Source organism: Oncorhynchus keta, chromosome 27, assembly GCF_023373465.1.
Source record: "Oncorhynchus keta strain PuntledgeMale-10-30-2019 chromosome 27, Oket_V2, whole genome shotgun sequence".
Taxonomy (NCBI): Eukaryota; Metazoa; Chordata; class Actinopteri; order Salmoniformes; family Salmonidae; genus Oncorhynchus; species Oncorhynchus keta.
In genome coordinates, this window is record NC_068447.1 from 42,788,607 (window position 1) to 42,925,408 (window position 136,802).

General features: G+C 43.8%; 5 protein-coding genes and 1 long non-coding RNA gene across 33 annotated transcripts in view; 3 read left to right on the plus strand and 3 right to left on the minus strand.

Annotated features, from left to right (window-relative positions):
* The first annotated feature begins 16,941 nt into the window (after positions 1 to 16,941).
* Positions 16,942 to 26,714, plus strand: LOC118360122 (proton-transporting V-type ATPase complex assembly regulator TMEM9-like). 3 transcript variants are annotated; one of them, XM_035739260.1, is made up of 6 exons: positions 16,942 to 17,031; positions 17,402 to 17,559; positions 19,714 to 19,805; positions 21,929 to 22,037; positions 24,491 to 24,622; positions 24,963 to 26,714. In XM_035739260.1, exons 2-6 carry the CDS (start codon positions 17,464 to 17,466, stop codon positions 25,113 to 25,115), a joined length of 582 nt encoding a protein of 193 aa, XP_035595153.1. In that variant the 5' UTR covers positions 16,942 to 17,031; positions 17,402 to 17,463; the 3' UTR covers positions 25,116 to 26,714. The 3 variants fall into 3 exon arrangements, with proteins under 3 accessions (XP_035595153.1, XP_035595156.1, XP_035595155.1); XM_035739263.2 differs by having other exon boundaries at positions 16,956 to 17,035; XM_035739262.1 differs by having other exon boundaries at positions 16,997 to 17,064.
* A 1,276-nt stretch (positions 26,715 to 27,990) lies between these two features.
* Positions 27,991 to 77,879, plus strand: LOC118360125 (dihydropyridine-sensitive L-type skeletal muscle calcium channel subunit alpha-1-like). Of its 4 annotated transcripts, none has more exons than XM_052482495.1 (45): positions 27,995 to 28,565; positions 31,139 to 31,244; positions 37,276 to 37,415; positions 38,238 to 38,371; positions 38,686 to 38,838; positions 39,451 to 39,656; positions 40,213 to 40,316; positions 40,677 to 40,822; positions 41,594 to 41,669; positions 42,245 to 42,405; positions 43,890 to 44,115; positions 44,565 to 44,772; positions 44,847 to 44,967; positions 45,464 to 45,578; positions 45,998 to 46,097; positions 46,474 to 46,543; positions 49,669 to 49,801; positions 50,117 to 50,246; positions 51,854 to 51,913; positions 52,015 to 52,121; positions 52,571 to 52,658; positions 52,760 to 52,867; positions 55,754 to 55,806; positions 56,029 to 56,175; positions 56,721 to 56,922; positions 57,173 to 57,331; positions 57,537 to 57,647; positions 57,792 to 57,875; positions 58,566 to 58,613; positions 59,163 to 59,189; positions 59,320 to 59,445; positions 59,695 to 59,760; positions 59,841 to 59,932; positions 63,320 to 63,479; positions 63,564 to 63,691; positions 63,939 to 64,035; positions 64,187 to 64,298; positions 64,399 to 64,500; positions 64,790 to 64,929; positions 65,426 to 65,551; positions 69,250 to 69,464; positions 72,691 to 72,767; positions 73,093 to 73,148; positions 73,501 to 73,638; positions 73,788 to 77,879. In XM_052482495.1, exons 1-45 carry the CDS (start codon positions 28,369 to 28,371, stop codon positions 74,103 to 74,105), a joined length of 5,673 nt encoding a protein of 1,890 aa, XP_052338455.1. In that variant the 5' UTR covers positions 27,995 to 28,368; the 3' UTR covers positions 74,106 to 77,879. The 4 variants fall into 4 exon arrangements, 3 of the variants coding, with proteins under 3 accessions (XP_052338455.1, XP_052338456.1, XP_052338457.1); XM_052482496.1 differs by having other exon boundaries at positions 64,187 to 64,289; XM_052482497.1 differs by lacking the exon at positions 58,566 to 58,613.
* Positions 69,514 to 72,441, minus strand: LOC127912547 (uncharacterized). 21 transcript variants are annotated; one of them, XR_008083219.1, is made up of 9 exons: positions 72,276 to 72,379; positions 71,914 to 72,059; positions 71,403 to 71,694; positions 71,038 to 71,256; positions 70,895 to 70,964; positions 70,603 to 70,748; positions 70,092 to 70,237; positions 69,654 to 69,799; positions 69,514 to 69,580 (listed from the first exon to the last, which is right to left on the minus strand). It is a non-coding gene; the product is annotated as an uncharacterized LOC127912547 (long non-coding RNA). The 21 variants fall into 21 exon arrangements; XR_008083212.1 differs by having other exon boundaries at positions 70,603 to 70,821; XR_008083215.1 differs by having other exon boundaries at positions 69,526 to 69,580; positions 69,654 to 69,726; positions 70,603 to 70,821.
* A 35-nt stretch (positions 77,880 to 77,914) lies between the features above and the next one.
* On the minus strand, positions 77,915 to 94,514 carry LOC118360123 (structural maintenance of chromosomes protein 1A). Its single transcript, XM_035739264.2, has 23 exons — positions 94,120 to 94,514; positions 92,640 to 92,828; positions 92,268 to 92,380; positions 90,990 to 91,193; positions 90,528 to 90,766; positions 89,979 to 90,237; positions 89,606 to 89,746; positions 89,331 to 89,513; positions 88,943 to 89,050; positions 88,426 to 88,611; positions 88,094 to 88,273; positions 87,708 to 87,854; positions 86,313 to 86,450; positions 85,840 to 86,063; positions 83,204 to 83,345; positions 82,764 to 82,909; positions 82,344 to 82,497; positions 81,679 to 81,789; positions 81,293 to 81,449; positions 81,002 to 81,156; positions 80,569 to 80,790; positions 80,185 to 80,292; positions 77,915 to 79,952 (listed from the first exon to the last, which is right to left on the minus strand). Exons 1-23 carry the CDS (start codon positions 94,226 to 94,228, stop codon positions 79,872 to 79,874), a joined length of 3,696 nt encoding a protein of 1,231 aa, XP_035595157.1. The 5' UTR covers positions 94,229 to 94,514; the 3' UTR covers positions 77,915 to 79,871.
* Positions 94,515 to 94,574: 60 nt separating this feature from the next.
* ribc1 (RIB43A domain with coiled-coils 1) lies at positions 94,575 to 102,303 on the plus strand. 2 transcript variants are annotated; one of them, XM_035739268.2, is made up of 8 exons: positions 94,575 to 94,732; positions 94,864 to 95,087; positions 95,199 to 95,422; positions 95,732 to 95,846; positions 96,109 to 96,227; positions 101,192 to 101,434; positions 101,733 to 101,899; positions 102,127 to 102,303. In XM_035739268.2, the coding sequence occupies exons 2-8, from the start codon at positions 94,886 to 94,888 to the stop codon at positions 102,206 to 102,208; spliced, it is 1,152 nt and encodes a 383-aa protein (XP_035595161.1). In that variant the 5' UTR covers positions 94,575 to 94,732; positions 94,864 to 94,885; the 3' UTR covers positions 102,209 to 102,303. The 2 variants fall into 2 exon arrangements, with proteins under 2 accessions (XP_035595161.1, XP_035595158.1); XM_035739265.2 differs by having other exon boundaries at positions 94,583 to 94,782.
* A 3,090-nt stretch (positions 102,304 to 105,393) lies between these two features.
* l1cama (L1 cell adhesion molecule, paralog a) overlaps positions 105,394 to 136,802 on the minus strand; it is an 87,340-nt gene continuing 55,931 nt past the window's right edge. For both annotated transcript variants that reach the window (XM_052482499.1, XM_052482498.1), the window contains 19 exons: positions 134,699 to 134,830; positions 134,324 to 134,467; positions 134,004 to 134,115; positions 133,604 to 133,764; positions 133,145 to 133,304; positions 132,626 to 132,750; positions 132,078 to 132,179; positions 129,853 to 130,050; positions 121,664 to 121,734; positions 121,224 to 121,449; positions 120,516 to 120,631; positions 120,003 to 120,222; positions 119,551 to 119,673; positions 118,895 to 119,071; positions 118,484 to 118,597; positions 116,955 to 117,104; positions 115,550 to 115,681; positions 108,847 to 108,919; positions 105,394 to 108,082 (listed from right to left, as the gene is read on the minus strand). In XM_052482499.1, the coding sequence (XP_052338459.1) occupies positions 107,809 to 108,082; positions 108,847 to 108,919; positions 115,550 to 115,681; positions 116,955 to 117,104; positions 118,484 to 118,597; positions 118,895 to 119,071; positions 119,551 to 119,673; positions 120,003 to 120,222; positions 120,516 to 120,631; positions 121,224 to 121,449; positions 121,664 to 121,734; positions 129,853 to 130,050; positions 132,078 to 132,179; positions 132,626 to 132,750; positions 133,145 to 133,304; positions 133,604 to 133,764; positions 134,004 to 134,115; positions 134,324 to 134,467; positions 134,699 to 134,830 (2,810 nt within the window). In that variant the 3' untranslated portion in view covers positions 105,394 to 107,808. The remainder of the gene's footprint in view (positions 108,083 to 108,846; positions 108,920 to 115,549; positions 115,682 to 116,954; positions 117,105 to 118,483; positions 118,598 to 118,894; positions 119,072 to 119,550; positions 119,674 to 120,002; positions 120,223 to 120,515; positions 120,632 to 121,223; positions 121,450 to 121,663; positions 121,735 to 129,852; positions 130,051 to 132,077; positions 132,180 to 132,625; positions 132,751 to 133,144; positions 133,305 to 133,603; positions 133,765 to 134,003; positions 134,116 to 134,323; positions 134,468 to 134,698; positions 134,831 to 136,802) is intronic.

Consider the following 136,802-nt stretch of genomic DNA (forward strand, 5'->3'; position numbering starts at 1 on the left):
TGGTCTGATGAAACCAAGATTGAACTCTTTGGCCTGAATGCCAAGCGTCATGACTGGACGAAACCTGTCACCATCCCTATTGTGAAGCATGGTGGTGGCAGCATCATACTGTTGGGATGTTTTTCAGCAGCAGGGACTTGGCGACTAGTCAGGATCGAGGGAAAGATGAACGGAGCAAAGTACAAAGAGATCCTTGATGAAAATCTTTTCCAGAGTGCTCAGGACCTCAGACTGGGGCGAAGGTTCACCTTCTAACAGGACAATGACCCTAAGCACACAGCCAAGACAACATAGGAGTGGGACAAGTCTGTTTAGCAACACTCCAAGTTGACATAGCTTGAGAGGATCTGCAGAGAAGAATGGGAGAAACTCCCCAAATACAGGTGTGCCAAGCTTGTAACGTCATACCCAAGAAGACTCGAGGCTGCAATTGCTGCCAAAGATGCTTCAACGGAGTACTGAGTAATGGGTCTGACGACTTATGTAAATGTGATATTCCCGGTGTTTAATTTTTTTTTTGCAAAAATGTCTATAAACCTGTTTTTGCTTTGTCATTATGGGATATTGTGTGTAGATTTATGAAGGGAAAAAACGATTTAATCCAGTTTAGAATATGTCAGGATTTGGCCACAGCCTTCGAGCTGCTCCAGGAAGCAGTTGTTTTCACTAAGCTTGACCTGCGGAACGCATACCATCTTGTGCGGATCAGACCTGGTGACGAGTGGAAGACCGCTTTCAACACGCCTACTGGTCACTATGAATACTTGGTGATGCCCTTCGGCCTGACCAACGCCCCAGCGGTGTTCAGCGCTCATAAACGATGTGCTTAGGGATATGCTTAACATATTTGTGTTTGTTTACTTGGATGACATCCTCATCTTTTCGAGCTCTCTTCAAGAACACACTAAGCATGTCAGACAAGTACTCAAACGCCTCCTAGACAGCCATCTGTACGTTAAGCCGGAAAATGTGAATTCCATTCATCCCGAGTACAATTCCTGGGATTTGTAGTGGAACCCGGTGGAGTCAAATGGACCCCAGGAAGGTAGGGCGGTAGCGGATTGGCCCACCCCAAATCCGTTAAGGAAGTTCAGCGTTTCCTGGGCTTCACTAACTTTTACCGCAAGTTCATCAAGAACTTCAGCTTGGTGGCAGCCCCTCTCAGCTTTAACCAAGGGTGGCAATGCAAGGTTTTTGTGGGGAAGAGAAGCTGAGACGGCCTTCCAAGGACTCAAGCAGCACGTCCTCTCTGCTCCCATCCTGATACTACCGACTACGGATGAACCGTTTGTGGTGGAGGTAGACGCCTCAGAGGTTGGTGTTGGAGCTGTCCTGTCTCAGAGGGGTGAAGACAAGAAGCTTCATCCGTGCGCTTTCTTCTTACCCCGGCTGAGAGGAACTACGATGTGGGGGATCGTGAACTCCTAGCGGTTAAGATGGCATTGAAGGAATGGAGACACTGGCTCGAGGGGCTTCTCACCCGTTTCAAGTGCTTACGGACCACAAAAATCTGGAGTATATCCAGCAGGCGAAGCGGTTGAACTCTAGACAAGCTAGATGGTCTCTTTTCTTCAATCGATTCCAGTTTATCCTCACCTATCGGCCCGGGTCGAAGAATCTCAAACCGGATGCCCTGTCCCGAGTCTACGCTCCTGCCATTCGAGATGACACGGACATGCCTGTCCTTCCTGCTGCTAAGATCGTGGCTCCGATCTCATGGCAAGTTGAGGATACCGTGAGACGAGCTCAAGCTATTGAACCGGACCCGAAAGGAGGTCCTGCCAATCGGTTGTTTGTCCCCAAGGCAGTGAGGACTCAGGTCCTTCTGTGGGGCACTCCTCTCGCCTCACCTGTCACCCGGGCGTAGGTCGCATCTTGGAGTTCATCCAGCGTAAGTTCTGGTGGCCTACCATAAGAGAAGACGTTGCCACTTTCGTCAATGCCTGCCCTGTGTGCTGCCAGGGCAAATCTTCTCACCTCCGCCCGCAAGGACTCCTTCACCCTTTACCTGTTCCCCACAGACCCTGGTCCCATATCTCGTTGGACTTCATTACTGGCCTTCCTCCATCCCATGGCAATACTACTATCCTAGTCATTATCGACAGGTTTTCTAAGGCGGCCAGGTTCGTCCCTCTGACTAAGTTACCTTCTGCCAAGGAAACGGCTGAGTTGGTAATTAATCATGTGTTCGAGTCTTCGGCATTCCTCAAGATATGGTTTCTGACAGAGGTCCCCAGTTCGCCTCTAGGTTTTGGAAGGCCTTCTGCCAACTCATGGGGGCTTCTGCCAGTCTATCTTCAGGGTACCATCCGGAGTCCAACGGCCAAACTGAGAGGATGAATCAAGAGCTGGAAACCACCCTCCGATGTATGACTCATAACAACCCGTCCACATGGTCGTCCTTCATTGTTTGGGCTGAATACGCGCACAACACCTTGCGCTCTCCTCCACTGGTATGTCCCCGCACGAGTGTCAGTTTGGCTATCCCCCTCCATTGTTCCCGGACCAGGAGGCAGAAGTCAGAGTGCCTTCAGCCTTGAAGTTCGTCAGACGCTGTCGGCTGTGGAGGAAAACCCGTCTTAATCTTTATTTCCTCACAGAGGTACCAACAACAAGCCAACAGACGTGTCTACCCTGCGCCCCGGCCAGAGAGTCTGGCTCTCCACAAGAGACTTACCACTACGGGTGGAGTCTCGCAAGCTGTCCCAAAATACATCGGTCCCTTTAAGGTTGCCAGGAGAGTTAACCCAGTTTCTTATCGCCTACACTTACCCAGATCCCTTAAGATTAATCCCACGTTTCACATTTCCTTATTAAAACCTGTTGTTTTTCTCCCCTTGTCCCGGCAGACAGACCTCCCCCTCCGCCTCGTGTCATTGGAGGCCAGCCGGAGCGCTCCTGGGTTCCTGCCAAAGACATACTGGACCCTGACCTCATTCGTCAGTTCAGGGCCCTCCACCCTGAGAGGCTGGTAGGAACGTCAGGAGCCGTTCCTAGGGGGGATTCTGTCAGGATTTGGCCAGGGTTGTTCTGGTTTTTGGTCACTAGATGCCCCCATTGTGCCTTTTGACCTTTTGTTTTCCCTTGATCCCCATTATTATTTGCACCTGTGCCTCGTTTCCCCTGATTGTATTTAAACCCTTTGTTTTCCTCTGTTCTTTGCTCTGTGTTTGTATGTTAGCACCCAGCCCTAGTACTCTTGAGAACTCTTGTTGATCCCGGTGGACTCTCTTGTGGAATTCTGTTTTTTGTTCTTGTTTGATTGTTTTTTGAGTATCTTTTGAGGCTTTTTGTGCTTTACCTTCCACCTTGTGGATTTACCTGTTTGTCTTGGAGGATTCCTTTGTTCTTGTAGGATTCCTTTTGAGGTTGTGGAGTTACATGTTTTCCTGAAGAACTTCACTTTTTACTTCATTAAATGTGGAAAAAGTCAAGGGGTCTGAATACTTGCCGAATGCACTGTACAGTAAATATACTCACACGAGTGCACACACACACACACACACACACACACACACACACACACACACACACACACACACACACACACACACACACACACACACACACACACACAGTCTTTCGCTGAGAGCTGAAAAAGTGCTTGCTGTGAATCAACTGTAAACAAAAAGGGTGATCTGAGACCATAGTTGTCATCTCACAGCTTCAAGAATCAATATAGCCCCACTTTCACACTCTGATCCCCCAGCACGTGTGGAGCACTTTTGGCGGCGGCTGGGACCTGCAGAGAGGCCTGGGAGGGAGAGAGAGGGTACACATTATCTTCAATGTCCTCTCATCTTTACCAACTGACGTCTTACATTTGTTGTACATTTATTGTAGAGTAAACATAAGCCTTAACCCCTTTGCTGCATTTGAATTTTGTTACAATAAAACAAATCTGTTGCCTCTCTCTTCTGTTATTCTCTCTCTTCCCGCCTTTCTGTCTCTCTCTCTCTCTCTCTCTCTCTCTCTCTCTCTCTCCCTCTCCATCTCTCTCTCTCTCTCTCTCTCTCTCTCTCTCTCTCTCTCTCTCTCTCTCTCTCTCTCTCTCTCTCTCTCATTTGTCTCTCTCTCTCTCTCTCTCTCATTTGTAATTCTGTACAGCCTTTGCCTTTCTTATTAGGAAGCATCTCCATGGTTGAAATTCATTCCCGCTGCCTCTCTCACTCCTCTGCACCCAAGTAGTGCACAGCTTCCCCACCCTGTTTTATTCCATCCATTATGTCTCTCTCACATTCCATCTTTCTCTGTCTCTCTCCCTTATTTACTTCATCAGGTTCATTCCTAAGTGGTGGAAGAGTGAAGGCAGTGTAAAGCAGAGGAAGAGAGAATGAAAGAGGATGTAGGAGAGAGAGAGACAGAGATAGAACGATGGTGGGAGAGAGACAGACAGAAATAGAGCGAGATAGAGGTGCGTTGGGGTGGGTTTAGGGGGAAACGCTCCAGTGCTTGGCTGACAAACAGAAGGTCCCTCCAGAGCAGAGCAGATGAGAAGAGAGGAGCGAAAGAAACGGGTGCGAGAAAAGAGAAGGAGGGGAGTTTGATGTGAGCATTCAAACCCCTAACCTCCTTCGCTCTCTTTCCCCAACAGAAAGAAAATCTATGGCTGCTTTCTTAGTATTCCTCCCATCCTCTAGTGAAGCCTCTATGGAAGGAGAACGCAGACAAGCGGATTGCTGGTGAGGCCAGGGCCGGCTCTAGCTTTTTGGAGGCCCTGAGCAAGATTTGGTTGGGGGGCCCCCCACCTCATGGCAAAAACATTTTGTGGCCCCCGTCTTGACAATTCTATTTTGTAATGACTTATGCCATGTTATTATGATCTGAGTGAGAATGACTAACAGATTCAATGGGGGGCTCCTCTGGAGGTAAGGGCCCCTGTGCACAAGCCCTTCATGGCTGGTTGGTATTTGTCCATGATTACTACAAGTTTAGATAGCTACTCATTCAAGGTTTTTTTTTTTTTTTTTAAAAGCTATTTTCTACATTGTAGAATAATAGTGAATACATCAAAAATATGAAATAACACATATGGAATCATGTAGTAACCAAAAAGTGTTCAACAAATCAAAATAGATTTTAGATTTTAGATTCTTCAAAGTAGCCACCCTTTGCCTTGATGACAGCCTTGCACACTCTTGGCATTCTCTCAACCAGCTTCACGAGGAATGCTTTTCCAACATTCTTGAAGGAGTTCCCTAATCTTGAAGGAGGTGACCAAGAACCCAATGGTCACTCTGACAGAGCTCCATAGTTCCTCTGTAGAGATGGGAGAACCTACCAGAAGGACAACCATCTCTGCAGCACTCCACATATCAGGTATTTATGGTAGAGTGGCCAGATGGAAGCCACTCCTCAGGAAAAGGCACATGACAGCCCTCTTGGAGTTTTCCAAGAGGCACTGAAAGACTCTCAGACCATGAGAAACAAGATTCCTTGGTCTGATGATACCAAGATTGAACTCTTTGGTCTGAAGGCCAAGCATCACATCTGGAGGAAATCTTGCACCATCCCTACAGTGAAGCTTGGTGGTGGCAGCATCATGCTGTGGGGATATTTTTCAGCGTCAGGGACTGACAGACTAGTCAGGATGAAAGATGAATGGAGCAAAGTACAGCAAGATCCTTGATGCTGGAGCAAAGGTTCCCCTTCCAACAGGACAATGACCCTAAGCACACAATCAAGACAACACAGGAGTGGCTTCGGGACAAGTCTCTGAATGTCCTTGAGTGACCCAGCCCAATCAAACATCTCTGGAGAGACCTGAAAGTAGCTGTGCAGCGACGCTCCCCATCCAATCTGACAGAGTTTGAGAGGATCTGCAGAGAAGAATGGGAGAAACTCCCCAAATACAGATGTGCCAAGCTTGTAGTGTCATACACAAGAAGGCCCGAGGCTGTAAATAATCGCTGCAAACGGTGCTTCAACAAAGCACTGAGTGTCATGTTCTGACCTTAATTCCTTTTTTATGTCTTTGTGTTAGGTTGGTCAGGGCGTGAGTTGGGGTGGGTAGTCTATGTTCTATTTTCTATGTTGTTATATTTATGTGTTTGACCTAGTATGGTTCTCAATCAGTGGCAGGTGTCGTTCGTTGTCTCTGATTGAGAATCATACTTAGGGAGCCTGTTTTCCCCATTTTGGTTGTGGGTGTTTAATTTCTGTTTAGTGTCTGTTCACCTGGCAGAACTATTTCGTTTTCTCTTCATTGTTATTTTGTGTAGTGTTCAGTTTTTCAATTAAAATATGACGAACACTTACCACGCTGCATTTTGGTCCTCCTCTCCTTCCACCAATGAGAATCGTTACACTGAGTAAAAGGTCTGGATACTTATGTAAATGTGACATTTCAGTTTTTTTTTAAATATATAAATTAGCAAACATTTCTAAAAACCTGTTTTTGCTTTGTTGTTATGGGGTATTGTGTGTAGATTGATGAGGGAAAAAACTATTGAATACATTTTAGAATAAGGATGTAACCTAACAAAATGTGGAAAAATTCAAGGGGTCTGAATACTTTCCGATGGCACTGTATATATTGTGTCGGGGGCCCTCTAGCGGCCAGGGGCCCCAAGCAACAGCTTACATCGCTTATGCCTGGAACTGGCCCTGGGTGAGGCCCAGGCCAGCCTTGTGTGATGCTGCTGCTGGGTGGTGTGGTTGCGTGTGTGACAGGTGTTTGTTCAGGCCTGACAGGGCAGACGGGAAGACTAGCGACTTGAAAGCTCCTCACCAGGGACTTGGGCTGGACAAGTACTCCCTTTACCTCTCCTTTCCGCTCATCTCACTTATCACCGGTCCTGCTCTAGTCCTGTACACTCTGTTCTCATGCCAATCAGATCAACATGAACAGTTAGAATCCCATCAACAATTCTGTGATATATTCACTTCTGATTTCTAATACTCGGTTGAGGTGCATGTCATCTATTGTCTTCTTTATAAGGGCAAATGGCATAGAAATGCTATCCCATCAATCATCTCTACCACAACTTCCACTAACCAGACACACAAAATCTTTGTCCGTTCCTCTTCCTCTCCCCCAAATTGTTCCTCGTCTGTAACGTGGGGCCTGGTAGTCATGCTTCCCTGATCATTCCAAAGGTCACAGCTTGTAGCCACGGTCATTACTTGTCACTCTTCTCTCCCTCCCTCCGTCCCTCCCTCCCTCCATCTCTCCCTCCTGAAGACACTCTCTGTCATGCATTTCGTTCCTTGGCTCTGGAAGACAGATCAAAGTGACATACTTAGTTGGGCTTTGAAGGTTACGAGAGGAGAGAGTGAGAAGTGATCCAACTACAAAATGAGCAGAATGTGTGGAGTGGACAAGGGAGGGAATGGGTGACGCGCGGAGGCAGACAGGAGAGTCAAGGTGATCAAGGTTTGCTCTCAATGGAACCTTGTTAAAGTGTTTGTTTAAGTGTTTCAGTGTATCAGACAATTAGTTTTCACTGATGCTCCGTCTATCGGCGTCTAAGGATTCATCATCCTGAAGCAGTTGGAGGAAAATATAGTTGTTGTTCAGCACTAGTCCAATCAGGGTTCTTTTATTGGCCTGAATTGTGTTACTGCGGGAGGAACCAAATGAAAAGGAGGCACTGCAGACAAGTAACTGTCTTTCATATAACCACAGAAACAAATCGGAAAACAAAGCTACTTTAACACCCTTTTTTAATTAAAACTAGCTTGATTGAGGGGATGAAGGGAACACCTTAAAGAGACAGGGATGTGAACACAGGCAGGTGTTGTGTCATTTCATCAACCAGGAGAGGTGAGGTGAGGGGGTAATCATGGCAAAACTTTAATCAGATCAGATCAATTATTCATGTTGAGGGGCCTGGCGACGCGCACGCCCATGCACACAAACGTACACACGACACACTGGCACACCGACGCACACACACACACACACACACACACACACACACACACACACACACACACACACACACACACACACACACACACACACACACACACACACACACACACACACACACACACACACACACACACACACACACACACCCCTGACAGGCAGACTGGCTAGAATGAATAATGCAAGCAGCATTTACACTGGGAAGTCCATCTCTGATCCCTAATCAGCCAGTTCAGGGAATGACAATTAGACAGAGAGGAAATGTCTCCTGATAGGAACAGGATGAAAGACAAACCCCTGAAGTAAATATGGGTCTAAAATCAGCATTCCCTACTACACAGTGCCCTACTTTTAACTTTGGTCAAGCAGAAAAGTACTGAGACAAAATTAGTGCACTAGGGAATAGAATGTAATTTCAGACCTTCTGAAAGGTGTGCCGTCCAAATAAGTACTTGGTGGGCTTTATGTCGTGTCGTTAGCATACTCTATACACAACAGTGATGAATTACTGTAACAGAGAGAGAATCAAACAACATCAACCACAGTGTTTTTAAAAGCAGTGTATTGAACATGTTAGGACAACTGAGGACATATGACTCCAAAAAGTAATTGCAAGTACGCTGAACAAAAATATAAATGCAACATTCGATCTTGCGTTCTATCTTGCAACCTTTCTGTTACTGGCCCAACGCTCTAACCACTAGGCTACCTGCCGCCCCTATGGTGGTCGCACCAGACACTGACTGGTTTTCTGATCCACACCTTGTTTTTCTGTAAGGTATCTGTGACCAACAAATGCATATCTGTATTCCCAGTCATGTGAAATCCATAGATTAGGGACTAATGAATGTATTTCCATTGACTGATTACCATATATAAACTCTATCTCAGTAAACTCCTTGAAATTGTTACATGTTGCATTTATATTTTTGTTCAGTGTATGAACTTATTGGTGTGAATGGAGGGAAAGACAGACAGGGGGGTTGGGGGAGGCAGGAAGAGGGGGAGACGGAAGAGGACGACGAGGCAAGGAAGGAGGGGGAGAAGGGATATGCATGCAGTAAAAAGGAGAGTGTCATTGTTGGCTGCCACCATTTATCGTTAAATCCCAACCATAAATCACCAAATAATCCCTCATGTCCTCCTCTTCTTCCCGATGCCCTTGGTACCACCACAGCATCAGGTCAAACCACTGGCCATTGAGGCACTTGTCCGTTCCACAGTTTGGGCTGTCGTTACATCATTTTTATGTCCAATATTTTGAGGCGCACTGATGATATTTTGCTTTTTTTCAGTTCTTCCCTTGTTTTGTTTTGTTGTGGACCCTTTGAAAACATACTCAAGTTCCTTGGATGAGAATCACTAATGGCTGCATCAGTGAAGCACACAACGTGTCAGGGTACAATAGCAGACGGTGGAAGAAAACAGTACATGCTGTACATTCCCTGCAAGGCATCGCTAGTGATCCTGCATGTCAGAGGCTGCATTAACAAGGCAACACTGTCTTGACATCTCCATGGAAACGATCCATTGCATTACTGATACCCAATTCACCTGTGTTCTCTTTACATTCCATTAAAGCTTCAGATATTTGAGAGACACAGGAAGAGTAGCCTTCTTCCTAAACATTTGACATCTTTACATACATGGTTACAATAGAAAGACACAGCATATTGATACATAATAGCGTGCTACGGGATTTAGCCTCACCAATCAATAGTATTTGTCAATATAAATCTTATGAGGATAAAGTGCATGGATGGTTGCATATACACTATAGTAATGAAGAGGTTTATTCGTGTGGTAGTTTCAGGGAAACAACTGACTAACAACGCTTCTAAACGATCATTAAAATACAGAATAATACAGTTAGCATGCATAGTTTATAAATTATAATAATATCAATTGTTATGTTATTTAAAGAGTCCAATATGTCACGTTTACGTGCTTAAATCTGTTGATTGTGTTTGTTGGACAGCACCGTCTATCCTTGTCATGTCCCGGTCCCAGCTGAGGTGTAGAGGAGCGATGAGCGCTCTGGTTCGATGATGTACGGTGTCTCACTTTGACAATGATAGAAAGGTAGCGCAGGTCAGATGGACGGAGAGAGGGATCAGTTCTCCCCTCTATCCTCTACCTCTCCATGTCTCCTGTCATCTCTTGATGATGATCTTTATCTACTCTCCTGAATGGTTTCTAATGTCTCCCTCTCGCTCTCTCTGTGTCTGTGTGTCTGTGTGTGTGTGTGTGTGTGTGTGTGTGTGTGTGTGTGTGTGTGTGTGCGTGTGTGCGTGTGTGCGTGTGTGTGTGTGTGTGCGTGCGTTTGTGCGTGTGGGTGTTTTTATTACAGGCAGGGATTAGCATCGACATGGGGGACATCTATGAAAATGTCATTGTTTAGTTGTGTTTTTGTTTTATGACACTGTTTATACAGTGTGGATGATTGTTGATACCCAATGGGGAGAGAGAGAGAGAGAGAGAGAGAGAGAGAGAGAGAGAGAGAGAGAGAGAGAGAGAGAGAGAGAGAGAGAGACAGAGAGAGAGACAGAGACAGAGACAGAGAGAGAGAGAGAGAGAGAGAGAGAGAGAGAGAGAGAGAGAGAGAGAGAGAGAAAGTGTGTGTGTGTGTGTGTGTGTGTGTGTGTGTGTGTGTGTGTGTGTGTGTGTGTGTGTGTGTGTGTGTGTGTGTGTGTGTGTGTGTGTGTGTGTGTGTGTGTGTGTGTGTGTGTGTGTGTGTGTGGTGTGTGTGTGTGGTCGTTGGGGAGAGATTTCTGTCATCACTTTAGAAGGCTATGACCCCAGAACACAGGGAACTGAGCTGCTGTTTTATTCAGTCCATGTCTCACCCCTCCGTGATTGCTGGGAGCTGACTGACTGACATTTGCACATGTAAATCGGTTCCACCCCCCCCAAAACATACGCTGCTTAAGGAAAACAGTGGAGGGACCATGGTCTCTATGTGTGGAGGTGGTGGGATGGAGTGTGTGTGTGTGTGTGTCTGAGAGAGAGTGTGTGTGTTTGTTTGTGTGAGTGCGTGTCCTTATGTGTGCACGCACTCACGTCCATCCGTGTGTGTGCACGTCCGTCCGTGCATGTGCGTGTGTCCATCATGTGTCATGGTAGCTCCTAGGGTTTCAAATTCTGTCTGGCTCAATATCCCGCTCTGCTCCAGTGGTCAGTCTCCTGTCTGTCTCCTCACCGTGCATCTCTGTCCCTTAGAGGCAGGCCAGGCTGGAGGAGCTGCCACCTCAACTACTACTCTGCATCTATTTCAGGTGCACTCGCCTCACCTCTTCTCTTGGCGCCACACTCACCAGACACCTCCTCCTCTCCCTCCTCCTCTCTCTGGGCTCAGGTGGGTATGTGATTGACAGCTGTCTTCTCAGTCGAGGCAGGAGAATACCACCAGCTGTCTCGGACTCAACAACAGAACAACAGTAGTTCTCAGACTTCTTTTTATCGGCTGTTAATTTGGAATGATCTCTCACTAACACCTCTATAGTTCAGGCTTTCCCAGAATGATCCATGGGGCTTCTACGGTTATAGAGATTCACAGTTTATATAAACCAAAATTAGAAAGTAGCTGTACTTCTTCGATCCATAGGGTTTCACAACATCATGTTGTGGTGTCCCCCTGGGTTTGAGGAAGCCTTTAACATTTTCAATGAAATCTATCATTCAAATGTACAGTTCCAGTCAAACGTTTGGACACGCCTACTCATTCAAGGGTTTTTCTTTATTTGTACTATTTTCTACATTGTAGAATAATAGTGAAGACATCAAAACTATGAAATAACACATGGAATCATGTAGAAACCAAAAAAGAGTTGAACATATTTAAGATTATTCAAAGTAGCCACCCTTTGACTTGATGACAGCTTTGCACACTCTTGGCGTTCTCTCAACCAGCTTCATGAAGTAGTCACCTGGAATGCATTTCCATTAACAGGTGTGCCTTGTTAAAAGTTAATTTGAAGATAGCCCTATTTTTTAAAAGACCAAGTCCATATTATGGCAAGAACAGCTCAAATAAGCAAAGAGAAACAACAGTCCATCATTACTTTAAGACATGAAGGTCAGTCAATCCTGAAAATGTCAAGAACTTAAACATTTTCTTCAAGTGCAGTCGCAAAAATCATCAAACGCTATGATGAAACTGTCTCTCATGAGGACTGCCACAGGAGAGGAGGAAGACCCAGAGTTACCTCTGCTGCAGAGGATAAGGTCCATTAGAGTTAACTGCACCTCAGATTGCAGCCCAAATAAATGCTTCACCGAGTTTAAGTAACAGACACATCTCAACATCAACTGTTCAAGAGGAGACTGTGTGAATCAGGCCTTCATGATCGATATGCTGCTAAGAATCCACTACTAACGGACACCAATAAGAAAAATATACTTTTTGGGGGCCAAGAAACACAAGCAATGGACATTACACCGTTAGCAATCTGTCCTTTGGTCTGTTGAATCCAAATTTGAGATTTTTGGTTCCAACTGCCGTGTCTTTGTGAGACACAGAGTAGGTGAACGGATGATCTCCGCATGTGTGGTTCCCATCATGAAGCATGGAGGAGGTGGTGTGATGGTGTGGGGGTGCTTTGCTGGTGACACTGACAGTAATTTATTTAGAATTCAAGGCACACTTAACCTGCATAGCAACCACAGAATTCTGCAGTGATACACCATTCCATCTGGTAGGACTATTTGATTTTCAACAGGACAATGACCCAACACACCTCCAGGCTGTGTAAGGGCTACTTGACCAAGAAGGAGAGTGATGCGATGATGATCATCAGATGACCTGGCCTCCACAATCACCCGACCTCACCCCAATTGAGATGATTTGGACCGCAGAGTGAAGGAAAAGCAGCCAACAAGTAGTCAGCAGATGTGGGAACTCCTTCAAGACTGTTGGAAAAGCATACCAGTTTAAGCTGGTTGAGAGAATGCCTAGAGTGTGCAAAGCTGTCATCAAGGCAGTGTGGCTACTTTGAAGAATCTCAAATATAACATATATTTTGATTTGTTTAACACTTTTTTGGTTACTTCATGATTCCATATGTGTTATTTCATAGTGTTGATGTCTTCACTATTATTCTACAATGTAGAAAATAGTAAAATAAAGAAAAGTAGGTGTGTCCAAACTTTTAAACTGGTAGTGTATGAAGTGCTCTGTTAAGTGCTCTATGGTAGAACATTAAGCTTTGAATAAGGTCTAAAGCAGCAGTTGCTAAAATAACTCCATGTTTGATAACCATGGCACTGGCAGCAAATTCAGTCATGCCCAAAACAACCCTACTACTTGATGAAGACAAATGTGCAAACCCAGGTTGGCAGGATTGCTCCCTCGCCGAGCGTGCTCGGCTACAGTTGGGAGGGCGGAACCATAGCGTTGTGATTTATAGTTTTGTGTTGTCCCTGGTCGATGGATCACCACTCTCTGCTGCCTCCTAGCCACCAATGTAATTACAGTGTGTATCTATTAGAATAGAAATGTCAGGAATCCCAAGCACGTACACACGCACACACACATGCACACACAGTCAAGGCACCAACCACCATAATTACCTTGTGTCTATTAGAATAGTGATAGTCATACTACCCAAAGCACATCACTGAGAGGCGAGGCGAGGGGGAGGGAAGAGGAGAGGAGAGGAGAGGAGAGGGAGAGGAGAGGAGAGGAGAGGAGAGGAGGAGGGAGAGGAGAGGAGAGGAGAGGAGAGGAGAGGAGAGGAGAGGAGGAGAGGAGAGAGGAGAGGAGAGGAGAGGAGAGGAGAGGAGAGGAGAGGGAGGGAGAGGAGAGGAGAGGGAGAGGAGAGGAGAGGAGAGGAGAGGAGAGAGGAGAGGAGAGGAGAGGAGAGGAGAGGAGAGGAGAGGAGAGGAGAGGAGAGGAGAGGGAGAGGAGAGGAGAGGAGAGGAGAGGAGAGGAGAGGAGAGGAGAGGAGAGGGGGGAAGTATCACTTACCGGTGTTGTTGTCTTGTTATTCAGACAGTGTACTCTGCAATAACATGATAGAGAGAAAGAGAGGACTCCACTTTAGGAACTACAGAAGATGTAAAGGTAAAGGTCAAAAAGAAGAATGGTTAGAAGTAGTACTAGAGGGAGTGGGAGAGGTGGAGTGAGGAGTAGTGAAAAGGCAGAGAAAAAGGTAGGCTACAATATTGTGTTTCTAATTGGAACATTCATTTCACAACAAATCTTAACAGTCTTTCTTTTCATTTTGTCAAGCAAGCCCTATATTCCAAATTGATGCACAATATCTAACAGTCCTGAGAATATCTGTGCTTTATTCAGTTGTAAAGGTTACATGAATATGTGCAATTGATTGAATTGGAGGTTCCAAGAACATAAAATAGCTGGTCGTTAGACATCAAGGCATATTGAAAGCTGCTATTCTTCCTCAATACCTCTGACATCCTACTACAGGGATGAGCCCTATTCTAAAGTATCCGTATCACAATGGAGGAGCTTATGCCACTGGGCCCAGTCAGTGACTGTGGACTTGGAACCTTGTAGCATCACCTAGTGGTCAAACTGACTACTTTTTGCAACAACAACAAAAATGTCCTGTACGCTTTTGCTTCTTGGTGGATATTCAAAAGATGTTCTTACATTCTATTTAGACTATTGAATTGGAAAGACGATCTAAACTCATATGATGAGTGTTCTGTTCTGACCTTTCAGGTGATGAAAGGCCAGTGACTGTATGCCTCAGTGGGCAGAGGCCGGTGTCCTTAAACAGACAATTAGCCTTTGGGTGTAAAGACCCTCACTGTGCAGGAGACAGGAAGGGTTACTGCTGAAGAGAAGAGGCTAATAATGGCAGAGCTGGTGAAGCGTAATTTCTCACAGCCTCATTCTGGCAAGAAAGACTCGTGAAAGCAGGATATTGGACTCAATGTTTTGGGGCTGATACCAGGAATGCACCATGGATGTCCACTGTACTCAGTACTTACTTAACACATGTATGACATAGGAAAGGTGGGGAGGGGGTTGCACTCTTGAACTGTATAACTCCCCAACAATGCAGCTGTATTGAATCTGAAGTGAGCATGCATTCTGACCTTTCGTCCTCAGGTCAAGAAGACCCTCCAATAGGTCAAGAGGGAATCTCACCGTAATAAAAAAAACACAGGACAGATTCAGGTGGCGAGAAAGAGGAGGTCAAGCAAAGAATACAGAGTAGCGTTCACACGGATAACATAGCTCGTTACGGAAGTATCCGTGTCTCCAACTGCCCTTTCAGTTGCTTGTGTGCATTATTGGTGTGTATGGCTTATTAAGGGTAGCCTAGGGTCTAGGGTGGGGAGCTCACTATAGAGATATTCATCTTAGATTTTTTTTTTAGAATACTTTTTTTTCTCCACTCCAGATGCAAACGTATACATATGAACAACAACTTACAGACGCACACAAACAATGACTACATCTCACCTGCCCAGACCCACATGTTCTCACCCCCCAGCCATAAGTGCCCCAGCCATTGTTTTCCGCTTGTCTTTAAATTGTACCCATTTGTTTTTCTCGTCGCCCATTTCAATATATATATATATATATATATATATATATATATATATATATAAAATCCATTATGTTAATGATGGCGGGTTGATTGATTTCCAATTTGTTAGTATACGTTTTTTTCAAGATCAGTGATGAGAAGAGAATCATCTAGCCCATTGGATATTTCACTACGCCCCCATATACCATATATTGAAATAGGCATTCAGACGGATTAAAAGTATGTTTACATTGTAATACAGTAATACAACTTTCTATCCCAATGACTTATTTTGCCCTTTATATCGTTCCCAGAATGCATGGATTATTGAGTCATTCGTTTTACACTTAAGACACTGTCACGAGTCCGACCGAGGGTGTTTCCCCTTCCCGGGCGGGTGGAGCTCGGCGATCGTCGTCACCGGCCTATTAGCTGCCACTGATTGTTTTTCCTCCCCCTCCTAGTGGTAGCACCTGTTCATGTTAATTAGTTTGTCTTTATTAGACAGCCGGCCCGCCTGGTTGTTGTGCGGGATTATTTCAATGTAACCTTCGGCTCTGTTGTAGAGGTACGTGTTAGTACCTGGCCGTGATTTTTTTCCATTGTATTTTTTGATTCCCTGTGTTTGGGAACGTAACTTTTGTGAGCACCCTGTTTAATAGCACCCTGTTGGTGCTATTAAAAGACGCACAGCATTGAACTCTGTCTCCTGCATTTGACTCCACACCCACGACACCCGGAGCATTACAGACACGACTCTGCTGTTGTGCTGTAGAATTTGTGAAAAGATTTTAAATCAACATTTTGTGATATCTTGGTCAGTCCAAAATGACTACATTTTTTTCATTTTCTTCTATGTTGTTATAGTGTTCTTAACTGTGAGGTTGTTCATGTTCTCAGCTTAAGCCTTTGAAGATAGACACGTAAAACAACATTCTCGGGTTGAGCACGAGCATCTTCAAATATGTACCCATTGTTCCTCTTTAGTGCGTTTAACAATATGTTGCAAGTAAAAGCCTTGGGTGCCAGGTTGATACAATACCATGTCTGGAAGGGTAAAACCACCCTCAGACGTAGAAAGATGTCAAACTTTCCATTTGATTCTATGCATTTTATTTGCCCACGTAAAGTATGTTATGAACGAGTGTACTTTTTAAAGAGAATGTCTGTGGTGGGGTAATTGGTATTACCGAAAGTAAATACCAAAACTTTGTCAGCCATAGAGTTCTATAGAGTTTTTTTTCTACCTGTGAGATTTATGGCAAGATTATTCCATTTTATTAGATCTGCTTTCATAATGTAATACAGTTTTCTTTATATATGACTCTATGATATTGATATGACTACCAGGAAATAGAGCTATTGATCAGGTCAAGAAGAAGCAGCACCTTATACTTTCCACCAGAGCGAGAGGGGATACACATTTTAGTCAGTCAGAGGACACACATGTGTCAATAGATTGCACACACTGGACTGAGGCTTTTTCCCAATAGACATCAAATCGCATGCAATGATGTACACAAATTGTATAATGCCAGGGATCCTAGTAGGACACACTTTTTATTTATTTTATTCCAACCCAGTAGGTGGCACCATGGAAGTTGTTGCCAACAACGGTTAACACCACTGAAGAAGAACAGCTGAAGTCATCTTGTGGTATGTGCGTATGAAATAAATAACGTTTCCAAGGTATTTACATGCTAATAAGTATATCGCTGGTGTGGTATTTTTTTTCTGTTTAATTTGCAACATACACATATACATCAATGGCACGAATGTCTTCGACTTAGCTTCCATTTTAGGCCCTGTTGACAGCTTGCTAGCTGTTGTTGCTGTATCACTGTTGACAGCAGTTGTAAATTAATTTGTTTATTTCAAAATGTAGCCAGAGAGAACATGTGGGAGACAACTTAATGGAATGATATGTAGTATCAAGCTATGTAACTAACATGTAACTAAACTAACTAAGATTTGCCATAAAGAGTGTGTTTGTGGGTGCGCGTGTGCCCTCTTCCTCCACATATAGGGTAGTGTGCTTCCTCCAGTCCAGGGTAAGGAGGTTGCTACCTGGCGGGTCTGTCTGTTAGTATGTCGTCCAGGAGAGAACAGACTTCCAGGTCCCTTTTAGTCGGCCTGCTGGTTGTACTGCTCAGTGACGCCATCTCCTTTGCACACGCTAGTAAGGTATATCAATTCCAGGACCATCAACTCTGGTGTATTCTAGCCTGAGTCCCCAGATCCGTTTCTGCTGTCTTGCCAATTCCATTGCCATAGCTGGCAACTTTTGAAGAAAGCTTTGTGTGATATTTGCTATGTGGATTTCATTGCCCAATGGCACAACCCCTAGATGGGGGTCTGGGGGGTCCTGTTGTAAAAGCTCATTTCCTGCAATTCTACATATTCTGACATGGTTTAGGCCTATGACCAGAGTGGAAGATCATTTATTTTAGGACAACTGTTACGTTGAGTATGTACATTATTATTATATTTTTTAAATAATTATCTGGCTGTTTGACACTTTATTCAGACAGTAATTAAATGAGATGGGGAGACAGGAAAATGGGAAGGTTGGATGCAGGGATTGGTCCCTGTTCTCATGTGGAAAGTTGTATCTGACATGGGCCGGCGAGTGTTACCACTACACCAACACTCTGTACAGTAAATACTAATATTAATGGTTTATGCCAGTGGGTAACCAAATCATAAGATTGTATTATCCTTGTCCATAGACTGCTTTCAAGGTAAGGGCACAAACATTTTGTAATTTAGGTAAACTATCTCTTTAAAATAGGGCTGAAAATCCTGCTTGCTCTCCAGGAGGGTTGACCACCCCTAAGGTCTCCCCAAGTCCTGAGTGTTTGAAAATGTTCTTGTTATAACAATTCATTTCTCAAAATCACCCAACCTTCAATAAAAGTCTAATGAATTTCAATATTCAGGTGGTTTATTACTTCTAGTTTAATATCATTGTCATCGTCTCACTCTACATAGATGCAATATGTGTTTTATGAGTTGTGAGTCCCCCCTAAAATCTCTAAAATGTTATTTGGTTCCTGGAGCATTAATATAATAATAAATAATAATAATATATGCTATTTAGGAGCATCCAAAGCGACTATACATTCTACGTATGGGTGGTCCCGGGAATCGAACCCACTACCCTGGCGTTACAAGCGCCATGCTCTACCAACTGAGCTACAGAAGGACCCAGAAGGATCCGGTGACGATTTGTATGACTCAATCAAAACGGTCCATTAATGGCTAAAAAATACCTGATTTAATATGAATCGTTTTCAAAGACCCAAGTAGGTAAGATTTCAAATATGTGATTACACTGGAAAAATAGTGTCGAAGTGGAATAATAAAACAAGTGTGGAGAATAACAGCAGTGTTTTGCTGACAAGCACACGAATCAACCCTATATTTTAGCCCATTGTTAAGCAGGAGAATTGTTCCACTGATCAGACTAAATGAAGTAAATAGATAATAAAAACAAGATTACATAAATCTACACCCTAACCAAATAATGTTTATATTCATTGTCCCCTCTGTAGAATAAAATCAGGTCACCCTGCCTGAAATTCCCTGCTAAAACATACTGTAGGTCTGTCTGCTGCTGCCTTTTTGTATGCACAGCCTGAATGTCAATCACCAAACCAGGGGACTAATGCAAGTGTGGATTTAACATGCTGTCAAACGGCTACATTCTGCAATAGGGGCGGGAGCAACAGCAGCCTCAGTTTGTTGACATTGTACATTAAACAGCTCTACCGTGCTACTATTGTTTCTACTTATATAAACTCAGTGGTTCTCTCTTACCATTCAGTTCCACTCTAATCTTGAGGGGCGTTTCTCTAAAACATGCATCCAATCCACTTGATCCCTAACATAACGAGACCAATCCTATGCTTCAATGTTCCGCGGTTCACAGTGCTGTGGCAAGACAGGACGATGTTAGAGGTTCTGCTCGTGATGCTAACCTGCAGGCGCAGATGCTCCGATTTCAAAACGATTTGGAGCACAGTTGAAAAGTTAATGCGCTGACTATAATAGACGAATTAGGAAAATAAAAGCAGTACTTTTCAATTACGTGAGATATTAGAGATGTGCCGTGAGGAGGGTCAAACGCATGTGTCTCACAGCCAATGCGTGAGAGTTGGCAGCTCTGCATTGCTGTGATGGCCTACAGCGTTTAGCGTGACAAATGACAATGACAGCAATGGCGTTGACAAGACAGCACAAATAGACCTGGTATAAGCTAGTGTATACTGCTGCTGCTGTCATTTTTTTGATAATGCACATGTCACTGTATAGTAATAAAGACCTCTATATTCTCAGAGTTTTGAAGATGTGCGCTGCAAGTGTATCTGCCCACCCTACAGGAACATCACCGGACACATCTACAGCAGGAATGTCTCCCAGAAAGATTGGTGAGCAATTGTCTAGTGCATAACATGTGCATGCACATAATGCTGAATTCACAGTCTAGTCTTCCAATCTAGGGGTGGTGGATTTCAAGTTCCATACCAAAAAAAAAAAACATCCTAGACCAACTTTACTCCACACAGAGATACATACAAAGCTCTCCCCCGCCCTCCATTTGGCAAATCTGACCACAATTCTATCCTCCTGATTCCTGCTTACAAGCAAGAACTAAAGCAGGAAGTACCAGTGACTTGCTCAATACGGAAGTGGTCAGAGGACGCGGATGCTACACTACAGGACTGTTTTGCTAGCAGGAGGGACTGGTGCACTTCACAAAATAGATGGCATCATGAGGGGGGACAATTATGTGGGTATATTGAAGAAACATCACAAGACATCAGTCAGGAAGTTAAAGCTTGGTTGCAAATGCGTCTTCCAAATTGACAATGACCCCAGGCATACTTCCAAAGTGTGGCAAAATGGCTTAAGGACAACAAAGTCAAGGTATTGGAGTGGCCATTACAAAGCCCTGACCTCAATTCTATAGAACATTTGTGGGCAGAACTGAAAAAGTGTGTGCGAGCAAGGAGGCCTACAAACCTGACTCAGTTACACCAGCTCTGTCAGGAGGAATGGGCCAAAATTCACCCAACTTATTGTGGGAAGCTTGTGGAAGGCTACCCGAAACGTTTGACCCAAGTTAAACAATTTAAAGGCAATGCTACCAAATACTCATTGAGTGTATGTAAACTTCTGACCCACTGGGAATGTGATGAAAGAAATAAAAGCTCAAATAAATCATTCTCTCTACTATTATTCTGACATTGAAAAACGAGTATTAATGACTCCAACCTAAGTGTATGTAAACATCCGACTTCAACTGTATGTGATAATGCTGTTCATCGACTACAGCTCAGCGTTCAACACCATAGTGCCCACGAAGCTCATCACTAAGCTAATGACTCTAGGACTAAACACCTCCCTCTGCAACTGGATCCTGGACTTCCTGAAGGACCGCCCCCAGGTGGTAAGAGTAGGCAACAATACGTCTGCCATGCTGATCCTTAACACTGGGGCCCCTCAAGGGTTTGTACTTAGTCCCCTCCTGTATTCCCAGTTCAGCCATGACTGCGTCGCTAAACACGACTCCAACACCATCATTAAGTTTGCTGACAACACAACAGTGGTAGGCCTGATCACCGACAACGATGAGACGGCCTATAGGGAGGAGGTCAAAGAACTGGCAGTGTGGTGCCTGGACAACAACCTCTCCCTCAATGTGAGCAAGACAAAGGAGCTGATCATGGACTACAGGAAAAGGCGGGCCGAACAGGCCTCCATTAACATTGACAGGGCTGTAGTGGAGCAGGTTGAGAGTTTCAAGTTCCTTGGTTTCCACATCACCAAAGAACTATCATGGTCCAAACACACCAAGGCAGTCATGAAGAGGGCATGACAAAACCTTTTCCCCCTCAGGAGACTTGATTTGGCATGGGCCCCCACATCCTCAAAAGGTTCTACAGCTGCACCTTTGAGAGCATCCTGACCGGTTGCATCGCCGCCTGGTATGGCAACTGCTCGGCATCTGACCGTAAGGCGCTACAGAGGGTAGTGCGACCGGCCCAGTACATCACTGGGGCAAAGCTTCCTTCCATCCACGACCTATATAATATGCGGTGTCATAGGAAAGCCCATAAATTGTCAGAGACTCCAGTCACCCAAGTTATAGACTGTTTTCACTGCTACCGCACGGCAAGTGGTACTGGAGCGCCAAGTCTAGGACCAAAAGGCTCCTCAACAGCTTCTACCGCCAAGACTGCTGAACAATTCATAAAAATCGCCACCAGACAATTTACATTGACCCCCCCCCCCGTACACTGCTGCTTCTTGCTGTTTGTTTGTTGGCAAATACTTTCTTCTTGAACTGCACTGTTGGTTAAGGGCTTTTCACGGTAAAGTCTACAGTTGTTGTATTCGCCGCATGTTTGATTTGATTTAAATGAATAGATTTCCGTTTGTTGTTTATGGTAGTCATGAAAAGGCTCAACTAATAATGCAGACTACATCCAGGCCCAGTCCATAATGTCATCTTGGATCCATCCTAATATGTGTATTTATGGGTCCCCAGTAAGTGCCTCCATGTGGTGGAGCCCATGCCAGTGCCGGGCCATGATGTGGAGGCCTACTGTCTGCTGTGTGAGTGCAAGTATGAAGAACGAAGCAGCAACACCATCAAGGTACTGAGGTCTGACCCTTACACACAGTCCATCAACTGATGTTGGGTGTGGTTAAATTCCACGTGCCCATAGGAACAATTTTGCCTCTTAAATAACTTTCCAGAGGTTAAGGGTCACTGATTGTAACTCAGCAATGGTGGAAAGTGACTTCCAAGGACTTACTGTCCACTTAGCAGATGGTTTCTAGCCTTAAGTTATGTTATGGCATGGGCTGTGGGAGAACGGAACAGAACAGCTTTTATAATACGTTTTTTTGTTCTTTGTGTTTTTTGGTTTATGTTACGGACTCTCTAAGAATGTTTCTGCCCCCCTTGTGCACAATTGTTTTATGAAACCTTTAAAATACAGTCGTGGTTCGCTTTATGCTTTGAATCCAGCATTTCCATACCTGAGCAACCGAAGATTCCCAACTGTGGTAAAAACTGACAGATGGTAATGCTAAAGAGGAAATGGTATAGGAGCATGGTGTTCAAAACCATGACTAAAAGAATACATTCACTGACTATCCACTGACTAAGTTCTGTGATAACATTGTGTCACGAGTTCCATTCGCAATTCCCAGCCCTAGTCTTCACAGCGAAGAATAGATACAAGTGAACAAGAAGTCCACTACATTCCTAAAGAAAATATGTACTTTCTACTCAATAGATTTTCTCTGACACCCAAAAGTACTCGTTACATTTTGAATGCTTAATTCTCTATCAAGAGAGAATCTCCGTCCCTACTGCCTCTGATCTGGCGGACTCACGAAACACAAATGCTTTGTTTGTAAATTATGTATTATTTATACTTTTACTTTTGATACTTAAGTATATTTTAGCAATTACATTTACTTTTGATACTTAGGTATATTTAAAACCAAATACTTTGACTTTTACTCAAGTAGGATTTTACTGGGCGACTTAGCTTTTACTTATCATTTTTGGATGAGTTTACTTGTCATTTTTGTCTCTTCTATGGATGAATAGACAGCATGTATGGCCTCGTGTGGGCGAGCAGTTTGCTGATGTCAACGTTGTGAACAGAATGCCCCATGGACAACGAACGCAATTGCATTTTGTGGACGGCAATTAGAATACACAGCGATACCGTGACAAGATCCTGAGGCCCGTTGTCGTGCCATTCATCCGCCGCCATTCATCACCTTATGTTTCGGCATGATAATGCACGGGCTTTGTGACGCAAGGATCTGTACACAATTCCTGGAAGCTGAAAATGTCCCAGTTCTTCCATGACCTGCATACTCACCAGACATGTCACCTATTGAGCATGTTTATGGATCGACAGCGTATTTCAGTTCTCGCCAATATGTGGAGATGTGTCGCGCTGCATGAGGCAAATGGTGGTCACACCAGATACTGACTGGTTTTCTGATCCACGACCCTACCTTTTTTTTTTAAAGGTATCTGTGACCAACAAATGCATATCTGTATTCCCAGTCATGTAAAATCCATAGATTAGGGCCTAATTTATTTATTTCAATTGACTGATTTCCTAATGAACTGTAACTTTAATCGTTGGAATTGCTGAAGGTTGCGTTTATATTTTTAATTTGTTAACAGAATTTTGAGTTGAATCACTTAATTCCAAATACATATATATTAGTAAAAGCACTATAACTAATTGGTAGGTCTACCTTTACTTATTACATCTGTGAACTTTCATTATACATCTGTGAACTTTCATTATTGTTCACCTAATGCCTTTTTTTGCACCATTGGTTAGAGCCTGTAAGTAAGCATTTCACTGTAAGGTTTACTACTGTTGTATTTGGCGCACGTGACAAATAAACTTTGATTTGATTTATGCTCCCTCATGATGGAGAGAAATTAGAAAATATCTTTGGTAACGGAATTTCAGGGCAATGTTTCTTAAACTTTCACAAGGTAAATAATTTCTCCAAAACGAAATATAACTGTTGATATTCTTCGGCAGGGGTCTTTAGGTCGACAGTAATGTGTTTTGATGTATTTCTAATACTTACTAAGACTTTTTCTGGTCGATGTTTTCTATGACCCCTTTTCCATCTGACCAGAAATCCAAGCCTTTGCTTGTTCTTAATATTTAGGATAGAAAATAGCTGCTAAAATGTATATATGCCTTAATTTCTAAAATAAATATCTAGACTCTTAACTTTAATTTGACACTAGATTTGACATGCTCCTATGCAGTTCACATGTTGGTGTTCATGGGTCATTTTACTTCTTTTTTTTACATGCCATGCTTTTTTAGATACTGCATTTGCCAATAATGTTTATAATAAATGATATATTTATAATATAGAAGTAATGTGTGAAATATCCCTCTCCCTCTGCTTTTTTTGTAATAATACAAATCTTCTTCTTCTTGTATTCCTGCATATGTTTTAATATTTGCCTTTGCATTTCAGAAAGCAGCCAAAGGCCTTGTTTTCCCAAAATGTAATCAAAGCTGCATTATATCCTCTGTCCCAGGTGACCATCCTCATCTACCTGTCAGTGGTGGGCTCCCTCCTCCTCTACATGCTGTTCCTGCTGCTGGTTGACCCTCTGATCCGTAAACATGACCCCTATATCCAGCCCCTTCACAACGACGAGGACTCTGAGGTCGGCCAACCTTTTAAATACACATAGGCACACAAAGATGAACGAGTTACTTTAACTGTTTGAATTCTGGAAGGTCAGACATATACAGGAGCTCTTTTTCCAGTTATCCTCTGTAGAGTGCCAAGCTTTTGCTCCTCCACACAGTCATCACACAGAGGGATCATAAACTCACATTACCTATCAATTAAGCTTCGTGCTTTGATGACTTTAGTTCTCTCTCTTGATACCTCTATGTTTCGTTGAGGTTAACCGGGGAAGGTCAACAGGTGAAGAACACAGGAGTGTGTGTGACGTCCTGTGTCTGTAACGTCCTGTGCTCTGTCTCTGTCTCCCCTCACAGGACATGCGGCCGCAGCCTGAGGGTGGCAGCGCTGCTCAGGGAGGCAGAAGTAACACCGTACTGGAGAGGGTCGAGGGGGCACAGCAGCGGTGGAAAAAGCAGGTCCAGGAACAGCGCAAGACTGTCTTTGACCGACACAAGATGCTTAGTTAAACCCCAATGGCTGGCTTCAGATCAGAGGCTAGTCACCTCCTGAGCTTTGTCCACATCTGCTGCTGTTATACTGTCATTAGCTACATCGTTGTTGTTCAGGATTTCAGTTCCTTTGCCATTTCAATACATTCCCAGCACCTTTAGGACAGCTTATGTACAGTAATGCTGTTTGGAATGATGGCTGGCCCAAATTGTCCTTTGTTTCCAAAATGGTGGTTGCAGTCATGACTCCAAAGCTAAAGAATACAGATGTGATAGATGTGTACCAAATGAGGAGTATAACAAAACAGCATAATGCACGTTGCATCTTCATCTCTGCGTCATACACTGAGTGTACAAAACATTAAGAATACCTGCTCTTTCCATGACACCGACTGACCAGGGGAAAGCTATGATCCCTTATTGATGTCACTTGTTAAATCCACTTCAATCAGTGTAGATGAAGGGATGGAGACAGTTTTAAAGAAGGATGATTTAGCCTCGAAGACGATTGGGACATCGATTGTGTGCGTGCCATTCAGACGGTGAATTTGTGCCTTTAAACAGTGTATGGTAGTAGGTGCCAGGCTCACCGGTTTGTGTCAAGAACTGCAACGCTGCTGGGTTTTTCCACACTTCACAGTTTCCCAAAGGGCATCCACCCAACTTGACACAACTGTGGGAAGCATAGGAGTCAACATGGGCCAGCATCCCTGTGGAACGCTTTTAGGCTGTTCTGAGTGCAAGAAGGGGGTGGGGGGTGCAACTCAATATTAGGAAAGTGTTCCTAATGTTTGTTATACTCGGTGTATACCGTTAAATGAACCTGGATATATTGCAATGACGTCTTTAAAAAAAAAGCTTGAAAAAATAGGACTGATTTCAGAATGTCTTAATATGCTTAAGCACCTTTTTAAATAGATATATATTTTCAACCCTCATTGTAGCATTGTTGTGTTGTGAAGCTACCTCAGTACCTCGGGTTTTTATTAAGCCTTGTGATAATTATTCATAGTTTTGCTGACTTTGTTTTGAGAGGCTCTGAAGTGGAGACTTGAGTTTGTTGGAACCTCTGAGGTAGCTGAATGTGAATGGCTTGGCTTGAAAACGCTCTTTTATAATGTAGTTATTAAGTGTAGAATCACTGGTTAATGGTTTTTGGAATTACTGAACTGCCAAATGGCTTTGAATGATTCCAGAGGGGAATATTGCAGTCAGTTGGATTGCTTCTCACATTATTAGCGAGGACTGATGCTCTGTGCTGTGCGTGTGCAGGGGGGGGGGGGATTTCCATTCACAAGGTGACGTTATGCTGGCCTGCTTTTACTCAGACATACATGTTACGGAATGATGAAGATGTCTGTTGAAATATTATTTCTTAGTGTGTTTTTTAGCTGTTGTATTTAAATGCAGATGCACTCTTTTTAATTGACGTTGTTTTGAATATCATTTTCATCATGTGAAAATGATTGGTTGATTTTTAAGACATCAACTGATACGCTTGAATCGGTTATTACATTTGTTTATTACAGTTGTCATATCTTGCACTGTTGAAAGAATGTCTGTTTGATGTAATTGTCTACATCATGCTTGGAAAACAATAAAATAAAATAAAACGTTCCCTTGGTTGAGCTTATATATATCCTGTTGAAGTTGTTTGGTGAAATCTGTTTTAAAGTAGTTTGAAGCCGCTTTTGTCTTCATTCACTATGTTAGAGCCCTTGTTGTCACCTGCATTGCTTACTGCCTTTTTCTGAAGCCGTATCCCTCGTCTTCTGTTGTGCTTGTATTACTCATGACCTCTAGATGGCAGCACATCATTTGGTATTTCATATCGGCCTGTCTATGTTAGCTGGGCCTGGGGGGGAGGGAATACTTCAAAGAACAAAATTACCAACCACACATTTTGTGAACTGAACACTTAGCTTAGTCCTTTTTAACAACGTTGCAGTAGCTAGAGGACTTGTGATAAGCTATTTCACAGCCTTTATGATGAACCTTACAAGTTTAAATTAAATACTTGTGTGTTGTTGTTTTTGTTTGGTATAGGAAGTTAGAAGTCGTGAATGGTATTCTTTTGATGCAGTTTAGACATGCCACCTGCCCTATCCTGGAGAGGGGTTCTGTGGAATTATGGTGTCGAGATCAATGTCAAAAAGGTAAATATGTTGTGTAACACTTCAGAGAAATCATGACAACATGAGAAGACTCTTAATTGTCGCTAATGACCTTATTCCCTATATATTGCACTACTTTTGGCCAGGGCCTTGGTCAAAACTAGCGCACTAAATAGGGAGTAGGGTGGCATTTGGGATGCATCCTTTGTGTTCCTGCCTGCCAACTCACTGTGCTGTTCAGATGAAGAATGTTTATACTGTAGACTAGTTTGGGTTGGTACTATGATATAAACACTCCTCCATCTGCACTGTGTCACAGAAGCACAACAAGTCAACCTCTTTTCCTCCCTCTTTTCTCCTCCCTTCTTTTTCATGTGTTCAGACAATGCCGCTAGAGCTGCTACAAGTACCTCCTTCCTGGCCTCCCGCTTTCCTCTTCTTCATGTTCACAGATTAGTGTCTTCTTTAGATCTCTACTCGGTAAGGGGACAGCTGCACACTTTCTCTGTCTCTCTTGGGTACAGGCAGTTTTTTCTGCTGCCTCAGGATGACTTCCTCTATCACTGACTGATCGTGCTTCCCCCTTCATTCCTTGTGCGCACCGTCCCCCACGCCCTCACCCCCAAAACCCCTTAGCTACCCCTCTACTCCCCTACACCCTCCTCACCCCCCTGCTGTCAGTCCCCCTACCCTCCACCTCCAGCCTGTTAGCCATCCCCAAGCATGGCTACAGTCAGTCCGTCGTCAGCGCTCTATATTTAAATCAGGGAGGCGGCCGGGCCAGCTGTTGTTCTTCAAGCAGCTCAGAGACAGCTCCTCTAAGTTTTCCTCTTCTGGTCTGGTGCAGGTTACTCCTCTAACAGGAACCTGGGCCAAGTGGATCGCTGTCCTGTCCCTGTTCCTGTGGCTCTGAGGGAGAGAGAGACAAGAGTCAGGAGGACAGAAAGAAGGAGAGAGAGGGAAGAGAGTGGAGGCAGAAGAGAAGAGAGCACAGAACTGACGACCTAATGATTGTGGAAGTTCTGGAACTTAAGTGGGGCCACAGTGGAGTCACTACACCAAGTTGTGTAGCAGATACAACCGTTTCTGGAATATTTGGTGGTGATTAGAGGAGAGGACGTATCTTCCCAGGATTTAGAAGCTTTGTCCCGGACAGTATGGCGTCCAGCGGGGAGCCGGCGATGGCTGCGTTGACGTCGTTCATCATGAACGAAGAGGAGCTGAAGAGGAAGCAGAGGGATAAGTTGAAGAAGATGCAGGCGACGGGGGGTAACCCTCGCCCCGCCCGATCCCTCTTCTTCTTCACTCTCAAAAACCCCTTCAGAAAAGCCTGCATTAACATCGTAGAGTGGAAGTATCCTTTCAGGGCCCGTACAGTACACAGAAATGCAGGCGCGTACACATGCACCCTGCGCTCTTTAACACAATCCTGACTCTTGCTCTTTGATTCTGTCAAAGAAATGTTCCATGTGACTTATTTAAGTGATAATGCCCGAGAAGTACAGGTGTTTGTTGGATATGTTGGCACGGGAGTTAATAAGGCCCGGGACGAAGTCGGGTGTTATACTCTCTGTATGCTCTCTACTCATGTCATACCTATATTCTCTACAGAACATTTATGTGCTTGGTGGTTGAACCTTCTATTCTACAGTATCACTCTCGTTTGGACATTTCACAGACTTTAAATGTGTCACTTGCCAAATGTTTTTTTTTAGACCAAGTACATATGCAAAAGCAATCTGCCTGCCATGCTAAAAGTGTACGAATAGTTGAACAGGGAACTTCCCAGCTGGTGCATTTAGTTCCTAAGCGCAGCCATGTCTATAATCCTCTTTCAAATCTCTGTTGAGGAACTGTTGTAGGTGTTAAAACATTTGTTATGCAGCCTGCCTGGGTTGCCCACCCAGAGTTTATGTGATATATGTAACCCCAGTCTTTTCACTGTCCGGGAGTGCTTATCCACGGGTTAACCCTGCACGATTTTAAAAAACCCAACGGTTAATGAAGCCAGTTCATTTAGTGATTTGTGTCTGGCTGACTTGGCTGCTTTTATGTGGAAAGAGCATTGTTGAAATGTTAGGGCACAGTTAGCCCATAGATATCTATTCTACCAGTATCATATAGTTGAGTAGCCATAATATCTACGGTATTATATACGGCATCTACTGTGTTATTGGGTGCACTTTCAAATTGCCATGGTCTGAGCTGAGGGGCTTTTCCACCCATTCTAGTTATTCTATGTCTATGACAGTCAGCTTGATCCTAAAGACAGGTTGTTGAAGGATGTTTTCCTACTCTGGGGGTTTCCCACCCTGTTTTCGGATCAGTCTCGTTTACTATAGCTGTCTGCTGGTTTTACATTGGTAAAAACATTTTATCTAGATTTCATCTAGTATTCGTCGACACTATTTCTCCTGGCCAGAGGCAAAAGGACTTTTGATGGTGGAGATGGAGATTGTTATTTCTTAGATCCACTGCTTGGTTTGTAAAATGATTTGCCAATTGACAGGATGTCCTATTCATAGATTAAAGATGGCACCTACTTTTGTTTTTCTGCAGGCATTGTCGGTTGTTAGGATGAAGCATCCTCTTTGCATTCAACCATAAAAAGAGAGTTTGATTGTTTACACATCACTTTGTGCTCACAGAATCCAGGCCTCAGGTACTCGGAGCAGAAGAATGTTCTAGAAATAGAAGCTAAAAATATATGCTCTTTACAACACTTGTAAAAATGACTTTTCCTATGTGCCAGACACAACGCCATGCACGAGACCGTAAATATGTGTACATAATAATAATATGTAAATATTCTGGGCTGGTGGTCAGTAGTGCAGCTGTCCTGTGGCATCACACTGAGACACTGCTGCTGAGCTGGCAGGGGATTTCTGACATAGCTCCATTTAGAGGTGGGAATGAGCAGGGCGGGCAGGATTATGGCAGGTTCATGGTCCGTTTATATTCGTTTTTATTTTTAATTCAGTTTCGTTTTAGTCCGTTTTCAGACCTGATTTGCTAGGTTTTATTTAGTTTAATGAAAAATATTTATTTTGTTTTTATATTATTTCGTTTCAGTTAGGGACAGAAAGTATGCGTCGGAGGCTAGAAGCCATTGGTGTTGTATAGTTTCTCTGTTGTTTGGGATGTCACTTTTTGCCACTGGGGACAGTAAATACAAAACATGATGGGTCTGGTCCAACTTTATATGGACAAAGTGATTGATGATTCCACACCATTAATTCCTATGTGAAGACTCAATGGCCCATTTGAAGCTCAGGAAGTCGGTTGTAGTTTGCTAAAATGGTGTTTCATGTTGACATAAAATCTACAGTATGAAGATAGGCAGAAACTGCTTCCCCAATAGAAATCCCGGATCACACTTGTTTTCAAGGCGATGTTAGCTAAACTCATGCGCAAAAACACGTCATCGGGTCTAACGGTCACCTCGCGTCGAACTGCGCATGTGCAGGCTATCAAATCAAAGGCACTAATTTGATATAAAGTTGTTTTTGACAAAAATGTAAATGTGTCAGTTTTTCACTTTCACAAAGTTGGAGTAACAACATGTTCAACTACTTAAATGACATTGGAACGAATCTGTTGTGCATTTCGATTTAGAGGCGAGCTGAATATCTCAAGGCCAACAGGGTTAATGCAGGCTGCCAGTAGCAACTCAATTACATTTAGAACTTCTTCTGCGTACGATTTTAAAATAATTGGTTCACGGACATGCAGACGCAAAATAAATTAGGAAATCACTTGACTGTTTTCACCATCAAGGTCGTATCTCAGGAAGCATCACAGTGAAATCCACAACAAGAGCATATCTCTCAATAGCTCAATGTTCCTGTCTGGTCCAGTCTCGTATTTTTCAATATTAGCCCTGTGTGTATCTGCCTGGTTGTTGTCTTCCTGAGCCGTCCTCTCCAGACCCTTTGAGATCATCATCCTGCTGACCATCTTTGCCAACTGTGTGGCCTTGGCTGTGTTCCTACCCATGCCTGAAGACGACAACAACGCTACCAACATCAGCCTGGTGAGAAACGACTGACCTGATCTTCAGTTTGTGTGTTCTGATTGTAACATAATTATGACATGCACTGAGTATACCATACATTAGGAAAACATGCTGGCCCGTGTTGACTCCAATGACCCCACAGTTGAGGCTCCATTTGGGGGGTTTTCCCAGTGGAGTGATGTCACATCAACATGCAGTAAGAGGGTATTTTGTGGCTGATGTCAACTAAGGCATGTTGAACAAACTTGACGGTCGTCAGTTGGACAACAACAGCTGTGTCCTTCTATCCTTAGCATATGACTGGTAGGCTAATACATGGAAACAAACAAAGTGTTTGGTCATAGTCAGTTGGTCATGTCGGTGCTTCCCCTTTCGAGTCATCGCCAGGTCAGACTGTCCTGTCCAGTAGCTAACTGCTCCAGCTATAGTACATCGGCCCCTTGAGTCCCATCCTCATCCTCAACATGCCTCCAGAGCTAAGACAGTGCTATACGTAGGGCAACATGTGGAAATATACTGACTAGGAGGCAAGGGAATCAGTGAGAGGGTTTTAGTTTACATGCTGGAAGTTTTATATAGAGGTTGAGTATGAGGAGGTTGAGGGAGTATGAGGTTGAGATTTTGGAGCCTTGGTTTTTGACAGTGTCACACCAGCATGGTAAATGAGACCGTGACATTAGTTTGGATATAGTCGCTCATGACAGACTGTTAGCTGGAGAGATTTGTTTCTGGGTTCCAAGATTAGCCAGGATGTGATTTCCGTCCGCATACACTGGACAACAGCCACTCATCATCTTAACACCGCTACGCTATCAATTAGGCTGGGTGCCAGTCTAAACTGCTCTCTTACCAGCTCAAATCCATAATGAAATAGACAGGCACCCAGGCTAAGTATCAACAGCACCTAATAAAATATAGATAAGATATAGTTTTAATAAAGTGATCACACTCTACATAGCAGGTGACTCTTAAAGTCTCCAACGTTTATCACACTCAGTGACTGTTAAGGCAAGACAGGCGTTAGGCAGGTGTTCGCCCTCCCTAGCCTGATCTGAGGAGCATCCTGAGGCTTTATATTTAGGCCTGTTCTCATAGGTGTGTGTTGATGTACTGATGTGGGAGTACGGTGCAGGCCATAGTTCTGAGTCGGAGGGTTATACTTGTACATAACCCCACAACCCAGGAGGTTTTTCCATACACTCACCCCATAATTTAGGGGATTTCTGATGGAATATTTGAAAGTGTCTTGAGATAACTAGTCGATAATACTGGAGCGTGGCTATGTGTGTAAGGATTGTCTCCGAAGATCAGAGACAGGCTTTCAGATCAGGCACACAGAACATGCAATGTAAAATAAATCTAGTTGTTTCAACTCATTATTTTTAAGTAACTGGTTCTGCAGTTTTTTTTCTCAGCCCAAGTATTACCTGAATAACCCAAAACATTGGCCAAACGAGAGAACTATACTGAACAAAAATATAAACACAACGTGCAACAATTTCAATTACATTTCATTTAAGGAAATCAGTCAATTGAAATGAATTCATTATGTCTTAATCTATGGATTTAACAAATTTGTGCCCACAATTAGAGAGAAATAAGCTTTTTGCGCATATGAAAAATGTCTAGGATCTTTTATTTCAGCTCATAAAATACATATTGCATTTATATTTTTGCACAGTCTAGTTCTACACACAGACAGTGCTTTTAACATACATATTTGACACACGTTGCTCTTCATGATTACATTGTGCATGTTCATTTCTACAGTAATTCATATTCAACATGTCCTCACCTGGGATTTGAACTTGCAACCTCTTGGTTCACGACATTCCAATCTTACAGCTACGCCACCACACCTTGGTCAATGACTGATTTCACCTGTACTGCTACACTATGCACTTCAAAGTCAATCTCAACTCTGCTAGTACACTCGAGATAAACTATTTTATTTATCCTAGTGATTAAAGATTTGCGTTAAAACTGAATAAAATGCCCCACCAACTTTAGACAACCGTACAGAAGAAGAAAAAAAATGACAGAAATAACCTACGTAAATCAATGAAGAGAGAATAGTCAGATGAACTGATAATTGACATTGACGTGGTGGCGTAGTACGTAAGCTTGGAATGCCGTGAATTCAAATCCCAGTTGGGGACAGGTTGAATAATAATTACAGTATACATGCACAATGTAATAATGCATGTCAACGTGTGACAAATATGTATGTTTAAAGCACTGTGTGTGTAACTAGTTGCTCAAACTTGTTTTAGTTGAGCAAACACATAATTTTTGTTGGAGCAAAGCTTAGGCCAACCATTTTTGTTGTTGTTAAGGTAACACGGACCAAACATTTGAGTAAACAAAAAAAGCCCGTGGAACCAGTTAATAATTATTAGTTGAAACATTACTTGACACACGGTCATAACCATGTCATAATATGTCACAACTGACATAACTTTCCATAATATGTTATAATCTGGTCGTAAACACTGTGATGACTCATACATTTACACCTGTTGTGGCATATATTGCGTTATTTTATGGCAGTCTATGACCCTGACAGACAGACCTTAGGCACTCCTACTGTATAGAATGTTTAGATGGAACACCCAGTGCACCAACTGCCCCTTAGCGCCACATAGCTAGCTAGCTAGCTAGCGCACCCAAGTTCACGAACCCTGTGCCTGGCTCTCCCTAGTTCTGCTTCCTCGTAGTTCTGCAACATGGAAACTAGTTGCCTGTGCCATGGTCCTGCGTGTCTCAGTTAGTAGAGCAGAACGCTTGCGGCACCAGGATTGTGTGTTCGACTTCCGCTGGGGACATCCATATGGAATGAATAATACAAGCACTACTGTAAATCGCTTTGAATAAAAGCATCTGCTAAATGGAACTAGTAACACTACCATGGCCAACATACTGTTAATGTGTTGTCCGTCCATAGGATACACACCCATCTCATCACCCTAGATTACAACCCCAGCATGATCCATCTAGCCATTCCTGTCATTAGATCTGATTTGGCATAAGATATCCTAATGCTTCCCTGATTAATTCTGTATGACTCGTCTCTCAGCTGGCCCTTGACTGGGCTCTCAGCCCACCCTCCAGCTCCTCGGTGAGTGAGTCATTCCAAGGATGCGAGGCCTGAAACAGGAGCTGTCCTCTGGGCTCTGGAGAAACAAACCCACTCTCCCCCTGGTCGTCAGAAGTAGGTGTATAAGACCGGGGTTCAAGTAGTATTGCTTCTGGTCTGAAGACCACCCTCCCTGGTTGTTAGAAGAAGTGTGTCGACGTGCATTCACAGTCAGCATCACCTCACGGACGCAGAGCACTGTCACTGGAAACACTCAGTCAGATACTTATACATACTGTCTGTTACGGTTTTCTTCCGCTGAAGGAGAGTCGGACCAAAATGCAGTGTGGTAATTTTGATACATGTTTAATAGTGATTAAACACGAACAAAACAAAAACAACAAACGGAATGTGAAAACCTATACAGCCTATCTGGTGATAACTAACACAGAGACAGGAACAATCACCCACGAAATACTCAAAGAATATGGCTGCCTAAATATGGTTCCCAATCAGAGACAACGATAATCACCTGACTCTGATTGAGAACCGCCTCAGGCAGCCATAGACTATGCTAGACACCCCACAAAAACCCCATGACAAAAACTCACCACAATAACCCATGTCACACCCTGGCCTGACCAAATAAATGAAGACAAACATACATTACTTCGACCAGGGCGTGACACTGTCCCGCTTTGTAATTCACTTTAAAGTGTGTGTGTGTATTTATATATATATATATATATATATATATATACACACACTACATGAAATCATGGGCATTAATATGGAGTTGGTCCCACCTTTGCTGCTATAATATCCTCCAGTCTTCTGGGAAGGCTTTCCACTAGATGTTGGAACATTGTTTCTGTGACTTGTATCCATTCAGCCACAAGAGCGTTAGTGAGGTCAGGCACTGAAGTTGGGCGCATTCGGCGTTCTAATTCATCCCAAAGGTGTTTGATGGGGTTGAGGTCAGGGCTCCGTGCAGGCCTGTCAAGTTCTTCCACACCGATCGCGACAAACCATTTCTATATGGACCTCGCTTTGTGCACAGGGGCATTGACATGCTGAAACAGGAAAGAGCCTTCCCCAAACTGTCTAGAATGTCATTGTATGCTGTAGCATTAAGATTTCCCTTCACTGGAACTAAGGGGCCTAGACCGAACCATGAAAAACAGCCCCAGATCATTATTCCTCTTCCAACAAACTTTACAGTTGGCACTATGCATTCGTTCACCACGCATCTTCCAAACCCAGATTAGTATGTCAGACTGCCAGAGAACACGTTTCCACTGCTTTAGAATCCAATGGCGGCGAGCTTTACTCGGCCATGGAAACCCATTTCATGAAGTTCCATACGAACAGTTATTGTGCTGACGTTGCTTCCAGAGGCAATTTGAAACTCGGTAGTGAGTGTTGCAACTGAGGACACGTTCTGTGAGCTTGTGTGGCATACCACTTTGCGGCTGAGCCGTTGTTGCTCCTAGACGTTTCCACTTCACAATAACAGAGCTTACAGTTGACCAGGGCAGCTCTAGCAGGGCAGGAATTTGATGAACTGACTTGTTGGAAAGACTGAGGAGCGTTTGTCTGTCCATGGTGGTGTTAGTTTCATTCTTTAGAAGGACGCTGGCTATTAAAGTCATTTTACCGATCAGATCTACAGTACACGTAAATAGTTCATCTGAATATTGACTACTAATAAGTATAAGCAGTGAGTAACGATGAGTAACTCTGAGCCATCTGCAATGCTGCTATATACAAGACAATTCACTTTTCGCTAATTCCATTATTTAACCTTTATTTAACCAGGAAGTCCCATATGAGGTCTGAAGAGCTCTTTTAAAATGGAGACCTAGCCAAATTGGAACTCAAGCAGGGTTTAGTTCTGTGACTGTTCTTCACTGCACAGACATATGTAAATACAGTGTGGAAAACATTTAGAATAGCTATTTGAATCCATCCAATCGGTTTGTTACAGTCAGGGGAACCAGGAAATAACTGAACTCCTTGGAAGTGATTTGGCAACACAGAGATGTAAAGGCCTAAGCGTAGTCCCCGAAAAGTAGCTGTCGTAAATGTAGTCTGTCACGGTGCAGTTGTTGTGTGTTCCACAGTTCCTCTGCCTGTCTGTTCTAGCGACCGCCACAGTGTGTGTATAGAGACAGAGGGACACCCTACATGGTGCTGTTTATGTGTGAGCTTGCCTGCTCTTCCTGACACTATCAATGCTAGAGCTAATACCACAGGGAATCAAATGTTTATCCGACTTATCGTCTGTAGCATTATCAGCTCGAACGAAGGATGAGTCAAAGAAGATGATCTGTGTCCTTAATAACCATTGGTTACAAAACATCATACTTTCCCTCTGCGTACTGTTTATGTGAGTGCTAGTATGTTAGTATGTGAGCCAGTGTGTGTGTGTGTAGCTGACAAAACTACAATGGCACCCAGTCTCACCATACGTCCCTCCTTACTGAGTCAGCGTCATCCCTTTAAACCCTGTCCAGGCCCTGCCTAATCAGAGCTGTCGCGAGAGAACAAGCTGGCAAATCTAATACCGTTAAAGCCTGTTTGATTCTACAGCAGCCGGTTGTGTCAAAGGTGACCCCAATCATTTTCCCTTAAAGGCTCACTCCTATCTTCTTATATCGTTAATGAAGGGGGAAAAAACAGAAGTAAATATCACAGAGTGGGCCTTGAAATGCCTTTCATCCTCTATTGAACTAACTGCCGTCGATAGGTCTTTTCGGGGAGATGGGCTCTTTGCTTTCCTAAAATGAAAGATGTTTGGCCTTGGAGTTGGGTATCAAATCTGATCCCAGCCTGTTCGGTGTGTATGTTGTGCGTGAGCTTTACAACTGCTAATTGGAACAAACTCCCTTGTCTCTTTTCTACTGGATAAGTAAAGATGACGAGTTTTGCAAAGAGTCTCATTGCCAAGGTTTTCGTGTCTTTCTCTTTCAGGAGAGTCTGGAGTATTTCTTCCTGGTGATCTTTACGTTGGAGTGCTTTCTGAAGATAATAGCGTACGGCTTTGTATTCCACGAGGGAGCCTATCTGCGGAACGCTTGGAACTTACTGGACTTCGTCATTGTCTTCATGGGGTAAGACGTGCCCTTATGGGAGGGCTCCGTATGTATGGAAGCCAATCAATCAAACTAGCACTGTATGGTTTGGTTCTGCACAACAGCGTATTACAGTCACATTCAGTTTTATGCCAGTAGATTATAAAGGGGGCATAAAATGCATTACAACCACACCACAATGCATTACAACCACACCGCAATGCATTACAACCACACCACAATGCATTACAACCACACCGCAATGCATTACAACCACACCGCAATGCATTACAACCACACCACAATGCATTACAACCACACCGCAATGCATTACAACCACACCACAATGCATTACAACCACACCACAATGCATTACAACCACACCACAATGCATTACAACCACACCACAATGCATTACAACCACACCACAATGTATTACAACCACACCACAATGCATTACAACCACACCACAATGCATTTACAACCACACCACAATGCATTACAACCACACCACAATGCATTACAACCACACCACAATGCATTACAACCACCCCACAATGCATTACAACCACACCACAATGCATTACAACCACACCACAATGCATTACAACCACACCACAATGTATTACAACCACACCACAATGCATTACAACCACACCACAGTGCATTATGCTTGGCTTTAGTTGGCTTCAGATTACAGAGAAAGTCGATTGTTTAGTATCTCTGTGGTGTTCAGTTAGTTGCATGCCACTCTATAATGTCCTATGTAGCTGTTATAAAGGCTTTATGAATGCGTACGTAGTGAGCCTAGAGTAAAAGTGTCACCAGTTACTGATTCTATCTGTTGTTTTTCTCCTGCAGCCTCTTCACCATCGCCCTGGACACCATCAACTATCTAGCAGGCATTCACATGGAGAAGGGAGGAGGGTTAGATATGAAGGCCCTCAGAGCATTCAGGGTGCTCAGGCCCCTACGTCTCGTAACTGGAGTCCCCAGTAAGAACCAACACATGACGCAAACACGCACGCCCACACACGCCCACACATTGTTTGATGTTTCAGTTGTTTGATTCTCCAGTGCAGCGCTTCAACCAAATGTTCTTCGTCAGGCTTCGAGTAACATTCACAGTGGGTCATACTGGGTCACACTGTCATCTCATTCCATTATGTTTTACAATATTGTTTCTTCAGGTTTTAGCTTAGCGCGCATTTCTGTTTCTTTACCACACCATTGACCCTCATTGTTGGCTAATATGTCTGTTTTTTTTGATTGAAGTAGTACTGAGCTCCTACCTTTTGTTCCCCTCCAGGCCTTCAGGTGGTGATGAACTCTATCCTGAAGGCAATGCTGCCCCTGTTGCACATTGGCCTGCTGGTCTTCTTCATGGTCACCATCTACGCCATCGTAGGTCTGGAGCTCTTTAAGTGTAAGATGCACAAGACCTGCTACTGGACTGGCACAGGTAAGCGACAAAGTAGTAGATAGTAAAGAGTATGTGAAGAGTATTTGAGGTAAGTCACTCACATTGAGGACAAACAACTATGACAACCAGGTCATATTTGGACAACCAGGTCATATTTGGACAACCAGGTCATATTTGGACAACCAGGTCATATTTGGACAACCAGGTAATATTTGGACAACCAGGTCATATTTGGACAACCAGGTAATATTTGGACAACCAGGTCATATTTGGACAACCAGGTCATATTTGGACAACCAGGTCATATTTGGACAACCAGGTAATATTTGGACAACCAGGTCATATTTGGACAACCAGGTCATATTTGGATGGAGGTCTGAGTTGTAAACAACGCACCTGGTCGCTAATGTGTTAGTGCTGTATAGCCTTTGCTGACAGCGCGTACTGATCACGTCACCACACATCAACGTCTTTCACAATGAAAATGTTTCTGTGACGCTCTCTGTCCTTTCCTCCAAAATGTTGGAATTGGAATTGGGTTTTTCTGAATTTATTGGAATTAAAATCTAATTGACCCTAACCCTGGTCACCACACATCAACATCTTTCACAATAAAACATTTGGTTGTCTCTCTCTCTCTCTCTCCTCCAGACATCATGGCTACATTAGAGAACGAGAGGCCCGCCCCCTGTGCCCAGGCCGGTAACGGGCGCCGCTGCCCCCTCAACGGGACAGAGTGTCGTTCAGGCTGGGCGGGGCCAAACTTCGGCATCACCCACTTTGACAACTTTGGTTTCGCCATGCTCACCGTCTTCCAGTCTATCACTATGGAGGGCTGGACCGATGTGCTCTACTGGGTCAGTCTCTCCTCCCTATGAGAAGCATCTGACTGCAGACTCACAGCAGGGTCCTGTGGCGTGCCATTACCTGAGAGGACCATACATCTAGGCACTTCACAGAACATGAGATGCAGTCAGAATCCGGCTGCGATTCCGCAGACAGCTTATTTTGCCTCCCAATGACCTAATTAAAGGCAGTGTATTAGAATAAATGACCCATCCAGCTTCGTCGTGGTGTAGCAAACAACCAACTGTATTACAGTAGTGACGCTGTAGTTGGTAGTAATGTTGTGCTGTCCTTCAGGTGAATGATGGCCCTGGCTATCCTTTGTGACTGTATGACAACTCGGTCCTGGGGACACCAAGAGGTGCACGTTTTGATTTTTGCCCTAGCACTACCCAGCTGATTCCAATTAATCAACATGTCATCAAATTTGATTTTCTGAATCAGCTGTGTAGTGCTATGGGAACCAAAATGTGCCCCCCTTTGGGGCCCCAGGACCGAGTTTGGGAAACACTTGTGTATTATGTTGTAGTGACATTGTAGCAATGCAGTAGTGATGTTCTCCTGCAGGTGAACGATGCCATAGGAAACGAGTGGCCCTGGCTCTACTTTGTGACTCTGATCCTAATTGGATCCTTCTTCGTGCTCAATCTGGTCCTGGGTGTTCTCAGCGGGTATGATCATGTCCTCTATTCTACTCTACGCTTTTAGAAAAAAAAAGGTGCTATCTGGAACCTAGAAAGGCTCATTGGCTGTCCCCATAGGAGATCCCTTTGAAGAACCCTTCTTGGTTCCGCATAGAACCCTTCTTGGTTCCGCATAGAACCCTTTTGGGTTCCACGTAGAACCCTTTCTACAGAAGGTTCCACATGGAACCCAAAATGGTTCTCCTATTTGGACAGCCGAAGAACCCTTTTGGAACCCTTTTTTCCCTAAGAGTATACTGTTCTTCTACTTACCTTGTCTGGTGTATTTAATCAGAAATGTCTCTTATTTTCTACACAACCTTTTTTTGTCCTCTTCCCTACACCCAGAGAGTTCACTAAGGAGAGAGAGAAGGCTAAGTCCCGAGGGGAGTTCCAGAAGTTGAGGGAGACCCAGCAGCTGGATGAGGACCTAAAGGGTTACATGGAATGGATCACTCAGGCTGAGGTCCTAGAAAACGACCAGGAGGGGAAAGGTAGATTGACTCGTGAGGGTGCCTGACACCTCTTGGAGGTGTCCAACGTCTAAATTGTTATAGGGTGTCTGATTTGTTCTGGGGGTTCCCAGGGATTTGAGCAACATTGCATTTATATTTTAGTCATTTAGCAGACACTCTAGGGGCGGCAGCGTAGCCTAGTGGTTAGAGCGTTGGACTAGTAACCGGAAGGTTGCGAGTTCAAACCCCCAAGCTGACAAGGTACAAATCTGTCGTTCTGCCCCTGAACAGGCAGTTAACCCACTGTTCCCAGGCCATCATTGAAAATAAGAATGTGTTCTTAACTGACTTGCCTGGTTAAATAAAGGTAACATTTTTTTTTTAACAATTAAAAAAAAAATCTAGAGCGACTTACAAATGATTGCATTCATCTTAAGATAGCTCGGTGAGACAACTACATATCACAGTCATAGTAAGTACATGTTCCCTCAATAATGTAGTTAACAGCAAAGTCAGTGATAGTCAGAAAAGGCAAGTTGGGGCGGGGTGCCCCTGGGGGTTTATTTAAGATGCACTTCAAAGAGGTAGGGTTTCAGACATTTTCGGAAGATGGGTAGGGACTCTGCTGTTTTGATGTTAAGGGGAAGCTTGTTCCACCATTGGGGTGCCAGGACAGAGAAGAGCTTTGACTGGGCTGAGTGGGAGCTGACCCCCTGTAGGGGTTGGAGGGCCAAGAGACAAGAGGTGGGTTGGGGTGTAGGGTGTCTTAATGTATACAAGTCCCCCTAATATTCTGTTTATTCTTGGCAGGACTCCTGCCTTTGACGGAGGCAGACACAGACAGTCTGATAGGGAAGGAGAGTGAGAGCCGGGTGGTGTACTATTAGTGAGTACGGAGATACAAACATAAGCAATACATCATTTAAATGTAATATATATATATATATCTTTTTTTTTTTACAGATCATAGACACGGTAACTGACTTCAGACCATCCTCTCCTTCCTCACTCTCCCTCATTCTCTCTCTCCCTCTCTGCTCTCTCTGTCTCCCTCTGTTTTTCTCCCTCTCTCCCTCTCTCTCTCTCTCTCTCTCTCTCTTCCTCTCTCTCCCTCTCTCCCTCTCTCTCTCTCTCTCTCTCTCTCTCTCTCTCTCTCTCTCTCTCTCTCTCTGTCTCTCCTCCTCTCCTCTCTCCCCCTCTTGTCTCTCATTTCTCCTCCCTCTTTCCCTCTCTTTCTCTCTCAACCCTCTCTCCCTCTCCTCTCTCTGTCTCTCCTCCTCTCCTCTCTCCCCCTCTCGTCTCTCATTTCTCCTCCCTCTTTCCATCTCTTTCTCTCTCAACCCTCTCTCTCTCCCTCTCTCTCTCCCTGTCTCTCCTCCTCTCCTCCCTCTTTCCCTCTCTTTCTCTCTCAACCCTCTCTCCCTCTCTCTCTCTGTCTCTCCTCCTCTCCTCTCTCCCCAGTCGTCAGGCTCATCGCTGGAACCGGTTCTTCAGGATGAAGTGTCTCGTCTATGTAAAATCAAAGACATTTTATTGGTCTGTGATTCTGGTGGTCTTCCTGAATACTATTGCCATCGCTAGTGAACATCACCACCAGTCAGACATGCTTACTACTGTACAAGGTACACACACACACACACACACACACACACACACACACACACACACACACACACACACACACACACACACACACACACACACACACACACACACACACACACACACTCATGCACATACTACTATATAAGGTCTGTTTTACGCTCTCACTGAAGCTGCCATTGACTAGTACATCTAGGAAGGATGTTCTGCATTGGCCCGATTCAGAGTAAAGATAAGCTGCCACAACTCAGGCTTTCGCTTAAATCGTTCATTGATGTCAATAAGATACTTGCACAAAAATATTGCGTTATGCAGATCTCAGGTCAGAATATTGGCACATAAGCATACACAAGTGTATTGTATCTCGTTTCTGTTATGTCTTTATCTCTTTATATATACTGTGACCTCTTTTACTTATAGTGACTTTTTTTTAGTTTACTAATGTTACCCCCATAGACAGAACCTGAGCCTCTAGTACAGAAATAGCAGCTCCCAGTACAAACCATAAACTACAAACATCCTGCTGTCTCAGGGTCAGTTCTTAGCACCCTGTCTTGCCGATAATGAATGCGGGGAATTTTACGCACATCCAAAATAATAACAGGAACAGGACAAAAAGAAGGTCCGATATATATATAGAATAATTGCCTGGCAACCCAGACTCCTTGCTCCGGCCAAATGTTACATCACGCCTACGGACGTTAGTTTCTTCTCCCCAATGAGTCTGGATCTGAATACCTGCCCGACCGACCCTTCACCGGATGCGAACCCATTCGGGGCCGCCTGATTGGTACAGAAACCGGTGGATTGGGCCAGAACACACGTGGGTAAAGCGGCGGTTTGGAAATGTCTCATTGGATTTGTTATTATGATTGGTTCAATCGCTGATGACTTTGTTTTGTACCACGCCCCTCGACACCACAAACGACTTCAATGGCGGCAGAGTAAAGTACGCAGCGGACGACAGAGCTGCGGAATAATTTAGTGTGAGTCGTCAGGCGAAGAGAAAAAGCCATAAGGAAATGTCTGCTCACTGTTTTGCTTCTCCCAAAATACATATTTGAATAACCCAAAGGGGATTCGATAACCTAAGCCTTTGGGTGTTTGTTCCCAGCAGAAAGTATTCCGACTTGCAATGAAAAAGACAACCTTCACTCACAAATAAAATATTACTTAGATGGTGGCTGGTGGGAGGAGCTATAGAAGGACAGGCTCATTGTAATGGCTGGAAAGGAATCAATGGAAACGGTATCAAACACATCACACATATGGAAACCACATGTTTGACTCCGTTCCATGAATTCCATTCCAGCCATTATAATGAGCCCATCCTCCTATAGCTCCTCCCACCAGCCTCCACTTACTTAGCTGTGTTATTCTCTCTGGTGTCAGGTAGTGCCAACAAAGATCAGTTCTTAGGGGCCTGTCTTGCCTATCCCTGATTTCTTATCGGTAACCTCTTGCCTATCCCTTTGTCCTCGTTGTTTCCTGTGTCCTTTCTCAGATAATGCCAACAAGGTGCTGCTGACCCTGTTTGCGCTGGAGATGTTTGTGAAGATGTACGCTCTGGGCCTGCCTCAATACTTCTTGTCCCTGTTCAACCGCTTCGACTGCTTCGTGGTGAGCGTGGGCATCCTCGAGATCATCCTGGTCACTGCTGACGTCATGTCCCCTCTCGGCATCTCTGTCCTCCGCTGCATCCGCCTGCTGAGACTGCTAAAGGTCACCAAGTAAGTCACCTCACTGGAAGAGCATTTATTGACCAATCGTTTGCTATTCTGGCGAGCCTTATCAAATCCCGAGCTAGCTAGCTAGCTAGCCTTCCATCAGAGAGATTTAACATTTGGTGACACAGCTGTTGCTATGATTTTGGGGTTTGTTCTCCGGTGTCTCACAATCACTGAGTGGGATCTCTGTGCTTTCCAAGATTAATGAGTCAACAATAAAACAGAACTTGCCATTGCATTTGAAATGCCGAGATCAACGATATGATATGACATCAGTAATATAATCCGAGTCAATGTAAACAAACATTTGATATAGTCTAGTATCTCTACGGTGGCCCTAAGAGGAAAAGTAGCTTTTTATTTTCGTGAGCGCACTGTCAGTAAACCTTTCACCTAAGTACCACTGTACAGTATATCTCTGATAACAGCCCACTATTCTCCCCCACTCTCAGGTATTGGACCTCCCTCAGTAACCTGATTGCCTCCCTGTTAAACTCAGTCCGTTCCATCGCCTCGCTGCTCCTCCTCCTCTTCCTCTTCATCGTCATTTTCTCCCTGCTGGGCATGCAGGTGTTCGGGGGGAAGTTCAACTTCCCAGACCAGGAGATCAGACGCAGTAACTTTGACAACTTCCCCCAGGCGCTCATCAGTGTCTTCCAGGTATTGTGCTTTCTATTGTTGCGTGATGTGTTGACTGACTGGTCGGATTGAATGACTTCCTCCTCTTCATTCAGGTTCTGACAGGGGAGGACTGGAACTCCATCATGTATAATGGTATCATGGCTTACGGTGGACCAGTCTTCCCTGGCATCCTAGTCAGCATCTACTTCATCATCCTCTTCACCTGTGGAAACTGTATCCTTCACTTCACCAGTACATTGAAAAAGGTTTAGAATATTTATTGAGGAAATGGAATGGGATGTGAGGGGCTGTAGAGGAAGGTACCAGGGGGTGGACTCTGTAGTGTTTGAGTCTCGGGTTGACATCATCATCATCCTCAGGCCGTGGTAGGCTGCTGTGGTGATGGCAGTACCCCTCAGGTGATCGGTTGTCACTAGTTACCACAGCCACAAAGTCAAAAGTGGCTGTCATAAAAATGTGTGAAAACAAAGTTGAACTTTTGTCTTAATGTAAGGTTCGGCATCGGGTTAGCAGTGCGGTTACTGGCCAACTCGATTAATAATTTTTGTTACCGTCGGTCAGGATAGAATAGTTTGTGACGTGTTTGGTTACAGAAATAGGGCTTGTTTAATGGGATGTAAATCATTGTGTAATTACAAGGCTAGACTGTGGCATAGCTAAGAGCAGGCCCAAGTACAGGGCTGTTGTTTCCTGAGTGCTGTGTGAACAGACATCCTCCTCAACGTGTTCCTGGCCATCGCTGTCGACAACCTGGCAGAAGCAGAGAGCCTGACGGCCGCCCAGAAAGACAAAGCAGAGGAGCGAAAGAGGCGAAAACTGCTCAGGTAAACACAGCAACCCTCCTTTGACTCAACACACTCTTGTTTGGCACCATTGCAGAAAGAGCTAAATAAATTGAAGATGTTAGCGGTGCTTGACTTAGACTTAGACCCAGTACTCATTTTGTGTGCCCGGCACCGCTTATATTTAGTTGCAGGAGCTCCATAATACCTTTGAGCTAATATTCTATAGGAGGTGCGGGAAGTCAAGAAGAACAAAATCTGAGGTGCCGGTACACAGTTGCGGTGAACTCCTGCCCATGTCAAGTACTGGATGTTAGCTGCTGTTTGCTCAACTTCCTCTATCCTCCTTTATCTTTATCTTCCTTCCTTTCCCATCTTAATCAGCCGCTTGTTAGCTATACATACTTTATTACAACTAAATGTTCCTCTGTTCTCCCTCTCTCTCCACCTGTTCCTACCAGGGCCAACATGCCAGACAAGGCTGATGAGGAGAGGGTTCTGCTGGCTAAGAAACTGGCTGAACAGAGGGCTAAGATAGAGGGGATTCCCACCACTGCTAAGGTTAGTACTGCTGACTCAAGAGTGTATGAGGTTAGTTAACTAAGCCTAGCATTAAGAAGCTGGCCGGACAGAGAACTAAGATACTAAGTGGATTCCCACCACCGCTACGGTCAGTCAGCAAAGAGGGCTACTGAGCCAACAGGATCTAACACCACATCTCTTGGCGCAGGGTTACATTTCACTATTTCAGTCCTGAACCAGGTGTTGAGATGGCACTGATAGCCTACTGTGTACTGTGCCATTAAGCTGTCAATGAGCTGATGCTGGGTCCATGTGTGGTATTTAGTTAGCTGTGTCTCTTGTATTCTGAAAATCTCTATGTTTTTAGCTGTTTATAAACCGGTCTCATTACATATCCGTTTACTTTCAATTCCAGCTGAAAGTTGATGAGTTTGAATCCAACGTGAAGGAAGTGAAGGATCCCTTCCCTTCAGCAGACTTCCCAGGTAGGTGGTAGGCACTGCCTGAGCCAGCCCTAGGCCAGGCAAGGCTTCAGGAATGATCCCAGCACACACTACTGTACTATCATCTGAATCTCATCCTGCTAATCGAACCGCTACAAAAAAAAGAAGCAACTGAATCTAATAGTCGATAGCTAATTGCAGTAGGAAAGCTACTGCTTGATGTTGACGTCACTGCATTGGATTGAATGACCATCGGTGCTGCTCTCCTAGCCGCGGTACAGTCAGTATAAGAATAGCCCCACCTAATTATTATTAGCCGCTCATCCCATAGATCATCATCTTTTTAAGTCCAGTCTATTCTTACACGCTGTCCACTGCCTTTTAAAGGCTGTACTACCACACATGCTTTTGTTGTTATCCAGCCATTTTCCGGGAATCGGAAATATGAGTTGTCTGAGGTTGTTGTGCTCATCCTCGACAGAGCTCAAGGTCCTAAACGATATCATAACCGCCATCGATAAGAGGCAATACTGTGCAGCCGTGTTCATCGACCTGGCCGAGGCTTTCGACTCTGTCAATCACCACATTCTTATCGGCAGACTCAACAGCCTTGGTTTCTCAAATGACTGCCTCGCCTGGTTCACCAACTACTTCTCTGATAGAGTTCCGTGTGTCAAATCGGAGGGCCTGTTGTCCGGACCTCTGGCAGTCTCTATGGGGGTGCCACAGGGTTCAATTCTCGGGCTGACTCTTGTTGCGGATGAATCAGAATTAGTTGGGTAACATAGATAAATAAGATGTTTTATTTACTTTCATAACATGCTTATGTGAGATACTTATCATTGGGATGTCTCCTTTTGGACTATACTGTTGGCAGTTGCACTTTTCCCTTCTCAGCAAGGGAAAAGTCACTTGGGGCCCAGAGAGGGGAGAGGTCAGGTTTGAACATTGTCTTCATATGTGAATATATCTGTTAAACCATGTGAAGGGCTCCACAATGTCTGTACGCCAGTCACTCCCTCCTTTTCCCATTGGGGGGAGGAGTATAGCAGTGTCTGGAACCATTGTATGTCCCCTCTGATGTTGCACTTATCTTTAATAGTATATGACCTCAAGGGTCACTCCCCTCAGTGAGCTTGTCCAGGAGTGGGGTGTTATTGAGATGGGAGTATCTAAAGTTGACAATTGATATATGGATGAGGTAATGTTTCTCATCCATTGGATGAAGTAATGTTTTGGAACGAGATTAGAACCTCGTCTGAGAGACCAAACTGAATGATAATTTATAGCTAATGCTATCTGGCTACGGGATACTCCTCTCTCAAGTAAAAGTCTTTCTTTGTGAACTGTTCCTAAGATCTGTGGTTCATCATGTAAGTTGAGAGGGGTGTATCTTGGCGATAAAAGATCTTGGTATTCTCTTATAGGCACTCTCAGAATTCATTTATAGACACTGAATTGATCTGAGAATCAAAGGGTTATGGTGAAGCTCATATAATTAAAGATGAAGTTTAAGTATAACTCTGACTGGTGAGTGGTTTGTAATCTCTCCTCATTTACTAATACAGAAAATTACCACGACACTCTCTTCTCTGTTTACATCAATGATGTTGCTCTTGCTGCTGGTGATTCTCTGATCCACCTCTACGCAGACAACACCATTCTGTATACATCTGGCCCTGCTTTGGACACTGTGTTAACTAACCTCCAGACAAGCTTCAATGCCATACAACTGTCCTTCCGTGACCTCCAACTGCTCTTAAATGCAAGTAAAACTAAATGCATGCTCTTCAACCGATCACTGCCCGTACCTGCCTGGCCGTCTAGCTTCACTACTCTGGACGGTTCTGACTTAGAATATGTGGACAACTACAATATGTAGGTGTCTGGTTAGACTGCAAACTCTCCTTACAGACTCACATTAAGCATCTCCAATCCAAAATTAAATATAGAATCGGCTTCCTATTTCACAACAAAGCATCCTTCACTCATGCTGCCAAACATACCCTCGTAAAACTGACCATCCTACCGATCCTCGACTTCGGTGTTGGAATTTACCTTCCAACACTCTACTCAACAAATTGGATACAGTCTATCATAGTGCCATCCGTTTTGTCACCAAAGCCCCATATTCTACCCACTACTGCGACCTGTACACTCTCGTTGCCTGGCCCTCGCTTGATACTCGTCGCCAAACCAACTGGCTCCAGGTCATCTACAAGTCTTTGCTAGGTAAAGCCCCGCCTTATCTCAGCTCAATTGTCACCATAGCAGCACCCACCCGAAGTACATGCTCCAGCAGGTATATTTCACTGGTCACCCCCAAAGCCAATTCCTCCTTTGGCTGCTCTTTCCTTACAGTTCTCTGCTGCCAGTGACTGGAATGAACTGCAAAAATCACTGAAGCTGGAGACTCATATCTCCCTCACTAACTTTAAGCATCAGCTGTCAGAGCAGCTCACAGATCACTGCACCTGTACATAGTCCATCTGTAAATAGCCCATCCAACTACCTCATCCCCATACTGTATTTATTTATTTATCTTGCTCCTTTGCACCCCAGTATTTCTACTTGAACATTCATCTTCTGCACATCTATCACTCCAGTGTTTAATTGCTATATTGTAATTACTTCATTTGCACACAATGTATATAGGCTTTTTTCTACTGTATTATTGACTGTATGTTTGTTTATTCCATGTGTAACTCTGTGTTGTTGTATGTGTCGAACTGCTTTGCTTTATCTTGGCCAGGTCGCAGTTGTAAATGAGAACTTGTTCTCAACTAGCCTACCTGGTTAAATAAAGGTGAAATAAAAAATGTAAAAAAGAGCACACAGCACATGTCTCCTTTATCCCTGCTACAGTAGCCTGATCCCAGATTTGTTTGTGCTGTCTTGCCAACTTCATTGTCACGCCACTAACCATAGGAGTTGGCAAGACAGCACAAACAGACTTGGAATCCGACTATTGCTACACTATGTCTTATGTTTATGAACCTAAAACAAATATGGAGGCCTTATTAAAACAAAAATCTGGTTATAAATTACTTTCATAAAAGAAAAAGGATTGCGCACCATAAAAAAACCTGTCAATAATGAATTTACTGTACAATAATTTAATGACTGCCAACTACCAACTGTCCTATCCACGACGCCTTCTGTTCTAGGTGATGATGAGGAGGAGGAGCCTGCTATCCCTGAGAGCCCACGGCCTCGACCAATGGCTGATCTCCAGCTGAAAGAGGAAGAGGTTCCTATGCCGGAGACCTACTCCTTTTTTATCTTCGGACCGGAGAACAAGTGAGTCGCACAGACCAAAACTTTCTCTGTTCAATTCACTTCAGGCCAACAACGAACAATGGGTTGTATCTGACGTAGAGTCTTATTATACTGCTACTGAAATCATGTTTCAATAATAAATTGGCCTCGTGTTCCTGTCTGATGTTACAATAACTATGTAAGTTGAGGTTGTTGTCTTTTCTTTGTGTGTGTGTGTGTGTGTGTGTGTGTGTGTGTGTGTGTGTGTGTGTGTGTGTGTGTGTGTGTGTGTGTGTGTGTGTGTGTGTGTGTGTGTGTGTGTGTGTGTGTGTGTGTTTGTGTTCCCTCCGTGGTCAGGTTTCGTAAGCTGTGTCATAGGATCGTCAATGCCACCCCCTTCACCAACTTCATCCTGCTCTTCATCCTCCTCAGTAGTATATCACTGGCCGCTGAGGATCCCATAGACCCCAAGTCATTCAGGAATAAGGTGCTCAAGCTTTGTTCCATTAGGAAGTCTAAGTGTAGGGTGTCTATCTACTCTGGATGAAAACACGCTATGGTGAATCTTCCTTATGTTATAAAATACAATTCGTGTTCTGAATTCTTCAGTAGGGTCTTTCTCTAACATATCATTAACATTGTATACGAAAAGTCTGATTTTGTAAGCTGATACATCTGATAATAAGCACTGTTCTCTGTTGACAGAGCAACGGTACTTTCTCACAGACTTTTGAGGATTTCATATGGTGTGGTCGTCTGCAAAGTTGTTTCCGTGGGTCGCAAAAAGCAAAATCGACATGACACGAGCTGAAATGTAAAAAACTTAAGCTTACAGTACGCTCAGTGCTCCGTTGACATTTCACAGAGATACGTTTGCTTTTGCAAGAAATCTACTAAAAAGAACAACAATTTCACATTAATATGAAAAACGAATACTAATATATAAGACATAAGGCTACTTTTGAAGAATCTCAAATTATATTTGTATTTATTTAAAAACATTTTTTTTTACTAATTCCGTATTGTTATTTCATAGTTTTGATGTCTTCACTAGCTTCTTCTGTAGCTCAGTTGGTAGACCATGGCGCTTGTAACGCCAGGGTAGTGGGTTCGATTCCCGGGACCACCCATACGTAGAATGTATGCACACATGACTGTAAGTCGCTTTGGATAAAAGCGTCTGCTAAATGGCATATATTGTTATTATTCTACAATGTAGAAAATAGTTAACATCAAGAAAAACCCTTGAATGAGCAGGTGGGTCCAAACTTTTGACTCGTACTGTATATTTTTGACAACATTTTTTCTCCGGCCTCCATTGAATTATTCACCTTAATTTTGGTCACCTGCAAGGGTAAAAACTACAATAACCTTTGAACAGATTATGATAGAGACACGAGGTTTAGACTACACCATTTACCCATTGGTCAAAATATGTGTTTTTGATTGGACATCCTACTAAGTGGTGTCTTCTAATGTGTTCCAGTCAGACACATCAAATAAAATAAGATTTGAAATAAAGTGCATTCAAAATGAAACATCAATAAACGTTCCATAAAAGGACAAACAGTGTAAAGCAAAGGTTCTCAAACTTTTTGTGGCCGGGGAACCCTTTTGTGATAGCAAATTAATCAGGTTTCCTCATAATCGTGAACACAACTCGAATTAGTAAAACTCCTTATGTGCCATTGTTATCTATGCCTGTGTCTTTTAAAGGCCAATGTCTTGGCATCGGAGAGAAAATTGTGCTGTTTTCAAGCTAATTTCCCTCAACTCTAAACATTTTATCACTGTGAATACCCGTATCCCTGTGATTATCCCAGGCCCATGTTGCCTAGGGTTAAGAACATACATTGTAGATGAATACCCTTGTATTGTATAACACAATTTAAACATATTCCACGGATCCCTTGGCCAAAAGTTGTTTCATCTGTTGTTAGTAATATTCATCAAAATATATATATATATTGAGATCTGGCTGTGGACCCTCTGCAGTTCCTCAGACTCCCCTTCGAGAACCCCTGGTGTAAAGTACGCTATGTGAATGACTTCGCTATGGTGATGATAACTCGACCAACCCTCGCTTTTCTGCAGGTCTTGGCTTATGCTGATATTGTCTTCACCACTGTGTTCACCATTGAGATTGTGCTGAAGGTAAAGTGGTCTAAATTCCTATTGGATGAAATGGTATAATATTTAGGACATTACCCTGGTGACAGCTAGTGTATGTTATAACCCAAGTGTTCCCCCTCCAGATGACGGTGTATGGAGCCTTCCTGCATCCAGGCTCTTTCTGCCGTAACTCCTTCAACATGCTGGACCTGCTGGTGGTGGGCGTGTCTCTGTTGTCCATGGGAATGGAGTGAGTGTTGCTATCCTGTTGGGTGATAGTAAATATGTAGTGTTACTGTATTAGTCCTTTGGATTTACACAGAGTTTACGAAACGTTGGAAACACCTGCTCTTTGCATGACATAGACTGACCAGGTGAATCCAGGTGAAAGCTGTGATCCCTTGTTGATGTCACCTGTTAAAATATCACTTGAATCCACGTGGAACGCTTTCGACGCCTTTTAGAGTCCGTGCCCCGACGAATCGAGGCTGTTCAGGAAAAAAAGGGGTTGCAACTCAATAGTAGGAAGGTGTTCGATAAAGGTTTTGTACACTCGGTGTCGTTCTCGATGTCTTGAGTGGCGCCGTAGAGATGCAGTAGATGGCTGTAGAGATACACGTGTGACGTCATTTCAACCAGCATCGCCTGCTGGGACGAGCACATTGTGAAGGCTGTCATGTGTCTGCTGTCGGACTCTAGGTCCAGTGCCATCTCAGTGGTGAAGATTCTCAGGGTGTTGAGGGTGCTGAGACCTCTAAGGGCTATCAACAGAGCCAAGGGCCTGAAGGTACTATACACCACACACACACACACACACACACGTATTTCTATAGAAATGCTTTGCCACACAGCTGGTGATCTGACCTGTATGTGTAATATTTTTCACAGCACGTGGTCCAGTGTGTGTTTGTAGCCATCAAAACCATCGGCAACATCGTCCTGGTCACCATGCTGCTCGACTTCATATTCTCCTGCATAGGGGTCCAGCTCTTCAAGGTGCGGTTCAACCTGTATGGTGTAGCTATATGCAGAAGCTCACATATGACACAGAACAGCAAGGTCCTAGACAGCTCCGTGGCTTTATTATATGCTAGACTGCATAGGGGTCCAGCTCCTCAATGTGAGATTGAATAATGTATGTAGAGTAGTAGGTAGATGACATCACTTGAGGTAGATGACAACACTTGAGGTCATAGCCAGCTCAGGGGTTATGGTTGTGGTTGGGGCTAGGGTTGAACGGGGATGTGGACATGAAGCTAGGGTTGAACGGGGATGTCGACATGAAGCTAGGGTTATGGTTGTGGTTAGGGTTAGGGTTGAACGGGGATGTGGACATGAAGCTAGGGTTATGGTTGTGGTTGCGGTTAGGGTTGAACAGGGATATAGACATGAAGCTAGGGTTATGGTTGTGGTTAGGGTTGAACAGGGATATAGACATGAAGCTAGGGTTATGGTTGTGGTTGCGGTTGGGGTTAGGGTTGAACCGGGATGTGGACATGAAGCTAGGGTTGTGGTTGTGGTTAGGGTTAGGGTTGAACGGGGATGTGGACATGAAGCTAGGGTTATTGTTGTGGTTGCGGTTAGGGTTGAACAGGGATATAGACATGAAGCTAGGGTTATGGTTGGGGTTAGGGTTGAACAGGGATATAGACATGAAGCTAGGGTTATGGTTGTGGTTGCGGTTGGGGTTAGGTTTGAACCGGGATGTGGACATGAAGCTAGGGTTGTGGTTGTGGTTGGGGTTGAACCGGGATGTGGACATGAAGCTAGGGTTATGGTTGTGGTTGGGGTTAGGGTTGAACAGAGATATAGACATGAAGCTAGGGTTGTGGTTGTGGTTGGGGTTGGGGTTGAACCGGGATGTGGACATGAAGCTAGGGTTATGGTTGTGGTTGGGGTTAGGGTTGAACAGGGATATAGACATGAAGCTAGGGTTGTGGTTGTGGTTGGGGTTAGGGTTGAACCGGGATGTGGACATGAAGCTAGGGTTATGGTTGTGGTTGCGGTTAGGGTTGAACAGGGATATAGACATGAAGCTAGGGTTATGGTTGTGGTTGCGGTTAGGGTTGAACAGGGATATAGACATGAAGCTAGGGTTATGGTTGTGGTTGGGGCTAGGGTTGAACCGGGATATAGACATGAAGCTAGGGTTATGGTTGTGGTTAGGGTTAGGGTTGAACGGGGATGTGGACATGAAGCTAGGGTTATGGTTGTGGTTGCGGTTAGGGTTGAACAGGGATATAGACATGAAGCTAGGGTTATGGTTGGGGTTAGGGTTGAACAGGGATATAGACATGAAGCTAGGGTTATGGTTGTGGTTGCGGTTGGGGTTAGGGTTGAACCGGGATGTGGACATGAAGCTAGGGTTGTGGTTGTGGTTAGGGTTAGGGTTGAACGGGGATGTGGACATGAAGCTAGGGTTATTGTTGTGGTTGCGGTTAGGGTTGAACAGGGATATAGACATGAAGCTAGGGTTATGGTTGGGGTTAGGGTTGAACAGGGATATAGACATGAAGCTAGGGTTATGGTTGTGGTTGCGGTTGGGGTTAGGTTTGAACCGGGATGTGGACATGAAGCTAGGGTTGTGGTTGTGGTTGGGGTTGGGGTTGAACCGGGATGTGGACATGAAGCTAGGGTTATGGTTGTGGTTGGGGTTAGGGTTGAACAGAGATATAGACATGAAGCTAGGGTTGTGGTTGTGGTTGGGGTTGGGGTTGAACCGGGATGTGGACATGAAGCTAGGGTTATGGTTGTGGTTGGGGTTAGGGTTGAACAGGGATATAGACATGAAGCTAGGGTTGTGATTGTGGTTGGGGTTAGGGTTGAACCGGGATGTGGACATGAAGCTAGGGTTATGGTTGTGGTTGCGGTTAGGGTTGAACAGGGATATAGACATGAAGCTAGGGTTATGGTTGTGGTTGCGGTTAGGGTTGAACAGGGATATAGACATGAAGCTAGGGTTATGGTTGTGGTTGCGGTTAGGGTTGAACAGGGATATAGACATGAAGCTAGGGTTATGGTTGTGGTTGGGGCTAGGGTTGAACCGGGATATAGACATGAAGCTAGGGTTATGGTTAGGGTTAGGGTTGAACCGGGATGTGGACATGAAGCTAGGGTTATGGTTAGGGTTAGGGTTGAACGGGGATGTGGACATGAAGCTAGGGTTATGGTTGTGGTTGCGGTTAGGGTTGAACAGGGATATAGACATGAAGCTAGGGATATGGTTGTGGTTGCGGTTAGGGTTGAACAGGGATATAGACATGAAGCTAGGGTTATGGTTGTGGTTGGGGTTAGGGTTGAACGGGGATGTGGACATGAAGCTAGGGTTATGGTTGTGGTTGGGGTTAGGGTTGAACAGGGATATAGACATGAAGCTAGGGTTATGGTTGTGGTTAGGGTTAGGGTTGAACCGGGATGTGGACATGAAGCTAGGGTTATGGTTGTGGTTGGGATTAGGGTTGAACAGGGATATAGACATGAAGCTGTGGTTGTGGTTGGGGTTAGGGTTGAACCGGGATGTGGACATGAAGCTAGGGTTATGGTTGTGGTTGGGGTTAGGGTTGAACAGGGATATAGACATGAAGCTTGGGTTGTGGTTGTGGTTGGGGTTGGGGTTGAACAGGGATGTGGACATGAAGCTAGGGTTGTGGTTGTGGTTCGTGTTTGGGTTGAACCGGGATGTGGACATGAAGCTAGGGTTATGGTTGTGGTTAGGGTGGACGGGGATGTGGACATGAAGTTAGAGTTAGGGTTAAGGTTGAGGTTAGGGTTAGGGTTGCTAGTAATCATATTTCAAATTACTCGAAATACGTAGTGGAAACTGTAAAGGTTGTGCATTACTTTATATCACTTAGCTCATGATTATGTTGTGCTCTCCTCCAGGGTAAATTCTACACTTGCTCAGACCCCTCCAAAATGACAGAGGTCACATGCCGGTAAGACAGCTTTATTTTAATGTCTCTTTAACTGTCCCTTATTCATTCCATTGGACATTATTATGAATTCCTCCCTTTTCTCCAACCCCATCCTCTCCTCCCATCCTCCTCTCCCTCTTTCTCGCTTCCTTCCCTTCCTTGTCCGCCCTCCCTTTCTCTCTCAATTCAATCCAACTTCATTGACATAGCACTGATGATCGAATACTACATCTCTCCCCCCAGGGGTGTGTTCCTGAAGCACCAGGAGAACAGTCTTCAGGAGATGGTGTTGGCCCACAGGGACTGGATCAACAGTGACTTTAACTTTGACAACGTCCTCAACGGCATGCTGGCTCTGTTTACCGTGTCCACATTCGAAGGGTGGCCACAGTGAGTTAACCAGCCTGGAAGGCGAACTGGCTGAATCAGGGTTGGGGCTCAATTCCATTTCAACTCCTATTCAGGAACTGAAACGGAAATTCCAATTCTTCACGATGGTTTTCTGTGAAGAACATTTAGAATTTAGAGTTTAAATGGAATTGACCACAACTCTCGTTCGAGTGTCACCGTTTCATTGTTGTTTCACTGTGCTGATTCAGCCTGGAACTGGACATGTCTTCATTGTATTGAATGGGTCCAGGCTAGATCAGTGAAGGGAAACAGTAGTGACACTGAGCAATATTCAGTTTGGATTCCAGACTAGGTACTGCAAGACATATAGCCATTATTAAATGAATCCCTCTTTCATGTTCTTCTAACAAGGAAGGTAATTTTTTAAAACTATTTTCTCTCCTTCCTTCCTTCCTTCCTTCCTTCCTTCCTTCCTTCCTTCCTTCCTTCCTTCCTTCCTTCCTTCCTTCCTTCCTTCCTTCCTTCCTTCCTTCCTTCCTTCCTTCCTTCCTTCACTCCCTCTCTCCCTCCCTCCCCTCTCCCAGGCTGTTGTATAAAGCCATAGACTCAGACAGGGAGGATAAGGGCCCAGTCTACAACAACCGTGTGGATATCTCCATCTTTTTCATTGTCTACCTCATCCTCATCGCCTTCTTCATGATGAACATCTTCGTCGGCTTCGTCATCGTCACCTTCCAGGAGCAGGGAGAGTCTGAGTATAAGAACTGTGAGCTCGACAAGAACCAGGTAAGCTGGCTAAGCATATCGATGTGTTCTTAACTCTTTGTGATCGACAGCCTGACGGAGTCACAGAGTATTCTTATCTGCACTTATCTATACTCTCTTTGAGATGTGCTTGACAGAAATGTCCATGTAAATATTCCATGCGCTGCTCAATGCAGGATTTACGCAAAAATACAAGTTTACGTCATTTGGCCTGTTACTATTTAACAGATACAGGGGCTTTACTGCCTTGACTTCACTTCTCTCTCCTCAGCGTCAGTGTGTGCAGTATGCTCTGAAGGCCAAGCCTCTGCGGTGTTATATCCCTAAGAACCACTATCAGTACAACATGTGGTACATAGTCACCTCCTGCTACTTTGAGTACGCCATGTTCTTCCTCATCATGCTCAACACGCTGTGTCTCGGCATGCAGGTAAATCTAGAACACATCCATTCTATTCTGTTCGTGCTCAACGCATCTGGCTGCGTTTACACAGGCAGCCCAATTCTGATCTTTGTCGCACTAATTGTTGTTTTGTCTCTTTGTTCCTCATGGCAGATATTTTGGAGGTATTAAATAGTCAAAATGCCGTTATGCTATTTCCTCAATGGGTTTGTTGTGTATTTCCACCATGCAGCACTGTAACCAGTCAGCCCATGTGACCAAGCTGTCTGACACTCTGAACATGATCTTCACTGTCCTCTTCACGGTGGAGATGATACTAAAACTCATTGCCTTCAAAGCTAAGGTAGGGTTAGGCGCAGGCCCAGGCTCTGGGCTGGCAGGAATGTTTACTGTAGAATGTTTAGTGGGTCTTTTTAAGTATGCTGGGGGTTCTTCGTTTTCCAGAATCGTTTTTTCTCCATGCCCCTGTGTAATCTGTGTATCCCAGGGCTACTTTGGAGACCCGTGGAACGTGTTTGACTTCCTCATCGTCATCGGCAGTGTTGTCGATGTCATCCTGAGTGAGGTCGACGTGAGTACACAGTACAGCGGCAGCTACGTTTGTACACCTATGCAAGTCGTACGGTGGTAGTAGATACTGGCCGGTGTTCAGTAGCAGAACGTCTTGCAACAATAAATGTTTCCGAATGTTTTCTCCCAACTGAACGTGAACCTGGTGTGATCTTTTATAAGACGCTCCCATGCAATGTGATCGTGTTTATTCAACGTATTCATAACTGTGACCCAGAAACACAAACTCCTGGCTTCACAGCAGCAGGCTGTGGGAAGCAGCACTAGTTCACAGCAGGACCTGGTTAGTACCAGTGTCAGACACACGCCCCTCCACGCCCCACATGATCTCCAGTCCCTTCCATTGGAATGTCTATGTTACATGTTGATTTAATATTGCGCCAAGGACTAATATTCTATTGTCGGTATCACCTCGTCCAGTTGAGTTCAGTGAAGTGAGGCTATGACAGGAAATACTACAGCATTTTTGAACATCACCTTGTTTTCATGTCTTTATTTCCCCCTCTCCTTTCACTCGGTGAAGCACCAGGTTTCGTTTGCTTCAGTCTTCATCCAACACGCACTCCTGTGTTTTCTCCCCTCTGAACCGTCACCCATAAATATCTCCAGTGTTCCCTCACCTCCATCCACCTGTCTAACCACCCCCCCCCCTTCCTCCTCTTCTCCTCCATCTCTCTCCCCCTCTCTCCAGGCTGCCTTGGCCTCTAGTGGAGGACTGTACTGTCTCCATGGCTGTGCTGTAAATATCACTTTACACTGCATCTGTATCTGCATGGGCCTTCTTGCTGTGTGCTGAGCACTGTGAGCACTACTCTAGTTGTCTGTTATTGTGCCCGTGAGGCCCTAGCTGGATGCGCCCTTACAGAGAGATAGCGGACCCAGCCTATGGGGCATCTTGTTGCACTAGGAGCTAATTAGACATTGGGTTAGACATTGCTTACTATAGAATTGCATCAAGGCTTTGGTCAGTATTCTCTTGACATGGTTTGTAACTGTATGGCTCTTCTCTGAGAGTGTCTAACGCTAACTAACTGATTTAATGTCATCAACACGTTAAGTACTGATGTTTGTGTCTACATTTATAGTCGGCCTTGGAAGTTTATTTTGTATTTGGCATGCTGAATGTATCTATTAATAATTGTGTATCATAACTCCCCCCTCCTGACGTTTTGTAGAGATGAACACACATTCATGCTAAATCTATAAACATTTACTAATTCATAGAATGATCCACTAACGCAACAATAACGTATGCGGCTAATATGATCGATCTCTGATTGTATTTCAGCAGACAAACCCTATGCAGGCCATTGCGGTAAGACAGTATTTTTGTTGTTGTATTGTTTTCAATTACAAATGTATTAGTCTGATAAAGTTACTCTGTAATTATACCATTGATATGAATGAATGACAATTAAAACCAATGTGTTTTTATTCACATAAAGGATTCTGAGAATGCCAGAGTGTCCATCACATTCTTCCGTCTGTTCCGTGTGATGCGTTTGGTTAAACTACTAAACAGGTCAGAGGGCATCCGTAACCTGCTGTGGACCTTCATCAAGTCCTTCCAGGTCAGTACCAGTCAGTGTTTCCCTAACCTCAATTTACAGGCTTCCTCACATTTCTTCGTAAACAGCAGAGTGATGAGCAAAACTTGGGGTAGGGAAACACGAGACCCAAATGGAAGGTCGTGTCCAACTGGTGGTTCTGGAGCCAATTCCTACTGGGTTGCAGCAACCATGTATGGAGCTGATGGTAGTTTAAGTAAATATCACTGAATATCACTGGTTGGGATGACTCAATGTGTGTTTGTTCTGTAGGCTCTACCCTACGTGGCTCTTCTGATCGTCATGCTCTTCTTCATCTACGCAGTCATCGGGATGCAGGTCAACTTTTAGGAGTGAACTGAATATTTTTAAGAACATACACACTATGGGTCCACTTACCCTTGAGTCTTCCCTTTCAGGTGTTTGGAAAGATAGCCTTAGTGGATGGCACACAGATCAACCGCAACAACAACTTCCAGACATTCCCCCAAGCTGTCCTGCTGCTATTCCGGTGAGTCAGTCAGTCAGATCGAGAGAGTGGATTTTTTATATTTTTTATTTAACCTTATTTAACGAGTCAGTCAGAGGTAAGGTCAGAGTTCACACATACTGTATATCCACCACTGAGGTGCCTGTGTGTCTATGGGAGGGTGCAACAGAACTTTCAGATAGAAATATACTTGGTAAAAACACCATCTGTGATGTAGTGATTTGGCCTATTGAATACACTAGTTGTGCTACAGGAGAGGCGTAGCAGGAAGAGATGCTGGCTAGTATGTACGGGAAGCTGTATTGTCCTATTGTCCTAACTGAATCCGATGCCCTCTGTATTCTCCCAACAGTTGTGCGACAGGGGAGGCGTAGCAGGAAGAGATGCTGGCTAGTATGTACGAGAAGCTGTATTGTCCTATTGTCCTAACTGAATCCGATGCCCTCTGTATTCTCCCAACAGTTGTGCGACAGGGGAGGCGTAGCAGGAAGAGATGCTGGCTAGTATGTACGGGAAGCTGTATTGTCCTATTGTCCTAACTGAATCCGATGCCCTCTGTATTCTCCCAACAGTTGTGCGACAGGAGAGGCGTAGCAGGAAGAGATGCTGGCTAGTATGTACGGGAAGCTGTATTGTCCTATTGTCCTAACTGAATCCGATGCCCTCTGTATTCTCCCAACAGTTGTGCGACAGGAGAGGCGTAGCAGGAAGAGATGCTGGCTAGTATGTACGGGAAGCTGTATTGTCCTATTGTCCTAACTGAATGCGATGCCCTCTGTATTCTCCCAACAGTTGTGCGACAGGGGAGGCGTAGCAGGAAGAGATGCTGGCTAGTATGTACGGGAAGCTGTATTGTCCTATTGTCCTAACTGAATCCGATGCCCTCTGTATTCTCCCAACAGTTGTGCGACAGGGGAGGTGTAGCAGGAAGAGATGCTGGCTAGTATGTACGGGAAGCTGTATTGTCCTATTGTCCTAACTGGATCCGATGCCCTCTGTATTCTCCCAACAGTTGTGCGACAGGGGAGGCGTAGCAGGAAGAGATGCTGGCTAGTATGTACGGGAAGCTGTATTGTCCTATTGTCCTAACTGAATCCGATGCCCTCTGTATTCTCCCAACAGTTGTGCGACAGGAGAGGCGTAGCAGGAAGAGATGCTGGCTAGTATGTACGGGAAGCTGTATTGTCCTATTGTCCTAACTGAATCCGATGCCCTCTGTATTCTCCCAACAGTTGTGCGACAGGGGAGGCGTAGCAGGAAGAGATGCTGGCTAGTATGTACGGGAAGCTGTATTGTCCTATTGACCTAACTGAATCCGATGCCCTCTGTATTCTCCCAACAGTTGTGCGACAGGGGAGGTGTAGCAGGAAGAGATGCTGGCTAGTATGTACGGGAAGCTGTATTGTCCTATTGTCCTAACTGGATCCGATGCCCTCTGTATTCTCCCAACAGTTGTGCGACAGGGGAGGCGTAGCAGGAAGAGATGCTGGCTAGTATGTACGGGAAGCTGTATTGTCCTATTGTCCTAACTGAATCCGATGCCCTCTGTATTCTCCCAACAGTTGTGCGACAGGAGAGGCGTAGCAGGAAGAGATGCTGGCTAGTATGTACGGGAAGCTGTATTGTCCTATTGTCCTAACTGAATCCGATGCCCTCTGTATTCTCCCAACAGTTGTGCGACAGGGGAGGCGTAGCAGGAAGAGATGCTGGCTAGTATGTACGGGAAGCTGTATTGTCCTATTGTCCTAACTGAATCCGATGCCCTCTGTATTCTCCCAACAGTTGTGCGACAGGGGAGGCGTAGCAGGAAGAGATGCTGGCTAGTATGTACGGGAAGCTGTATTGTCCTATCTGAATCCGATGCCCTCTGTATTCTCCCAACAGTTGTGCGACAGGAGAGGCGTAGCAGGAAGAGATGCTGGCTAGTATGTACGGGAAGCTGTATTGTCCTATTGTCCTAACTGAATCCGATGCCCTCTGTATTCTCCCAACAGTTGTGCGACAGGGGAGGCGTAGCAGGAAGAGATGCTGGCTAGTATGTACGGGAAGCTGTATTGTCCTATCTGAATCCGATGCCCTCTGTATTCTCCCAACAGTTGTGCGACAGGGGAGGTGTAGCAGGAAGAGATGCTGGCTAGTATGTACGGGAAGCTGTATTGTCCTATTGTCCTAACTGAATCCGATGCCCTCTGTATTCTCCCAACAGTTGTGCGACAGGAGAGGCGTAGCAGGAAGAGATGCTGGCTAGTATGTACGGGAAGCTGTATTGTCCTATTGTCCTAACTGAATCCGATGCCCTCTGTATTCTCCCAACAGTTGTGCGACAGGGGAGGCGTAGCAGGAAGAGATGCTGGCTAGTATGTACGGGAAGCTGTATTGTCCTATCTGAATCCGATGCCCTCTGTATTCTCCCAACAGTTGTGCGACAGGAGAGGCGTAGCAGGAAGAGATGCTGGCTAGTATGTACGGGAAGCTGTATTGTCCTATTGTCCTAACTGAATCCGATGCCCTCTGTATTCTCCCAACAGTTGTGCGACAGGAGAGGCGTAGCAGGAAGAAATGCTGGCTAGTATGTACGGGAAGCTGTATTGTCCTATTGTCCTAACTGAATCCGATGCCCTCTGTATTCTCCCAACAGTTGTGCGACAGGGGAGGCGTAGCAGAAAGAGATGCTGGCTAGTATGTACGGGAAGCTGTATTGTCCTATTGTCCTAACTGAATCCGATGCCCTCTGTATTCTCCCAACAGTTGTGCGACAGGGGAGGCGTAGCAGAAAGAGATGCTGGCTAGTATGTACGGGAAGCTGTATTGTCCTATTGTCCTAACTGAATCCGATGCCCTCTGTATTCTCCCAACAGTTGTGCGACAGGGGAGGCGTAGCAGAAAGAGATGCTGGCTAGTATGTACGGGAAGCTGTATTGTCCTATTGTCCTAACTGAATCCGATGCCCTCTGTATTCTCCCAACAGTTGTGCGACAGGGGAGGCGTAGCAGAAAGAAATGCTGGCTAGTATGTACGGGAAGCTGTATTGTCCTATTGTCCTAACTGAATCCGATGCCCTCTGTATTCTCCCAACAGTTGTGCGACAGGGGAGGCGTAGCAGAAAGAGATGCTGGCTAGTATGTACGGGAAACTGTATTGTCCTATTGTCCTAACTGAATCCGATGCCCTCTGTATTCTCCCAACAGTTGTGCTACAGGAGAGGCGTAGCAGGAAGAGATGCTGGCTAGTATGTACGGGAAGCTGTATTGTCCTATTGACCTAACTGAATCCGATGCCCGCTGTATTCTCCCAACAGTTGTGCGACAGGAGAGGCGTAGCAGGAAGAGATGCTGGCTAGTATGTACGGGAAGCTGTATTGTCCTATTGTCCTAACTGAATCCGATGCCCTCTGTATTCTCCCAACAGTTGTGCGACAGGGGAGGCGTGGCAGGAAGTGATGTTGGCCAGTATGTACGGCAAGAAGTGTGACCCCAAGTCTGACTTCCTACCTGGGGAGGAGTACACCTGTGGAGCCAGCTTCGCTGTCTTCTACTTTATGTCCTTCTATATGCTGTGTGCCTTCCTGGTCAGTAGTCCTTTCTCTCCTCTCCTCTCTTCTCTTCCAGGAAGTATTGTTGTTGTCTTAAGTTATCTTTCTCTCCCATCTCAGATCATCAACTTATTCGTGGCTGTGATCATGGACAACTTTGACTACCTGACACGTGATTGGTCCATCCTGGGTCCTCACCATCTGGATGAGTTCAAGAAGATCTGGGCCGAGTACGACCCGGATGCCACGTGAGTCATCTCGGAACCCAGATCCAAGTTTTGCGTGCGCTGGTCAGCTATTTATGTCACTAAAGAGACTAGTCCTCTGTCAAGAATGCAGGGACAATGCCCCATGGCATTCCCTTTCAATCCACAATAAGTTAATGTTGGTAGGAGTTTCACATGACATCTGTATGTAGTTGGTACCCAAAGCTAATATATAGCTCCTCTCTCTAAATCAATGTGCCTAAATGTATTTTGTCCTCTTGTCCTGCAGGGGGCGTATAAAACATCTGGACGTGGTAACACTACTGCGAAGGATCCAGCCTCCGCTAGGCTTTGGGAAATTCTGTCCGCATCGCTCAGCCTGCAAGGTAAGTCATGTTATTTGGTTGAAATGGATTGCCATTTAAATGGGTACCATTGCCATGTACCACGGATGTGGTTTGGTGCCTGATAATGTGTACAGTACATCTTCTCACTGGTGTCCACTCTCTCTCGTTCCCCTCTTCTCCCTGACAACAGCGTTTAATATCCATGAACATGCCCCTGAACAGCGATGGCACAGTCACCTTCAATGCCACCCTTTTTGCCCTGGTCAGGACTGCCCTCAAGATAAAGACTGAAGGTGTTGAAGGTGTCTTGTCTCTAGCACTGCGCCCGTCTGACACCATAAATAATATTCCATGTTTGTGTTTTTATGTAATACTTTGTTTTTCCTGTCTTATGTTGACTAGGTAACTTTGAGCAGGCTAATGAAGAGTTGAGAGCCATTATAAAGAAGATCTGGAAACGCACCAGTATGAAACTGCTGGACCAGGTCATTCCACCAATTGGAGGTGAGCATTTCACTGTGACCCCTACATGAACCCTACCTAACTGAAAGGTCATGTACAAAAGCCCCTAGAATGTAGCAGCATGCTAAGATGAACCCTGGTCAGCAAAGTTGATCTGATCTGTTGACTCTTTCAAACATCTTTCCTATGTGACTTTTCATCTTGGTCCTTCGAGCCGGATTGTGTTTACCAGGGGTGTTGTGACGGATTTCCGTCCACCACGACATAGACAATTGCCTCCAGTTAGCTCTGTTTGGGTTTTGACACTTTGTTTTATTGGGATCTGTCCTAGATGACGAGGTGACGGTGGGAAAGTTCTACGCCACCTTCCTGATCCAGGATCATTTCCGTAAGTTTATGAAGCGTCAAGAGGAGTACTATGGCTACCGGCCCACCAAGAAGAGTGCTAATGGGAGTGCTCCAGAGATGCAGGTGAGTCCCTCACATTGTTGTATAGCAGGTTTGTGGTCAATTGGAATTGAAGTCTGTCAATTCAGGAATTCAACTGAAAAAAGTACATCTATTTCTAATGACTTCTCAATAATCTGAAAAAGAGAAACTATTTGTTTAAAGCATTTTTCTACTTAGAATTCAAATCACTTCCTGAATTGAGTGAATTCAATTCCAATTGCCACCAACCAACGCTCGTTTGGGATGTACACATTTCTGCACACATTTACATTTAAGTCATTTAGCAGACGCTCTTATCCAGAGCGACTTACCATCTTTAGGCTTCAAAATCATCCTCTGCTTGTGTCGAACATCTCAAACTCTACTGTAATCTCTACCTCTCTTTCTCTTTTACCCTCCATGTTTGTTTCTCTCCTCACTTTGGTCATCTGAAATTCATCCTTATTGTTCTCACCCTCTCTTTTCTCATCTTCCTCCTCTGTTTGTCCCTCTCCCATTTCCTCCCTCTCCTCCCCAGGCTGGTCTGAGGAGTATAGAGGAGGAGGCAGCTCCACAGCTCCACAGGGCCATCTCAGGAGACCTGCTGAATGAGGAGGAGATGGAGAGAGCCATGGAGGAGTCTCTGGAGGAAGGCATCTACAGGGTGAGACACAGACGGAGCACTTTCCTTTAGTTTAGCAAACTTTATGATCCCATCTGGGGAAGTAAATATGGTTCCAACACACCATAAACAAAAAGGACGTTAAAAACAATATCATAACATATTGTATATATACAGTGCATTCGGAAAGTATTCAGATCCCTTGATTTTTTAAATACATTTTGTTACGTTACTGCCGTATTCTAAAATGGATTAAATATTTTTTCCCCTCATCAATCTACACACAATATCCATAATGACAAAGCAAAAACAGGTTATTAGATATTTTTGCAAAAACAATAAATGGAAATATCACATTTACGTTAGTATTCAGACCCTTTACTCAGTAGTTTGTTGAAGCACCTTTGGCAGTGATTACAGCCTCGAGTCGTCTTGGGTATGACGCTACAAGCTTGGCACACCTGTATTTGGGAAGTTTCTCCCATTCTTCTCTACAGATCCTCTCAAGCTCTGTTCGTTTGGATGGGGAGCATCGCTGCACCGCTATTTTCTGGTCTCTCCAGAGATTTTTGATCGGGTTCAAGTCCGGGCTCTGGCTGGGCCACTCAAGGAAATTCAAAGACTTGTCCCGAAGCCACTCCTGCATTATCTTGGCTGTGTGCTTATGGTCATTGGCGTGTTGGAAGGTGAACATTCCCCCCAGTCTGAGGTCCTGAGCGCCCTGGAGCAGGTTTTCATCAAGGATCTCTGTACTTTCCCTCTATCCTGACTAGTCTCCCAGTCCCTGCCGCTGAAAAATTGGTGCCAGGTTTCCTCCAGACGTGAAGCTTGGCATTCAGGCCAAAGAGTTCAATGTTGGTTTCACTAGACTGGAGAATCTTGTTTCTCATGGTCTTAGAGTCCTTTAGATGCCTTTTTTTCAAACTCCAAGTGGGCTGTCATGTGCCTTTTACTGAGGAGTGGCTTTCGTCTGACCACTCTACCATAAAGGCCCGCTTGTTGGAGTGCTGCAGAGATTGTTGTCCTTCTGGAAGGTTATCCCATCTCCACAGAGGAACTCTAGAGCTCTGTCAGAGGGACCATTGGGTTATTGGTCACCTCTCTGACCAAGGCCCCTCTCCCCCAAATGCTCAGTTTGACCAGGTGGCCAGCTCTAGGAAGAATCTTGGTGGTTCCAAACTTCTTCCATTTAAGAATGATGGAGGCCGCTGTGTTCTTGGGGACCTTCAATGCTGCAGATTGTTTTTGGTACCCTTCCCCAGATCTGTGTCTCGACACAATCCTGTCTTGGAGGTCTACGGACAATTTGACCTCATGGCTTGGTTTTAGCTTGGACTGCGTGAATCAGGTCTGCATGGTCAAATTGCTGCAAAGAAGCCACTACTAAAGGACACCAATAATAAGAAGAGACTTGCTTGGGCTAAGAACATGAGCAAGGAACATTTGACCGGTGGAAATCTGTCCTTTGACAATTGTTGGTTCCAACTGCCGTGTCTTTGTGAGACACAGAGAAGGTGAACGGATGATCTCTGCATGTGTGGTTCCCACCGTGAAGCATGGAGGAGGAGGTGTGATGGTGTGGGGGTGCTTTGCTGGTGGCACTGTCAGTGATTTATTTAGAATTCAAGGCACACTTAACCAGCATGGCTACCACAGCATTCTGTAGCGATGCGCCATCCCATCTGGTTTGCGCTTTGTGCGACTATAATTTTTTCCCCAACAGGACAATGACCCAAAACACATCTCCAGGCTGTGTAAGGGCTATTTTACCAAGGAGAGTGATGGACTGCTGCATCAGATGACCTGGCCTCCACAATCACCCGATCTCAACCCAATTAAGATGGTTTGGGATGAGTTGGAAAAACAGCCACAAGTGCTCAGCATATTTGGGAACTCTTTCAAGACAGTTGGAAAAGCATTCCTCATGAAGCTGGTTGAGAGAATGCCAAGAGTGTGCAAAGCTGTCAAGGAAAAGGGTGGTTACTTTGAAGAATCTCAAATCTAAAATAGATTTTGATTTGTTTCTACCTTTTTTAGTTACTACATGATTCCATATGTGTTATATCATAGTGTAGATGTCTTCACTATTATTCTACAATGTGGAAAATAGTAAAAATAAAGAAAAACCCTTGAATGAGTAGGTGTGTCCAAACTTTTGACTGGTACTGTATGTAAATAAGGTATTTCTGTTTTAATGTAGCCTGTCACAGTCTTTATCTTTAATCAAAGCAGGATAGATAAACATATAAACGTCCCTTATTTAGGACCTTGTCTTTCAAAGATAATTCGTAAAAATCCAAATAACTTCACAGATCTTCATTGTAAAGGGTTTCCCATTCTTGTTTAATGAACCACAAACAATTAATGAACATGCACCTGTGGAACGGTCGTTAAGACACTAACAGGTAGGCAATTAAGGTCACAGTTATTAAAACTTAGAACACTAAAGAGGTCTTTCTACTGACTCTGAAAAACACCAAAAGAAAGATTCCCAGGGTCCCTGCTCATCTGCGTGAACGTGCCTTTCGCATGCTGCAAGGAGGCTTGAGGACTGCAGATGTAGCCAGGGCAATAAATTGCAATGTCAGTACTGTGAGACACTTAAGACAGCGCTACAGGCAGACAGGACGAACAGCTGATCATCCTCGCAGTGGCAGACCACGTGTAACAACACCTGCACAGCATCGGTACATCCGAACATCACACCTGCGGGACAGGTACAGGATGGCAACAACAACTGCCCGAGTTACACCAGGAACGCACAACCCCTACATCAGTCCGCAATAGGCTAGCCCTAACCCTTGTCGGCCTGTTGTAAGGCAGGTACTCACCAGACATCACAGGCAACAACGTCGCCTAGGGGCACAAACCCACGGTTGCTGGACCAGACAGGACTGGCAAAAAAGTGCTCTTCACTGACGAGTCAAGGTTGTCTCACCAGGGGTGATGGTCGGATTCGTGTTTATCGTCAAAGGAATGAGCATTACACCGAAGCCTGTACTCTGGAGCGGGATCGATTTGAAGGTAGAGGGTCCGTCATGGTCTAGGGAGGTGTGTCACAGCATCATCGGACTGAGCCTGTTGTCATTGCAGGCAATCTCAACTCTGTGCATTACAGGGGCGACATCCTCCTCCCTTATGTGGTACCCTTCCTGCAGGCTCATCCTGACATGACCCTCCAGCATGACAATGCCACCAGCCATACTGCTCGTTCTGTGCATGATTTCCTGCAAGAAAGGAATGTCAGTGTTCTGCCATGGCCAGCGAAGAGCTCGGATCTCAATCCCATTGAGCATGTCTGGGACATGTCTGGATCGGAGGGTGAGGGCTAGGGCCATTCCCCCCAGAAATGTCCGGAAACTTGCAGGTACCTTGGTGGAAGAGTGGGGTAACATCTCACAGCAAGAACAGGCAAATCTGGTGCAGTCCATGAGGAGGAGATGCACTGCGGTACTTAATGCAGCTAGTGGCCACACCATATAGTCCTGACTGTTACTTTTGATTTTGACCCTCCCTTTGTTCAGGGACATGTTATTACATTTATGTTAGTCATATGTCTGTGGAACTGGTTCAGTTTATGTCTCAGTTGTTGAATCTTGTTATGGTCATACAAATATTTACACATGTTAACATGTTTGCTGAAAATAAACAAAGTTGACAGTGATAGGACGTTTCTTTTTTTGCTGAGTTTAGATGTGCCTGGGTTGTTTTAACCACAGTGTTTGTGTTTGGTTGTGCAGCGGCAGGGCGGTCTGTTCGGGGACTATTCAGACCCGTTCTCCACAGAGACCAGCAGTGTCTCGCCCTCCCACATGGCTAGCCAGCGTCCCCTACAGCTATCAGAGAACCACCCCGAGGAGGCTGAGTTGCCCCTCAGTCGCTCAGACTCCGTCTTCCTCCCCAATACAGAGTTCTTTCCCCTGACCCCCACCATACACAACAGCAACAACAACGCGTAAGTAATGTCGTCCCCAGGCTAATTGAGTACCGTTACTGACCTCAACCAAACACAACAGCTACAACAACGTGTAAGTAATGTCGTCCCCAGGCTAATTGAGTACTGTTACTGACCTCAACCAAACACAACAGCAACAACAACATGTAAGTAATGTCGTCCCCAGGCTAATTGAGTACTGTTACTGACCTCAACCAAACACAACAGCTACAACAACGTGTAAGTAATGTCGTCCCCAGGCTAATTGAGTACTGTTACTGACCTCAACCAAACACAACAGCAACAACAACGTGTAAGTAATGTCGTCCCCAGGCTAATTGAGTACTGTTACTGACCTCAACCAAACACAACAGCTACAACAACGTGTAAGTAATGTCGTCCCCAGGCTAATTGAGTACTGTTACTGACCCCCACCATACACAACAGCAACAACAACGCGTAAGTAATGTCGTCCCCAGGCTAATTGAGTACTGTTACTGACCTCAACCAAACACAACAGCTACAACAACATGTAAGTAATGTCGTCCCCAGGCTAATTGAGTACTGTTACTGACCTCAACCAAACACAACAGCAACAACAACATGTAAGTAATGTCGTCCCCAGGCTAATTGAGTACTGTTACTGACCTCAACCAAACACAACAGCTACAACAACGTGTAAGTAATGTCGTCCCCAGGCTAATTGAGTACTGTTACTGACCTCAACCAAACACAACAGCAACAACAACGTGTAAGTAATGTCGTCCCCAGGCTAATTGAGTACTGTTACTGACCTCAACCAAACACAACAGCTACAACAACGTGTAAGTAATGTCGTCCCCAGGCTAATTGAGTACTGTTACTGACCTCAACCAAACACAACAGCAACAACAACGTGTAAGTAATGTCGTCCCCAGGCTAATTGAGTACTGTTACTGACCTCAACCAAACACAACAGCTACAACAACGTGTAAGTAATGTCGTCCCCAGGCTCATTGAGTACTGTTACTGACCTCAACCAAACACAACAGCTACAACAACGTGTAAGTAATGTCGTCCCCAGGCTAATTGAGTACTGTTACTGACCTCAACCAAACACAACAGCTACAACAACGTGTAAGTAATGTCGTCCCCAGGCTAATTGAGTACTGTTACTGACCCCCACCATACACAACAGCTACAACAACGTGTAAGTAATGTCGTCCCCAGGCTAATTGAGTACTGTTACTGACCTCAACCAAACACAACAGCTACAACAACGTGTAAGTAATGTCGTCCCCAGGCTAATTGAGTACTGTTACTGACCTCAACCAAACACAACAGCTACAACAACGTGTAAGTAATGTCGTCCCCAGGCTAATTGAGTACTGTTACTGACCTCAACCAAACACAACAGCAACAACAACGTGTAAGTAATGTCGTCCCCAGGCTAATTGAGTACTGTTACTGACCTCAACCAAACACAACAGCAACAACGTGTAAGTAATGTCGTCCCCAGGCTAATTGAGTACTGTTACTGACCTCAACCAAACACAACAGCTACAACAACGTGTAAGTAATGTCGTCCCCAGGCTAATTGAGCACTGTTACTGACCTCAACCAAACACAACAGCTACAACAACGTGTAAGTAATGTCGTCCCCAGGCTAATTGAGTACTGTTACTGACCTCAACCAAACACAACAGCAACAACAACGTGTAAGTAATGTCGTCCCCAGGCTAATTGAGTACTGTTACTGACCTCAACCAAACACAACAGCTACAACAACGTGTAAGTAATGTCGTCCCCAGGCTAATTGAGTACTGTTACTGACCTCAACCAAACACAACAGCAACAACAACGTGTAAGTAATGTCGTCCCCAGGCTAATTGAGTACTGTTACTGACCTCAACCAAACACAAAAGCAACAACAACGTGTAAGTAATGTCGTCCCCAGGCTCATTGAGTACTGTTACTGACCTCAACCAAACACAACAGCTACAACAACGTGTAAGTAATGTCGTCCCCAGGCTAATTGAGTACTGTTACTGACCCCCACCATACACAACAGCTACAACAACGTGTAAGTAATGTCGTCCCCAGGCTAATTGAGTACTGTTACTGACCTCAACCAAACACAACAGCTACAACAACGTGTAAGTAATGTCGTCCCCAGGCTAATTGAGTACTGTTACTGACCTCAACCAAACACAACAGCAACAACAACGTGTAAGTAATGTCGTCCCCAGGCTAATTGAGTACTGTTACTGACCTCAACCAAACACAACAGCTACAACAACGTGTAAGTAATGTCGTCCCCAGGCTCATTGAGTACTGTTACTGACCTCAACCAAACACAACAGCTACAACAACGTGTAAGTAATGTCGTCCCCAGGCTAATTGAGTACTGTTACTGACCTCAACCAAACACAACAGCTACAACAACGTGTAAGTAATGTCGTCCCCAGGCTAATTGAGTACTGTTACTGACCCCCACCATACACAACAGCTACAACAACGTGTAAGTAATGTCGTCCCCAGGCTAATTGAGTACTGTTACTGACCTCAACCAAACACAACAGCTACAACAACGTGTAAGTAATGTCGTCCCCAGGCTAATTGAGTACTGTTACTGACCTCAACCAAACACAACAGCTACAACAACGTGTAAGTAATGTCGTCCCCAGGCTAATTGAGTACTGTTACTGACCTCAACCAAACACAACAGCAACAACGTGTAAGTAATGTCGTCCCCAGGCTAATTGAGTACTGTTACTGACTTCAACCAAACACAACAGCTACAACAACGTGTAAGTAATGTCGTCCCCAGGCTAATTGAGTACTGTTACTGACCTCAACCAAACACAACAGCAACAACAACGTGTAAGTAATGTCGTCCCCAGGCTAATTGAGTACTGTTACTGACCCCCACCATACACAACAGCTACAACAACGTGTAAGTAATGTCGTCCCCAGGCTAATTGAGTACTGTTACTGACCTCAACCAAACACAACAGCTACAACAATCTATGAGTAGAGTGCTTGTTGCACAACCAAAGCTGCATTTGCTGCCACAGAAACAAATGAATGGAGGCCCAAGATTAATAAGCACTTTGAGAACCTGGAAAAGCACTGTGTGAATCCAATCAATCGATGATCTTCTTTTGCAAATTCAGCACTATTTGGGTGATACGGTACACTTTGCTTGCTGGTATGTATAAGATACATGGCTTACCTGATTATATATAGATTTTTTTTATGTTTATAGGTTTTCTTATGAGAGAGAGGAGAGTCCGAAAGTGAGCAGGCACCATTCCAGAGTGGACACAGAGCGCAGCTCTCCAGGTCAGTTCAACATCAGCCTAGGTTGGGATTTAATCTGCGTAAGGACCATGTTATAGCGTGGCTAACAGTCAAAGGTCATCTCCACTTGAGCTGACATGCACAGTGTTTCCTATGAATGTGATCTCCCCGAAAAATGCCCTGAAATGCCACATTGTCGGCTGTCTAGTGCACTGCGCTAGGAATAGAATCCCGGCCCTATTCACCTAATCAATCCTACTATCTGCTGATCATCATCACCCTGCGTGATATTTGACATGTTGGATACTCTTTAGTCATTCTTGTGTCCTACAATAAATAACTGTGTTCTTCTGTCTGTCTCCTGTAGATAGCAGACACTTCTCTGAGATCAGTCAGAAACCAATCAGAAAAGACATCACTCAGGTAACATAATACACACCAGATTGAAGACCCCATACAACCCATTTAAACACTAAATGGACCGGGGATGGCCAACTCCAGTCCTCGCGGGCTAGAGTGGTGTCACACATTTTCTCCATCCTGAGCAAACACTGCTGATTAAACTAAACTGCATTCTAAACTGAAGATCATATTAGCTAAATATTGGAGTCAGTCGTGTTAGCTGTGGCTGGGGCAAAAGTGTAACACCAATCAGGACCCTGAGGACTGGAGTTGCCCATCCCTGCCATAGGCAAAACAGATTGAATTTAGCTGAGTCATGATTCTGTTGTGCCATGAATGTCCTAACTGTAAGTGTTGTCTTTGTTGTTTGCAGTTCCCCTATGACCTCAAATACGGTGAGAGCCAGTCTCTCCCCAGCTGTTCCCAAGCTAAAGGGGAGGCTACAGAGGAAGCTGAAGGGGCCACAGGAGGCTCTGTGTCTGCACCTGCTGCTGACCAGCTGATCAAAGAGGTACGTTGATACTGATTGACAGATTGTTAATCAGTTATTTAAACTACATATGTAAATCCATGTTTTTCCTCTGTGCCAGGTTCCTCCCTGAGTCCCTATGTTTGTAACAGTAAACATCATATCAATGTACGTATCATGTCCTCCGTCAGGTCTTAGTGGTTGGCGGTCTTGGCGACCTGGCCAATGACGATTCGTTTGTGGCGGTGACTCGTAATGAAATGGCCGAGGCAATGCGCATGCCCATGTCCCACTTTGAAGACGTGGCCCTGGGCCTCCTCAACGGGCGCAGTGGCCACGCAATCTCCGCCACGAGGAAGAAGAGCCCAATCCCTGTGCCCCCTTCCGCCCCCGACCGGCCCTCTAGGTCTACAGAGCTGAAACCGAAACCCCAGGAGCAGAGAAAGAAGCACCTCGTCACAACCTTTAAACAACCCCTGAAGGGGGAAGAGGCAGACACCAAAGTGTAGAGAGTCTGTCATCGGAGTGCCCATGACGACAGTGGCGTTATCTTGTGACATGATATTGACACTTGACTTGACAAGGCTGTGTTGTAGTTGGTGACATCACACACTCGCAGCGTTAACAAATCCTGATAGTTGCCATGGCGATGAGCTCAATCCACTAACCATAGTTTCCAATGGAGACTGGAGGAAATAGGCCCTCTAACCAGGGTTGATGGCCGAGTTACTTGGCTCTAGCTGGTTGGCTGTTCAGGTTTTAACATGCTATTCCACTGTGGTTGATTCTTGTCAATTCTGATTGAATTCTTGAATCAGATTCATGATTCTTATGGAAAACTAACAGACAAAGGAAAAGGAATATTCTGCTACGGTAATACATTTTAATCTTCTCAGTTCCGCCATATTTATTTCAACAAATTAAAAAAGAACTTATCACAGAGTGCACAGGTTCATGAACCTCTTTCTTTGTTATGTTTGTTGATAATCTATTCCATAGAGTGGTTAGACAAAACAACTATGTCCAGTCTGCTGTGTTTCTTACTAAAACCCTAACTAATGCCCTGTACACACTGCAGGATAGCATTTTTTGTCATTAATCTTGTTCTGGAGGCAGCGCTGCATTGGTCACTAGCGAGCATTAAAAAAAATCTAATTTTGAACGTAACCCTAACCTTAAATTAAGACCAAAAAGCCCATTTTGACTTTGCAGCTGGCCTATCGCTCCGTTCTGCCTCCAGGACAAGACACATGACAATAAACTTCAACATGCGCACACACGCAACTTGTATTGTGTGCATGGTGACAGATGGTGCTTTCAAGACAAATGGGAACTCTGAAAAAAACAAGGTCAAAGCTCTTTTCCCCCCCCAGCATTCTTGAAGGCACTGAAGTCGGAAGTCTGAGATTTCTGAGTTACCAGTTGTTTTGAACGCAGCAAAAGTCTGTGAGTGGAGACAGGGGTGTCCCAGCAAGGGCTGAAGGGGGAAAAAGGAGGTGAGAAAGAAAGGATGCCATTTTGGATCACCGATGAGTGCGTTTCAGTGAGTTTCTATTTATCTGGGAAAACTGCAACTGTTGCGTTTGAACGGTTTAGTTCAATCTTTTGAAAAGAGTCTCTCCTGTTAAAACATCCAGGATGCCAAGGAAAGGCTTAGTACACACTCAGGTTGTACATCTGATGCACAACACATTTGACACAATGGTTGTGATACATCAAACCGTTTTGATGAAGCCTCACCATAGAGATAGAGGACTCTGCATGGATATCACCCGTTTTTAGCATGGACAGTGCCATTGAGGGCTTCCACCATTTTAACGTGGTTAACTGGGTGGGGACTCCCACGAGTTGGGAGCAATCAGTCACTGAAGAACATGAGCTACTTTAAAATGGAGATAGCCTCAATAGCACTGCTGTCACAGACACTGTAATGGAGCAGTATACAAAGATGAGTCTCTCTCTATGAGCCTCACTGTTTGTGTTCTTAAAGGCAACGTCCTTCATTTATGTCATTAAAGGGAGGACTTGCCATCTTTTTACTTTATTTACACTTGTCTTCGTTTAATCGAGTCTTGTAAAACACTTTCCTTAATGCTCAACCTCCTCCCACTGTGGGTTTGGGCACTTTTTTAAGAGGAAGTTTCTTTTTTTTTTTTTTTAAATGTGTTGGACATTTCTTTGTACTTTTAATTTATTCATTATGATTGTATTATCAATGTTTGAATACTCACTGAAATAGGCGTATAGGGGAGAGTAGGGTAAGTTGAGTAAATATTTCATTCAGCATCAATCTGAAAAGGGAAATATATTATTTCTAACAAAAGGTATCTACATATTTCAGGATGTTGCACATTCCTTGAAATAATCAGAATTCATGTAAAAATTAGTTTTGAAAACATCACTATGTTTTTGGACAAGATGTCTCTTGGCACAACTTACCCCGGTTTAAGCCACCAACACATTTCTGTACTGAATGAAATATTACCACTACCTTTTTAAAACCATGTCTATCTTTATTTCCAAACACAATGACAATCACTGTTTGTCTTTTAATCATATTTTACCCCAAGCTTAACGCCTAACAAACATACTTTTTAACATATCCCAGTGATAATGCTTTGCATTATGCTTGGGAAGAAAACACATATCCACTTACCCAAAGATACATTTAGGTTTAGATTCAAGCATCATGAAACCTCAAATTCATTTGACTTGCTGTAAATCTGTTTGTTTTTTTTGTCCTAACTTGCTTACCACTTTTTGCATGTGGTTTCTTCCTTCACAGACTCCATAAAATGACATTTTCCTAAATATTTGGTCAAATTATACATTTCGTTTGGGGTTTCCTAGAGACGAGGGAGGCTCAACTTACCCCACTCTCCCCTTCTGGTATTAAGCACTTATCTAACAGATCACATTGTAGTTCATGAAGATATTGTATTTAATACAAACCAGAGATTTTGTTAAATGAGATTCATATGTATTAATGACCAGAGGTTAAAATGAAGTTGAAAGTAAGAAGAAAATGTAATAAAGGGTGATCCAGGATTTTAAGTGGTGCTAAAGTTAGTCTATAGATTTAATTTGATCAAGAGTTGTTAGTCATATCAGCATACCTGGCGTATGGTGGATTTAGCATGAAAGCCCACATAGGGGATTAACTGGTTTTGTACAAAACAACTTTGCACATTTTTTTGTCTGGGGAAGGATCTCAAAAGTATTTTGCTCGATTCCTTGCGAGCTCTTTCCTCACCTTCTGCTGAAAATGTAAGTTGCAAGGAGAGCATTGGAAAAGATCTGATGTTTTGAGGATGCAAAGAAGGACGGAATCAAGGAAAATACCTTTTGAGATCCACCCCGGGTCTGTTTTTTTATTTAATTTAGTTACCTTAACAGGTCCTAAAGGAGTTATTTTTCACTTCATCATCCTCGTTGGCCATTTCTGTCTTAGAAACTGGTTGGTCTTTAAAAAGATAACGCTGCATAAATCAGACATTAAGTAGTGGGTGGGACAGCTTCTAACCCTGCTATATCAAGTAAACCCATCTTCTAATATGTGCCTTCCAACAAAATGTTTTTTTTTGTTTGTTCTTCATGTCAGTCAGATGGAGCTTACACTGGCAAAACAAATAAAACATCCAAAATATACATAACTTTGGTTTACTTGATTTTTTGTTGTTGTAATGTGCTGTGCTTGACTTGGACTGAAATAGGTGCTGGTACTCATTTTGGGTGCCGGTACTGTTTAGGTGCAGGAACCCCACAATACTTTTTGAGCTAATATTTTAGAGCTCAAGCAGTAGAACATTTGAGATGCCAGTACTCCGCTCCGGTGAACTCTGTCCCAAAGTCAAGCACTGGTTATCTGCAGAAATAAAAAATGTACACAAGGATTAAGTACCATCAGGGTTGAGACGTGGCCGGCTGTTTACAACAACGCAAGAAGCATCAGCTTAAACAGGTGAGTTTGCTCAAATGGTGCTGAAAAACGTGATACGACAAATGTAATGGTTGGCCTCTAGAGGGAGCCTCAGGGAAAGACATCCGTCAAATTTGAATAACCGCTCCTTCATACTCGTTGATGGGAGAAAACTGAGGCAATACTTTTGACATGTCAAAGCATACGTACACTTGATGTACAATCCGCTCACCCTTATGGACCAGAAAGTCCTGCCTCAAAACACATACCCGCGGGATGAATAAAAGTTATAAAACACAAATTGTACAAATATCTTCAAAAACACAGGGACCGAACACTAAACTTAAAGATGAAAGGGTTCAACCTACTTCTACCACAAATACACAATTAGAATACAAGTTAAAATAGTATATTTTATTAACTAAAAAGAATTGATACAATGTCAATGGAATAAACGTGTCTTATGCAAAACTGACCCTTAAAACGGATAATTACATTTCCCATTGGCCCTGGACAGATTTTAAAAAAACAGGGAGGCAGGGGGACACTTTAAAAGCAGACTCCATCCCCAAGTCAATAGGGCTAAACTCATAAACCTTCCTCACCTTTATAAATTGACCCTCGCTTTAGTGATACAACTCATAAAGATTGGATATGAACATACACCTAACGTAAAATTAATAACAATAAAATAACTGCTTTTCATCATTCTGGTCTTAAGTCATGTTCACCAGTTGTTCCCCTCTTCAGAGGAAGCAGCTAATCTAGCAAGGTGGTCAAATTAGATGGATTTCCCTAATGTAGTTTCATGATCTCATCGCAGTTTATATCCAATAATATAATTAAAACAGCTGTGATTTACCTCGTATTAACTTAGGTCATGATTAGATTATTATTTATTTTTTTATATAATAATTTGGTAACTTCCCCCAAATTCCCATTTGGAGGATTCCTGAATTTACTGCATGTTCCCTCCTGATTCCAGGTTAACTTCCAACATGGTTTTCTGGAAAACCAGGACATTTGGGGAAAGGCTCAGAGCCTGTCTGGTAAAACTAACAGGTGGCTTGGTAGCCCGATTTAAACAGTGTTGTTTCGTTTCACGTATATTTTAGGGTTGCGCCACTCACTGTCGTGCTAGCGGCTTCCCTTCAACGACACCAAACGCCTCCGTTTCTCCATCCAACACCGCCATGGTATTTCCTATGGGCTGTTTTACTTTATGGTCGTCCGGTGTACAAAGACGTCTTCTTATGTGTCATTCCTGTTGGTGTAACCAACTGTGGCCATTACTGACTTAATCTTGCCAAAAAGGTAGAGAAATAATAACCATTGCTGACATTGAGCCACACTTTGAAGAAAGTGAAACAACCAGAAAATTCAGCTTGGATACAGGCTAGTTAGGTGTGGGGATTTTAAAATGATCAGATGATATCTTACTAGGAATGAAGTGGCCACCTAATGGGACCTCAGGGTCTTCCAATCGTGACACAATTCAGACAAAAGTTGTTTTTTTAAGTAGGGGGAAAAAACAAAAAAAACAGGCTGAACACAAAGTAGAAAATAGCAGAATTTCAGATACTTCCATTTAGATAAACCAGTGAAATAACAGAAAGCAAGAATTTGAAGAAAGGGAAAGAGATTAGTAGAAAACATTTATAAGACCAAAAAACAAGAAAAAAGCATAATGGTTACATGTAATACATTATCATTGTCAGCAGGTTCCTACCGTCTGAGGGACAAAAGCCTGATACAAATACACAAATTGTAAACAAGGCATGATTTCCAAATCATTTTACAATTTTTCTAAGCCTCATATAACCTTGTCCTGAAATACAATACTCACATGGTTCCAAATTAAAAGATTCAAATTGTATAAATGCACATTATATTCAAGGTGAATCTTTCTAGAAATAACAACTTTCAGCTGCTGTAACTTCTCACCCACTCCCACTCCATTCAGAAATAGCACAAATTTTCTAATTCTAATATACTCCAAAAATACAGAAATTATTTTTAAAAACATGATAGCAAACAACATCTATTAGCTAATGGATGTTTGATCCACGATACAACCAACACACCACAGAACACATTATTAGCTACATTTGCCATCCATAGACACGAGCGATTTGGGTCATATTCATTTGGTAGGGACCAGCTGGACTTGTCCAATAAGAAACACAAATATTCTGTTCTCAGTTACAAAAATGTTTTAAAACATTTTCGGTTGCCTGCACTAATGAATATGACCCTGGTTCAGTTGGTTAACCAGAACGTCAAAATGCCAATGAGTTAAAAAGTATGCCTGTCATTTTGCTCCTCTCCTCTGTGTGATATCCTACTTGTTGGGTTTCTACTCGTTGGGGTTGGGGTTTGCATCAGGGTACACCGACAGGTCAAAGGTCAGTACTTTGCTGATGACGCAATCTCCTTGCTGTGTGGGGGGGAGGGGGGAGAGTAACGCTGTCAGTTTTGCCCTTATTTCAGAAAACAGTTAGCATACATAGCTACATTCATTCTATTATCTAAAATGTGAGAGAAAAATGTCAAGACATTCTTATAGTAATGTTTTTATGTGAAAGCGAAGTATTACAAGGCTTTATGGATAGGTGTGTTCCATCTTGTGTTGTGTGTGTGTGTGTGTGTGTGTTTTGTTGCGCCTGTACCTCTGGATAGACTCCGATGAGAGAGTCAGCCTTGGTGTAGAACTCTTCCTTTAGAGAGATCACTATGGCCTGAGTGTTCACTGACTGGTCTTTGATGTAGTTGGCCACCTGCATAGACGGACAGTATTAGACATAACAGCATGGTCATGACATAACATAGTCATCTGGATAATGTGGATCGACAACACATCAGACATCTCCAACCTATCCCTACAATATATAGTGCACTACTTTAAAATTAGTGCACTTACATCAAGAATAGGGTGCCATTTTAGACTGATAGTGGTTTTAGCGAGATTTCAGGACAACGACATCGTAAACACATTAAAGGTATTTCAATACATAAACAACGATTGTTCACGCGGCAGGGTTTTAGACACAGACCTTGCCAATGTTGGTGTTGTCCAGCGCAGCATCAATCTCGTCCAGGACGAAGAATGGGGCCGGCTTGTAGCTGTGTATGGCGAACAGCAGAGCCAGGGCAGCTACAGTCTTCTCCCCTCCAGACAGGTTGTCCATGGGTCTGAACCGCTTACCAGGGGCCACACAGTTATAGTTGATCCCATCCAGGTAAGGCTCCTCAGGGTTCTCCGGCCCAAGGAAGGCCTGGGATGAAGGAACACAACATCAACACACCGACAAAAGTTTTGTATAAATCGAAAGGGGCGCAGTCAAACAGACCATTGATTTCATATGGAATGACCCCTATGTTAATGCAAATACCACATAATACAGTTTGTAGCTAGTTTGACTTGGTGGAATATGTTTAAGACAGTTTGGTACAGTACTACTATGGAGTATTGCTGAGGGACAGTACCTGGGCAGAGCTGTTGCGTGACAGGGCTTTGTAGATCTCATCGATGTTGGTGGACACAGCCTCAAAACAGGCGTTGAAGCGGTCAAACCTCTCCTTCTTGATCTGCTCAAACGCCTGCTTGGCCTTCTTGGCTCGCTTACGGGCCGCCTCAAACTCTGGAATGCAGAATAGACCACCGTGAACACATTACGCAAATGAAGACGCATCCTTCCCCGTTTCATACGACACATTCGCCAAGAGAGAGAGACGGTAAAAGTTAGTCCACGTCCTCAGACTCATTCTCCTCCGTACCGTCGCTGGTCTCCTGGAACTTGTCCCTGACGGACTCTAGTTTCTCCATGGCCTTCATGTTGGGTGCGCTGATTCTCTGCAGTATGGACTGCTGCTCGTTGAGACGTTGCTGCAGCGTGTGCATCTCTGCCTTGATCTCATCCTCCGCCAGCGCGTCCTGAGAAACAGCAGACAAATATGCAAGGCGACTCACACTACATTTCAAACTCACACAAAAAAAAACAACCGCTGGGTATTGAATGATGGCTGAAACAGACCATTTTACACGTACAGTCCCCCACAGATTAACTGCGTCCCAATTCTGCACACGACTCCCAAAGTGTGCACTTGCACACTCCCCGACATAGCCTTAGTATGCAGGGTTCACGCACGGGTGTATTTCTTACCTTGAGGTCTTCAGACAGGATGCTGTAGTCTATCTCTATGAGAGCCTCTTTAGCCAGGACAGTACTGGACGTTCTCTGACTGCTGCTCGACTCCTCCTGTTGGGAGCTCCCCTACACACAGAGAGAGAAACAACAAGATAAATCCGTAACACATAGAATGACTGACCCAAACTTAAGGAAAGCTTTGACTATGTACAGGCTCAGTGACCATAGACTTTTTATTGGGGAAGGCCACCTTAGGTTATGTGCACACTGCCTTACAAAAGGAGGTGGAAACTGAGCTGCACTTCCTAACCTCCTGCCAAATGTTTGACCATAGAGACACAGATTTCCCTCAGATTACACAGACCCACAAAGAATGTGAAACAAACCCAATTTTGATGAACTCCCATATCAGCAGCAAGATCTGTGACCCGTTGCCACAAGAAAAGGGCAACCAGTGAAGAACACCATGGTAAATACAACCCATTTATTTTCCCTTTTGTACTTTAACTACTTGCACATAATGACATTTGAAATGTCTATTTCTTTTGTGAGTTATGTTTTCTTTATTGTTGCTTTGGCAATGTAAACATACATTTCCCATGTCAGAGAGAGAGAAAAAGGGAGGTAGAAAGCTGGACAAAGAGAGGGTGGGAGAGAGAGAGAGAGAGAGTGTTTAGTACCTCTCCCTGGCCGATGTCATCCATGGTCCCAGAGCGTAGAGGCAGTCTGATGTCCTGCATCTTACAGGCCTGCAGCAGGTTGTGGCGGTCGCTGCGTTTCTGCTCCAGCTTGGTCTCGATGGCCGTCACTTCCTTCTGCAGCTGGGTCAGCTCCCTGGGGGAATAACACACATCGGGGTCAAACAATACCGCCGCAAACTGCAACGCTACAAAACGAGTAAGCGTCTCTCTGGGTCAGCTCCCTAAGGTAAACACAAAATTGTTGAACACAAACCAAATGGCAATGCTACAAACGGTTATTTCTTTTTTAATCACATACAATAATAATGTAGTAAGTTAGACATATGTGCCTTTCAGAAACGGGCAGAAAAAGAGGATGGGAGTTTGAGTGGGCGCAAGCGTCTATGTTTTGCGACTCACTTGTTGGCTCCTCCCAGTTTCTTGCGTATCTCCTCCATGTTGTGGTTCTTGTCGTTGACCTCAGACTTCTTGGTGAGGTGCTGGTTCTTCAGGTCCTGCAGCTGGGCCATGGTTTCGTCGATGATCTTCATGTGGCGGTGCTCCTCCTGGGAAAGGGACGCAGGGAGAGAGGGAAAAGAAGTTTAAAAACCATCCAATCTCACCTAACAAAGAGATTTACACATTTGATTAGAGCCATCGGTCTAAGAATTTAGGCTGCGTCCCGAGTCTCCTCCCTTCACCCGAGGCGTGCACACTCCTCGTCATGGATATAAAAGCATTGGATTGGTGGACGAGTGGTTGGACGGAGTTTCCGCCATTGTTAAATCCATTGAGTGAGAGTGTGCAACTGCACATTTCAAGACTTAGTTCGGAAGCCGTTTATGTAAATCTCCCTTTACCTTCTTGAGTCGCTCTATCTCCGCCTCGTCCTTCTTGACCGTCTGCTCCCACATCATGACCTTCTCCTTGTCCTCTTTCAGCTGGTTTTTCTCATAGTCTAGCTGGATACCCAGACGAGTCTTCTGGGTTTCAAACTCCAGCCTAAAGGTCACAAAATGGATGACGTTAGGTTAATACACTCAAAGAAACCGTCTCTCTCTCTCTCTCTCTCTCAATTCCCCTTCCCCCTCAGACCTTTGCGTTTTAAGAAACAGGTGAGAGGATGTGAGGAATCAAAGGAAGATTAATTGAGGAAGAGCCCAAGAGACAGACAAAATGGCTGACTACAGCGCACAGAAACAAGTTCACATTCACAATGCCTATTCCCCCCTCAGGAGACTGAAAATATTTGGCATGGGAAATCAAAAGGATTTCTGGTTGCATCACCGCCTGGTATGGCAACTGCTCAGCTTCCGACAGCAAGGCGCTACATAGGTTAGTGCGTACGGCCCAGTACGTCACTGGGGCCAATCTTCCTGCCATCCAGGACCTCTATACCAGGCAGTGTCAGAGGAAGGCCTTAAAAATTACCAAAGACTCCAGCCACCCTAGTCATAGACTGTTCTCTCTGCTACTGCACAGCAAGCGGTACCTGAGCACCAAGTCTAGGTCCAAAAGGATTAATTGCTAATCGTACTATTTGCATTAACCCCCCCACCCCCATTTTTACAGTGCTGCTACTCACTGTTTATTATGTACGCAGTCACTTTACCTGCATGTACATATTACCTCAACTAACCTGTACCCCCGCACATTGACTCGGTACTGGTACCCTCTATACAGTGCCTTGCGAAAGTATTCGGCCCCCTTGAACTTTGCGACCTTTTGCCACATTTCAGGCTTCAAAACATAAAGATATAAAACTGTATTTTTTTGTGAAGAATCAACAACAAGTGGGACACAATCATGAAGTGGAACGACATCTATTGGATATTTAAAACTTTAACAAATCAAAAACTGAAAAATTGGGCGTGCAAAATTATTCAGCCCCTTTACTTTCAGTGCAGCAAACTCTCCAGAAGTTCAGTGAGGATCTCTGAATGATCCAATGTTGACCTAAATGACTAATGATGATAAATACAATCCACCTGTGTGTAATCAAGTCTCCGTATAAATGCACCTGCACTGTGATAGTCTCAGAGGTCCGTTAAAAGCGCAGAGAGCATCATGAAGAACAAGGAACACACCAGGTCCGAGATACTGTTGTGAAGAAGTTTAAAGCCGGATTTGGATACAAAAAAAATTCCCAAGCTTTAAACATCCCAAGGAGCACTGTGCAAGCGATAATATTGAAATGGAAGGAGTATCAGACCACTGCAAATCTACCAAGACCTGGCCATCCCTCTAAACTTTCAGCTCATACAAGGAGAAGACTGATCAGAGATGCAGCCAAGAGGCCCATGATCACTCTGGATGAACTGCAGAGATCTACAGCTGAGGTGGGAGACTGTCCATAAGACAACAATCAGTCGTATATTGCACAAATCTGGCCTTTATGGAAGAGTGGCAAGAAGAAAGCCATTTCTTAAAGATATCCATAAAAAGTGTTGTTTAAAGTTTGCCACAAGCCACCTGGGAGACACACCAAACATGTGGAAGAAGGTGCTCTGGTCAGATGAAACCAAAATTGAACTTTTTGGCAACAATGCAAAACGTTATGTTTGGCATAAAAGCAACACAGCTCATCACCCTGAACACATCATCCCCACTGTCAAACATGGTGGTGGCAGCATCATGGTTTGGGCCTGCTTTTCTTCAGCAGGGACAGGGAAGATGGTTCAAATTGATGGGAAGATGGATGGAGCCAAATACAGGACCATTCTGGAAGAAAACCTGATGGAGTCTGCAAAAGACCTGAGACTGGGACGGAGATTTGTCTTCCAACAAGACAATGATCCAAAACATAAAGCAAAATCTACAATGGAATGGTTCAAAAATAAACATATCCAGGTGTTAGAATGGCCAAGTCAAAGTCCAGACCTGAATCCAATCGAGAATCTGTGGAAAGAACTGAAAACTGCTGTTCACAAATGCTCTCCATCCAACCTCACTGAGCTCGAGCTGTTTTGCAAGGAGGAATGGGAAAAAATTTCAGTCTCTCGATGTGCAAAACTGATAGAGACATACCGCAAGCGACTTACAGCTGTAATCGCAGCAAAAGGTGGCGCTACAAAGTATTAACTTAAGGGGGCTGAATCATTTTGCACGCCCAATTTTTCAGTTTTTGATTTGTTAAAAAAGTTTGAAATATCCAATAAATGTCATTCCACTTCATGATTGTGTCCCACTTGTTGTTGATTCTTCACAAAAAAATACAGTTTTATATCTTTATGTTTGAAGCCTGAAATGTGGCAAAAGGTTGCAAAGTTCAAAGGGGCCGAATACTTTCGCAAGGCACTGTATGTAGCCTTATTTTATTGTTGACCTTTTATTTTTTACTTTAGTTTATTTGGTCAATATTTTCTTAACTCTTCTTGAACTACACTGTTGGTTAAGGGCTTGTACATTTCACGGTAATGTCTACACTTGTTGTATTTGGCGCATGTGACAAATAAAGTTTGATTTGACATTGACACAACGGAGGAGAGTGAATTACCGTTTCTTGGCGATCTCGTTCTGCCTCTTCACCTTCTCCTCCTCGAACTCTCTGATGTTCCTGACCCCAATCTCCTTACAGAACTCGATAAACACCTCATCTTCCACAACGTTCATCCGGTCTCTCAAATTATTGACCTCCTTTTCACGGGATTGGATGATCCTCTTGATGTCGTTGATGCGAGGGCCGAAGTTAGCCAGCTCACTCTCCAGCTTGGATTTCTCCTACGGGGGATGGGAAAAGGACTTCAAGCTAGTCTATTGAAATCACAACAGTGTGTCCACGGGGTTCTAGAAACCCTACTGACACACACATTGTGCAGTAGAAACTTCTATTGATGACTTTAAATAAATCATTATAGATCACCACATCGCATAAAAAAGGCCACATGCAGCTCCAGAGCCACAGGTTTCAGACCCTTGGTTTAGGGCTACCGCAAAACGAACGGACACTGTGTTGCTAAACATCCATACCTGCATGTTGAGGGAGAGGTGTCGGGTCTTGGTCTGCTCCAGGTCGCTCTGGGAGTATTTCAGTCTCATCTGGAGGCCATGGGCCTGAGACTGAACCTGGCGCAGCTCTGCCTCCTTCCTCTTAGCCTTCATTTGCTCCTACACCCAGAGAGAGAGAGCGAGCGAGAGCGAGATGCCTCATTGTTATTGTAGTCCTGTTCCTTTCAGAGAGGCATCATTGTTATCGCAGTGCTTGTGTTCAGTTGTCAGCCGTGACAACGTTCTAATAGATACATTAGGCTGCTTATCCAACTGCAGCTTGATAACAGATAAGTAAAATAGGTTTTACGGTACTTAAGTTTCATATATGTTATAAGTATGGTAATATGTTATGAGCAATATTCCCTCTAAGCCACGCAGAAGAATTATCAGCCCGCGTAGAGAAGCACGAGATCAAAACTCCGGAAAGTTGAGTGAAGTTCAGTTAACACTATGAACGTTTCCCTTTACTGTGGGAATTGTGATCGAATCAACACAATATTATCCACTTTCAATTCAACATACCGAGAGAGAAAAAAACTAATTATGCAAGACTTACTATAATAATGCTGTGTTTACAGCATGAGTGGTCGTTTTTTGAGCTTGTTTTTTATTTTATAGATCAAAGCGAGTGCCACATGTGCACATTTGTTCATATCCGTTAGTAGTTAGTGAGTTATTAGCCCAATTATAGATCAGTCAGCAAGGGGGGACTGTTTGCTTCCTACAAGAGCACAATGTGTGTTTCTAGAAATCTTTGAAATGAGGCAGGTGAGACAGCGAGTAGTATAATTTGACTGATTCTCTGTGATTATGGTATGGGAATAATGACACATTCTATATTTTGTAAAGTGGCTTCTTACAAAACACAACAACCTTTTCAGTCACCACCTTGTCTGAAGGACAAGTGGATAAACAGGTTAATATCAAGCCCTGCGTGTTTTTCCCACATTGGCTGCTACTGTAGGCTGAATGATGGAACAGCTATTTCCATGTTAAAATGTTATGGAATGCATTTCTCCATTGTTTTTGATGGTAGGCCACTCTGGTAGACCTGCATTATTATAAAATAGCCACAGTAGCCTGCTTGACCAGTGTTAAATCTAACCTAAAAGCAGGTACACCCTCAGGGTTCACAATTAAACGCGCCGGAAGTTACACCGAATTTTCAATGTTCAAGTTTGTGATCAACAGACCTGAAATTTGCCCAGTGCCGGAAAACAACAGAGGGAAGATTTGTGATTTGGAGCATCCTACCTCATAACCATGGGATGTGCGACTGGATTACCTTGAGCGCCATAACATGTTATGATGATGGTGATGATGATGATGATGCTGACGATGCTCAAGACCCCAGTGGCCATAGTGACCGCTTACCTTGAGTTCCTCAGTGAGTTTCTCCTTCTTGTCCTTGAGTTTGTCCACAGCCTTCTCATCCCAGCGCCTGGCCTTAGCCTTCAGATCACTAGCACCCCCAGAGATCACACCGGACTTCTGGAACAGAGTACCGTCCAGGGCCACTGTCTGGAGGGAGGTAGAGGGAAAGAGAGGAGTCAGTGCACGTCTTCCACTCAAGGTGTGTGCGTACCTTGTGTCTGTGCGCAAAAAAATACAACCTAGCATTAGAATGTACCAGAGGCCAACAAAATAGAAAATTTCCGGGCTGGCTACTTTTTCTATTTGGCTGGCTACTCCATGTGCTTGTTGAAAACACTATGGTGTGTGAGTGTGTATGCATCAGTGTGCGTGCGTTTCCCTCCTACCTTGTGTCTGTAGGGCCCTCCGAAGGCGATGCGCCGAGCGTCCTCTACGTTCTCGCAGACCAGTGCGTTACCACACGCGTACTGCAGGGCCTTCTTAATGTGAGGCGGCTCGTAGCGGATCACATCGATCACCAGCTTGGCGCCGCGCAGCTCGCGCAGCTTCTCATCTGTAGGCTTCACCTGGAGACACGGACCGTTAAGACTGACACGAGCACAGAGCCGGAGATCAATAGACCGGACTGATATGGGTCTGTGTTCACATAATGCCATCGTGGAGTCCCATGTGTAAGTGACCAGTCCCGTTAAACTTAAGTCTTCCCCCAGTGTGTTACCTCCAGATAGTCGAGGGGCAGGAAGGTCTCCGGCTCTCCTCGCTGCTCCTTGATGTACTGGATACAGTCTCTGCCGGTCTTCTCCGAGTCCACGATGATGGCATCCATGTTCTTGCCCAGCACCTTGGTCACAGCGATCTGAAACTTCTTCTGAGTGGGCTGGCACAGGTCGATCAGGCGGCCGTACTGCGGGGAAGAGGGAGAGAGCGCTGGAATGTGTCAAAACCATTTCACGGCCACGTCAATATTCTGAGGGAAGAAACATGTCTAGAAGACAGGAACAGTGAGCAGTTGCGGGGAGTGTAAAACAGAGAAGGAAGAGGGCATCCCAGTGACAGGCATAGATAGCTTACTCTGGTTGTCCTATTGCTTACAATGCCTCCAGTCTATGCCAGCTGCAGCCTCCAGTAATTTAAGCACAGATCCAGCGTAGAATCTCTTAATACTTGGTGGTTGCCCTATGCCAACTGACATTCCCCAGTCCAAACTCTGCATCGGTAGGTGCCTGCAGTCTTACCACGGACCCAGGATACAGTCTCTTGATGCTCTCCATGATCTCTGCTTTGCGTGCCTGCCTGCTGTTCTCCTGTCTGTCAATCCTGGCGTCACCCAGCTGCTCCATCACCTAGGGAACAGAGATAAGATGTCAGTCAAATGTCCTCAGGCAATGTCGACTGATATGACATGGTCCTGGGACTTGCCATTTGCTACCAATCTACATAGCAGCAAACCCCACAGGAGACAGGCAAAACTGAAAATGTATAGTTTTTTCCCCTCTTCCAGATGAGCAATTCTGATACAGTTATCATGCAATGTCAACACAAAACGTTTTAACTTTCCCCCGGTGGGTTTCAGGATCAACCAATAGCGTGGATTGGTTGACTGACAGATAAGTGTTCCAGTACCTGGTTGAGTTCCAGGTTGATCTCGTCGATCCTCTTCTTGGCCCCCTCCACCTCCTCAGTAAGCTCCTCCTCCATTCTCTTCTGTTCATCCAGAGACTGCTTGCTGGTGGTAATGTAGTCCTCCAGCTTCTCAATACGCTTCTGGTTCTCCTCTATCTCACGGATCTTCTGCTTGATCTTGGCCTGCAGATGTAACATATTAATAACGTCAAGCTCTCTTTTTACATTGCGTGCCCCGACGAGCAACAACCCTGTATTCCGTATCGTCCTTTTACCTCGGTCTCCACTTTCTTCCTTTCCTCAAGGTCGAGCCGGTCCTGGTCGGCCTTCTGGTCTCTGTTGAACTTCTCCAGCTCCTGGGCCAGAGTGGCCGCCCGCTTACTGGCCTCCTCCTTCAGACGGTGGTAGGCCTTCACCTGGGGAGAGCGGGAGGAAGGTGGCGAGTATAGAATATTCACCTACATATTTGAGAGATAGTAAGTCTGGCTAACCTGGCAGATGAACCAGCGACCTTCCCATACATCCCTCACTGAGGCAACACTGCTGCCTGATAGTCCGCTGTAACCTTTCATAGGATCCCAGTCTATCTCCCTGTGACCATTCATATTTAACTTAGGAACACCCTCATGACCGTTCATAGGCTCCAACCTGGTTTTCCTCCAGTGTGAGGTCCTGTCCCTGGCTCTGGGCCTCCTCCTCCATGCGGTCGTCAAACTCCTGCCGGGCCATCTCCACAGCGCCCTGTTCTTTCTCCAACTCATCCATGTCCCCCTTCCTCTTCTTGTACAGCTTCTGAGCGTTCTGGAGGGACTTCTTGGCTGCCTCCAGTTTTTTGATCTTGTGGGAGGTGTTCTCTTTGGCCTTGATGTACTGCGGACGCTTTTGGTTCAGTTCAGCATCCTTCTCCCTGTAGGAGGAAGAGGGAGTGGAAAAGGTTAAGATATTAAATCCGTTAACTTCCAAAATGGCAACAATTCCACCTGGTCTATCGTATTCTTAGGCTCTTCTTCACGGCCTGCCCCCATTTCCCCTTGCTCCCTCCCTATGCACTTGACCTCCTCTACAGTCTGCTGGTCTCTCAATCCTCCCCAGCTCTCCCTCCCTCCATCCCCACTCACTTGATCTCTTTCTCCACAGTCTGCTGGTCTCTCAATCCTCCCCAGCTCTCCCTCCCTCCCTCCATCCATCCCCACTCACTTGATCTCTTTCTCCACAGTCTGTTGGTCTCTCATCATCCTCCCCAGCTCTTTCTTCTTCTCCTTCAGTTCCTCCTCCACGTGGTCCATCTTCTTGCGGTCCTTGTCGATCTCCTTGTTGCGGTGCGACAGCTCGCGGTTCAGCTTGTCGATCTCGGCGTCGTTGTGGTACAGCTTGAACAGCTGCATCTGGACGTGGGCCTTCACCACCTCGTCCTTCAGACGCTGGTAACGCTCAGCCTGGAGAGGGGGAGGGAGAAAGTGTGAATGATACATCAAAACTACATAGAAGGTTCGCAAATGGTGGCAATTTTTATTGAAACATTTTTGTGTTGTAGGGTGAATTGCAAAAATAATGGGGTCTATCAATCTGTCTCAATATTACCTTCTACCTACTGATGGGAAGTGTGAGTAAGCTCTCGTGAGAAGAGAAGGATGCTATCTGACTGGCTGTCTTCCATACCTCCTCTTTCTCCTGCTTGGCCTCTTTGCGTTCAGCGGCGATGTTCTTCTTGCGGTGGTAGTTAAATTGGGTGTCCTCCTCAGCCTTCACCATCTCCTTCTTCCTACGGTCGTACTCCTGAGCCAGCTCCCCAGACCGGGAGATCTCCTCAAACAGAGCAGTACGCTCCTTAGGGTTCTTCATGGCTATCGACTCCACCGCACCCTGATTGGGGAATACATAGAGGCCAGAGGTTACGAACACAGAGCTCTCATCTATATTATTCGTAGCTGTCTATTTACCACCACAAACCGGTGCTGCACTAAGACCGCACTCAACCAGCTGTATTAGGCCATAAGCAAACAAGAAAATGCTCACCCAGAAGCAGCGCTTCTAGTGGCTGGAGACTTTATTGCAGGCCAACTTAAATCTGTTTTACCTCATTTCTAACAGCTATTAGTTATACAGCTGCACCAATGAGAGCCTCCTGACCGGTTGCATCACCGCCTGGTATGGCAACTGCTCGGCATCTGACCGCAAGGCGTTAAAAGAGGGTATTGCGTACGGCCCAGTACATCACTGGGGCCAAGCTTCCTGACATCCAGGACCTCTATACCAGGTGGTATCAGAGGAAGGCCCAAAAAATGGGCAAAGACTCCAGTCACCCAAGTCAAAGACTGTTCTCTCTGCTACCGCACTGCAAGCGGTACAGGAGCTCCAAGTCTAGGACCAAAAGGCTCCTTAACAGCTTCTACCCCCAAGCCATAAGACTGCTAATTAACAACTAATCATATGGCCAACCAGACTATCTACATTGTCCCCCCTTTTGTTTTTACACTGCTGCTACTCGCTGTTTATTATCTATGCATAGTCACTTTAGCTCGACTATCCTGTACCCCTACACAGTCACTCGCTACCCCCTTGTTATTGTTACGTACATTTCTTGTATTACTTTTTGACTTAGTTATTATTTTTTTGACTTCAGTTTATTTAGTAAATATTTGATCAACTATTTCTTGATCTGCATTGTTGATTAAGGGCTTGTAAGTAAGCATTTCACTGTAAGGTCTACACTGGTTGTATTTGGCACATGTGACAAATAACATTTGATTTTATTAGCTTTTAAGGAAGCTCTACACATATTCTGCTAAAATATGCTAATTGTTTGCATGTGCATATGTAGTGTACATTTTATATGAAGATCGAGAAAATCGGTCTACTTACACAAAACAATATATATAGTTTTTGCATGTGACTATTACCGTGCGTTTGTATGTTACTGTTTGTATCGGTTCTCACCTGGAAGACGAGGAAGTTCCTGGCCTTGATGAGGATTCCTAGTTTCTCCAGCTCCTCGCTGTACTCTGCCAGATTCACCACCTTACTGTTGATACGGTACTCTGACGACGAGCCTGACACACAGAGAAGATTTGTGATAGTTATGGCTATCCGACAAGAGATCAGAATATCAAGGGTCTGTCCAAAATGGCACCCTATTCCCTATATAGTGCACTACTTTTGACCAGGACCCATCAAAAGTAATGCACTATGAGGGATTTGAGTGCCATTTCAGACTCAGCCCGACACCACAAATTTGACTAGCAGACATTAAGGGAAGCTTCACAGCCACACAGTTTATCACATCTGGATGTGGAGACAGCTGTGGCATACCAATGATGATTCTGGTGAAGGTGCGCTCTTCCCCGCTGTCCTCATGGTACACCATGCTCACAAAGGCTCTGTTGGCTGCCGGCTTCCCCACGGGAGCTCCGTGGATCAGGTCCTTCAGAGTCTTCACACGCAGGTTGCTGGTCTTCTCAGCCAGCACAAAGCTGATGGCGTCCATGAGGTTGGACTTGCCTGGGAGAGAGAGAATATGAATGGGAACCAATGGAGTCAGCCAGTGAACTATTCAAGTCTTGCAAATATTGTTTACTTGGAAAAGGATGTAAATAACTTAGGACCTGGATAAGTTGATACCTAATCAGTTGCACAACTGAATGCATTCAACCGAAATTTGTCTTCCGATTGCACTCAACCCATCAGAATCAGAGAGGTGCGGGGGCTGCCTTAAATCGACGTTGACGTGATCGGCGCCCGGCACTACATTAAACTGTTGATCTAGCTAATGTTTATTAGATCAACTACCTGCAAGGTCTCATTCAAAGTCACCAGAGGGCACGACAAAACATATTCCCCCTTAGGAGACTGAAAAGATTTGGCATGGGTCTTCAGATCCTCAAAATGTTTTACAGCTGCACCATCGAGAGCATCCTGACGGGTTACATCACTGCCTAGTATGGCAACTGCTCGGCCTCCGAGGGTAGTGCGTACCGCCCAGTGCATCACTGGGGCCAAGCTTCCTGCCATCCAGAACATCTATACCAGGCGGTGTCAGAGGAAGGCCCTAAAAATTGTCAAAGACTCCAGTCACCCTAGTCATAGACTGTTCTGGCAAGCAGTACCGGAGCGCAAAGTCTAGGTCCAAGAGGCTCCTAAATAGCTTCTACCCCCAAGCCATAAGACTCCTGAACAGCAAATCAAAAGGCTACCAGACTATTTGCATTGCCCCCCCCACACTCTCTCTGTTATTATCTATGCATAGTCACTTTAATAACCCTACGTACATGTAATTGAGTTAATATGTACCTCGACACCGGTGCCCCCGCACATTGACTCTGTGCCGCAAGCCCCTGTATATAGCCCCGCTATTGTTATTTACTGTTGCTCTAAACATTAGTTATTCTTATCTTTTACTTTTTTTGTTGTTGGTATTTTCTTAACTGCATTGTTGGTTAAGGGCTTTTAAGTAAGCATTTCACTGTAAGGTTGTATTCGGCGCATGTGACAATTACAATTGAATTTGTCAGTGAGGGAAATGTTTATCATAGCAAAACGTTTTGGATCCGTGGCTAGCTAGCTACAGTTATAGCAACAACAACAACAATGTAGCTAATATTAAATAGAAAGCAAGTGTTCATATGCTGTCGTTATCGACAAAGTAACACGTATAGTCGCCCATGCATGCATTGATGCAAATAGTCAACCCGGCTAAACTAACATTAGCTAGCCATTTAGCTAGGACTAGCAGTACAGTAATGTTAGCATTAGCTAGATAGCCTACTTGCAATGTTGATTGGCCACTACTTACCGGATCCATTGGGTCCAATAATCGCGGTAAACTTGTGAAAGGGGCCGATGATTTGCCTGCCCTTGTAAGATTTGAAGTTTTCGATCTCTATTAGTTTCAAATAACCCATTTTTGACCAGATCGCTTGTGCGGAAACAGAAGAAGGAATATGTGTTGTTGTGCTAGCAGCTAATGTCGCTAATGCTAGCTAGCGTTTGAACTCAAACGAGAAACATGCAAGCATATGGTAAACACTTAAAATATAAAAAAAATAAGCTAAAGTTGCATAATCGGTTGGTGTGCCCGGCTAACGAACTCGATCAGCTTGCAAGCTAGCTTTCAAAATGTACGACTGCAACAACAATGCGCCATTTTACAGTCCTCCTACTCGATTTGAGACCTCTGAGCGCGCGCGTAAGTGAATTAGTTCTCGCGAGATGTTGCTGCCACAATGCTACTGTTTATTTCTCACATTTAACAAAATAGCATTTGTAATCGAATGTATTCACACTCACTGGTGTCCTTATTATTACAGTGAAACTGATAGGGCCAATCTTGTCATCTAGATACTTTTTTTTGTTGCACATTTAGTTCACTGGTGTTGCCATGGTGATTTGTGTCGACTAAACAAAAGGCGAGTGAAGAAGGTGACCTTTGAATGATGATAGTTGCACCTGTTTTGTGGTAGGTTCTCATATTATTAGGAATATTTAATCGCCAAAGCAACAAAATCATTATCTTGTTCAACTTTTATGCCTACTATAGATACACCAGACCTAGAAGAGGCATGTATAAAGTGGATTTGCCGGTGCCGGACAACTCCGCGGATGTGGCAGTGGAACGCCGACGGGCGGCAGAGGCTGCGCGCCAGGCTCGCATTTTCAACACCAGACACCGAGTGATGGGTCTGGATCTCAAAGCACTGGAGCAACAGGTGGCGGAGAACAAAGAACGGGAGGAGATGGCGGGTCAGCGAGAGAGGGCTTTCGGTAAGCACAAGGCAGGGGGACAAGTTGAAGTTTTAGAGGAGGAACTTCAGAAGAACCACATTTGAAAGCATTTTACCATAAATTGCCTATGTGACGTTGTTTTTTTCTCAGACATGTTGAGAGTGACTCAAGATAAAGTGTTGATGAAACAGCAACAGGAGGAAGAGGAGAGGAGAGCAGAGTTAAACAGAGACCTCATCCAGTACCGGGCCATCCGACAGCGGGCAGAAGACACCCGGGATGCTGATCTCAATGTTCACCGGCAGGGGGCGCTCGGGTTGTCCATTCCCATCCCAGAGTCTGAGCTGGGACCTGCCAGTATGCAAGTGTTCCAGGTATCACAGATGACACTATTATAAGCAACAAGATATCAGTGTTAAGGGAAATAGGGAAATATGTTGAAATGAATGAATAATGCAAATCCATATCTCCTGGCCTGGATTTTAGCACATTTTCTTTAAAAATATTTTACTTATTTATTGAATGTGTGTTTTCATGGACATACTGTATTGTATGTATGTATGTATGTATGTATGTATGTATGTATGTATGTATGTATGTATGTATGTATGTATGTATGTATGTATGTATGTATGTATGTATGTGTCTTTTTCTTCTGCTTCTGTTTTGTATGCTGTACTCAGGGAGAAGGCATTGGGGACAATGATAAGAGGAGAGCTCAGATGGAGCAGACAGAGAGAGCACTACGAGCACAGAGAGAACAGAGTGAGAAACTGCAGAAGGAGAATAAACTCAAAGGTGAAACAGACACACAGCTATCATACACACTATGCACAACTGCACTGTACACACCTACACTGCACATCACCCGCACAAATAACACAACACGCTCTCATATGCATAACTGCACTCTAAACATTAGCATCTCCCATCAACGGCTCCTGAGAATACGCACTGTAACCGCGGGAGTGTATGAGGGGTGTGTGTGTGCAGGATGACAAGGCATTTGGATGATTTAAGGACATTACCTAAACTAAATGTGTGTGTGTGTGTGTGGCAGAGCTACTGAAAGGCAAGGAGCTGGTACAGCAGGACCTGAGGGCTGTTCAGTTAGACGCTCTGGAAGAGGAGTGTAAGAGGGCTGGCCGCATCGCTCTCAACAACTACAACCATGCTCAGGTACACATCGTCTCACACATGCCACCAGCCAAGGATGCACTGATGAGACTGTGAGCTGTGACATGACATGTACTCAGACAGTATATCTTCTTTTTTTTTTTTATTACAAAGCTAATTGAAGACATTAAGCGATGCGTACACACTCACTCAGGGGAGATGACAAGCACATTGGAGGCGCTAAGTAACCTGCACGGGGCGTAAACTGCTTTGTGCTCACACACGACTACACAAACTGCTTTGATGTATGCGTTGGCAGATAGTCTCCTTTCTAAAAATCCTTTTTTCTCTCGTCTCATTTGCCTTGACTGACTTGATATGAATAGATTCTCCCCAGTGCGAGGCATCATTATAAACGGTTCTGGTCACACTGGTTTTCATGTCAGTGTGGTTTGTATTCAGGTTTTTATTTATCACTTTGGTACTATTTTCAGAAGTATGTGGTACATTTTCACAACTCTTAAGCACAACTACAAACTGGTCACACTTGTAACGGAGCCCGTTTTTCATTCAAAACCTGTCATTGTGCATTCATTTGCATTGTAAAACATCTCGCACCACACAACCATTGATTCAAAATACAAGTTTATTGTGAAATGTAATGAGAACATTGGTTTAATCACTAAAACACAACATAATGATATCTTTTCAATTGAGTCATTTTACATACCAGTTAATCCAATAGCAAAACAATTCAAGATATGCGTTTCAAATCACCCTTAGAAGTGCTGAAAGTAATATGCTACAGAACTGTAAATTACAATTTTCACATTAGGCAATATACACTTCTATTACCCAACAAAATTGACAGAAAATCTATAATTTTCATAGTATTTTTCCAATGTGTAATCAAAGGTGTGATCAATGTTGACATCCTCTACAGTCAATCATGCAAATAAATATATATTTTTCAAATACATTTGCAAAAAAGGTATACTGTCTTTAATCAAATGTAAGAAATGAAATTAACCTAATTAAAAGAATGAAAATAAAACAACGTTTCGCACGCATTCATTTGCATCACGCCTGTCTTAAGCATTTGGCCATAAATTCTCATCCACATCACAGTGAATGTCATTGTTCATGCACCGCGGGAAAAACCTTTTGGCATGGAGAATCCAAGCTTGACAATGGTCTGCATTGATGTCGTCGCATGTCTCATCCATGGCCAGGAGAGTAGCGCGCTCATGGGGATGGCGATCCACCTCCATGCTGAATAAAATCAATAGGGATGAGGAAAGGAGAGTATGGGGGCAGGTATAGGGTCACGAATCGGGGATGGGCCCGAAACCATGCCTGAACCACCTCTGCGTGGTGGAACCTGACATAGTCCCACACAATGACATGGGTGACCCCTTCACCTTGACAGGCCTGCTCAATTTCATTGAGAAACACACTGAGGTGAGCAGCGTTGTAGGGTCCAAGTAATGGCCTACGTCCTACCACACCATCTTCAGAGATAGCTGCGCACGTGGAGATGTTTCCCCCACGTTGTCCAGGCATTTGGACGGTCGCCCGTTGGCCGATGAGGTTTGGCCAGATTGAAGCCTGCTTCATCAATAAAGACATACTTGTGATGGTTCAAGTAAAATCACCCACTAAAAATATATTTTGGTTAGTTATTTGTTTTACATATTGTGAAGTAGCATGCGCATTAATAGGAACAGTAATACACTATATAGTGCTGTACCTGAAGATTCTCTGCCCGCAGTCGTTTCACCCGGCTGTTGTTTCTATCATAAGGTACCAGGCAAATGTGTTTCCTAGATATCTGGTGCCTCTTCAAAAGGCTGGCGATTGTTGGTAGGCTGATGGATGCCATTGGCAAAGGTGTCATCGTTCTCCTCAATGGCCTGCTTTATTTTGTACAGCCTTATGTCATTCCTGGCCCTCACCGTTTCCACCACGGCCCACTCCTGCTGGTCGGTCAGCACACAGCCACGGGCACCAGCATGGGGTGTTCTGTCAATTCTGCGGGTAGAACAGAGTCTACTGTCAGTAGATCATACTGTAAGAATACTGGGACATGTGTTGTGAATTGACATGCATTACAATGTAATTGACTGTTTCTTGTCATGGTAAAGCATAGTGCATATCCTGCAGACTTACCAGTTTTCTTGGCGAAATGTTCTCATGATCGAATTGACAGTTGATCTTTTCATATTGGGGTGAAAGAGTCTGGCAGCCTCTGCCATAGCAAGGCCTCCGTTTACCACGTGCCTCCCTCGCTCTGATGTCCACCTCTTTGTCCTCTGACGGGGCCCATGGCCACCTCTCTGACGCCCCCCCCTGGTCCATGAGCTCTTTGGTTTCTTCCTCTCCCTTGCTGTCTATCCTGCTCCATATTGAAAGAACTTGCAAGAAGTGTTTTTAATATGGTGACCACTATGTAAACTCAATAAGCAATAACGACTAGTCGTTTAGATGTTTCTACTTTACAAAGACACCTTCTATCGGTTGTTCTCAAAATCCTTTTATAGTAGACAGATCAGTTTAAAATCTCTAGGTTTACCAAACGGTTAAGTGATCAACCATTAAGCAGTTGGATTAAGTGACGGTCAAATGTATTTTTAAACAAAGGAGAAGAGAATCATATGAAAAGTATTGTGAGCATTGCATTGTGTTTCTAGGTGTTTCTAGGTGACACACTGATTAGGTTTGGTGAAAAAGTTACTGTGTGATTTTGTGTGTGGTACTTATTAAGTCAATTGAAAAGGTGCTTGAAGTTGAGGGGGGGAAAACAGCCTTTTTGATGGTCGGTTTCGATTTCTGTACAAAGAGTTGTGAAATGTTACCACATACTTGTGAAAATAGTACCGAAGCGATAAAGAAAACTGTAATAACCCTTTATAGCTTAGCTACACTACAGACAGACAGTGTGCTATTTCTAGATCCCTTTTAGCAGGTAGCCTCTTAGGAGGTAATTGACTGGCTCCAGATAGACATAAATGCCCTTGCTCTCTCTAGGACCAAATTAACCCTAACCAAAACAATTAGGTTGAAGAGTAAAGGTCAGATTCAATCTGTATCGAGGAAGTACAGCACTATAGCGTGATTGAAAAGTGAAGGTCATTTCCGATTGAGCTGACATATGCAGCGTTTACCGTGAATGCGGTCTCCGTAAAACGCAGGAACATTGCCTTTAAGTTTCAGTCGCGCTATAGTGCTGAACTTCAACGATACAGAATGAATCAAGTCCTATATATACACTGAGTGTACAAGATATTCCTAATATATGCCCCCTTTTGCCCTCAGAACAGCCTCAATTCGTCAGGGCGTGGACTCTATAAGTTGTCGAAAGCGTTCCACAGGGATGCTGGCACATGTTGACTCTAATGCTTCCCACAAGTTGTGTCAAGTTGGCTGGATGTCCTCTGGGTGGTGGACCATCCTTGATAGGCACGGGAAACTGTTGAGTGTGAAAACAATTTTGTTATGTGACAGCCTTATCCTAAAATGGATTAAATAGTTGTTTTTCCATCATCAATCTACACGCAATACCCCATAATGACAAAGCAAAAACAGTTTTTAGTTTACAAAAAAAATATCAATATCAAGTATTCATACCATTTACTCAGTACTTTGTTGAAGCACATTTGGCAGTGATTACAGCCTCGAGTCTTCTTGGTTATGACGCCACAAGCTTGGCCCACCTGTATTTGAGGAGTTTCTCCCATTCTTCTTTGCAGATCTTAAATCAAATCAAATCAAATCGAATTTTATTTGTCACATACACATGGTTAGCAGATGTTAACGCTCTGTCAGATTGGATGGGGAGCATCACTGCACAGCTATTTTCAGGTCTCTCCAGAGATATTTGATCAGCTGGGCCACTAAGGGACATTCAGAGACTTGTCCTGAAGCCACTCCTGAGTTGTTTTGGCTTTGTGCTTAGGGTCGTTGTCCTGTTGGAAGGTGAACCTTCACCCCCAGTCTGAGGTCCTGAGCGCTCTGGAGCACGTTTTCATCATGGATCTCTCTGTACTTTGCTCCGTTCATCTTTCCCTCGATCCTGACTAGTCTCCCAGTCCTTGCCGCTGAAAAACATCCCCACAGCATGATGCTGCCAACACCATGCTTCACCATAGAGAAGGTGCCAGGTTTCCTCCAGACATGACGCTTGGCATCCAGGCCAAAGAGTTCAATCTTGGTTTCATCAGACCAGAGAATCTTGTTTCTCATGGTCGGAGAGTCCTTCAGGTGCCTTTTGGCAAACTCCAAGCGGGCTGCCATGTGCCTTTTACTGAAGAGTGGCTTCCGTCTGGCCATTCTACCATAAAAGCCTGTTTGGTGGTGTGCTGCAGAGATGGTTGTCCTTCTGGAAGGCTCTCCCATCTCCACAGAGAAACTCTGGAGCTCTGTCAGAGTGGCCATCGGGTTCTTGGTCACCTCCCTGACCAAGGCCCTTCTCAGTTTGGCCGGGTGGCCAGCTCTTGGAAGAGTGTCAGTGGTTCCAAACTTCTTCGATTTAAGAATGATGGAGGCCACTGTGTTCTTGGGGACCTGCAATGCTGCAGACATTTTTTTTAATCATTTCCCAGATCTGTGCCTCGACACAATCCTGTTTCGGAGCTCTACGGACAATTCCTTCGACCTCATGGCTTGGTTTTTGCTCTGACATGCACTGTCAACTGTGGGACCTTATATAAACAGGTGTTTGCCTTGCCAAATCATGTCCAATCAATTGAATTTACCACACGAGAAATCCAATCAAGCGGTAGAAACATCTCAAGGATGATCAATGGAAACAGGATGCACCTGAGCTCAATTTCAAGTCTCATAGCAAAGGGTCTGAATACTTATGTAAATAAGGTATGCACTGTATCAGTGGTTGGGTGCAACTTCTACTTACTCCCCAGATCTTGTGACAATGACACTTAACTCTCTCGTCTCTTAGGAGGTCATGGAACTTTTGGTCTAACTTCTGACCCTTGAACTCTAAACCTATCTATGACCCCCACCCACAGGCTGCAGAGTGTGTAGAGAAAGAGAGGAAGGAGCGCATGAGGAAGGAGGGCAAGGAGATGGCGGAGGTGTGGCACATGGTGACATCAGACATCCTAACGGAATGTCCCAAGGCTGCAGAGAGACAAGTAGACGGAGGCCCAGTGGGCGGGCCCAGGGTGCTGACGGACAGGTGGAGGGGGATGAGCCCCGTTCAGCTGAGCGCTATCCGCAGGCAGAGAGAGGAACAGCGCCTAGAGGGAAAGGTAATGATAACCTCATGAACGACTTTAATTCTAGTGCAAATCTTTTGCAAACCTTCCATTGACACCAATACATATTTTAAAGTCAAATCAGTTCAAAATCTGCATTCAGCTTAAAGAGAACATATTCGTTCATGATTGTTGCGATTATATAAATAAGATTGTTTTATCTCTATGGTTTTGATAGGCAATCACTATTGTTGATTGCTTATTGAAGAAGCAATCTCATCATGAACCTCTCCTTCGATCTTCACCCTCTGGCTTCTGATCATATTCCCCCAATTTTCTCAAATCATTTTAGAGGCTGAGGGAGATTGAGAGGCAGAGAGACGCTGCCTGGGACTTCCAGCGCATGGTGCAGACCCGAGAGGATGACGAGGAGGAGAGGAAAGCGATGGAGCTGAAGAAGGAGAAGAGGATGGAGATGGACCGATACAATGAACAGCTGGCCAGAGACCAGCGCGAACAGTAAGCACACAAACCACACTCAGACACATCAATCTTTACATTCTTTCTTTACAGATACTGGGTGAGACACATCATGGCACATAACCACACAAACACTTTACTGTCAAAGTATAAACAGATACTATACACAGTGAAAGAATTGAATGTCCCAGTTTTCACATAAAAATAGACATTTGAATTGTAAAACAGACGTTGACAGTGTATTTTGTCCATCTCGTCTCCACCAGTCAGCAGTTCCTGTCCAAGACGCTGTACACCAACAGACCCACGGCCCAGTACTTTACTCAGTTCAGCAGCAGCTCACGCTGAGATGACCAACGCAAACTCACCGCACAATACTGGATCTCAGATTTAGACGGATGTGCACAACACAACAAGCAAATAAAGTTGATGATATGCTCATACTTTACATGCTTTTTGGTCTTTTTATACCTAGAATTTAGTCACTAGGTCAAATGTTGCCGTCTTCTGCAACTTATCTCAGGAGTTGTATTTGAAGTATATACTGGACACCGTGACTGTCTATCTAGCTGTTCTTTTATGTTTCATGCACAGTAGGGATTCATATCTAATTTCTCTGATCTTTTGAGGATAAAACGTGCACGTCACCATCTTTAGACATCGACGCTATGAGTGATTCTAATGATGACACAACGAGGGCGCCTCTTTTGGTTCCGATTAGTCCAAGGTTCTTTATTTAATTCACTGTCACATATTTAGTTACAAGTGGCTGATTCATAATGCAGATCGTTACAATGTCATTGGACCCATAACATATAGTACAACACCACTCCACACAGTGACCCCCTCCCTAACCAATCAACCCGCTCCACTTCCGTCTCAACCAATTAGCAGGAACACACTAGCCCGGTCACAGATCTGGTTAGGCTGTCCTGCCAACTCCTGTGACTTTAGCATGATATCGACCATAGGAGTTGGCCATACAGCACAAACAGATCTGGGATCAGACTACCAATACACTACAGTACTCTCCAATCCCCCAGTTCCATTGTGCTAATGGGACCCCAAACACACCACACAGAGGGACTCGGTCTCCCCTCAGGCAGTGAAATACACAGTATCCGTCCCCTCCCTCCATCCCTCCCTCCCTCCCATTCCCTCCACCACGACTGTAAATTCATACATTTCGTACCCTAATGAAGCTGATACTGTCATTCTCTTCTATATGCAATTAAAATTCACTTTTCATTTTGAATTTATGTTGTAAGTATAAAAGAAAACATGGAAATGAAAGTAACAGAGGGGAAAGTAAGAAATGCTAGCACTAGACCTGGCTTAGACGATCCCCTCACTGACCACATGGAAAATCAAAAGCAGAGATAGCTAGAAAGGCAGGCAGTAGAGTGAGTATCTGTGTGTTCAGTAGTTCACTTATTCCCCAACTCATTCATTCAAAGCTAATCACTTGCCCTGACACTACTGACGTCACACCATGACAAGCACAGATGGTTAGCAGCGAGATAGGCTGTGTCTGAAATGGCACTCTGTAGTGCACTACTTATGACCAGGGCCCATAGTGCTATCCCTGAACACCGGGCCCATATGGCTCGGGTCATAAGTAGTGCACGACACAGGGAATAACGATGCCATTTGAGACACAATCCATAGTCGTGAGAGAATAATTGGCATATTATTTCATTTTATCATTAATATTATTCTGTATGAAAATAGATTTCTGGAAATGATTTTTTTTGTTGTTGTCCTGAGTGTGTCTGTAACAGCAAACTACAGGGAGCTGAGCTCACTCAAACCTCTCATTAGGTCAGACTCACTGGCTGCGTCTGAATTGGCACGCTATTCCCTATATAGTGTACACATCCACTGTGTGAGGAATAGGGTGCCAATGCGAATGCACCTATTGCCTTTCTGCCAAGCCAGAGACGATCCCTTTTCTCTATCCCATTTCCCTGGGACTCACTGTAAATTAACAGTGGATGATAGCTTGGCTTGCAGTAGGACCTGGGTTCAAATAGTGTTTTTTTTTTTCTCAGCTACTTAAGCTGTGCTTCTGGCACAATGGACCCAATAGAGTGGCCCCAAAAGTGCAAACCGTTGTCTCCGCCCATCTTGCAATCCAGGCAGGCTCAATCAAACTCTCCTCTGAAAGAAAATTAAACTTATTTGAACCCGGGTCTGTCTCTGGGTAGACTGTAGGCTAGTTTGAGTGGGGTGAGCAGTGAGGGCAGAACCAGCACATTGCATATACTCCCTGTGGTGCTTCATCACAAGCTAGCTCACTGCCTCCCTCTCTCCCGTCCTCATCCTCACATGGCCTCAGCACGATGAGTGTCCGAAATGGCACCCTATTCCCTGTATAGTACATGATTTTGACCAGGGAATAGGGTGCCATTTGGGACATAAACATAGACTCTCTCAACACAGATACTCACTGTACTGTAATGCTTAAAGGGACACACAAAAAATGAAGGCGAAGTGCCCCTTACAAGCCAGGAAAACTTGATGGACATGATGAACATTAGCATAAGTTTAACCTCAGCTTTCAATGGGTTGGTATTGGTTCTACTGTATATTCTAAAACAACAAAAGCTACTGATGTAATCTCGGCACACAGAACCAAATTTCACGTGCGCACTTCTACTACTATTGATGTCAAATGTGTTTTTCTTTTTTTGTCATTTTTTTATCTTGTTTTGCAACATTTAAGGAATGGTGGGAGGATTTTTTTTTTTTTGGCCTTTTTGTTTATATTTTGCTTATCTATTAACGATTTTTCTAAAACAGTCAAATCACTGTAATTAGTTGTCAATACAGGAAAAATATGAATTCATAGGTTCATTACAAAAAAATACAATAAAACTACTTGCAACATTTGAAGTAAACTTAAGACAAGAGTTTTAAAACCCACACACTTGGTATCAAACAAACTCATTGCTAAATAACACAATCTTTTGGGTTGTATTTACATTCAGAGTGACATTTAAAAAGCTCTCTCTTTCTTAGTCTCTTTCTTCTCTTTTATCCGTACCAATACCTCTGTTCTCCTTATCTCTAAATGCTTATGTCATGATTCTTGTCATCGTCTAATTCAAAAAGAAGGGTTTTTGGCATGTAAATATTATTTCTATCCACGCCAACAAAGAATGCAATCTATACGTTAGATGCAAAAAGCAACCAATCTACACATTTGCCTTTCATCCCAACCTGCCAATCAGGTAATCCTGTTTTGGATTGACAGCATGTGCATTGTTCAGGGCATGAAAGGAATATTGAACACGTGTGTGTGTGTGTGTGTGTGTGTGTGTGTGTGTGTGTGTGTGTGTGTGTGTGTGTGTGTGTGTGTGTGTGTGTGTGTGTGTGTGTGTGTGTGTGTGTGTGTGTGTGTGTGTGTGTGTGTGTGTGTGTGTGTTTCACTCCCTGCTAACTGTAAATATGTAGAAATACTGCTTCCTACCACACATTACAGTGTGCAATAGTATTATGTTATACTATGACATGAAGAGGTATGGGAAAGATAACGTTTAACAGCTGACATAGTTTAATACACCGTAGAAAGAGACACAGATAGAACAAATACAGAAAGCTAGTACACAAAGAGGTCTACACATAAATTACATTATCATACCAATAATGACATCACACTTGTGGTGAAAAGGCGAGAGTAAAGTAGAATAGACTACAGTAAGCATGTAATCTGGTGCTCTGTATAGAGGGCCAGTAGGCACTGGAACTCATAATGAACATGTACATACATACTGTATCTATAATACTGTATATGGCTAGATAGATAGATGTAATGCACAAAAATACACCGATTTGCTTAATGCTATACAGCATTTTCACCCAATTCATTTACTATGAAAACCTGGCAAGGGTAAAATTATGATTATCTTGATTTATGTAGAAATATGTAGAAAATAAATCTAAATATGAATCACCTCATATATGCAAATGATCTATAAAACAATATATTCTTTTTTTTTTTTAAATGAGAAAATACAAAGCAAAACAATGTTGACTTTTTGTATTCAAAAAGTTAGTAGAAAAATAAATTAATCATAAAAAAATTGTTGCCAACTGTCAAAGACATAAAAAAGTGGATGTAGATATTGAAATCATGGCAAATAATATAAAAAAACATCTGTAAGACTTGCCATTTGTAACCCACATTAGCTTGCGCTGTCTGTATCCTCCCGCAAGCCTCTGTCTGTCAATCATTCCCTTCCCATGTATCCACATCTTCCCTTCATGTCTGTGTACCATCATACCTGAAATTACATTGGCTTCTCTTCCTAGCATCGTTTTTTCATAATTCGTTCTCTCCCAGTCCAATATGTCACAATGATTTGATAGAGGGTGAGAGAGAAAGAGTGGGGGAGTCACGAGATATGAAGGTCTGTCACTCAGGTATGTTGTAAACTACATAGAGAAAGACGGGTCACGGGACATCTTTAGGCTGAGGTGGGTCTGTCTGTCTGTCTGTCACGTCAGTCTTATCAAAAGTACACTCCTTTGGTCAAATAGTCCAGTCTGTCAGATGGAGAGATAACATTAGGGGTGAGTGGGGTAAGTTGAGCCAAAGGGGTAAGTCGAGCCTGCCTTTGTTTCTAGGAAACCACACACAAATTGTATCATTTGACCAAATATTTAGGAAGAGGTCACAATTTCTGTGTAGGATCTGTCTGTGAAGGATGAAAGCACATGGAAAAGTGGTAAGCAAGTTAGGTCCCCAAAAATTATTTTCACCAAGTCAAATTAATTTATTGTGTTAGAGGTTCCGTCTAAACCAAAGTAGATAATTTAAAGATGGTTTTATACATAATTTGCGGTCTCTATAAGATTCAATATGAGGTCCTAAACCTCGCATGAAAGTGCATCCTTGTTGCTATATGGGCTAATATTATCAAAATGTTTACCTTGGGGTAAGTTGAGCCAATGGCCATGGAGTAAGATGAGCCATGGTTGAAACAATGGCAAGTTGAGCAAGTGTTTTCTTCCCAGGCATAATGCTAGGCCGATGTTAAAAGTGTTAAAAAATAGTACAAAGTGTTTGTTAGGTGTTAAGCCTGTGTTAAAATATGCTTAAGTGGGCTAAATCAGGGTCACACAGAGTGTCTCTTGTGAGCACCAACCTACATTGAAACAAAGTATACACCTCACACACATGGTTCTGAGCTTACAAGAAAGAAGACACCTGTACCATGTCAGATATACTGTAGAGCTGAAATCTATTCCATTTTGAGTTGTTTTGTCGCAGAAACTGAAATTATGCGAACTATTACAATTTTTGCAACCAGGAAATGGCGGAGCAATTTCTGCATAGTGCATCTGTTAAATTACTAAAAGACAAAAAAAGCTATTGTGGTTGTGTGGAATTGGGTTTGGGTTTGGGAAATACATTTAAAAGGTAGTGGTAATATTTCAGTACAGAAATTTGTAAGCAGCTTAATTTACTCCGTAGCGTAGCTCAACATATCCTATACCCAGGGTAAACTGTGGCAAGAGACCACTTCTTTTTGGATAAGCTGTTTTCAAAACTGTCATGTTTATTCATTTGGTTTATTTCCAGGGAGACACACCCTGAAATATATGTAGATATCTTTGTTAGAAAGAATGCTATAGTTCCAATGACTGGGTGATTGTGAATGTAAAACATGGCTCAGCTTACCCCACTCTCCCCTATTAAACAACAGATGTATCTAAATGGTCAGTAGTATATTGATCATATAGTCAGTGAGCTTATCGATGGAAATGTCAGTCGAGTAGATAAACCCATGTATTATAGATAGCTAGAAGGGTGTTGGCTGTGGACATGTTTGTATCATTGACATGTTATAGTTGACATGTTGTTGACAGATATGTTTTGGTCTGACAGACAGTCCTGTTGCCTTAGTAACCTTAAATCTAAAATGGCGGCCTTTTACTTTAGTCTAATCTAAGATGGCCGCCGAGTTAGGCAGGCCGTTGTTGGTGGGTGTTGGGGTGGTGGCGGTGGGGTTGAGGGGGGAGCTGTCCTGCAGTGTACCCGGGTCCGGGGTGGCTTCGCTGGGCCGGCTGTACTGGCTGACCAGGGAATCCTCCATGTTCACCTCGGTGACAGCACTGCTGCCGTTGTTGTAGCCATCCAGGTTGTCCTCACTGGTACACAGCTTGCTCTCGTCACACAGAGACGGCTGGCTGGCTGTCCGCTTCTCCTCGTTATCGCTATAGGATGGATGGAAAGAGAGATGGAGAGAGGGAAGGGGAGGGAGAAAGAGAAGGGGTAGGGAGGGAGAGGCAGAAAGATAGAGAGCGAGAGAGAGATGGGTGAAGAAAATACAGAGATAGAGGAGGTGGTAGGTAGAGGGAGAGATTGTCACTATCTGTGGATGGTTGACATACCAAGGTCCTGTATTGTATCACGTTGCCACAGGAGGGATATTGGGTAGGGATATTGGGCAAAAGGAGAGGAGAAATAGGCGAGCCTCTATAAGAAACATTCACTATTTCAAATAAGTAGCAGAGGCTGCATGCACAGTAGAGCACCTTACAGCATACCTTTCTAGAGATCTGGCAAAGCAGGGGCAAGCATTAGGAGAAAGAGGGTCGGCATAATGAACACAAGAGGTTGGGATAAAAACATACTATTATCTTTTCAATCAGGGAATCCAAGGGATCACGTTGACTTCGGCATGACACTTAACACATGCAATTTTGGAGGATAATGACTTGCATTGGGTTTAAGCTTTTGGTGACAGCAACCAGGTAAACAAAGCCAAAACATGGATCGCTGTCTTACCTTTTCCAAAGTCTGCTTACAGAGTGAGGAAACCAATATGTCATTTTGTAACTTGGGTGAACCATCCTTTTTTTTAAACTCTGTGCTAATATGAAATGATTAAATGATCAGCAGGCTAGAGTTAGTAAAGATATATTAATATGTGATCAATGTGTAACAATCCATATGTAATCTGATTAGACAGGCCAACCTGTACTCTCCGAACGTTTCATCCTTCATGGGGCGCGCCTCAGAGTCTACCTGACCCTCCTCCTTATCTTTGACTGAGAGAGAGAACGAGAGAGAGAGAGAGAGATGATTGGATAACAGTATCTGTTCATTAATCAGTAGAAGCTCCTCTCTAAGCTAGTAGCTGGCTAAGGGGTTTTGGTAATGACAGATACTGGCCAGGCACTAGCACTCAGGAGGATATGTGTTGTAGTTTTGTAGCGCTACCTGGTCTGCCGCATGTACTTTGTTCGACTGCTACTGTACACGTGAACTTCTAAGCCTATTCTTGATGATATTGGGCTGGTTGCTGATAGGGGAAACTTGCTGAACGATCAGCTATTTACAGAAAAATAAGTCCTCGATGTTTTGCTAGCAATAGACAGAGGAAATCCACAGGGGCCGACAGATCGGGTCCCGGTTTGGTGAAGTGTGCAGCGCCCATTATGGTTGGCTCAATAACCCTTTCGTTTTTTTTTATACACTGTTATCAGGAAATATTCCAAATGTGTGGAAATCAGCTCTTGTGCTGCCACTCCATTAGGACAAGATAGTAGCGATCTTCGGGGCTTCCTTGTCGCGCTACGATCCCTGAAATCCTTGCTAAATGTACAACTTTGCTCTCTTTTATCTGAGAAATGTATTTTGAATGTAAACCAATCAGGCCTGGGCATAGCAGTATTACAGCAACCACTTTAGTTGTCAATGCTTTAGACACTGAACTGAAATGTGCTGCTTGTGGCTCAGTTGGTAGAGCATGGCACTGGCAACGCCAGGGTTGTGGGTTTGATTCCCACGGGGGACCAGTGAAAATGTATGCACTGTAAGTCACTCTGGATTAGAGTGTCTGCTAAATGACTAAAATGTTTTTAAAAAATGCTTTGTTTGTGGACCTGTCAAAAGCTTTTGATACCGTTGATCATGATATTTCATTGAATAAGGTGTCCTCGATGCGCCTTCATGATTATCTTGGTGACAGAACTCAGGCTATCGTGATGGATAGGGTGAAGTCTGAATTTCTTGAAGTGCATAAATGAACACTATTTATATAAACACCATTGGTCAAGCTGTAAAAATGGAACTTCATCTATATATATCTATACTATCGTGTATGCTGTTGCCCCTGTCAGGGAAAATGTAGTTGTCTGAAGAGATAGCACTGAATTCCACACAGCATCTCCTCTCCCTCTATCTTGGTTCGTGCAGGTGACTGTGACCTCCTCCTCAGACCAATCGCTAGTACACCCGGGAACATTGTCCTGGGCACCAAAAGGGATATCTCAGTTTCAAGGTCTCAGCTTGGAGAGAAGAAGCCTTGTGATGTATTGGTCGATCACATACAGGAACCAAACGTTAAGGATTAATTAATTATGAATAAGCTAAATCATGCAAATATAAATTGTCTGTGTAAGCAGTATATAAGAGAACTAACGGGACTGCCCCGGCGGAGCTCCCAACCGACATGTACTTTGGTGCATTCAGTTTGCTGGAATCGCTCCAGCTTGCTGGTAACAAAGACGGATTCATTTAAGCTTGACTTTGAGTCCCTTGTGGTTCCACTACAATTGGGTTTCACAGTGAACTAGGTGATTGATTCTGCCTGCGGAGCTTTTCAGGGAGGGTCTGCAAGGAAAACCGGTGGCGCATTTTATAAAGCGTCTGACCAAAAGCGTCCCGTCTGACCAAAAGACGACGAGGACCTGCTCAGATCAGACCCTTACTGCGAGCTGCCCAGGAGGAGACACATCATCCGTTAACAATTGAGGGACATGTCAACTGATTTCATTTAAGTCAATTTAAATTAATTTGTATAACAATAATAATTAATAATGAAACTAAACAAAAATAAAATGATGTCTATGTGGTCTGGGACCACTGTAGCCTGGGACTACTAGAAAGGTACCGTGGTCTCTGGGAGACTAGAGTCGTCTGGGACGACTGAGTGAGGGTAGAGAAGCTCCACCGACAGCTGTCTACAGGCATTTCTGGGAACTGTCTATTTGGTCTGGGACTTTGAGTCCCTTGTGCTAATTTCCATGACACCCCGACTGTTGATCTGGATGTGTCAAAACTAAAGTCATATTTTATAGCTATGCAGGAATCCCTTGTTTTAAAACTTGAGGTTAAAAACTCTCGTAAGAATGTTTCAAATGAACTAAACGTTCACTCATTAGATGATTCTCCAATCAAATGTGTTCCCGCATATTAAGTTGAAGTCAGTAGTTTACATACACCTTAGCCAAATACATTTAAACTCCGTTTTTCACAATTCCTGACATTTAATCCTAGTAATAATTACCTGTCCTAGATCAGTTAGGATCACCACTTTATTTTAAGGATGTGAAATGTCAGAATAATAGTAGAGAGAATTATTTATTTCAGCTTTTATTTCTTTCATCACATCCCCAGTGGGTCAGAAGTTTAAATAGACTCAATTTGGTAGATTTTCCTTTAAATTGTTTAACTTCAGTCAAACGTTTCAGGTAGCCTTCCACAAGCTTCCCAGAATAAGTTGGGTGAATTGTGGCCCATTCTTCCTGACAGAGCTGGTGTAACAGAGTCAGGTTTGTAGGCCTCCTTGCTCACACACGCTTTTTCAGTTCTGCCCACAAATTTTCTATAGGATTGAGGTCTGGGCTTTGTGATGGCCACTCCAATACCTTGACTTTGTTGCCCTTAAGCCATTTTCCCACAGTTTTGATAGTATGCTTGGGGTCAGTGTCTATTTGGAAGACCCATTTGCGACCAAGCTTTAACCTCCTGACTGATGTCTTGAGATGTTGCTTCAATATATCCATATAATTGTCCTTCCTCATGATGCCATATATTTTGTGAAGTGCACCAGTCCCTCCTGCAGCAAAGCACCCCCACAACATGATGCTGCCACCCCCGTGCTTCTGGCTTTTTTATGGCGGTTTTGGAGCAGTGGCTTCTTCCTTGCTGAGCGGCCTTTCAGGCTATGTTTATATAGGACTCGTTTTACTGTGGATATAGATACTTTTGTACCTGTTCCCTCCAGCATCTTCACAAGGTCCTTTGCTGTTGTTCTGGGATTGATTTGCACTTTTCTCAACAAAATACGTTCATCTCTAGGAGACAGAACGCATCTCCTTCCTGAGCGGTATGACGGCTGCGTAGTCCCATGGTGTTTATACTTGCGTACTATTGTTTGTACAGATGAACGTGGTACCTTCAGGCATTTGGAAATTGCTCCCAAGGATGAACCAGACTTGTGGAGGGCTACAATTTTTTTCTGAGAACTTGGCTGACTTCTTTTGATTTTCCCATGATGTCAAGCAAAGAGGCACTGAGTTTGAAGGCAGGCCTTGAAATACATCCACAGGTACACCTCCAATTGAATCAAATTATGTCTATTAGCCTATCAGAAGCTTCTAAAGCCATGACATCATTTTCTGGAATTTTCCAAGCTGTTTAAAGGCACAGTCAACTTAGTGTATGTAAACTTCTGACCCACTGGAATTGTGATACAGTGAATTATAAGTGAAATAGTCCATCTGTAAACAATTGTTGGAAAAATTACTTGTGTCATGCACAAAATAGACGTCCTAACCAACTTGCCAAAAATAGTTGGCAAGTTTGTTAACAAGAAATCTTCGGCGTGGTTGAAAAACGAGTTTTAATGACTCCAACCTAAGTGTATGTAAACTTCAACTGTATATACTTAGGCATTTGGATTGATATGGATCTAACATTTTAAAAACATATAGATGAGCTGGTTAAGAAGCTAGGATTTAACGTTTGCTTTTTCAGTAGGAAGCAGATTATTCAGTCAACCTTTTAATCTGTTCTTGATTTATGGTGATATTATTTATCAAAGTGCAGCTGCTATTACTCTCAAACCTTTGGATGCCATCTACCATAGTGCCCTTCATTTTGTTACAGGCGACAGTTTTGATCCTCATCACTGTATCCTGTATGAAAAGGTTGGCTGGACTTCGCTAAAAACCTGTAGATCTCTACATTACTCCCTTTTTGTTTACAAGGCCCTACTTCATAAACTTCCATCTTATCTAACTTTTCTGTTGAAGTATTGAACCCGAGTTGCCTCGTTCTCAACATTTCGTCACTGTAAAAATAAAGGTTAAATAAAATAATTTGTTACAAACTGCCTGACATGTATGGTTTCTCACAAACAATCTAGTACATGTAGCATTTTAGAACGTCCTATTCTTATATGAGACTTGTTACAAACTACATTCTACAGTATACAGTGCATTCAGAAAGTATTCAGACCCCTTGATGTTTTCCACTTTTTGCTACTTTACAGCCTTATTCTAAAATTGATTAATTTGTTTTTGTCCCTCATCAATCTACACACAATACCCCATAATGACACAGAAAAAAAATGTTTTTTAGAAAATGTTGCAAATTTATAACAAAAAAACTGAAAAATCACATTTACATCAGTGTTCAGACCCTTTACTCAGTACTCTGTTGAAGCACCTTTGGCAGCGATTAAAGCCTCAAGTCTTCTTGGGTATGACGCTACAAGCTTGGCACACCTGTATTTGGGGAGTTTCGACCAATCTTCTCTGCAGATCCTCTCAAGCTCTGTCAGGTTGTACAGGGAGCGTCACTGCACTGCACATTCCAGCATTTTCTTGGCTGTGTGCTTAGGAACCTTCTCCAGAGTGCTCAGGATTTCATCAAGGATCTCTCTGTACTTTGCTCTGATCATCTTTCCCTCGATTCTGACTAGTCTCCCAGTCCCTGCTGCTGAAACTTCCCCACAGCATGATGTTGCCACCACCATGCTTCACCGTAGGGGTGGTGCCAGGTTTCCACCAGATATGACATTGGCATTGTGGCCATCTTGGTTTCATCAGACCAGAGAATCGTGTTTCTCATGGTCAGAGTCCTTTACTCCAAGTGGGCTGTCATGTGCCTTTTACTGAGGAGTGGCTTCCGTCTGGCCACTCTACCACAAAAGCCTGATTGGTGGAGTGCTGCAGAGATGGTTGTCCTTCTGGAAGGTTGTCTCATCTACAAAGAGGAACTAGAGCTCTGTCACAGTGATCATCGGGTTCTTGGTCACCTCCCTGACCAAGGCCCTTCTCCTCCAATTGCTCAGTTTGGCTGGGCAGCCAGCTCTTGGAAGAGTCTTGGTGGTTTTTGCTCTGACATGCACTGTCAACTGTGGGACCTTATATAGACAGGTGTGTTCCTTTCCAAATCATGTCCAATCAATTGAAATTAACACAGGTGGACTTCAATGAAGTAGTAGAAACATTTTAAGGATGATCAATGGAAATAGGATGCACCTGAGCTCAATTTCAAGTTTCATAGCAAAGGTTCAGCATACTTAAATCTAGCTCCCAGTATGCAATTCCTATGGCTTCCACTGGGTGTCAGCACTCAATGTTCAAGGTTTCAGGCTTGTTTCTTCCAAAACGAGTAAGAATAATGAGTTTTACTACAGGGACACAGTCTTGGAAATTTGTGTATGCGCGCACGATGAAGAGAAGATGCATCTGCTAATATCGTTTTCCTATTGAACATACTTCTTCTTTCTGTATAGCTTGATTACATTTTAGGTTATCTGAGTAGTCAATAGAAACATATTTTGACTTGCTTTAACAAAGTTTAGCGGTCGATTTTTTTGTGATTCATTTCTCTGCATGTTGAACGAGTGGATTACTCAAGTCGATGGCGCCAACTAAACTGACATTTTGGGATATAAAGATGGATTTTATCTAACAAAATGACACTACATGTTATAGCTGGGACCCTTTGGATGACAAATCAGAGGAAGATTGTCAAAAACTAAGTGAATATTTTAATCTCTATTTGTGAATTTATGAAACCTGTGCCGGTGGAAAAATATTTTTACGTGGGGCGCCATCCTCAAACAATCGCATGGCATGCTTTCGCTGTAATGGCTACTGTAAATCGGACAGTGCTGTTAGATTAACAAGAATTGAAGCTTTCAACTGATTTAAGCTTTCAACTGTAGGTATTTTTAATTTTACCTTAAATAATAATAATAATATATGCCATTTAGCGGACGCTTTTATCCAAAGCGACTTACAGTCATGTGTGCATACATTCTACGTATGGGTGGTCCCGGGAATCGAACCCACTACCCTGGCGTTACAAGCGCCATGCTCTACCAACTGAGCTACAGAAGGACTTTATTTAACCAGGCAAGTCAGTTAAGAACACATTCTTATTTTCAATGACGGCCTGGGAACAGTGGGTTAACTGCCTGTTCAGGGGCAGAACGACAGATTTGTACCTTGTCAGCTCGGGGGTTTGAACTCGCAACCTTCCCGTTATTAGTCCAACGCTCTAACTACTGTTTAATATCAATATTATTTATGATTATTTATTTGAAATGCGCGCCCTCCAGTTTCACCGGAAGTTGTCCCGCTAGCGGGACCCCTAGCCCTAAGACGTTTTTAAGAGGATTTATGTAAATAAGGTCTGTTTTTTACATTTTTTTATAAATATTAAAAATAAAAAAAATCTGTTTTCACTTTGTCATTGTGGGGTATTGTGTGTAGATTAATGAGGAAAAACATTTATTTAATCAAATTTAGAATAAGACTTTTGGGGGGAAAAGTCAAGGGGTCTGAATACATTCCGAATGCACTGTATGTGGTTTGTTAGATCTGATGTGGTTTGTCTGGTACTTGTCTGGTGCATGTTGCTATATTTAGAGCTACCTGAATACTTTCCCCCCTTGCTCCTCTTGATGAAGCAGAGGATGAGCAGTACCAGCAGCAACAGCACGATGGCGCTCACGAGCCCAATGAACCAGCCCTGAGTAGCAAAGCCTGTCTGCACATCCACCACTCCTACAGAGAGAGAGAGAGAGAGAGAGAGAGAGAGAGAGAGAGAGAGAGAAAAGAGAGAGAGAGAAAAGAGAGAGCGAGAGAGCAGGGAGGGAGGGATCGGAGAGAGAGGGATGGGGGATGAAAGAAAGGATGAAAGGAAGAGAAGAGATTAAGAAGAGAGAGAGTGGATCTGGAGCTTACACACGGGGCTCAGTCGACACACACACACACACACACACACACACACACAACCTAACAGACATTACACTAGAGATGTAGGCCATACAGTCCAATGCCCCAAACAAATACCACTAACGGAGCATTTCATTTAGCAACTGAAAGCTTTGCCATTTAGTCTTCTTCATCGAAGACACATAAACAAAAAAGCACTTCACACCGATAGAGCTGCAGCAGTGGACCCAAAGGAGGGTGTGTGTGTGTCAAGGGAGGGTGGTGGGGGGAGCTATAGGAGGACGGGCTCATAGTAATGGCTGAAATGGAATAGATGGAACGGTATCAAACACATCAAACATATGAAAACCACGTTTGACTCCGTTCCATTTATTCCATCTCCTCCCATCAGCCCCTCTGGTGGGCCTGCCTGCGTCATTGTGTGTGTGTTTTCTTACGACCTGCACCATCGGTTCTGATCTCAGAAGGTGTTGTTGTTGAAAGTGAATCATGTGTGCGGTGTGTATCTAGGTGTGTGTGTGTGCTACTGTAGGTCTACCTGCTCCCGCTGTCCTGATCTCCGTCTCCCAGAAGGTGTTGTTGTTGAAAGTGAATCATGTGTGCGTGCGGCGTGTATTTAGGTCTGTATCTAGGTGTGTGTGTGTGCTACTGTAGGTCTACCTGCTCCCTCTGTCCTGATCTCCGTCTCCCAGAAGGTGTTGTTGTTGAAAGTGAATCATGTGTGCGTGCGGCGTGTATTTAGGTCTGTATCTAGGTGTGTGTGTGCTACTGATCTCCTGCTCCCGCTGTCTGATCTCCAGAAGGTGTTGTTGTTGAAAGTGAATCATGTGTGCGTGCGGCGTGTATTTAGGTCTGTATCTAGGTGTGTGTGTGTGCTACTGTAGGTCTACCTGCTCCCTCTGTCCTGATCTCCGTCTCCCAGAAGGTGTTGTTGCTGAAAGTGAATCATGTGTGCGGTGTGTATCTAGGTGTGTGTGTGTGCAACTGTAGGTCTACCTGCTCCCTCTGTCCTGATCTCCGTCTCCCAGAAGGTGTTGTTGCTGAAAGTGAATCATGTGTGCGGTGTGTATCTAGGTGTGTGTGTGTGCTACTGTAGGTCTACCTGCTCCCTCTGTCCTGATCTCCGTCTCCCAGAAGGTGTTGTTGCTGAAGGTAAATCTGAGCCGGTACTGTGATCCTGGGGTTAGACCCTTCAGCTGGTAGAATGACTGGGACGAGTTCAGCTTCTCAGACTGCTTCCACTTTCCACCGCCTAGAGAGAAAATAAACCCTTTATTTGTTTACTCTATTCCTTCTATGTATTTATTCAGTAAAAAAACGAGAGGGTGGTTCACACATGTAAATAGACAAAATATATACACCACCGTTCAAAGGTTCTGAGGTTTTTGAAAGAAAAGCACCTTTTTTTGTCCATTAAAATAACATCAAAATGATTAGAAATACAGTGTTAAGGTTGTAAATGACTGTTATAGCTGTAAACGGCAGATTTTTAATGGAATATCTACATAGGTGCACAGAGGCCCATTATCAGCAACCATCACTCCTGTGTTCCAATGGCACGTTGTGTTAGCTAAATTAAGTTTATAATTTTAAAAGGCTAATTGGTCATTAGAAAACCCTTTTGCAATTATGTAATTGTTGCCCTGATTAAAGAAGCAATAAAACTGTCCGCCTTTAGACTAGGTGAGTATCTGGAGCATCAGCATTTGTGGGTTCGATTACAGGCTCAAAATGGCCAGAAACAAATAACTTTCTTTTGAAACTCATCAGTCTATTCTTGTTCTGAGAAATTAAGGCTATTACATGTGAGAAATTGCCAAGAAACTGAAGATCTAAAGTACTACTCCCTTCACAGACCAGAGCAAACTGGCTCTATCCAGAATAGAAAGAGGAGTGGGAGGTCCTGGTGCACAACTGAGCAAGAAGACAAGTACATTAGTGTCTAGTTTGAGAAACAGACGCCTCACAAGTCCTCAACTGGCAGCTTCATTAAATAGTACCCGCAAAACACCAGTCTCAACGTCAACAGTGAAGAGGCGACTCGGGATGCTGGCCTTCTTGACAGAGTTCCTCTGTCCAGTGTCTGTGTTCTTTAGCCCATCTTAATCTTTTCTTTTTATTGGCCAGTCTGAGATGTAGCTTTTTCTTTGCAACTCTGCCTAGAAGGCCAGCATCCCAGAGTCGCCTCTTCACTGTTGACGTTGAGACTGGTGTTTTGCGGGTACTATTTAATGAAGCTGCCAGTTGAGGACTTGTGAGGAGGGAGAACAGGCTCATAGTAATGGCTGAAATGGAATACATGGAACGGTATCAAACACATCAAACATATGGAAACCATGTTTGACTCCGTTCCATTTATTCCATTCCAGCCATTATAATGAACCCATCCTCCTATAGTTTCTCAAACTAAATACTCTAATGTCCTTGTCCTCTTGCTCAGTTGTGCACCAGGGCCTCCCACTCCTCTTTCTATTCTGGTTTGGGGTCAAATTTCTGTGACCCCAAACTTTTGAACGGCAGTGTATATATATATATATATTTTTTTTTATGGCTTACAGACAGGGGAGTGAAAGAAATGACAAATGTGTTTGGTTTTCCCACAGGCATACTGTTGGTCGGCTGGTAGCTTACTGTTCTTGTTGAGGTACTGGACCTGGAAGCCCACACTCCTGTGTCTCTGGCCTGGCACCCAGCTCAGGTTAACAGACTTCTCACCTACAGACAAGCTGATGTTGGACGGAGGAGCTGGAATGGGTTGAGAACGAGTAATTACATTCCCTCTTACCCTCCTTCACAATCTCAAACGATCAGTCTTGCACCAACAAACGGAGCCGCATCCTGTTAGTGTTAACCAACTCGGTGTAATAATATTTATTAACCCCCTAATGCTCCACCATGTAACTACATTGTGATAAACACACCAGTAAACAGAATGTTTTAATGTCTGTTTTTGTGTGATGTTGAAGCCGATGACAAAATTCCACATCGCATGGACAATAAAGAAGGAAAATGGATCTAATTCTAATCCTCCTGCAGTTCTACCTCCGTCCAGCGTGGTGGCACCCTCCCTTGTAATGGGCTCTCCGTCCCCGGCCGAGGTGCGGCCCCTCAGGTAGAAGCGGTAACGGCTCTTGGGGTCCAGCTGCTTCAGGGTCAGTTTGGTCAGCGTGTGGTCGTCTATGGTCTCCACCTGCACCGGGCTGTCATCACTCTCCACGACTACAAAAAAAAAAAGAGATAGAGGAACAGTCAACCAATCACGGTCCATCAATTATGTTACAGGTCTGTCTCTGATGTAGAGTCGCATGCGGTCTCCGAGCCGGGAAATTGTATGTCGGCGGAGAGACTACCTTGGACTTAACCTACAACATTTGAAGTTTGCCTCGGAATTAGACCAATGGATGTTGATTTAGCACTGACGCTCTGAGTCTGAATTAAGGACGGCAAACGATTGATTGATTGATTGATAGTATTACCACTAGCCATCTCTGGTAGTGACCGGTGGTAAATCAACAACATCAGTCAGTGTCACCGACGTTCAGTGAGAAGATGGCTACGGACTCGCCGAGATGCATTAGTGTCTTTTACAAGGCAGAGAAGCATGTATAATGAAGGTGCTAGACGGAGGTATAGGTGACCATGGACGACAAAGGTGGAAAGATATACAGAACGAGGGAGAGGTAAAGAAAGACACCCACTCTGTTGATACTGCAGCAGGTATCCTTTGAGAACCCCGTTGGGCTGAGAAGGGGGGGTCCAGTGAAGGGTCATCTCTGTCTCTGCAGGGCTTTCCAGGTGGAGAGACATGGGGGGGCCAGGAGCTGACGGGGACACAGGCGCGCTTGATTATATACGCTTCCATTGCAGCGCACACTATCTCGATCTGTCTCCATTTCCCATTCTTGTATTTAGTTTAAGTATCTCTTTTTGTGATCTTTTCACCCCCAATGTAATGGCACTGTGCTTTATCTGACCTTTTCTATGTCATCTATCCATTCTTTCCCATCTCCCTCCCTCATCTCTCCTGCTCCATTTACCTCTCGCTCAAAATGCCACCCTCCTCTCACTCCACCACTTCCCTTCCACCTCCCCCTCCTTTCCTTCACCCCACCCACTCTCTATCTCCCTCCCTCTCCCTTCTTTCTCTCACCTCCCTCGTCGGTACTGAATGACAGGGGGGGGTCGGAGGGGGGCCCCTCTCCCTTGCTGTTGAACACAGTGACTGTGAGGGCATAGTGGGAGTAGGGTCTAAGGCCCCCCAGGACCCTCTTCTCCTCATTCGCCCCTGTCTCCACCACCATGCTGCTCTCCGGCTCTCTGGCCCTCCGACCCCGGTGGTGGCCCCTGGAGCCGAACCTTGTCAGGTGGATCTGGTGGATAGAAGGAGTTATAATGGGTTAATAATGCCCTATGTAGCTTTATGTAGCTATAATGTCATGTTCATGATGTGTAATGTTTGCGGCCCCGGTTATTGGCACCTAGAGCCAAACCTTGTCAGGAAGATCCCGGAGGGAAGAGGTTATAATGGGTTATAAGGCTCTATGTAACCATAATGTAATGTTTATCTGACACACATAGTAGGGAAGAGGACACAGGTGATAATGATAAAACGTAACTACTGAGTGCCAGAGTTGGGCACAAACAATGAATGACCTGCAAATACCTTGTATCCCAGTAGGTGTCCTCTGACAGTATCTCTGTCCACTGCTGCCCATGTTACCCTGATGGCTGTACTGTTGAGCAGCACAACACCCACATCCATAGGAGCCTCCAGGGGGACTGCAGGAAGGGAGGGAGTGAGGGAGGGAGGGAGGGAAACAAGAGAGACATTATCTTGCTCAGCATCATAATCACTTGAATGATTATTATTCTACTGTTTACCAGTAGGCCTAAACACAATAGACTAATTGATAGTCATTAGAGGGAGATAAAGAGGAGAGCGAGAACAAGAGAGAGAACAAGAACAGGAACGAGAGGAAAAGAGGACAGAGAGAGGCTTGATTAGATATTACACTGTGAGTGTAATGTTTACGGTTCATTTTTATTGTTTATTTCACTTTTGTATATTATCTACTTCACTTGCTTTGGCAATGTTAACATATGTTCCCCATGCCAGTAACGCCCCTTTAATTGAATTGAGAGAGCGAGAGAAAGAGAGAGTAGGGGATAGAGAGAGAGGGAGAGAGAAAGACAGAGACGAGAAAGAGAACAGAGAAAGAGGCAGAGACAGAAAGAGAGAAGATAAAGAGATATATAGAGAGTCTGTGAGAGAGTCAGAGAGAGTGATAAAGAAAGAAAGATAGAGAGGGGAGGGTGAGAGAAAGAAAGAGAGATCATTAAAGAAAGACAGAATTCTAAAACAACATCTCACCATTCTCTCCGGAGTAGCCAATGACAGGGTCTGGCTCAGGTCCCTCCCCTTTCTGATTGACAGCCTGTACTTTGATCTCGAAGGCTGAGAAGTTGCCCACTTCAGTAACAATGTACGGTGGTTCAGTGGTGACATTAGAGTGCCAGGTGGGGCCGTCACCTACTACCCTCCTCCAGAACACCTTGTACTGGAACTCCGGTCCGTTGAACACACGCCTGTCCATTTCCTGTGACAGAGTGACAGACCGGGACAGGAGCCAATCAGAATGGGAGTACACACAATCCCCTTATGGGATGAACTTCAGGTACACAAGTTTAGCCTACCATTTTCTGCCTTTTCAACGTTTTTCTCCCATTCTTTTTTAATGAACCCATTTTCCAGTTTCGGTGGAACATTCATGGAGAAGTGACAGAACAGTCTAACATAAGAAAGATTCTTACCTCCCATGTGATGACCAGGGTGTCTGGGTCTGTAGACTCACTCCTCACATCCTCAGGGTTGTTGTCTGGAGCTGTGGAGTGGGGAAAGGGGTGGAATCCCAAATCAGATATGCAGAGTTGGGTAGGTTACTTTCTAAATGTCATCACAGTTACCTGTCCAAAATTGTAATCAGTAACTTTGTTTTTGGATTACCCCAAATCTGATTACTTTCAGTTACTTTTGGATTGCTTTTCCCTTAAGAGGCATTAGAAGAAGACAAAAAAAGGATCCATCAAACGCATTTGGTGTGTCATCATCGTGGTCTCTGTCTTGCGGTCAGACTCGCTCAGGTGGAACAAACTTAAAACGTGTGTCTTTTTTCAATTCTGAATTGAATGTCATTGAGAAAACAGAAAGCTGCCATAATATATTTGTTTTGCAAGCATCCTTTCTGAATTTAAAAGTAATCCATGAAGTAATCATCTAGTTTTTCAAAAGTATCTGTAATCCGATTACAATATTTTTGCTGGTAACGTAACCAATTACAGTTAGTTTTTTGTAATCAGATTACATGCAATCAGTTACTCCCTGACACTGCAGATAGAGAACGTTTTGATGTTCAATCCATGCTAGGAAGGACTGTAGGTCTACAAGCAGATAAAAATACACTATAATCACTATTAGTCCAGGTTATAAACTCCCCAAAAATACCATATTGTTCACTTTGATATTAAAATTGGCATACTTGTAAAAAAAAAGGTGGCGTTTCATCAAAGCCTAAGGTCGGGCTTTGAGCCCCGTAGAGGTCAATCGTGAAAATGCATTTACATGCATTTCGTTTGGTTCATGGCTTCTCCCGAGTTGGATCTATGTGGCCCCAAAATAGCAGAAAATATATGTATTGGTTTGGGGAAATAATTTAAAATCAGCAACCAAAACCATATGGAATTTTGTTTTTTCCTTTATGATTGCAACAATGATGAGAAATCGCAGTCAACTTTTGATTATGTATTTTTATTTATTAAGTGTTCCCTGAAGTCTACTGATTACAATGATACATCATGTGATGTTATTTACTGTGTCACTTTTAAGACACATGACAGGGAACCATTGCACCGCATTTGGCAATTTACCCGTCTTACATCAGGTGGGAGGGGTGACAGTATCTGAGCTGTGTCCTTAAAAACGTGCACCGATGTTTATATTTCAGGCAGCGCAAATGGGGAGATTTTAAGACCAGCGGTAACACAGTTTGGTCATGGCATGGATTTTGAGAATGGAAACGCAGCCTATCCGGCCAATGGCGCACAGTGCCCATGTGCCTGTGAAGCTTTTTTTGTGCCCGTGAATCTCATATTTAGAAATATTTTTTTAAAAAGCATTTTGCTTCATTTGCTTAAAAACCAAGCATAGCTTCCCAGTGCATTCGGCAATGCACCTTGCCCAATGTATTGGCCAAGTAGCCGAGCCGATCCATAAAGGGTTTTGCTCGTGAAACCTCCTTGAATTAAATCTGAATCAACAAAGCTTTATTAAAAGGTCACGTTTGGGAGCAGCAGAACAGTGAGAGGACATTGTCATTGCGAGTCATTCCATGTCATTTCAGCAAGCCCTTGACACCCACTAAGATTGTTCTGAAATCATTTCTATAGTTAGAATCCGATAAGGTAAGCATTCCGACAACTTTATTTTGTTGATAAATTATTTGATCTGAGAAATGTGCTAATTGATTGCACCCAAAATTGAAATTTTAATTCAGGGATTTCGACAATAAATATAGTACCCAACATCCAATGTGGACCAAAATTCTTCCTAACAATGAGTAAGACATGAAAACACAAAACAAATGGTCAAAATCTACCAACGGACCCCCGACACCCCATGCCAATCCCAGCGAAGCTGCAAGAAACCCCATTGTAATCGTTGGTTCCACAGCAGTGAACGAGCTCCCTTCACCTACTCCAAGAGCTTTGGAGAGTTGTAGGGCTTCTCAGCCTCAGTGCTTCTCTGCGGAGTGAGGACACAGTCTGGGCATGTTGTCCGGAGGACCTCAGCAACCGGGATGGGTATCACTGAGTTCCATGTGTTATTGTCATGTAGAGTCAAGTTAGAGATGATCCTGAAGAATGTTCCTCTGAAGTCATGGAACTGGGTGACGTCAAGGGAGTTGTTCTGGGTACTAACAGGCACAAGAGACCTATCCATGCACTGGGTGATAACATCAGTATTAACTCCCAGGAAGGACAGTCTGAACTCTCAGCAATAGACACCCAGAATCTGATTGAGGCTGCGCTGCTCCAATGATCTCAGGAGTTCCTCAGAGGCCCAGGACAACAGTGACACACACCTCCAGCATCATATCTCAACATGTCTCACCATAATGTCTCAATATGTCCCCCTTTTGTCTTGGTACAGAAAGTCCTTCTCACTGCCTGTTGATGTTTCAATGGTGCCAAGTCTAGTTCCCGTCTTTTATACACTCTGATGTTGGTTCTCCTGTGACTATGACAACCGTGGCGACTTCCAAACGCGGCAATGGTTGGGAATCAATCAGAGCTGCGTTATGACACTATAACAGACCAAGTGTTGTTATTGAACCCACATGGGTGGTGTTTACTGTGAACGTGATCTCTGCAAACATCGGGGGGAAATGACTTTAAAAAGCTCATTGTCACCTGTCTAATGCGATGCGAGAATAATGCCGACATGAAAAAGACTAGAAGAGGTGACCCGGGTAAGAGTGTGTCATACTCTCATCTAGGAATGGGAAAACCGAGATGCTGGATTAGAGACTTCTCATGTCTATCTCTTCAGTGTCTCTTCTGCTCAGAAGTGTGTGTGTAAAAGAAAACACACAAAAAAGAGGTAAGCACGGAACATTTTTCAAACAGCTTGGAAGATGAAAGTATTTTGCTAGATGACAGCAGGAAAGGGAACGCCAAAATTGGGAATGTATTTAGTAGGAAGATGTAGTCCATAGATGTGCCGTGTGATCCTGGTTCCACTGACTGCATGCTTCTGACTGCTGAAACACCCAAACTCCATTGAATAGCTTTGGTTCAGAGTTAGTTGGGAGCTAGTTTCCTAAACAGTGGTGATGGGCATTCCGGCTCTTTTCAGTGAGTCGGCTCGTTCGGCTCAGCTCACCAAAAAGAGGCGGCTCTTTTGGCTCCCAAACGGCTCTTAAAATGTTTTTTTTTGTATTTTTTCAAGTCAAACAGTTTGCGATAGTTTGACTATGATTGGTATTAAAACAATTCTAATTAAATTATTAAATTAAATCATACTCTACCTTCACCACAATGTATTTAAAAATGCATTGGTTTGTTAAGACAAAGAATGCTATTAAACATTTTCATTTAAAGTATAACTTTAATGTATATAACCAAAGGGCATATAAATCTAACCATTCAAATGAATACAATCTGAACAGCATAATAGAATATTGCAACATATCAAAGAAAAATAAATAACATTTTGCAAAACTGCAGCATCCCACAAATTTAAATAAATGTCAAAAAGAAGGATGCTATTACACATGTGCATTTAAAGTAGAACTTTTTTAATGTATATAAACAAAGTGCAAATAAATGTAACAATTCAAAACAAATACAATCTGAACAACATAATAATAGAATATTGCACCATATCAAAGATAAATTTATAACAATGTGCAAAACTGCAGCATCCCACTTAAAACATGAAACTGGTCCCTCTTTTCTCTCTCTTCTTTACTGCCATGTTATAACCAGCAGCACACAACAATGCTGACCATGTTTTGCTTTTATGAGAGATTTGCATTCAGAAATACAAGCTGCCTCACTTTCGAGGGGCTGATGCAGTTTCTTCACTCAGTAATTATTTGTCCCCTTTTCGAGAAGATCCTCTCAGAGGAAACGGATGTGGCCACTATGCAGAGTCTCCCTGTCATGACTTTAGTAAGCCGTGTGTAGACAGAGGCCTTGTTCTTCCATCAGCTCAGAGGTTCTGCAGATCTTTGGGGCTCCTCCAAATAGCATCAGACCTCCGTTATGACATCTGCTGAGGGTTTCCTTCGTGCTGCATCCCCAGTTGTTCTCTTGTCAAACAGCATCCGTTTGTGGCACTACTGCTGGAGCTTCTGCTCCATCTGATTCCTCTTCTTCCTGTTGCCCCGGTGCCTGAGCCAACTGACTGCTGCGGATGTCCCTCCCTCTGCTGCGGAGGTTATTCTTTGAAGACCCTCATCAATCGCTTTGGCATCACTGAAGGCTAACTTCTTAAACCTGGGGTCAAGTGCAGCGGTTTCTGATAGCACGTGATTATATCCCATTCTGTGGAACTTTCTGTCCATTGATGAACATAGGGTGTCCATCAACCCTGTCACATGTCCTGTGGTTACATTTGCTTCTCTCTGGCTGTGATTGGCTCCAGACCCTTCCACAGGAGTATAATTTTTGAGGCTGTCACATAGCTGGAAAGAGAGAACAGTAACTTATTAGTTCATGTTTTGTCTACTGATACTACATTCTCATCTACTGCTGATATACATATATAGTTCTGGATTAAATCATGATGTAGTAATAACTGCTTACTGTACCTCTCTCCACTGATCTCCACAGTGACCTGCTCAAAGGGTTCCAGGACTCTGCACACCTCCACCACCACCTCCCATTCCTCTTGGGTCAGAGCATCAACAGGACTCTGCACACCTCCTCCACCACCTCCCATTCCTCTTGGGTCAGAGCATCAACAGGACTCTGTACACCTCCTCCACCACCTCCCATTCCTCTTGGGTCAGAGCATCAACAGGACTCGGCACACCTCCTCCACCACCTCCCATTCCTCTTGGGTCAGAGCATCAACAGGTCTCTGCACACCTCCTCCACCTCCTCCCATTCCTCTTGGGTCAGAGCATCAACAGGACTCTGCACACCTCCTCCACCACCTCCCATTCCTCTTGGGTCAGAGCATCAACAGGACTCTGCACACCTCCTCCACCACCTCCCATTCCTCTTGGGTCAGAGCATCAACAGGTGCATTGACAATGGCCAGGGTAGAGATGATGGCACCCTTTGACTCAAGAAACCACTTCAACTTGTAAAATGTTGAATTCCACCTTGTACTGCAGTCTTGTTTTAGGCCTCAGCTCAGACATCCCCATCTGGCATTGTGTAGACTTTAGTTTTCAGCACCTACTGTGCTCCTGTGGAAGTATTCCACAGCTGCTTTCACTTTGTCCACATTTTGTCACCTTCAGTGCATCTCTTACAGTCAGGTTGAATGTGTGGGCAAGACATGGATGATGGGTCCATTTTAAAATGTTCATGGCTTTGGTTATGTTAGCTGCGTTGTCGTTAACACAACTGACCACTTTTCCATGTACTTGCCATTCTCTGGCCACTCTCAACAGTTCCTCTGCCAAGTTCTCTGAGGTGTGTCTGTCGCTGAACTCAAAGCAGTCCAGAAGACAGCTAGACATCGAAGAATCTTCAATGAAGTGACATGTAACCGACATGTAAGAAGTGGTTACCCTTGATGTCCAGCAGTCAGTGGTAAGGCAAACTGCAGTAGCTTTCTGGACTCTTTCCCACACTGAAGCCTGTGTGCTCTTGTACAGTTGTGGAATAAGTGATTTTGAAAGGGTTTTCCTGCTTGTAATTGTGTACATTGGATTTAGACTATTGCTATAATTTCTAAAACCTCTGTCTTCCACGATCGGAAATGGCTGGAAATCAGTGGCAATCATTTTAGCCAATGCAATATCAATTTGGCCCTGTTTTGCTACAGACATAGACTTTGACATAAACTGGTCCATAGAAGACTGTGTTGCTGTGGGTCGTGGAGTAGGCCTACTTGACTGAGTGGATACATCTGGTGTGGAGGTGCTGGCTCCACCACTATCACTATAGCAGGCCCACTAGTTCCTCGAAGCTCCACTACAGCTAGCTTCACAGTTGGGTGCACAGTTTGCAGATGCCGGTGTAGGTTGTGCGTAGAACCTGCTTAATATGAGACATTGTCTACATTATTAAAATGCATCCAAGTGCTTCTGACTCATTTTCCAGCTGTTGTTTCCACAGCTGTCCTTCCTCTCTCTCCTCGGCTGCTAAGTGTGTGACGGTGAGTGAGTTGGCTCGGCCCTCCCTCACGCATCTTTGGTTCATTGGTTGACACTGCGTGTCTGATTGACAGGAACAACAGGTGAGGCTGTTAGTCTGAGCAGACAGTCAGAACGAATGTGTGCGCTTGAGCATTTAGGCCTATAGTATTTTATTTATTTGTTTCATTCTTTGAATTAGTTCAGTCTAATAATTTAAATCTGTTGATTATTCACATCTTCATTTTTTTTTTTTATAATTTATAAATAGATTCGGATCTTCTGATATGCAAGCCGGCTCCCAACGTTCACCTACAAGAGCCGGCTCTTAGAGCCCTTCGCTAATAAACAGCCGCGTTAGAGCTAGTTTCACTATATACTGTACAGTGGGTTCTGAAATTATTGATAAAGATGAGCAAAAATTACTGTATAAAATAAATCATTAAAATACTGAGCTGTATTGTACGCTAAAAAAAATGGGAAATTATATATTTTTATACTAATACAATTGATGGGAGAAGAGATTTTGTTTCACAAGTTTTTCTCCTCAAAATGGTAAAGGATCAAAATGATTGACATCCCTATATTCAATTCCTTTTAATACCTCACCTTGCAAAGATATCCTTTGTCTGCACTGGACTGCCCTCTTCAACTCAAAACCCTTTCATGATTCTATATAGAGGTATGGTTCCCCTATACAGAGGTATGGTTCCCCTATACAGAGGTATGGTTCCCCTATACCTGAGGTATGGTTCCCCTATACAGAGGTATGGTTCCCCTATTCCTCTATAAGATCCTCACACAATGTGTTCTCGAACTCATAAAACATTTTTTAGAAAAAGGCTCAGTGCCATTATCCTGGCAAGGTGAGATATTGAAAACATGGGTGTCAATCATTTTGACCCCTACCTATGAGATGAAAAAAAAATTACTTGTTAAACAAAATCTCTTTCTTTGAGCAATTGTATTAGTAAAAAGCTATAAAAATGTTTAGGATACAATATAGCTCAGTATTTGAATTATTCATTTTCTACAGTAATTTTCACTCATCTTTAGAAAAGGTGTCAATCATTCCAGACCTCACTGTATATGGGAGATTAGGACCATTGGAACATATCTCCATTGATAGATTTTGGCAGTGAAATTGCAAAGCAAACCTATTGTTTTTTATTTCATTTTTCTTTCTTTCTTATTACTCTTCTGCCGTTGTCGCAATATCTCAATGCCCGATTGGTAAAAACGTTTTCTACTTTGGTAATATCAAAGTATATCAACACTGCTACTCAGATACCAAAAACAGCACGGATTGACCCATAGGTGGCGCTATAATAAGCATTCAAAATCTAAGGCTCAGCCCCGTCGCCCCATTTTTATGTACAACCACGAACCTTGGTATATCAGTGTTTCTCATCATAAGGAACATTTTTAGAGTAGAACAGGGGAATCTCTGTTGGATTGACCCTCTCTCCCGGTAAGTTAACTCATTACTTTTCTTTTATAACTTTGTTGGCTTGCTACTAATTTGAAGGGGCTCTGCCTAGTGTGAACACCTTTACCCCGTTGATTTAGAGATTTAATAAAAAGCTTATTGAGCAATAATCTCTTTATCACATATGTTGTGACATAGTGATACAACTATTTTTTTTATTGGTGTAGAAATATATCCTGATTCGTCTACCATCTGGTTTATAAAACAATATTTAAGTTGAGTGTGAAAAAGGTCACTTTGGAAACACCACTGAAAATACATATATTTTTTTTATTGTGATTTTTGATGTTTTTTTCCTCATTGTTGCGATCGTAAAGGTAAAATCAAAGAACATGTGGTTTTGGCTGTGGATTAAATGAGTTCCCCAAACCAATATATACATTTTAAGCTTTTTTGGGGGCCATGTTGACCCAACACAGGAGAAGCCATGACCCAAAACTAAAATAGCATTCTCACCATTGACATATCTACATGTCGACCTGAGGCATTGATAAAATGGCACTACATCAGGTTATGTCCATGTGTCCCAATTTGAATGCTTCTATACCAAGGTAAAGGACTATACAGCGGGTGCATATAGCCTAGGTACTAGCGGATGTAAAGACGCACACACACAAACACACTTGATAGGTGTTTCTAACCTTGAGGTGGCGTGCTGTGAAGGTCAGAAGGCGTGCTGGGATCACTCTTCCCGATGTCGTTGACGGAGATGACCCGGAAACGGTAGGACACATAGGGCTGCAGGGCAAGGTTCACACTCTCTTCGGTTCCACTAACACGTTTCAGCTCCTCCCAACCCCACTCGTTAGAAACATGATCCTTAAACTCCACCCGAAACTCTGGCGAGAAGGATGGGGGGAGAGAGAGAGAGAGAGAGAGAGAGAGAGAGAGAGAGAGAGAGAGAGCATCAGCCATCAGTGTCAATGCCACTAAGCAGAAGATATGAAGTAATATGTGACAATGGAGAAATCACAGTCCGTGTAACGAGATAGCAAGTTTTTATATACTCAGGAGAGATGCAATAATATAACATGATACGATTTGGGGTTGGTAATTCAAAACGCAAAGCCTCAAAGTGATCTGGTTATCAAAGGCAGGCAAGGCAGTGTCCATTCTGTCCCCAGACCCGGACAGCTGTGGTCATCTACACTGCAAACAACATTAGAAACAGGACCTCACTCTCCCATGGGGAGATACATGGTATGATGGCGATGGGTTTATAGTTAAAAGCCTCACCGTGGTCTAGTATCAATTGGACCTGGGTTCAAATAGTAAAGTTGGAATACTTTTAGCATTTGATTGAGCTTGCCTGGAGTGACAGATAGGCGGGGTTCGCAGTTTGCAATGACGGGGCTATTACATTGGCTACAGTGTGCCAGGCCAGCGCAATCAAGAGTTTGGAAGAAAATAATCCTACTTGAACCCAGATCTAGTGTCAGTGTCAGTTGTGTATTTGTATCTTGTATTTATTATGGATCCCCATTAGCTGCTGCCAAGGCCCTAATGGCCCTACTCCACCACTACCACATATATACAGTACAACATCCATGTATGTGTGTGTGTATATAGTGCGTATGCTATCGCGTGTGTGTGTGTGTGTGTGTGTGTGTGTGTGTGTGTGTGTGTGTGTGTGTGTGTGTGTGTGTGTGTGTGTGTGTGTGTGTGTGTGTGTGTGTGTGTGTGTGTGTGTGTGTGTGTGTGTGTGTGTGTGTGTGTGTGTGCATTTGCCTGTGCCTATGTTTGTGTTTCTTCACAGTCCCCACTGTTTGTGTTTTTTTATCTGTTTGTTTTACTGCTGGCATCAGTTACTTGATGTGGAATAGAGTTCCATGTAGTCATGGCTCTATGTAGTACTGTGCACCTTCTGTAGTCTGTTCTGGACTTGGGGACCGTGAAGAGACCTCTTGAGGCATGTCTTGTGGGATATGCATATGGGTGTCCGAGCTGTGTGCCAGTAGTTTAGACAGACAGCTCGGTGCGTTCAACATGTCAATACCTCTCATAAATAAAAGTAGTGATGAAGTCAATCTCTCCTCCACTTTGAGCCAGGAGAGATTGACATGCATATTATTAATATTAGCTTTCTGTGTACATCCAAGGGCCAGCCGTGCTGCCCTGTTCTGAACCAATTGCAATTTTCCTAAGTCCTTTTTTTGTGGCACCTGACCACACGACTGAACAGTAGTCCAGGTGCGACAAAACTAGGGCCTGTAGGACCTGCCTTGTTGACAGTGCTGTCAAGATAAGCAGTATCTTATCATGGACATACTTCTCCCCATCTTAGCAACTGTTGTATGTTTTGACCATCACAGTTCACAATCCAGGGTTACGCCAAGCAGTTTAGTCACCTCAACTTGCTCAATTTCCACATTATTTATTACAAGATTTAGTTGAGGTTCAAGTGAATGATTTGTACCAAATACAAGGCTTTTAGTTTTAGAAATATTTAGGACTAATTTATTCCTTGCCACCCACTCTGAAACTAACTGCAACTCTTTGTTAAGTTTTGCAGTCATTTCAGTCGCTGTAGTTGCTAACATGTATAGTATTGTGTCATCAACATTCATACTGTAGACACTCTGGCTTTCCTCAAAGCCCATGGTAATTCATGAGTAAAGATTGAAAAAAAGTAAATGGGCCTAGATAGCTGCCTTGGGGAATTCCTGATTCTACCTGGATTATGTTGGAGAGGCTTCCATTAAATAACACCCTCTGTGTTCTGTTAGACAGGTAACTCTTTATCCACAACATAGCAGGGGTTGTAAAAGCCAAAACACATACGTTTTGCCAGTAGCAGACTATAATCGATAATGTCAAAGGCTGCACTGAAGTTGGCTGTTGTGTTCATTCAGTATCATGTCTGTACCTATGACAGGGCTGTTGTGGTCATCTCCAGCGGTCCAGCTGAGAGTCACTCCACGGTCTTTAGGGTCAGAGACCTGGAGCTGGGTGGGAGGATCTGGACGGTCTGGAGAGGGGGGATGGGGGAGAAATCAATTTAGGGTTAACAGTTCAGCACGAGTTGAGGCATACAGCACAGTATCAACTTAACATTACACATTGAAAGAAAGAAACAAACGCTGTGGAAACAATATACCACACGGTTTCATATTTCCAAACCAACTGTAGTGGAAAATGTTTCTGAACTTACTAGAGCATACTGTAAGTTATACTTAGAGTACAGTGTGTACTGTACGCAACATCAAAGTATTACTGCATAGTACAACACAACAGAGGTTTACCCCAATACCAAACATTTTGACATTCACATGGGACATTTCCATACCAACTATATTGGAAAATGTATTTAAAAAACACAGCATTAATGCATCACTGCACAATAGTACAGTACAGAAGCACTGGCAGCATCATACCACGTATGAAATATGACATTGAAATGGGACATTTCCATACCGACTAGCGTGATGGATCCGCTGGCCTCAGCCATATCCAGGTTAGTGATGACCTCACAGGTGTAAACCCCCTCGTCCTCGGTCTGCACGTTGGCCACGATCAGGTCGGGGCCCTCAAACGTGTACCTGGATATCGGGATTGTCATTGTCAGTATTGTCATCCCCGTCGTCATTATTATCGTCGCGTCGTCAGACGTATACCTTCACCGTAAATAATAATATGCGTAATACCGTAAAGAGCCGTACAGGTGCCGGCACACACAGCTGTGTTTTCATGAAATTTGTGTATTTTTTTTTTTTTTTTACTATTAAAAATCCTATTTTCCCTAACCCCTAACCCCTAACCCCTAACCCCTAACCCTTAAACTAACCCCAAAACCCTAGACCTTAAGTTTAAAATAGCATTCCTACCTTGTCAGGGCATTAAGGTGAAATGGTAGGACATTGGGCACGCACGCACACACGGAGACAGACACACACCCGCACGGCCTTCTTAGTACCAGACTAAACATGTCCTTACTTGTCCTCAGCGTACGACTGCATTAGTTTCTGTCCACTCCTCCTCCATTGGATGTGTGGGGGGGTCAGTTTGGAGTCCACCTGAGCCAGGCAGGTAAATATGACCGTCTTCCCAGGCCTAACACGCAGGTCCCCGGGAGGAGACAGGATCACTGTCCTGTCTGAGAGAGAGAGAGAGAGAGAGAGAGAGAGAGAGAGAGAGAGAGAGAGAGAGAGAGAGAGAGAGAGAGAGAGAGAGAGAGAGAGAGAGAGAGAGAAAGAGAGAGAGTTATAGAGAGACAGGGTAAGATGACATGATTAGATACAGGGTTAGAGAGGGAGCGAGCGAGAGAGAGAGAATTAGTGTGCATAAGTGTGTGCTGTGCATGTGATTGAATGAGTCAGCATGAGTCTATACTGTATGTGTTCATTTATGTATACGTGTGTGTGTGTCCCTGTGTGTGATTCATGGCCTACTCACTCAGCACCTCCAGCTCAGCGTTGATTGACATGTTGGTGTTGCTGATGGAGCAGGTGTACAGGCCCTCGTCGTCATGGGAGATGTTGGTGATCTGGAGGCTTCCATTGGTCAGCAGGTTAACCCTGGGGTCAGCCAGTAGAGACGCGCCATTGTCCACCTCCCTGGATAGGAAATACACAGAGGTACATAGAGATGACTATACAGAAAACACAGCCAGAAAGGATGGAAAAACCAAGAGGCAGAACTGTGACGCCCGTTAAAACAGACCAAGGTAGGATTTTGGCTGACCGTTTGCCAATGAGGAGAGTGACACATTTGTTCCTTGTGGGAAGATTTCTTTAAATCTAATTAAATGAGCTAGTTTCGTAGAAGAATAGAAACTAATACAGGCGTGTCTCACCATGTAACTTTAGGTCTGGGAGACCCAAAGGTCTGACAGTGTAGACCAGCCTTCTGTCCCTCTGTGACAGTGTATGTCTGTCCGTCCGCACTCAGGATCTGAGGCGGCAGCTCTGGAGCAAGATAGCAGGGAACGGGTTAATCAATGCGACCTACTTGTTGTTAACAAATACACCACACACACACACACACACACACACACACACACACACACACACACACACACACACACACACACACACACACACACACACACACACACACACACACACACACACACACACACACACACACACACACACACACAGAGCACCTCCTCACCGATGACAAAGATGTAGGTATTGACTAGGATGGTTCCGTGTTTGTTGTGGGCCTGACACTGGTAGACTGCTGTATCAGTGATGACCACATCTCTCAGAATCAGAGTTCCATGTCTCACAGTACGCCTGGGGTCCAGGTCTATACCTGAACACACACAGCAAGTCAGCAAGACATTCTACCGATGCACAATACTGACTGCCATATTACATACGAAAACTCCAGAGTTGGCAATAGCCAAAAGACAGGTAATTCAAACGAGCAACCCAACCCTAAATTTGCCCTATGTAGATCAGGAACAGCAGCAGGTGTAATACTCTGCGTTTGCAGTAAAACCTTGTAGTGTGTGTGTAATAGTGTGCGTGTGTGATTCCTGACCTGTGATGGGATTTCCATTCATGCTCCAGGCGACAGCAGGCGAGGGAATGCCATCGGCCTGACAGTCCAGTTTCACTGTCTCTCCTGGGGCATAAAGCTGGCTCACGGGCTCCTTGGTCCAGTACGGAGCAGCTATGACAAAACACACAATACAACAACAGTATTATACACACCACAGTACTAGAAACAACAGCACACCACACAACAGTATACACATTACATGATACAGAATGCAATGATACAGCATATGATAGTATTAAACATATTAATATAGCATCAACAGCCAATAGTATTACAAAAAAACACATTAACAACAAGATCATACGTAACAATCAACGCACATAGAACACATAGAATACACAGAACACATAGAATACACAGAAAACACAGAACACATAGAATACACATACCACATAGAATACACAGAACACATAGAATACACATACCACATAGAATACACAGAAAACACAGAACACATAGAATACACAGAACACATACAATACACAGAACACATAGAATACACATACGCCATAGAATACACAGAACACATAGAATACACAGAACACATAGAATACACAGAAAACACAGAACACATAGAATACACAGAACACATAGAATACACATACCACATAGAATACACAGAACACATAGAATACACAGAACACATAGAATACACATACCACATAGAATACACAGAAAACACAGAACACATAGAATACACAGAACACATAGAATACACATACCACATAGAATACACAGAAAACACAGAACACATAGAATACACAGAACACATAGAATACACATACCACATAGAATACACATACCACATAGAATACACAGAACACATAGAATACACAGAACACATAGAATACGCAGAAAACACAGAACACATAGAATACACAGAACACATAGAATACACAGAACACATAGAATACACATACCACATAGAATACACAGAAAACACAGAACACATAGAATACACAGAACACATAGAATACACATAACACATAGAACACATAGAATACACAGAACACATAGAATACACAGAACACATAGAATACACAGAACACATAGAATACACAGAAAACACAGAACACATAGAATACACAGAACACACAGAACACATAGAATACACATACCACATAGAATACACAGAAAACACAGAACACATAGAATACACAGAACACATAGAATACACATACCACATAGAACACATAGAATACACAGAACACATAGAATACACAGAACACATAGAATACACAGAACACATAGAATACACAGAAAACACAGAACACATAGAATACACAGAACACACAGAACACATAGAATACACATACCACATAAAATACACAGAAAACACAGAACACATAGAATACACAGAACACATAGAATACACAGAACACATATAATACACATACCACATAGAATACACAGAACACATAGAATACACAGAACACATAGAATACACAGAAAACACAGAACACATAGAATACACAGAACACATAGAATACACAGAACACATAGAATACACAGAACACATAGAATACACATACCACATAGAATACACAGAAAACACAGAACACATAGAATACACAGAACACATAGAATACACATACCACATAGAACACATAGAATACACAGAACACATAGAATACACAGAACACATAGAATACACAGAACACATAGAATACACATACCACATAGAATACACAGAAAACACAGAACACATAGAATACACAGAACACATAGAATACACAGAACACATAGAATACACAGAAAACACAGAACACATAGAATACACAGAACACATAGAATACACAGAACACATAGAATACACATACCACATAGAATACACAGAACACATAGAATACACAGAACACATAGAATATACATACCGCATAGAATACACAGAAAACACAGAACACATAGAATACACAGAACACATAGAATACACAGAACACATAGAATACACAGAAAACACAGAACACATAGAATACACAGAACACACAGAACACATAGAATATACATACCACATAGAATACACAGAAAACACAGAACACATAGAATACACAGAACACACAGAATACACAGAACACATAGAATA

Coding starts and splice junctions, on each gene's coding strand:
- LOC118360123 (XM_035739264.2), bottom strand. CDS start 94,228: ATGGGTTATTTGAAACTAATAGAGATCGAAAACTTCAAATCTTACAAG. Junction 89,051..89,330: donor TCAACCTGGAACTCAACCAG/GTACTGGAACAC, acceptor TCTGTTCCCTAG/GTGATGGAGCAGCTGGGTGA. Junction 81,790..82,343: donor ATGACATCGGCCAGGGAGAG/GTACTAAACACT, acceptor CTCTGTGTGTAG/GGGAGCTCCCAACAGGAGGA.
- ribc1 (XM_035739268.2), top strand. CDS start 94,886: ATGTATAAAGTGGATTTGCCGGTGCCGGACAACTCCGCGGATGTGGCA. Junction 95,088..95,198: donor TCAGCGAGAGAGGGCTTTCG/GTAAGCACAAGG, acceptor TTTTTTTCTCAG/ACATGTTGAGAGTGACTCAA. Junction 95,847..96,108: donor GAAGGAGAATAAACTCAAAG/GTGAAACAGACA, acceptor TGTGTGTGGCAG/AGCTACTGAAAGGCAAGGAG.
- LOC118360125 (XM_052482495.1), top strand. CDS start 28,369: ATGGCGTCCAGCGGGGAGCCGGCGATGGCTGCGTTGACGTCGTTCATC. Junction 41,670..42,244: donor AGCCGGGTGGTGTACTATTA/GTGAGTACGGAG, acceptor CTCTCTCCCCAG/TCGTCAGGCTCATCGCTGGA. Junction 64,930..65,425: donor GGAGTGCTCCAGAGATGCAG/GTGAGTCCCTCA, acceptor TCTCCTCCCCAG/GCTGGTCTGAGGAGTATAGA.
- LOC118360122 (XM_035739260.1), top strand. CDS start 17,464: ATGTCGTCCAGGAGAGAACAGACTTCCAGGTCCCTTTTAGTCGGCCTG. Junction 19,806..21,928: donor AATGTCTCCCAGAAAGATTG/GTGAGCAATTGT, acceptor ATGGGTCCCCAG/TAAGTGCCTCCATGTGGTGG. Junction 22,038..24,490: donor GAAGCAGCAACACCATCAAG/GTACTGAGGTCT, acceptor CCTCTGTCCCAG/GTGACCATCCTCATCTACCT.